General features: G+C 46.5%; 3 protein-coding genes across 10 annotated transcripts in view; 1 reads left to right on the forward strand and 2 right to left on the reverse strand.

Annotated features, from left to right (window-relative positions):
- Window positions 1–655: 655 nt before the first annotated feature.
- Window positions 656–31,573, reverse strand: SCAF4 (SR-related CTD associated factor 4). 5 transcript variants are annotated; one of them, XM_085077750.1, is made up of 21 exons: window positions 31,385–31,573; window positions 23,234–23,317; window positions 22,596–22,640; window positions 21,955–22,116; window positions 19,613–19,748; window positions 17,189–17,328; window positions 16,489–16,665; window positions 16,173–16,273; window positions 15,620–15,667; window positions 14,400–14,508; window positions 13,868–14,035; window positions 13,160–13,245; window positions 12,237–12,427; window positions 11,175–11,275; window positions 10,078–10,191; window positions 9,239–9,395; window positions 8,299–8,453; window positions 7,535–7,697; window positions 7,332–7,412; window positions 7,061–7,243; window positions 656–1,810 (listed from the first exon to the last, which is right to left on the reverse strand). In XM_085077750.1, exons 1-21 carry the CDS (start codon window positions 31,412–31,414, stop codon window positions 975–977), a joined length of 3,267 nt encoding a protein of 1,088 aa, XP_084933876.1. In that variant the 5' UTR covers window positions 31,415–31,573; the 3' UTR covers window positions 656–974. The 5 variants fall into 5 exon arrangements, with proteins under 5 accessions (XP_084933876.1, XP_084933883.1, XP_084933858.1 ...); XM_085077757.1 differs by lacking the exon at window positions 31,385–31,573 and adding an exon at window positions 27,180–27,200; XM_085077732.1 differs by lacking the exon at window positions 31,385–31,573 and adding an exon at window positions 24,674–27,145.
- Window positions 31,574–44,819: 13,246 nt separating this feature from the next.
- HUNK (hormonally up-regulated Neu-associated kinase) lies at window positions 44,820–87,930 on the forward strand. 3 transcript variants are annotated; one of them, XM_085077795.1, is made up of 10 exons: window positions 44,820–45,294; window positions 58,525–58,817; window positions 65,611–65,666; window positions 69,792–69,927; window positions 70,154–70,281; window positions 73,607–73,742; window positions 77,628–77,796; window positions 78,533–78,616; window positions 82,551–82,731; window positions 84,943–87,930. In XM_085077795.1, the coding sequence occupies exons 1-10, from the start codon at window positions 45,046–45,048 to the stop codon at window positions 85,584–85,586; spliced, it is 2,076 nt and encodes a 691-aa protein (XP_084933921.1). In that variant the 5' UTR covers window positions 44,820–45,045; the 3' UTR covers window positions 85,587–87,930. The 3 variants fall into 3 exon arrangements, with proteins under 3 accessions (XP_084933921.1, XP_084933930.1, XP_084933938.1); XM_085077804.1 differs by having other exon boundaries at window positions 44,822–45,294; window positions 82,668–82,731; XM_085077812.1 differs by lacking the exon at window positions 44,820–45,294 and adding an exon at window positions 48,088–48,478.
- Window positions 87,931–134,100: 46,170 nt separating this feature from the next.
- Window positions 134,101–135,678, reverse strand: part of DNAJB13 (DnaJ heat shock protein family (Hsp40) member B13) — a 3,918-nt gene continuing 2,340 nt past the window's right edge. The window contains exons 5-8 of one of the 2 annotated variants that reach the window (XM_085077840.1): window positions 135,662–135,678; window positions 134,877–134,990; window positions 134,714–134,790; window positions 134,101–134,348 (exon numbers count right to left, since the gene is read on the reverse strand). The exon at window positions 135,662–135,678 is cut by the window's right edge and continues 97 nt beyond it. In XM_085077840.1, coding sequence (XP_084933966.1) covers window positions 134,186–134,348; window positions 134,714–134,790; window positions 134,877–134,990; window positions 135,662–135,678 — 371 coding nt within the window. In that variant the 3' untranslated portion in view covers window positions 134,101–134,185. Of the gene's footprint in view, window positions 134,349–134,683; window positions 134,791–134,876; window positions 134,991–135,661 lie in introns of both variants that reach the window. The other variant, XM_085077848.1, reaches the window with a different exon arrangement.

Genomic DNA, 135,678 nt, shown 5'->3' on the forward strand with positions numbered 1-135,678 from the left:
GGAACTGCCCTCTGTCCCCAGCCCAGGGGGCACAACCTACCTCTGGCAGGGTGAGGAGGGGCCAGGGTTCCTGCAGGAGCAGCTCCATCTCCATGGATGAAGGGCTGAGACCTTGTCCTTGTCCCAGCCCCACCTCAAGAGCCAGGCTGGAATTTCACCGCAGGTTTTGGTGCCTCCGAGGTCTCCCTTCCCAACAAGTACAAAAACTGCGGAGCAGGTGCTGTCCAGCCCACACTTTGTAACATCAGAGCAGAAGGTCAGTGGCTGAAGGTGTCATTTCTTAAAAAAAGGCAAATTGGGGGCAACAGGAACCACAGAACCAATTGAGAGGGGAAGAAAAAAAAATAAAAGCAAAGAATGGAGTGCATTGCAAACACTAAAACAGGTAACTCTGCAATTAACATCTTAAAACTAACTTTTACCCGGGGTGATCAAGTAGCTCATTAAAATGCAGCAATCTAAAACTCCAGAGGACTGTTACAAATAAAAATTCGCTTCTGTGAATCGCTACACAAACAGATGGATTTCCTTTAACAAACAGAACCAAACCAGTCTAATTTAGACTCCAGTACAGCATTAACAGTTCCAACTTTAGGCTGTTGAACACTCCTTTTCCACTTCAGTGCAGCGTAGGAAGAATAGCACACGTTAAAAGTTTGTTACGAAAATAGAGTTTATTAAAAACACATCCCTATTGTTTTGAGGAGCTTTCACCGTTACCTTTTCTTAAATTAAAAAAAAAATAGAAAGCACTTCTACTTCTGATTCGTAAACTTTTTAAAGTCAAAACTTTAAAAAAGTTACAGCAAAAATGGGTAATATTTTAATCATCTCTTCAGTATTTTATGTTATGTTGTGGCTATTTTAAATAGAAGGGAAGCAATCAAATTGCTCACAGTGCCCCGGCGTCGGGGGCGGAAGCGGATTTACAGCACTGTACAACTAAAGCTCGACACTCCAGCCGGGCTGCAGCCCTAGCGCGGCGCCTCCGCCACGGAGCCCGTGTCCTTGTCCGCCTGTTCCAGGGATGAGGTAGCCTCGGGCGCTGACTCCGGCGCAGGTTTCACACCCGCGGGCTCAGCATCTCCCGCAGCGAGTTCTGACACAAGTTCCGCGCCCTCCGCTTTGCCGCCGTGGGGCTCATGGTTTCTGTCGCTTTCCGCCCTGTCTGTCACCTCCGGCTTTTCCTTGCCGCGGCTCTCTTCCTTGTCTCTGCGAGACTCCCGATCCCTGGAATCCCTCTCCCTGTCTCGGTGGCCGCTGGAGCGCCTGTTCCTATCCTCCGAGTCCCTGTGCCTGTCGCGCTCGGGGCTGCGGCGTCCCCAGTCTCGCCTGTCGCGGTTGCCCGGCCGCTCGTGCTCCCTGTCGTCGCGGCTGCCGTAGCGCTCCCGGTCGTTCTCCGCCCGGTTCCCGAAGGATCTCCTCCCGAACCGCTCCTGGTCTCTGTTGGGAGTGAACTGCCTGTCGTTCCTGAACTGCCGCCCGTCCCTGTTCTCCTCGGGGCCGCCGGGCCCGCCGCTGCCCGGGCCGCCGCCGGGCCGCACGAAGTGGCCGGGCGGAGGGAAGGGCGTTTTCATTCCGTGCGGGGGAGGCATCCCGAAGCCGCCGGGGCCCGGCGGAGGCCCTCTGTGCATCATGTGCGGCGGCATGTGGCGCGGGGGCATCATGGGGAAGCGCGGCAGCGGCGGTGGCGGCATTCCCGGCGGGCGCTGCAGCGGGATCAGCCCGGGCCGGGCGCCCAGCAGCCCCGTGGACGGAGTCTGCAGCCCCACCACGGGCGCGGGCGGCGGCGGGGCCACGCCCTGGGTGCCTGCAAGGAACACACAAGGGACAGTCAGAGCCTGCCAGGAGGCAACAAAGCATTTCTGAAACCTCAAACCCAGCCTGACGTTCTCCCGGGAAAAAAGCACCCTGGAACCTGGAGAGGAGCTTCCTGCCAAAGCCCCTTCCCGGTGTTTTGCTTCCAGGTAAAGACAGGTCACCCCCTCCAGTCAGATTAAAACATGTCCGTCTGCTACAAACCGCAGCTGAAACATCCCAGAGCTGCACAGCCATCAGCAAGAGGCTCATGCACAGAGGCAGCAGAGGTGAGGCTGGAATTATGGCTGGAGCACAGCTCTGTTTGCCATTCCAGAGAAAAGGGACACAGCAAAGATTCATTTCAGTAGACCAAACGTTGCAATGTAAATTAAAAGGAAACGCAACAGTAATTTCTGGCTTTTTTAAAATAATAGTGCTTCATCCTTTTTATTTATATATATATATATAAAAAACTATATATAACTATATATAACTATATATATAACTATTTTCCAGTTTTGGTCCCAGGCTCTTTTTCCTAGCACACTCTTCACATGAGGAAAAAACTCCCTCTCCAAATGTACTGTCAGATAAAGCTCAGCCCAGAGCTCCCAGACACCAAGAGCCAGAAGGAAGGAGGAATTCTGAGCTCCAGCTGAGGCCTTCCCACCCATGGCCTCCTGCCTCCTTTGGTCTGAAGCAGGAACACTGTCCGGTGCTCCCAGAGCCCTCTCACTGCTCCCATCTGCTCCTGCTCACCAGCACCTCCTGCCCTGGGTAAAACCAGAATGTGAAAGAGCTGTGGAAATTAATGCTGGAATTAGTGTCAGCAGTGAAAACTGCACTTGGATGAAATTCACAACCAGCCACACCAGCTCTCCTTCCATCCCTCCCTTCCCTCCCTCAGCTTTGGCATTTCTCCCCCAAACAGACCTGAGCCTTCTGTGCTGCCCTCCCACCACACCACTGACTTTTAGGGATATCTCTGACAGAAACTGGGAACACTTCCAGTCCATGGTATCCTCTCCCTTTCCCTCCAACCAGTCAGACACGGCTCCACTGGTCACACTTGTGGAGAGAAATGGTCCAGCACCAAAAGCATTTTTTTCTGCCTTTTTCCCCTTCCTTTTTGTCTCTAAAATGCAGAGCCCTTCCCCACTCCCGGTCAATCATCAGGTCTGCAATCACCCAGTTTAAACTCCTGCTGTGACAGAACTACAGATCTGACAAGACAGACTCATAGCTAATGACGTCTCCCAGGAATTCTGAGGTTTGAGGATATTCTTGTTGGTAAAAACATCTTCCTCAGAAGATTAAAACAAGGCAGAATAGAATTACTGAGAACTACAGAGCTGAAGAAGTTAAACCTATGCTTCTGCTTAGAAGCAGCAGAGCAGATGAAGGTTACAAGAGCATGAACATGACGTGAGGGAGAGAAGTTTCGCTTAGTAAGTACAAGTCATTTAATTTCTCAACCTTATTTCTACACAATCTGCAGCACTGAAGCAACATAATGGTAATTGGAAAGCTTTCATTCTGAACTGCATCAGCTGCAGAGCTGTCCAGAAATACATCCCAATTTACTAAAATTTACATCCCAAGTTACTGAAAACACTCAGGGAAAGTCGTGGTACAGACACACACATCATGTCTGGGTCCAGTTAAAGCCCTCTGCTGGTTTAGGAAGTACCTGACATTCAAGTAGTTTCTTGAATCAGGTAAGAACTCCCTGAGCCCCGGGAGAAACCCTGAGGTGATTTCCTGACCCAGCTCCCTCACACTGACACCTGCTCCTCTGTCCCAATGTGCAGAACCACACCTTGCCTTCACAACAGATTTTATTGGTTTCGGAGGAGCACCCATCGCACACCAAAGTGTCCCAAGTTTCATCACTTGACACCTATGACAGTCCAAATGCCATGGCTGGCCTGACGTGTCTTCTGTCCAGAGAGGGCACAGCACTCATCCTTATTGCTTTGATAAATTAGGTACAAACCCAGATTTCCATGTCACTGTGATCCATATCCGATTATCTTCTCTCCCAGCTGGATGAAGCCCACATTCCCTTGGGATAACTCCCAGTGCCACCAGTGCTGACACACCTGGTTTACACAAACTGCTCAGTGAGTGAATACAGCAACTCACAACTCCTTAAATCATTTCCCAGCACACGAAACTCTGTGGTTTCTGCCTGTCCCAGCACACAAACCTCATGGAAACACACACAAGCAAAAAGCTCACGGATCCAGCACAACAGCAGGTCTTCACTCAAGTTGGAAGATGCTGTACTCCCACATTCTCCAACAAGGAATGTGGCATCTTATAGCCAAAATATTAAATACTGCCAGGGAGCTCTTGAGAGAGGGACCATGTTGTAAGTCTGGTGGATTTTTGCTGGAGTTTGTTACAGAACCTTTCAGACCGGCTCAAGACTTTAAAGAAAGAAGCCTAAAGAGCCTAAATATGGAGTCACAGCTGAAATAACTTGCTGAAAATCCCAAGACTTGTGATAGTCACACTCTGAGGGGCTCAGAGAACACTATTTACATTTTATAATAGAATGCAGATTACGAAAAGAACAAACCATCAGGGGAGCAGCGAGTAATAACCAAACTTGCACCACCAGGAAGTGAATGCTGGGTTCAACAGAAGCTCCAGAATAGCTACGTTTTGATCACATGTTATCATCCCTTTAAAAAAATTCGGGTAAAAACAACACTAGATCACAATCTACAACTGCAATGGTGTATTCCATCAGGATAACGTCACAGAATCTGAATACTCCAAATGCAGCATCTGCAGCTTATTACTGGCCCGAGTTACAGCATTTGCTCAATGCTACGAACACATTGGCCAATCCCAAAGGATTTGAAGGCTGTCATTTCCTGCAACAGGCACATGTCAAAGGAGCCTACAAATACCTGCTCTGCAGATCATTTCAAAATTCCCTGAGCACACCCTCACCGAGCTACCATGGCCTGGATTGTCCTGTTCCCACGAACAACAAGGTGTAACAGCAGAGAGGGTCAAGGGCACAACTAAATCACAACCACCTCAGGGTGGGTTTAGAAAAAAGCACAAAAAATCCAGACCCAATGTCCAAGAGGCATCACTCCTTGGAAGCACAACCATGTCCTGGTTGGAAGGGATGAAGGAATTACAGTGGAGGCACAGAAGAAATCAGTGGAGTTGAGACAGAATTTATGGAAGTATATGAAATGTTACAATAATCCATTCAGAATTACTTTGTAACATGTCTTCCACAGAAAAACTGGACAGACAGAAGCACCGTTTTTTGGAGCTAGAAAAGTTATTAAAGAGCTCCTGTGTTTTGCAGGGATTACTCCAAGTGTTCCCAAGCAAGGAGAAATTTGGATCTCTCCCACAATCTCTTCCCAGCAATCTTTATCCCTTGAGTCCAGCCTGCTGGAGGAGCTCTCCCATCCTGCCCAGTTACCCAGAGAACATCTCATCCTTCCCAGGACACCCTCTGGCCTCCCACACACAGAGTTTAGTGACTCAAAGTGTTTTTAAGAAGGGTTTAATTTGTGTTAATTTACTGAAAGCTTTTAAAAAGCCAAGACAACTGATATTAATATTTCATCTTTAATCACATAAAATACTATAATCTGTTTCTTTGAGTTTTCTTGTGTCTTATATCAGACTGAACAGTGCCCTGCAACTCCAGAATGCTCAGGACGAGTTTTATGTAACTCTTTAATTATAAATAACTTCTTGAAATTAGACACTCCCCAGCCTCAGATGCTACTGCTTAGGCAAACACACAGATCTCAGCCATTACTGCAGGGCTGCTCTGTGAGCTCAAAACCCTCCCCTCACTGACAAAAGTCACTCTGACCACATGGAGAACTTTGTCTGCCTCAAATACTCAATGAACTAATTAACAAAAGCAAAGGCAAGTTCTTGATTTCCAGGTTTCTTAAATTCAGCTTCCTTGGATTATTAAGAACAAAAAGCAGCTGCTGTCTGAGGAACTGATCTGGGTGTCTAACTTAGTTCAGTCTTCATTTTGTAAAACCTTTTTGTCATGTCTGCAGAGATACAGCAAAGTGCAGAGGAACTCCATACATTCCAAAGACTTGGAATTTGAAGTTCAGGTTATGCTGTCCAAGACAGTCCAGTACAACTCCAAAACTCTGGCAATACTGTGCTACCTTTACAAAAAGTGTAATTCAGCAGGACAGTGTGAATTTCTGAAATTCCTAACAAAATTCTCTGACTCCATGGTGTCACCACAGAATTTCTTAAGCTCTTCTCTGTTTTGAAAGGGTTTTCTGTCAGGTTTTCAACATGAAGGATCCATAAATCATTTGCCATGGATGGAAAATTTAACCATCACATCCAGTAGAGCAGTGAGCTCTCAGGGAGATAAATCTCTGGTTTTCTTCAGTGATCACTGTCAAGTTCTGGGCAGAAATCACTACCACAAAATTAGCTATTTAATTCATTTGTTAGGCTCTCCCTTAGGGGCCTAAAAGCTCATAAATGCAATAATGTCACTAACATTTGTAGGTAACAAGTCTCTTGAGTAAATTCTTGACACTAGCCCTTCCAAGGACACCATAAAATAAGCATGTAGCAGAGCACTGTAACAGTTCTCACTCCCATTCAAAATCTGACCAAGTTTCTGTGGTATTAGGAGAAGTAATTTATGCAATATACCCCCACTAACATGGGTTTGCTAGACAAAAAACCACTTGGTAATATTTAAATAACATATTCCTACAAAGGTTTCAAACCCTGTCATACTGAAGGGGTGAATAAAAGCTTTTGGTTTTCTGTTTTATTAAAACAATTTATTCCATACATAAAAAATACACACCCCATCCTCACAGATTTCAAAAATATACTAAAAATAGTTTCTCTGCACATTAATTTTATATATGTAACAGCTGAGTCTAAAACCTGGCTCCTATGCCATATGTTCCTGTAAGTTCATTTTCTACACTGCATAAACCTCTACTTGTTGGAAGCACACAGCATTTGAATTTGTAACCTACACATTATGGCTTTGTTTCTTCAGAAAACAGATCTTCAATAATAAAAAATATCGACTGCTCCTGCTGTGCAAAATCAAGCCTCTAAAAATGATTCCAAAGCCAACAGTAGGGCAGGAATTTCATCAAGCTGAGAAAAACGTGCTTTCCTTTGCCCTGGACTGTAAGTCAGTAGCAAAATTCAAACGGTGTTTTGACTGCAGGGAACAATGGAAGTGCAAAACTTGCAAGAGTGAACTTACCAAGGAGTGGAACAGCCTGGGTGACGGGAGCAGGGACATTGGTAGGTGCTACAGGAGGTGGAACAGTGCCATAGATTTTGGAACTGTCGGTACTTTCAGCATTCCCTCTGCCTCCAGAAACTACTGTTGGGATGGGATTTCCCACAGACGACTCCTTTGTAGTGTCCTCATTCCCACCAGTTGCTGTAGCAGAGGAACAAGGCAAGGACACATCAAACACCAGCCAGCAATTGCTGCAGGATCCCTGCCTTCCACAGGGCACAACACTTACAGTTTGGGATGTTCACTGCCGGAGTGTGCGGGACAGAGACCGGAGGAGTTATGGGAGGCGGTGGCCCGGGAGGAAGGAATCCTACAAAAAGCACAGGAGAGCCCTGAGTGCCCCCTTGGCACAACACCCCGTGCAGCTGGTGCAGCTGTGGGCCCAGCAGAGCCCGGGCTGGCACAGCCCCACAGCCCCACAGCCCCACAAACCTGGAGGTAAATGCAGCGGGTTGAAGCCGGGCCGGAGGAACGGAGGCGGTGGTGGTGGAGGCACCCCGGGGGCAAATCCAGGAGGGGGAATTCCTAAAGGTGCTGTGAAAGCAGGGGGCTGGAGTGCACCAACCACGGGAGGCCCTGAGGGATGGGGTGGAACCTAGGAAAAAGGAAGGGGAAAGATGTGTCACCCCAAGGCTGCCCGGATGATTCTCTGTCTGGCTGGGAACCTCTGCCTTTGCCCAGCTAACTCCCCTCCACATAACCCCTCATGAATGTCTGGGATTCACTTGCATCCACCAAAATGGAAGTGAATTTCCATACCGGATCCACTGCAATGCTCACAAATTCACAGCAATTAAAAACCTCTGCTTGTCTCTTTCTCACTACCTGAGTTTGCACATTAGAGTGACTCGTGTTTCCTTTTTCTTTAATTACGATTTCTATCAAGCTCTGAATTTAAATTAGCTCTGATTTAAGGGATTCTACTATTTTAACACTGACATGAAATTATTGGTATAAAAGCAGTGGAGTGTCTGTCAATAAGAAAAGCTTTTAGAGGAAAATTATTTAGTAAAACAAACAAACAAACAAGCCAATCACAAACCTGAAGATGCAATTCAGTCCTTCCATTACAAAGATTCTACTGCAGTAATTTCTCTGTGACTGAGATTAATGGAGTTACCATTCACAGCATTTCCTCCCTCCCTGAATTACTATTTAAAATGAGTTTTTGTTTATTGATTTGGAACAACTCTCACCTGTGGAGGAGGTACTGTTATTGGTGCAGGCATGGGAACAGGAATTGGGACAGGTAATGCTTTGGGAATAGGTGACACTGGTTCGTTGTGTGCAGCTTCTGCACCTCCATTCTGAGCCACTTCATTTTCAGACTTCTTGGGAATTCCCTTCCACTCTGTCCAAAACAAAATCCCAACAGACATGGATCAGGCAAGTAGTGCCACAGGAAACATGCTTGGTCGAGTTTACAAATATGATCTAATTGGAAATACCCAGATAATAAGCAGCACAGAGCTAAGAAGCATTTACACCTATTTCTGACAATAAAAATTCTAAATTCATTTTAACACAGCAAATGATGAAAGAACAAAAAAAACAGTTCCTTTCAGCAGTTATTTAACAATCCTTTGCACTGACAGTGTTTATACACACCCAGGACTCTGATACATGATCTGTGACAAAAACTGTAAGGCTTCTTGGGACAAGCTTTCAACACGTTCACTCTATCGCTCTTGGGCAAGAGGGCAGCAGCTTTTTCACTAATTTGAGAACTCATTTGTAAAAGCCACTATATTTTCAAGTCTCAGATAAGGAAAAGGAGAATACAACTATAAAGAATTGCAGCAAAAGAAATGTCAAATATAGCTTTAAACTTTAATTATGGAAGAAATAGCTCTTATTGTCTGTCAGAACTTCCTGGGAAAAGCCAGCTAAGCACAAAGAGGGATCAGTGAGGGGGCACTATGGGAAAGAGAAAAGCACTGAGAGGATTGGAACACACTGACTTTATGTTCATCATTCATCACACTTTCATTTAAAACACATTTAACTGATTTTTGTGTGTTCAGCATGAAGAGAGCACATACCACTAGCCACCAGCCAACTGGGCAAACTGGACAGAATGGCCAAACCCTGAAACAAAGGTTCAGTAACAGAACTGAACATGCAGGAACACTGTACCTGGACTAAGGGTCTCATTGTCCAACATTCCTCCTTCACAGAAACTTTCAAGATCTTCAGGTTTGACTTTGTCCCATGGTATGTAAGTCACACCCAATTCTACATCCCAATACTGCTTGTAGTCTGGCTTTATTCCTTTATTCAGAGCCCAGGCAATCTTGTGGGGGGAAATACACGTGGTCAGCAAAATGTTCGTATTTTAATGGATCTAATATTTCGTTCCCACAAAACAGCATTTGAGGGTAAAAAACAAAAAGCATTAGTGAAACAGATACAAAACTCTGAACTAAGTTTTTTTATAAGCAGACTTAGCTCCTATTCCTTGGCTTGACCCTTGCATACCATTTGTAAAATGCGTAAAGCCAGTTTCTTCATATGTTCCCCAGCCACTAATATTAATTCAATTTCCCTTTGGAGGAGAGTGTCACACTCTAATTTGATGTTTTGCAGAAGGAAGAACTTCACTAATTAATGCATTCTTCCTTATTTATGAGTACTCTTTGGAGGATTATCATATGTAATGAAACTCTGTTATGAGACAAGTAACTGGCAACAAGAAACACACAGTTCCAGTCCCCTATAATGAGTGAAAGGACACCATTTCAGCTGATTAAACACACAATTATTGGCCATATTTCAAGGATACTGATATGAGTTCCACTACAGACCAGGAAGAATAACTCTCAAAAACTGGTTTGCTCACATATTTTTTCAGAATTACACAGAATACCGTCTCCAGAACACATAAAAGACCAAAAAACCCAAAAGTCCAGCACAGATGAGACAGGATGACAGTAATTACAGCAGCTTTGGAAAGCCTGCTGTTTTCCAAGCACTACCTTGATGGATTTCTGGTTGACTTTGAAGTTGCCTCGGCTCAGTTTCTGGAGGGCTCTGTTGGCATCTTGTCTGTGCACCATGACAATGTAGGCACATCCTCTGGGCGGTATCATCTGGGTGGGGTTTAAGGGAAAAAGTTCATTTTTGCAGCTAACAAACCGATGAACAACACACAAATGTTCAGTTACAGCAAGCTGGGACATCAGAGGGTGCTCCAGAAAGGACTATGGAAGTACAGAAGGGAATGTTAATTTCAGAGGCTAAGAAAGCCAGTATCTTCTGGAATTACACATTACTAATGAACTAAAACTTCCACAACTCTGAAATATGGCTGACTTTTGCATATTTAATCCTTTCAAATTGCTAAACAGTAGTGCTCATGCAAATTCTAAGGTCTGGCAATTAGTTACTTTGCTGGAATGCACACTAATATCCCCCTTAACTCTGCCAGCTGCACCTCCACATTCAGTTCTAGCTGCAGACTTGGAGTAACTTTTATTACTTGTAATGAATTTAATGAAAAAATTCTATGCTGTTTTACAAAATTTGGGAATAGGAAGAAAATTAGTCACTTCTTTTTGACTGGTTGGTTGTATGAAATTTTAAAACCAGCGGAACAGCTATAATTTATATATAAAACTATCCTTTAATACAGCAAAAGAAAACAATAGCTCTCCATGTTAATGGCTAAAATGACAGAAGAGCAGCAAGAGCACCCAGCTGAGAGTCCACATTTCTATAATCAAATAAAACGAAGCAGCCAAGGAACTCAGCAGCATGGGATGTAATTCTGCAGCCATCTCCTCACTTGCCATTCCTTGTTCTCCAGAGAAAGCAGGATTTTTATGAAAATGGGATAATCTTCTACATTACCCCACAAGCATTTTTATATTTCAAGAAATCAAAGCAGTTCCCTTATTGTGTGTGTACAAGTCAGCCACATGAATTGAGTGTACACATAGAAAGCACAACATACAGGAAACAAGAGCTCAGCTCTCTGGAATGTATCAGAAATAACTCTGCCTCAGAGCAGCCTGGAGAGATGTTTTGTACCCAAGTATATCAAAATGGCTTACACTGCACCCCTTGTACTCACATTGATCGACTCAATGGGGCCAAACTCCTCCAACAGACTTCCCACATCCTGCTGAGTTGTCCTTTTGTCGAGCTGTCCTACCCAGAGCGTGGTACTGCAAACTGCAACCAAGAGTTAGCACAGGTTGTCAGAGCCATTACTGACACAAGCTCTTCTCACAGGACAGAGCAACCAACACTTCTCCCACCCATGCTGAGGTCAGGCTAATAACCAGGAAAGGAGCTCAAGGCATCCCCCTGGCTGCAGGTTACTGCAGCAACATTTAATACTCATCCAGGTTTTCACCTCAGAGACACAGAACTGCAGACTTTGACAGCCGATGTGACAGAGCCTGGGAGAGGTGCTGGCAGCAGCTCATCTCACACCACTGCCAGGGAGGTTCCACTCAACAGCTACCAAGGCTCTGCAGGCATTTACACCCCTGGGACTGCCATTCACCAGGTCTCAACTCATTAAACACCTCAGGTTTTTGTCTCTCTCTTGTGAAAGAATGAATGTTTTCATTTTACTTGCTGACCCCGGAGAAGACTCCACACTCCCAAGGAATATTCAGAAGACAACTACTATGTTTGGTCTATGAACACTGGCAAAGCCAGGATTATTTCAGAAATCCGAACATTAGCCTGTGTGTTCTCCAGGTCAAAGCTCCCCTTCAGGTTGGAGAGACACTCAAGACTGAATACTTAGAAAAATGGTAATAATTTACAATTAACTCAAGCTCTTTTTGTTCAATCTGCTTTACCTTACATGTCTCAAAGGAAAGAAAAGAAAAACATGGGGTTTCAGCTCTTCCTTCTCTCGTTTTACAGCCGAAATAATTCTAACTTGGAGATATCCCAAAAATGCTAAACTGTCTACTATGAGTAAAGGAAGTGCAGGGAAGTGGGGTGCAATTCCTACAGGAATCACAAGGCAGTTCATTTTCATTCTGTTTGGATGAGCCTCGGAAACCACAACAAGCAGCATTAAACCCAAGGGATGCAAAAACTTCAGGAATATCACCCAAAAACAAGCATTGCCGGAAGGTGCAGAGTTACCCAACCGTGAAGAGCACGGACTCACCGCTGACAGTTTCTGCCTTGATCTGCGGCAGGCCCTTGGAGCGGCGCTCCCTCTCCCTCTCGCGCTCCCGCCGCTCCTGGGAGCGGGACTTGGGCGAGTGCCGGCGCCGGTCCCGGGAGCGCGACCGCGAGCGCCGGTGACGCGAGCGCCGGGAGCGCGAGCCTGACCGCGAGCGTCTCCTCTTGGGGGACCTGCGGGGACCAGAGCCAGTGTCAGTGTGTGTCACCCCGACACTGATACACACCTCTGGTAACTGCTTTAACACCCACAGAGTTCAGTCAATAAGGGAATAAATCAATCCCAGCTCATTCAATAAGTTATTGCAGTAGCTTATCTGTGTACTCCAGCTGAACAGCTGATTACTTTCCAATTTCTCATCATATGTTCATTTTGTCTTGAAGCAAGCTGACCATCAAAACAGTATCCACTTCAATGTTACATCTGCTTCAATGAGGAAAATGTTTACTGCTCTTACAAAAAAATGGCTAAAACACAGATTATAAATAAATTCTGCCACTGAAATTGTATTTTGCATCATGGTCAAGTTTTAAACCATTTAAGGTGAGGAAGACTTGTAAACTTTCAGAGAAATCACGTGAAATTGGGTGAAGAAGACTTGTAATTAAGGGGAGGGTGGAGCCAGATCTGCTCAGTCAGCTGAGATGCGGCACACGGGGTCTGGGACACACACACAGTCACAAATGTTTTCGTAAGTGTCTGTAGAGCACAGGCAAAATTAAACAATCACATTCTGCTTCCCTGAAATTTACTCAAGATTGACAGGCATGGAAGTTACTCTCTCCCATTAACAGAGAACTGCACAGATACCCAATTTTCCCTGCAAGGGAGATGACTTTCAGAGGTTTACAAGTCTTAAAGAGTAACTAATCTGTTTTTCATTCCTGCAGTAAAAGGACTTTTACCTTGATGCAGATCTAGATCTTGATTTCCTACTGTCAGAAACATGCCGCTTTCCCTCCTGAATGGGTGGCTGCTCCACTTCCATATCCTAAAACATGAAGTTAATTGGTGTTACAGGTGAACAGCACAAACTTTTTATTTCTTTTTATGCTCAGACGAAATTAACAGCACTAAAAATACACTGAATATTCAAATGTGTGAAATTAAAGAGTAACATAACTCAAAAGCTACACCACTACTCTGTGGTCATTAACAGACAGAGGGTCCATTTACTTAACACAGCCATTGTAAAAACATCATAGAAATAATTTACAAAACTCTCATTTTCAATTTGCAAATTATTGGTTTTCCACATTTTACCCCATTTCAGCACCACCTGTATCTCCACAGAATATGATTATATTCCTTAAGAATATAATCAGTGCATTAGTCAGTGCATCCTCCTCCATCATCAAAATCCCAGGCAAACTGAGGTCCACTACAACTTTTCTCCAAGTTGTTAGAGGGACCTCCTTTAGGCCTGAAGCATGCTGGAGACAGGAAAGGGATTAAGTCACGGAGCTATCCAACTGTCCCCCAGCAGAGCCACCCTCACAGCCAGCTCTGTCCTGGTTATTCTGACATTTCTGCTCTGGGACAATCCACACACATTTGGAAAAGACACATAAGACAGCATTTAAGTCAGTCTGTTCACTGCAGTGGCTGCTCACCTGCTGGTGGGGTTTCTGCAGGTGTGGTTCAGCCTGCCCTGGGAAAGGAGACTGGAAAGTTGGCTGCACTGGCGCTGCTGGAGGCATCACCGGCTGAGCCATGGGTGGGAACTGGGGGGTAGGCAGGAGACCAAAACCTGGCATTTGCCCGTTAGGAGGGAGTGGCACCTTGGGAGAAGGAGAAACACATAAAATTCCAACTAGGTAAAGAAGTCACATTTGCTTTCCAACCAGGAAAAGAAATCACATTTGCTTTCCCAGCTGGCTCAAGTAAAGTTGTATGTCAGCTCAAAAGTCACCATAAAAGGGGGAGAGATGAAGAAGGCCAAGCATTTGGGTGTAGAAATTAACAATCTTGTCCTTCAAAGCCTGACTAGGACAGACAACAAAAATATGTTTCTTAGGAAAGGTGGAAGGCTAAGCCACATTCAACTCTTCACCAGGAGGAAAACCACATCCTTACTTCTGCACCAAAGAAAACAGCAAAGGATAGAAAACACAACAGAGGGCCAAGGGAAATCCCTGGAGTTACCTGATGCCGCATCGGATCCTGCTGCATTCCCATCATCCGCTGCTGAAAAGGATCCATATTTGGGAGCTGAGGAAATACTGGCTGTTGCATGCCTTCTCCTGGAAACCCACTAAAACCAGGAATATTTTGGTGAGACAAGTCAGTAGATGCACAGGTTTTTTTGTCTTTATTTTACAGATTTCTATACACATTAACACATTCTTGCTGTTATTTTAGGACAGAACAATTATCTTTACTATGATTTCATTTCCAACAAAAAAAAAAAAAGGAAGAAAAGATAAGGAAGCCACTCTTTCTCCACTCTAAGAGTAGTCTTTTCACATTTAAAGAGATGCTACACAAAGGTTAGAGCCTCTCTCCCCCCTGTACTCATATGAGCTTGCTAAAGATCTCAGCCTATGGAAACGTTTCAGGAAGGTTTTCTGCCTTAGGCTAATTCTCATCCTTTGCAGTTCCTCTTTTGGGAACAACTGAAGTAATGCTTTTCTCCTCAAGGAAAAGAAATTGCCTGTACTTTTGCTGAACACTTTGGTTTGTGAGGAAATAGGGCAGAGGAGAAAAGGGTGTGTATCACACAAGGATTACAGTGATGCCCATCACTTCCTGATTCAACACACAGAATGGACAGTGCTCAGGGAATTCTGCAGCTCTGTGCAAGTAACAGGACTGCTTGCAGGATGCAGCCTGTGCAAAAAACTCAACAGGATTTCAGGAGTATAAAGGAATTCCATGGTGATGGGAGATGGAACTTTGCAGCATTTGAAGACAATTCTGAGCAGGTTTTGGACAGATCTGCATTTTATAGAGAATTACTTAGCGTGCATGCCCAGACTGGGGACACTGGAATCCCACCCTCAGGGATGTCTTGCACAGCTGAGAGGTACTAAGGACAGAGGCTCTGAAGCACTACCAAGAGAACATAAACATGCCCCAAAAGCCTCCAGCTGGGCAGACACAAGCAGAGTTTATGTTTGACCTACCTCATCTTTCTGTACTCCAGAGTTCCATCTGTATTCTAAGGCAAATACTACCAATTTCCTTCAAAGGCATTTAAATGAACTACTACTTGTGGACATAAAGTGCTCGAGGTGAGAGACACAGTCAGAAAGCTGATGACAGAGTTAGTGGTTCTGGTTTTGAGAGCAGGGTTTAGATGCAGATACAGAGAGTAAGACATGGGGCCACGTACTGAAGCAGGGAAAAAAGAAATATGGACTAACCCCGGCATTGAGCACCATCCAGCCTGTGCACTGAATGAGAGAGAGGTCCTGTGGAAAAAACTGGGATGTGGTCATGTCATTCCAGACTTTATCATAACGCACAGCAAAGGGGAAACAGGAGGCTGAGCTCACTTGTGTGGGGACTGAATGTTTGCCAACATAAAGCTGGAAAGCCAATTTTCATTTTTTGAATACTTAAAACTATCACAGTATTTGGAAAAATCAACTTTTCCCCAGCCAGTAAAGCAATCCAGCTGATCCAGTGATGCCCTGACACACTCAGTTGTACAGTGAAAACACGGAACTCATCTTGAAACCAAAACTGAGCTTTTCTCTACAGAACACAGTCCTCAATCAGTGAGGCAACATACATCTACACCAGATCACCTAAGTAACAAGCCACAAAAATCACCCCACCAAAAATTGTTAACAGTGTTTTAAATTTGGACTGTAGCAGTTAAACACTGAACTAACTTGGAATTTTAATCTACTTTCTAACCTAAAAACGTTTTAGGACAAAGATTTCTTAGTTTTACTATGACACAGAACTTACAAAGCTGGCTGAGATACTGAAGGGGAAGGAGCTGAATCTTCTTTCTTTGAATCTTCCACTGCTTCTGGTTCATCATCATAGTCAAACCGATCTAGCAGCTTCTGAAAGAAAGCACATTAGGACAACTATTTTTTCTGTATCTTACACAACTGGCAGCCAAAGTATCTTTATTATCACAGTGTTACAACATAGCTAAACCCTGAAATTAAAGACAAGGTTAGAATCGGGGAAAAATAAAAGTCTGTATTCTAATACAAAATAAAAACTGTCCAAAGCCAGTTTTCTTCAGCTTCAGAAAACGCAAACCAAGACTTACTTTGTCAAATGATGTTTTCTGCTCAGGTGCTGTGAAAGCAGCTTTCTGCTCTGGGGGCTGTGCTGCTGTGGTTTTCAACTGAGCAGTTATAGCTTGAACCTGAGCCATCACAGTGTTGTCTATGACCGGTGACTGGGGCTTCTGAGGCTGTTGGAAGGTCTGCAGGATTTGCTGGAGCTACAGAAACATGAGACAGTATGAAGTGAATGTTCTCATAAAAACACAAAACGTTGAAAGAGTTGTAGGATATAAATTTTATGTCAATCCAGACTGTGGCATAGGGTGAACACACCAACAACCTGACTGAACTGTGGAGAACTTAGAGCAAGACCAAGAGTCACTTTTTAAATACTTTGGTGGCAAAATTCAGCAGATCCTAACATTGTGTTCAGGCCCTTCAATGCTGCAAACATTTAACTGGACTGACAATAAAATTCCCCATTTCCTTCGAGATATTCCACCTGTTCTGGAAACCATGTTACTGCATCAATTAATAACTAATTATTTAGGAACATAGAACTGAATAGCATCAAATATCACAATTACTGGATGGAAGAATTTAAATACTCTAACTCCTCTAAGATTTCCATTTAAGACCTTAGGGAAGTTCTTCTGCTTCAAATCCAGGTTACCAATTCCATCATTTTCCCCCTCATTTCACACAGAAACCGAAGCTGAAGGCAATCAGTAAGCAGGTTACCTGTTGTCCTTGTGTTGTCTGGAACAACTGGGCTACAGCTGCAAAGGCATCAGAACTGGGCAGCTGTGGCACGGTGGGCACTGAGTTCGCGGTCACTTGCGGGGGCTCCGAGGGAACCTTGGCCGGAGGGGGAGGTGACCCTGAGGGTTGCCCAAGAATACAGAAAGAGCTGCATGACTCCTCAACATTCTTCTTGCCCCCCAGGGCAGACACCTGCCTCTTCACAAGTGCCCCTGTTCAACCCAACAGGACCTATTTAGGGCACCCCAGCTGTGTATTCCGTTCATTCTGCCATGAACTGCTGCAGTCACTGCTCACACCTGCACTTGGGATGCACAGGAAAAAGGCCCATCTGAAAGCTGGTCCCACACGGAATTTATGTCCCACCTCCATGCTTGTAGCTGTGCAGATTTAGAAAAGCTCTCACTCATACAGCATTTTCACGAATACCCCAAACGTGGTGGGCTTCTGGTTCCACAGATCTGGGCTCATCCTTTTGGATGAATGATCCAAATCAACCATCTCATGGCTCACTGGAAGAGCAGCTGAGTTTCTCTCAGTATTTTCTACCAGTAACTGAACTTTTGCTGAAAAGTCTGGCAATAATTAAAGGTTTTTAAGTATTACTTCACAGGCAGTTTTCTTTGACAAGGTTTGTTCACACAGCCCTTTTGCACGTGCACAGGCCACACCTGCAGCTCATGGATAAATCCTCCCACCAGAAAAATGATATTTACTCATTTTTCCAGGGAAAGACTCCCATTTCTACTGAGTTTTGCTGAAACTGAGATCACAATTTAAGACATGGTATTAGTGTTCCCATTCTCTTTGCCTCACATTACAACACCTTTTTTAATAAACATCTTGCCAGTACCAAATAAATTAGCAATAATCCCACCAATTCCTACATACTATAAGTAACTTCTCTTTAGCAAATGTGTTTTAATGAACATAATAAAGCTGTACAAGTAGTGAGTTAAAAAAACTCCACAGATAGAAATATTTGGTTTGAAACACTAAGCAAACATGTTTGCCTTGCAATAGCAACTCCTTTAAAGCCATTCCTCTGTTTGCACTTCAAATCATTCCAGTGTTGACAGGCAGCAAGCACAGGCAAACGCGTTGAATAATATTCTCCCAGAAGTGAAATGCAACATAAAAATAAAGCAAAAAGGTACATGTTGTTTTTAAATATAAAGTAATTCCCAAATTATTTCCTGTATATATTCAGAAGGGTATTTGCTTGCTCAAGGGAGAAAATTTGCATTTCTCTCTGTCTTTATGGGCTAAACAGACTCTACTTCACATAATGCATTAATATACTTATTATTATTCATTAGCATATTTATTTCAGGGCCAAATTATCCCCTCCGGTACATCTGCATAATCTCACTGAAAATCTCTGCCAAGGCAGCCAACCTGTTCATCACCAGTGAAGAGACAGAGCTGGCCAGGCAGTGCCCTTCCCCTGCCCCACAACTCAATTGCACAGCCACCACTCTGCTCCCAGGCTCAGATGCCAAGGCATTCCCTGCCCCTGCCAGGTTTATAACCCTTTAATGGGACACACTTCCCTGAACACAGCTGGAGATGATTTCAGTGGTGCTGCTGTGCATCACTGTTTCGCTGTCTCTCACCACACCTCATTCCCTCCAATCCATTTTCCCAGTGCTACTCCATGAGCACAGTAAATAAGGAGGCTACCAAAGCTCAGTGTGAAACACGGAGAGCAGAGCCAAAAAGCAGCCCTCTGGAGAAAGAGGGAATTGTGGAATGCATATTCCCCGTAACCTCACTCCCAGCTTTTCTGTGGCACTAAATAGGTCAGTGCAGGCACTGTGGGCAGGCTGGCACTGCTGTGCTCTGCAGGTCAGTGCTTCTCAGCCAGCAGCCTGTGCAAAATCCCAGCCACAAATGTTCTGTTTGAGAAGCTGGATGTGAAACACCAGTTAAAGAATTCCAGGGCTGCACACTGAGGCACTGACAGCTGCTGCTTTCAGATACTAAGCTGACTCAAAGGAAGATAAAGCTCTTTAAGTTCTAAGATCCCAGTTACTTACCTGGATTCCGACTTTAGAAAATGACGTCTGAATTACAAAACTGAGAAACTACAGAAAAATATCTCAAAGCAAAAGAAAAAGTAGTATCTGTTTAAGAGAGGACAATGAAATCAACTGTAAATGTGCACATATGTGCATACATGAGCATATATGTGATTTCAGGTATTCCCCAAGTCAGTATTCCCAGTGAAAATTTCTGAAGTGCAGTATCAGCATTTATTTAAAATTGGTTTGGCTGTTCATTGTGACAAAGCTGAATTCATTGATATGTCACTGCTGGAACTAAAAGCAGGATCTTTGTGCTGAAAGCAAACACAGTATTGCCATTTGCCCTTTGAGAGCGAAGTTAAAATGTCATTCCTACCTTCATTGTTAGTAGCATTCTCTGCCATGGGTGCAGTGGCACTAGTTCCTGCTGCCATATCCAAGAGAGGCTGAATTATTTCGATTTTAAATACTCCATTTTTCTGCCAAAGGTTCAGGACACGAACTATTTTACTCTGTTGAAACAAAAGGAAGCACCAATGTTAAATCCAGCTTTTCTAATTCAAAAAGTCCCAGTTTGTTTTCTGCATGTAGAGAAGGTTTGGACAGCCCATGACATAATCAGGCACCAGTGTCACAAACCCTAGAGGGCAGCAACACCTCTGAACTGGCAAAGAGAAAAACCACCAACTTATTTTACTGTCAAAGTAATTTGTGACATTTCCCTAAAACTGTTCTGGCCAGTCAGAAATCCAGGGATGATGTACAATCCAGGATATCTCTCCAGCCCCATGACCTTACAGATGATTACAAAGGGATGAAACAACCAACCCAAGTGACCAAAAAGAGAAAATGAAGATGAGCTGGAAAGCCCTCATGAAGAGAGGGGCAATTAGACCAGAAAATGCTACCACAACACTTTCAAGTCAGATTGAGGATTCCTTGTTTGGTTTATTCCTAGCCCAACCAATTCTATGTTGACACCAGAAACTGCATCTCTATCATTATCCAAAAGATGAGGAAAGCAAGTGGGAAAAAAACATCCTCACTGATCACTGCAGAAGGATTAATTTAGACTCCCTGATTGTCAGCTGTTATTTTAAGCTAGTTTCTTTTTTTTTTTTACATGAAGAACAATGCAGCTTCCAGGAACAAGCTGGAAATTGGCCTTTCCTTCTTTAGCCTAGCATTGAAACAAAAATGCCTCAGTAGTTGTGCTGCTTCAGCTGGAACATGCAAGCAGGTAGAAGTCAGAACACACTTTGCATTGCTGTCCTTTCTGCAGACTTAGTCATTCACTTGCACACACGTAAGATTTAAGCACCTTTTACTTCAAAGGAGTTGATTCTGTTCTTTCACTGTGACTCAGTTATATACACCCATGTAAATCCACCTCTACTTAAACGATTAAAGAATTTTACAAAATGTTTGCTAAAATAACATCAATTAAAGAGAAACCTGAAACGTCTATTTTTAAGTAACATTTTGGTCTGAAAAACAGTTAACCTTAAAACAGCAGCATTTTTTTTCTTCGGGTATTCTATCTCTCCAGAAGACTTGAAAATTACACAAAGGCCAAAATATGGGCAAATGTAATACTCTTGTTTTCAGTTACATATTAATTTTACAGAAAGGCTGTTTAAAAAAAAAAAGGTAGCATTATCCCCTTCAGGTATCACCCACAGCTGTTGTATATCTGCAGTTGAGGTTTTTTTTTGTTTAGGAAATGGATATTCATTGAAGCAAGCATGTTACTATTAATAATATTATTCCCCATATCAAGTAGTTCCATGAAGGAGATGGACAGCCTCACTCATTTAGATGAACAAAATGGTAACACAGAAACAGAAAGGAGAAGGGACTACTGTTTCACAGGCTATGAACCCAGGAGCTCCAGAATATCAGATTCAATGCCTGAAGGTCTAAATGTTCCACATTAGAAAACTGCAGAGCATCCAAGCCTTTCAAAAGCTTATTTAGAGAGTTAGGGAAGAAGTCAGGTAGAGAAGGAGTATTTCATGCTTATAAAGAAAAAGGGAGTAGGTGATGTTCTGGAAACCAATTGGCAACTTCTAAAACACACTGATCTTGGGAGTCTCAAAACTGTTCTGACAGAGGTTACAAAAAACTTCTCCTCTGGACCATCAGGAATTCACAGCACTTTCTGAGCCTCTGTTCCATCAACATGTACAGCAGAACTAAGACAAATGAGGCCTTAAACCAGCCTTGACAGCGGAGTGCAGTAATGAAATTCAAGTATGGGATTGGGAAAGACTGAAGAAATCAACATGATGGTTTTCTTAGAAAACATTTGTGAGCAGAACATGATGATTTTCTGAGAAAACATTTTGGAGCAGCACAGTCACTGCCTACAAAACCAGAGATTCTCCTGCAATGCTTTTTTATTGTGGGAGACACCGCCTTCCAGAGGAAGTTTTCCTGAAGGAGGCTCAGAAAGAAAAACTTTTGGCACAGTAACACACACTGCTGAAGCGTCTGCATAGGCAAAACACATCTGACGAGGTCAGGAAAAACACATCTTTTAACTCAAACTTGCATTTAACTCGCATCTTTGATAATCCTTCTCCAGCCCATTTTACCCTTTCCTACACCAAGAGCCCTCGCTAGGGTCAGAGAATCCCCAAATCACTGTCACAGAGTGCAAGCACCAAGGCAGCACAGCATCAATGCACAGCAACAGCTGAGCAGCACTTGTCCTACCTTGTCTTCAGATGGACACAGATACAAATACTGGAATGTGGCAGTAATATTCTTGGAGAATCTTGGCCCAAAAACATCCTTGTCTGTTCCGAACTGGTGCCGAGACTGCCGAACAATGGAGTCGATGACGTACAAGCCTGGGACTTTGTACTCCGGTTTGCACTGCAAACAGCACGAGAATTCTGCGTGAGGCACTCACACCACCAGGTAACATCCCCCCAGCGCCTCACAGGCAATCTGCTCTTGGGCTGAAAGGCAGCTCTACATTCCAGCCTGGTGCTCTTCATGCCCAGGCAAGCATGAACACTGCATTCTCTGGAAATGTGTATTGTCTTTGTGACAATTAATTTGAAGTTCAGCACCTCCAGGTTCCTCCAGCCACTGGGTAATGAAGATGGGAATCTCACAATTTACTTCTTTCCCCCCCATCCTTAATGTATTATGGAAAACTAAAATGTGGAGATTATATAGACAAAGTGATACCAACATGTGTAAGGATCTAACAAACCAGAATTTCCTCCCTTAAGCGCTAAGTAACACAAGCCTTTCTGGTTATTTACTGGCATTATCAGCAATATCTAGTAAAGCATGCAGGCAATAATTTTATCAATACATTTCCCCTTTTTTTTTTAACTTTTTACCTTTTTGATAAACTTCTCCACAATCTGGACAACATGCTTGTAGAGCTGGAAAACAAATACATCCATTAATTTATCATCTACGCAGCAGTGGCACATCATTTTAGAAGCATTTTAACTCTTAGTGCTAAACACCATTTCAAAAAGGCTACAGAACATTGCAGTCACATTCTAAAAAGCACAATGTTCCCAACCTCAGTTCGTCAGGCATGGAGAAAAATATTCCACGGGGGAAACCCAGACCCAAGCCAGAAGTGTGTCAGTATGCATACAAGGCACAGAACTTGTAAAGTATTGGTGAAAGCTTTCTGGATTTACTGTCTATGAAATCCACACTGGCTTCACGTGTTAAACTGCAGTCACATCCTGCAATATTTAGTTTTATCACACAAAAATCACAACACTCTAGGAGGTGTAGCATGAAAAAGCAACAACTCAAAAAAATCAAGCTGGCATTTTGCTCCTAGTCCAAAACCAAGGGATGATATTTACCACCCACCTGTTTCTAGACAACAGCCCTAACAGCAACTAGAATAAACCATCCCTGAAGCTGAGATTGGGAAATCCTGATTATTTACTTACAAGTGAAATAATAAAACATTGCTGCTGTTACAGTTTCATCTTTGTTTTGCAGTACTTACCTTAATAGCTTTAATGGCAGCTTTTGTGATGAGAATCATCTTTGCTCGGGAAATAGGAGGTTTCATCTCCATCAGTGAGAAGAGCTAAACAGAGAAAACAAACATTAAAAATGTACTGTGAAGTTAAGCAATTAAGCAAGAAGACAACATTTCAGGTGGGCGACTTGATTACTGCCATCCCACACTCTGTAGGGCCACACTGCTGGCTGGCCCTGGGAGAAATGGCTGTTTTACAAATCCAACAGAAATCAGGTTATTGCTAAAAAGAACTGCTCCAACTGCTCTGGAGACTTGGCTGCCTTATCCCTCAAATGTCACCCAGGGGAAAGGTTCATTCCTCAAGGGTATCGTTTGCTGAAGTTACAGATATTATATGAACTTTGTAGAGGTTCATATGAAGTATATAGAAGTTATGTGTCATCTTTTAGGCGACCTTGGCCATAACTGAAAATAATCACTAGCTCCACATTTCAGAATAGGGAAAATGAGGGATTTGGGGAGCTTGGTTTCAGTAACAACCCTACAGCCTGGCACTCACACACACACACACACCAGGGACACCAGATTCCAAGGCACATTCCAGCACTCTCCACGTCCCTCTGTGCACCTAAAGTGATCCAGCTACTCCATACACTGCTCTTGGAAATTCACACTGTACAATAACCAGCTGCCAAAATTACACTGTGTTTTTATGGACTGCTGGGCATGTTCCTGCTCTTCCCTAGGCCTGGAAGAACAATCCACATTGGCCTGGCAGGGCCATTCACTCTTCTCCAGTCTCCCTTCCCCCTTTCAAGCAGAAAGAGGCCAGGACATCCCAGTGCTACTATCTTGTTCCTCTTTCTCTATCACTGCTCATGGTTAGGTACTCTGCTGCATTGTTTTCTAACCTTCCCATAAAGTCAACTTCATATTTAAGCAGTAGCTTACTAAAGGCAGAATCATCATCATGATTTGTAGGGTACAAAATAACACAGAGATCTGCAGTGTTTCTATACACATATAATTGCTTTTACCTTGAAATATTCCTCCCAAATCATAGAAAAAATTGTTTTGTGTTCCATAATTTCATTTTCATCTTTACTGTAAAGAAAGAATTGAGCCCTTGAACACTAGTCAAAAATGTCATCAATTATTTGCCACAAAGCAAAGTAAGAGAATCAAAGTGTCTTCATTTGTCAGTGTAATGGAAAGTAAGATGTCATTTTAAAATTTGTCTTGTACTTTTCTAATTAATTTAAGGTTCCAAGATACTGGTGAAGTGACCAACTTACACAGATTTATCCACTGTCTCAGTTAAAGGAAAAAAAAAATCAATGAAGGAGATAAAAAAATTGGCCAAATACTAAAAGACAAGTGAAATGCTAACGGGGCTTTCAGCAGTACAAAAGGGATGCCTCACATCTATAAAACACAAGGAGTAGGAAATGAAGTATATACTTTCTTAATTTGATTCCTAGTCCAGGAGGTAGGGAAGAAGAAAAACTGTCCTTCCAGACAGTGGTAGCCAGATGCCTTTTCCAACACCAACACCAGACCATGACTTTTCATTATTCATCCCCACAAAATACAAGTTCTTGTGCCAGAATGCTGGGGTTTTAAAGCCATTTCAGCTCTAAGAGATACTTCAGCTAACATCACTACTTGCTGGGAAATCACAGTACAGACAAATAAAAACTGACAGATAAAAGACAGAAGGAGAGAGGGGTCTGTGAGCTTATGTGTTTTGGTTTTTTTTTTTTAAAACCCTTATTTTCAATTTTGACTTAATTGCTTTAGAGTAAGTGCAAAGACTCTTAATGAAGAAAGTCAGTGCTATTATTAAAACTCAGGAAAATCTGTTTCAAGAGGTAACGAAAGGGGAAAAAAATTCCAAAACCCAACACCCACAAACAAACCACCAGCAGGCTCAAAAACTGAGATGGAGGAGGAAGAAAAGGAGCCAACATTAAGACAGGCACTCCATATTCTTTCCTTTACACATGAAGAAGCAAGTGGTCCTCCAGGAAAAGATCCAGTCCCACAGAACAAGAACAAAGGAGCTGGTGTGAAAGGAGCACTTTGGCGTTTGTATTTCAGGAACACAAGGAGAGATCCCAAGGAAAAAGGGAGAGCTCAGAGCAGGGCCCAAGGTAACAAGAAATGAGTGCAGGAAAAAATTAAAAGAATTGTCTTAAAAGTATCCCAGCAGGACACTGCAACTGGGGGAAACATGGGGGAAAACAAAAATCCAAGGAGAAAAACTGCCATGGAGCACGAAGGCACATATACATGAGTGTGCATATCTGTCTACGTACTCTACTCTCTCTTCACTGCCCCATCACCACCTCTTGGAATTTTACCTCAGAATTTCACTCCTTTTATTAAAATTACCTAAGATCTTAGAATGCCAAATGGCTATTTACAGCCCAATTTTTATGTAATTCTCAGTTATCAGTTCCATGTGTCAACACCATGCTTTAGAGGTGGGTACAGCTAAAATTTTGCACCCTTCCTAGTTCCTTGTGGCTTTTTCCTGTTGGAAGGGAGAGCTGCTCAGAAGATACCCGGGTACTTCCATTTGCATACTTTCAATTAAATTTGGATCTTCTTTCACACACATTTCCCAAACCAGTGAACAAAAAAATGCCACCCAACCTCTAATTTCAGAAGGCTGTTTTCACGATAATATGTCCAAATCCTCAAAGGACACAATGATCAGCTCAAGGAACAGCCTGGACAGAAAAACTTACATTCTATTTAAAAAAGAAATGTGATGAATGTAACAAAGGCAATGAAAATTTATGGCTTGAAAGGTTTCCAAAGTCCTGCCTCACAACAGAAGCCTGTCCCTGGAATGCTCTGACCTGCTAGAAATTACTTTCTGCTTTTACTGACCCTAACTGCATGTTTACAGGATGTTGATACAAAAGAAGTGGACATATTCAAGAGCCCATTAAACTCAAGCCAAAGCACAAAATATGGATTTAAGAGTATTTCTGGGTGCTTTTCCCAGCAGGATGGAAGTACATGGTAACATATCTACAAAGCCAGGGATGCAAAACGCAGAAAATTCACCTGCTCCATTTCAGGCTAATAAATGCTATTAAGTAACAAAAATGAGCCACTCATTAAACCATGGTAGCAAAAAGGAGACCAAGCATGGAGTCACTGTCCCCAAATTCAAACTCAGTGTGAAGTACAGAAGTTGCACAGAGAACATGTGGCAGGAGTGAACAGACACCTTCCAGCTCCAACTGTGCCCCTGGCTCCAGCCCAGGAGCCCTGTGAGGTGCAGGAGTGGCAGGTAATGGCACAAGGAATAGGGTGGTGATGGCCTTTACTTCTCAGTCTTTTGAGCTGCAAATTATTAATTTCTCTCATTCTATAATTAATGCCCTTTGATGGTTTAGTTACATGGAAACCTGAGAACCAGCAGGTTTTGAAGTAAAGGGGAGAACTGCTACTTTAAAATTTACCAAGCTTGATGTATGATCTTAAGTCTATCTGTTTTAAGTGTGGGATAACACAGTAAAAGTACCTATTAGGATCTGAACTGACTTCCTCGGCTTTGCTCTCTTGCTCAAGTGTCTCTGCCATAAAAAGGTGTCTTTATTTACAAACAAAGAGCTATGGGCCCATTTTATACACTCACTAAATAAACCCCAGAGGACAGCAGCTGCACAGAGACAAGCATGAGCTACTGAACCAGACAGTGGTTAGTGATTAGTGGATATCAAGCACCCAGGTCATTGTCAGGACATCTCATTCAACCGCCCCTTCTCCAATTTCCAGAGCAGTCTAACATGCCGTCAACCATTCCAACACGCCTTGGGTGTCCAACACCACTTCCCAAAGCAGGCTCCATGCACATTCTGTGCTCTGTACGTTCATTTACCGTCTACTGAAATGTATTTTATTTGTGCATTCAGAAATCACCCAACACAGCCAACCACTGGGCACTTACAGACATAACTGCAGTTACTTGCCCCTGCAAGGAAACAAAGGAATGATGGGAGACACGACCAACAAGCACAGATATTACCCTATTTTGTTAACAAAACACCTTTATTGTTAATGCATGATTAGATCTCTCAAAGGAATTCTGTCAGCCCTATACGTTTTCCTTCCCCTACAGAATTCACTGCTTCCTTCCCTCTTCAGGTCCCCATTCTTCCTTAAGGGAAGGAGAAGGATCTGTTGCTAAGCTGTATCTCAGAGAATCAATGCAGGTTTTAAATGCTTGACCACCAGCTGTGAAGCACAGTAAGTATTAGGTGCTGCTGAAGGTAAGAGATCACCATAACATCCATAGCTGTCAGGTTGCATTCTTTGGAAAATAAAGTGAGATTTGAGTTTGACCAGATATGACCCCCAGGCAATGAAGCTCAATAGCACTTCATCAACTAAGCTACTTCTGTGGCCTAGAAAGACCATTCACAAATCCTGAATCACTGGGGAGAAACATCTTCACAAAAGATACTCATATGAAAATGACATCATGCAAGTGCACAGAATAGAGTTTTGTTTCCTACTCATGTGCTTTGGAAATGCAGCTCCCAGGATCAGTGCAGGGCTCTCATGTCCAGCACATCTCCTGGAAAGCTGTTTGCCTCACTAATTCTCTTACCAGGAATCTCTACCAGAATGTCACACTTCCAACATTCCCAGAAACAAGTTCAGTGCAGAGGCCAAAGACCCCAGCCAGATGATAGCAGCTGTGTCCTTGCTCCTTTCCCGTGCACATGGAGACTCACTGGGGATCCTGAGCTCCAGGAACTGCTGGAGAACCACTGGGAAGGATATCCTGCTGACCTCTATTTATAGCACCGTGGGATGGAGGGGTAGATTGTCACACAACAGGCAAAATGAAGTCTTGCCATTGGCAGAAAACAGCCACACTGGATCCAAACTCAAACTGTCCAGTGCCCTGAGGATGGGCAAACAGCAAGGAAGGAATGTGCAGCTCCAGCTTTAAACAAACAGCCCTCAGGATCTCTCCTCTGTTTGTCTCTAGGCACATTTAGGTGGGATAACAATTGTTTCTGGGGTACACTTTAACCACTATCAACCTGAGACACGGAATTAAGTGAATAATATGCATTACTCAATACAAATAAACGATTACAAAACAGGAAAGTTGACTTTATTCGACTTCCAGCAGCAAGACTGTGAAAAAAAATCTTTATTTCTAACTTTCACAGCAAGCAAACTATGCCTCAAGTTTTTCAGATTAAAGGACAAATATCCCCTAAATTAAAATATGTCAAGGATTTATAAGGCAGTTGTAGGGGGTTGGTGGGGTTTTTTTGTTTGCTTGTGTTTGGGGATGTGATTTCAAATTTTTTTTTTAAAGAAAAACATTTGCTTGTTTTCCTAAAAGCATAAAAACTTCTGTACCATTATCCAGTTACCTTTTGTGATTTATTTATACTGTACCATAACACATACATCTAACAGCACGTGAATTCCAACTCATGGAATTAAATTCCTCAGAGAAAACACACTATACTACAAACCTGTCAAATCCCACCTATTCAGCTGGCAACACCTGCTCAAACTACAGCTGGATAAAAACAAAGCAGCCAACACTAACCCCCTGCTTGCTCTTGTAGAAACATGAGGATTTGGAAGAGGGCATTTATTGGCAAAGTTGCATTCAAAATGCAGGTCCAAAGAACAGGACTGGGAACGGCACCACAATCCAACATGAGGGAATTATGCAACCCAGGAGTTCCCACCCCTTGCTAGAGCCAAACTCACTTCTCTCCCTCCCCAGGCCCTTCTGTCCAAGAGGAGACACCAACCTCACAGCTTAGAGGACACCTAATTCACAGCCATGCTTTGAACGTGGGCCTCCCACCATCCGAGAAATTGCTGCAAACACCAGACCCACTCAAAAAAACCCAAACGATGGGATCACCTGACTCCGTTAAGTGGCATCTCCTCCTTCAGGCACAGTGGCAAAGAGATGGCAGGTGCCACCTCCAGGGGAGCAAAGCCACAAGGGAATCAACTGCAGCACATGTGGGAAGTGCAGCACCGAACTGCAGTTGGAGGTGCCATGATAAAACCGCAATTCCCTGGCTACCATGGCATCAGACAGCCAGCAAGTTCAGAACTCCTGACCTGTAGGGTGTTCTGTAGCTGCCCCCATCTTCAGGGCTGACGCTGCTCCCCTCCCAAAAAAGGAATTAACTCTTCAGTGACCTGGGAGTGGCACCTCTGAAGGCTTCACAATGCAGAGCTGAACAGACAAGCCAGTGCTCCCAGGCTGAGCAGCCCATGCTGTCCCCACCACTGTGGGAACAACACCCAGACCTTTGGGAAAGCCCAGGAATGAACAATACCTGCCTGTAAATCTGACCCTCCTCACGTTTCATTTCAGCCTGCATTGCTTGGCATGCACAGCTCCAGGCAACACATGCGGAAAAGGGACGGGATCACTCAGAACTGCACTTAATGTCCTGCACAACACCACAAACTCAGCCCCTCAAGTTATTCATGTGCTGCTTCACACACCAGTAGCTCCACAGAAGCACTCAGGCGTACAAAGGACTGCAGAGCACGGATTTCAGCAAGTACAGTTTTCTCCCCCAGAACTGAGATCCAACTGAAACCCAGTGCTTTGCTCTTTCAGCAGCCAGACATCAGGATTTCACTCAGCATTTCCAACTGCATCAAAGCAAAGCATCCCACCGCTCCTACATGGGACAGGAAGAGGTGCAGATCAAAACATGCCCGTTTCCAAGACACGGATTAGTCACGGGATCCCAAGAAACACCACTTTGGCTCTGCAGCCACCATTCAGCACAAGCAGTGGGGTTATTGTTTGGGAAGCCCTGGGCACTGCTCATACAATTCAAGTTTGTCAGGCAGCAATGCCCTGCCAGGATCACTGTTCACATTTTGGCAGGTAACTAAGAATATTGCTGCTCCCTCTTTATACCAATGGTGAAAATGGCACACATGCTGTTTTAACTTTTTTTGGGAAGGTGGCTTCACCCCCTGCCATGTCACTGTTTGTTCAGAGCTGAACCAACACCCCAAAACACAGGCAAACAAACAAACCATTGACAGGAGGTGGGCGCTATCCACTTTTCCCTTAGCACGTCCATAGTTTTGGTCAGGATGAGGGCATTCTCAGGTGTGTGTATGACAAGCCCTTGCACAGAGTGAACCTTACACAGCCCGAGTCCATCACACGGGAGCAGCTGCCATATCTCCCGTTTCTGCTCACCAGGCAGCCACAGCCACCCAGCCTTCAACACCAATCTGGGAACAGGCTCTGGCTGAACTTTAAATGATTTTCTGTCCACGGAGGGTCTACAAAGCCATACTGTCCCACTGAGGCAGACATATAACTAACAGTAATTAATAACCATATCGAAGTCACGTGTCAAAAACTTTGTAACTGCTGAAGCTGAATTGATTTGCTATACATTATGTAAAAAACAGCCACGGTCCGCTTTACTTCCAACTCAAAAAAAAAAAAAAAGAAACCAGAAGAAGACAGGGAGGGACCTTCTGCGTAGCACGAGAGGCGAGTAAACGCTTTCCAACCTGCCCTGTCCCCAGAACTGGGATCGATCCCTGAGTCCCGTCCCAGGATGAGCCCCCTCCCCGCTCTCCCTCCTCCTGCAGCCTCTGCCCGTGCCGCCGCCTCGCACCGCGGCTCTCTCGCCAAGGCACTACTGGGAAACCCAAGTCCCGAAAGGCGGCTTCCCCCGCCTCCCGAACAACACACACGGCCGGGGCCGCCGCGTGACAGCGAGCTCGTCCGGGAACCCCTGGAAACAGGGATCCCGGGTCCCGCTCTGCGGCGGTGCGAGGAGGAAACCGAGGGGTGCAGCGAGAGGAGCGAGGCTGGCGGGGAGGCCCAAGGATCCCTCCAACGCCTCCCCGCCCGCGCAGGCCCGGCCCGGCCCGCGCGGGGCCTCGCGGAGCGGCCGCTGAACGGCCCGGCCCCGCTCGCCTCCATTTTCCCCCCGAGCACCGCTCTCCGCCGTGCTCCGGCCGGCGGCAGGCCCGGGCCGGGCGCTCCCCGCGCAGGCCGCAGGCGGCGGGGCCGGGCCCGGCCGGAAGCGCGCGGAGGGGGAGAACGCGATGGCGGCCGCCGTGTATCGCCCCCCTCCTCGGCCCGCGCTCCGCCGCCCGCCCCCCGGCTCCCACCTCCTGGTTGAAGGCGTTCACAGCCTCCATGTCGGCGCTGGCGGCGGGAGGCGGCGGGAAGGCGGCGGGCGGGGCGGGCGGGCGGCGCGGCAGGGCCGGTCGGTGCCCTCAGGGCGCGGCCATGATGGCGGCGGCCATGGCGGGGCTCGCGGGCAGCGCGCGGCCCGGGCCGACCGCGCGACGGGCGGGGGGAGGCGCGGTGCACGCCGGGATCGCCCGGGCCTCCTCCCGGCCCACGCGAGAGCTCGGGGAGGAGGGATGGCGAGCACCACGTGACCGCGGCCGCTCCGCGCGCGCGCGGGCGCCATGTCAGCGCCGCTCCCGCCGCGGCGAGGGGAATGGTGGCAGCGGCGGTGTCAGTCAGTGCCCTCAGCCGCTGTCACCGTCACCGACACAGCCCCAGCCACCGCCCCCAGCCTCCGGGCGGGCTGTCCCGGAAAGCCCCAGAGGCGCTGCGGTTCGGCCCCTCACGGCAGGCCGCAGCTGCTGCGGTGCTGTGCTGCGGCCGGGCTCGCAGCTGTCCTGGTGCTGCGCTACAGCCAGGTTCGGCTGGAATGTGTCCGGCCGAGCTCGGCTGAGTTCGGCTATCTGAACTCGGCTGCGGTCGGCTGAGCTCGGTTCGGTTCGGCCGGGCTGAGCTCGGTTTGGTTCGGCACGGTTCGGCTGAGCTCCGCTCGTTCCGGCTGAGCTCGGCTCGGTTCGGCTGAGCTCGGCTCGGTCCGGCTGAGCTCGGCTCGGTCCGGCTGAGCTCGGTGCTGCTCGCTCCCTCCGGCAGAGCTCGGCTCGGCTCGGCTCGGCTCGGCTCGGCTCGGCTCGGCTCGGCTCGGCTCCCTGAGGCGGCGCGCGCCGGGCCGAGGCGCTGCGCGGGAAAGCGGCGCCGCCTGACGTTCGGCACCGGCGCTCGGTGTTCGCCGCTGCCGGGAGCCGCGGGCATCGCGCCGAGGGATCCCAGCGGGAGCGCAGGCTCGGGCGGCGCTTCATTAGGCGCTGACTGCCCTGCCCATAATTAATGGCCGTGAAAGCCCCCGGGGCCGCTGCCGGGGAGGAGCGCTTGCCACAGGAATAGCTTGGAATCGCTGCGCCATCCCGCCGGGGCTTTGAAGTGCGGCGATGCTGTGGGATGCGCTCGAGGTGTCACTAGTGTCTTTCGGGAGAAAGCCACCAAGGATTTTTGGAAGCAAATAAAGTTCCGGTGTCCTGTCAGTGTCTTTGCCTCTCGTGACTGTGGCGGTTCCGGGGGGCAATGAATTTCATGTAGAGCTTCTGCTGCTGCTCTTGCTCGTGTGTTGGAATTCTGCAGATTTCTCGACACTTTACCCAGGCGGGAATGCGAGCGCAGCTGAATTTCCCTTCATAAGAGCTCGGCTGCGTTTGGTTCGGCTGAACTCGGCTCGGTTCGGCTGAACTCGGCTCGGTTCGGCTAAACTGGGTTCGGTGCTTTTCTATGGGACGTCAACCCAAAGTATTTAAACCTGAGAAGTAATGAATTAACTTGTAAGCATTTTTGAATTTGCAATGCACTGGTAACTAAAAAAGTTCTCGTTGGACTACACTTGAGGGCAGGCAAAGAAATGCTGTGCCAGAGACAATCCTCAGGTCTAAGTTGATAAAAGTTTTCCTTGGTACTCTGGAGAAGTGCCAAGGAAGAAGATCCAAATCCTTACTTCTGCCTTCTATTTAGCTTTCCAGGTATTGTGGAGCAAATAATTCCTGACAGGCTTTACACTTCAGGTTTAAATTTTTTTTTTTTTTTTTTTTTTTTTTTTTTTTTTAGTTTCTTGCTACTCCTGCAGTGGCCAGGAGATGGCCCTTATGTCCGCACGAAGATGGGTAAACCAGTCAAAAGCAATTCGCTTTCCCCGAAACTGTGTCTGAGGACTGTCAGTAAATATCTTGGACCAATGTGAATCCACAGGATAAAAGATCACTTTGATCTCGTAGCACATGAGGGGCACAGATTCGAGAACAAAGTCCAGGAACTTGTTGCTTCACAAAAGAGCTCTGTTTCCTTGCTCGGAATGAAGGGTCTGACGTGTCCCTGAATTCAGAGCACAGTCATCAAACAAAATTCCTGGGTGTTGGTGGGGGGTTGTTTGTTTTTGAAGCGACAATAATCTAACGGCAGTTTAGAGCACTTTTCTCTGAGATGCTGAAGCCTGGTCTGAAGATTATTTTCCACTGAAAAAAACTTTTATCACCTCTGGATTTTTGTACTTCTACTTGCCCTTCCTCCCCAAGTTATGGTGTTTCTATCCTTCAGAGGGTCTGAGTTGTTCTGTTCTCCAGCATAACTCACACTTGACAAGCCACCCCAACAAGACCCTTTTCATCCTGGCAAAACTTTGCCTCATATCAGGGACATTATCCTGAACTGGTCTGATCACAACAACGCAGCTCCTCTTGAGCTGGATGTGCAGGCATGGAGCTCTGAACTCCCTGTGAGAGGCTGTGGGAGGAGGATGGAAGTGGCAGCAGCTCCCCACGGCTGCTCCCCAAGGCTGGCAGGGTATGCTCGTGTGGATTCCCATGTAAATGAGGGAAGGAACCAGAGTGGTTTGTCTGGGCTGCTCCTCGAGCAAACCTTTGATCAGGGTCGGCCAGGGATTTGGGGAGGTGTCAGAGCATGACACCAACAGCCACAGTCACTGCCCCTTGTGACCTCCTGTCCCTTTCACCTGCCAGTGCCCACAGCCATCTTTCCAGCACCATTGTTTATCACTGGTTTATTTTCAGGATTCACTTTCAGACCTTTTGCTTTGCTCTCAATAAAAGCTGTCAGCCCTGTAGTGGAGAGTGCCAGCTTGCATCCAAAATTCCCCCGCCCGAGTCCTGTTTCAGTCAGAAAACCAAGTGTGAGAACATAAAAACCTGTTTCATTTTCTTAGTAAAAACATCATTTTATATATATATATAAACACACCCACACACACGCAGACTGCACCATGGCCACTAAGCAGATTGTTTTCTACATTGTGTGCAGAAGGATTCTTGCAGAGGATGATCATTTCTGTGATTCAGGACTGAATTAAACCATATCAAACCCCATCCAAATCTTTGAAGAGCCCCACCCAAATTGTTGAATGGCCTGGGTGGACCTTAAATCTCCTCCAGTTCCACCTCCTGGCCATGGCAGGGACACCTTCCACTAGCCCAGGTTGCTCCAAGCCCTGTCCAACCTGGCCTTGGACATTCCCAGGGATCCAGGGGCAGCCACAGCTTCTCTGGGCACCCTGTGCCAGGGCCTGCCCACCCTCACAGGGGACAATTCCTTCCCAAAATCCAATCTAAATCTGCTCTCTGTCAGTGTGAAGCCATTCCCCCTTTCCTGTCCCCAGTCCCTCTCCAGCTCTCTTATAGGCTCCCCTCATGTCCTGGAAAGAAAATCCCTAATGCTAAGTTCCTAAGGAATCCAAAGGGCTCCTGGGCCTTGGGAAGTGTGAACACTGGAGTCTGGGAAGGGAAATAAGTTGGAAATCACCTCTGGTGTTGATTGTGTGCCAACATCAAACATTTGCCCACTGGCAGGAGATAAAAGCCCAGGAGCTGTGAAAGGAGGAAGGACAGGAGGGGCACCGGGGAGGGCTGGCTGTGGGCAGCCCTCATGGAATTCTGCTCCATGTGGAAAGCAGGTCTCAGTAGCCCTCTGGATGGCTGTAGGGGCTCAGCAGGGGAATGTGAGCCCTGCATTTGTCCTGCACAGGTCACAGGCAGCTCCTGGCACTGATCCCTGCACTCAGTGTTCAAGTGATGCTCTGCCTCCTGTCACCATGAGCTGCTAAATGCTTCAGTTGCAAAATGCTGGTTTGAATTTGGTTGGTTTTTCTTTTTTTTTTTTCTTTTCTTTTTTTTTTTTTTTTTGGAGAGGTAGAAATCCATCATTTCAAGTGTAAATAATTAGTAAAACAAGCCCTGCCAAAATAAACATTCCCGTGCGTGTGTGGATCTTCTCTTCCTTAAAACGAGGAAACGAGCTGTGGGACAGGTTTGCTGGTTTTTGTGCTCCTCCAAACCACTGGAGTACAGCAAAAAAGGGAGGTGTTTGAAGGACTCGAGTTCCACATCTCATTCCCACATCTCCTGGAAGCAGTGAAACCATTTGGCTTTTCCCGGATTTTAATGTTTCATTTCCTGTAACAAAGAGCAGTGTTTCTCCAGGTTCTCTTTCCCTTCTGCAGGCTCAAGATTGATTGTCAGTGGCAATTTAGAACCTGCCTTAGGAAAGCCTCTTTCACAACATAAAGTTTTGGGGTTTTTTTTGGTTTTCAGTTGATGTTTGGGGTTTTTTTTTATTTATTTACACACCTGGGGATTTTTGTTTTATGAGAAATATACCTTTCAAAGGTTTGTTTTTTTTCCCCAATACATGCATTATTGTGTTCTGTTTTTCTGTAATTCCTCTATATCCACAAATAAGGGTCATATTACAAAAATATAAATAAGCTTAGAGCGGATTCTAGAAAAACCATCTTGTAAGTATACGAGTACAGTTGGAAATATATTAATGTTGAATACACATACTTGTAAATAAGATTTTTTATTTAGATATTTTACTCAATGTAGAGATTGGGACATACTTCAGAAGTAATTATTTCCAAGATTTTGGAAAGATTCTCAGAGTTTTTCTGTATTTTTGATATTACACTATTTGGAAAGCAACCAGCTGGCAATGAGACACATTTGGCATGGGCTGGGAAGATGTGTATTCTGCTTTGAGTGACCCCGAGGTTTGTTAGTAATTTATTTAGAATACTGAGAAGATGAAGCTCATGTAATTATGCTTCTTGTGCACATTTTTTGTGTTTTGGGGAAACGAGGCTTTAATCTGGTTAGGGGATGACTAATTTATCTGTGTTGTTATTGGTTAATTGATCAGATAAAACCTTGGCTATTGATAATCCAAACATTTCAGCCCATCCAGTAGAAATGCTCATATATAAAAATCTTCCTGTGATATCACTGAGGTTACTTCTAAAAATAAAAGTGTAAAAATGGGCTAATTTTTAATATGATGCTTTAAATATATAATTTTGTATGGCTTTGTTCCACTTAAAACCTACTTATTCTATTTGTTTCAAGGTACACATCTATTTTTCTCCCGTGTCTTATATCTTGTCCTGTATCAGGGGACAGAGCAAAGGAGTGCTTATATCATAACTGTAAGTCAAAATTCTGCAGTCACATGAAACACCTAATCCCTAGATATGTAAGTACATCCCTGGATTCACCACAAAAATCAACTTTGTCCCATCTGTCCTTCATCCTTCCGCGTTTTTCAGCTTCCTCTCATCGTCATTGCAAGTCTGCTGCTCTGTCCCTTTGCATTTCCTAATCCAAGCTCGTGACTACTCCTTCAATCATCCTCCACGGCAAGTGAAGCTGGCTTTGGCAGGAGATGAAACACTCCATTAGATGAGTGGATAGAGCTGGAAAAAGCTCCAGACAAACTCTATCTGCTGATGGAATAAAAGTCACTGCCTCTCCCTACATGCTTTGCTGGACCTCCCCACTCTCCCTGCTCCAGCAACTCCTAGTTCTGATGGCAAAGCTTTCTCTTGATTCTCCCTGGAGAATTTGGTTGGTTCCAGAAGAATAATTGGAGTTGCTGGTTTGTCCTGCCAGATGGACCACTGTGATCCTCCAGGCCACCTCCCTGCCTGACACCCAGCACCAGGCTCCTTCCTGCTTGGAATACAGCAGCTCCGAGAAAACACATCTGATTTCGATTTAAGGATTTCCAAAGAAGGAGACTTTGCTGTAATGCCTCGCTGGGTTGCTGTGGTGGTTAATTACCCTCACTGTTAAAAATATGTGTCTTATTTTATAGCTTGAATTTGTCTGGATTCAGCTCCCAAGCCCTGGATCTCATTATAGCCTTGTCTGTGTTCGTACTCAGGCACACAGACTGGGAGCAGGAGCCTCCTCCCTTTGCTAGGCTTAAAAGGACCAAGTTCCTCCACGGGAAAGTTTCTTATTTAAATCTTTTTTCACTCTCAGAGCGCTTTTCAGAATTTTCTACAGTTTACCAACCCTTGGACTTGTGGAGGTGCAGTTTTCCAGCCAGGGTTGCAGGACTGCAGGATACTCAGATCATTTAGCAGCTTTTTTTTCTCCAAGGCATCTTGTTTTTCCTTAGGCTATGGACTAAGATGTTATTTTTGATGGGCAGGAAGGCCTGCCCAGTGCCTGAGCCATGTTATCTCTTTTGGAAATTTCAGAGCAGACAGGGAGTAGCATGGTCTGAAAGTGCTGTCAAAGCCAGAGCCTTGGTGAGTAATTCCTCCTCCCTGCCAAATATTTCATGGTGCTTAGAGTTCATCAGCCAGGTGGATCAGTGCTGATTCAAGGGAGAAAGTATGTGCTTGCTACAGAAACAGGTGCAGGAATGAATAACCCACTGGGTTTTGTAATAATCAACCCGATATTCAAACACATCTTGGAGTGATTCTGTAATCATGTAAATATGCAAACCCAGAACTGCATTTTTATCTGGGTTTTTTTTCTTCTTTTTTTTTTTTTTTTTTCCTGCTAGACAGTCTGTCAGTAAAATATTTTAAAATTTTATTTGGATCAATCAGGAGCTGACTTCCAGTTTTCCACTGGAGGATTTACAAGGATGTATTGAGTGGAACCTCCCTCTCCCTGAATGTTGGAAGCAAATCCCTGTCCCCCAGCATCACTGGGATCAGAGCCCGAGGGGCTGCTGCAGCAGCAGCCACAGTGGGAGCTGGGGGCAACAAACCCATCTCTCAGGGCACCAGTAAGATAAAAAGCAACAAAATCTGCTGGGAAATATTATTTCACCAACTTTTTTTTTTTTTTCTGTTGAAGGGGGAAGTTGGAGTCATGGGCAAATGGCCCCAGAGCTCATCCTGCTTTTTGTTCCTTGAACCAATGTGATAGGGGGCCTGAGCTTTTTGATAACACTCCTGAGACTGAAAAATAAGCAAAGAAGGAAAAATAACCTCGAGAGAAATGGGAATTAAATGGGAGCAAAGCTCCCTTTGAGCATGCAGCAAGCATTGTTGGGATAAGATGGCTTGGGCCAAGGATCCCAAGGGAACGTTGGGAGGGAGCTGGGGAAGCCTCTGGAGGAGCTGCTCAGCACCCAGACAGGAGCAGGGATTTGAGGGGAATGTGTAGCTGTGTGGAAAGGGAACCTAAAACACGGTGGGATGCAAAGGAGCTGTGGAAGGAAGGCTTTGCATGGTGCATCTCCAAGCCTTAGGAAGGCAAACCAAACCAGTGGGGTTTCCTTATGAAATGCACAGCCAGTGCATTCCCTGCTTGTTTCCAGGCGTGGCTTCCTGTGTAAGTTCTGCTGCTGTGGACCCCACTTTGCACCAGTGAAACAGCACAGCTCAGCTCAGACTCAGGCTGCCCCAGGAATTTGCTGTTCCCCTCCTCTGAGCCCTATCTTGACAGCTGAGAGCAGCCAGAGAGCTTTTGCTGACACACCCTGAACTGGAACATCTGGAGAGTGTAAGCTCTGCTTTCTCTGTGAAACATCCTCGCCTCAGGAATTTACTTCTCCCAGTGGCCTCCTGCAGCCGAGGTCCCCTGACCCCAGGGCACAGTGTAAAGCCCATCTGCTCACTCACATGTTTGCCTGGGGGTCTGGCAGGGAGGCTCATGGATAACTCATCCCGTGGGAGTCTGTGCAGGATGGAGAGTGGCCAGCCTGGTGTGGAGCTGCTTTTTAAACTATGTCTATCTGTCCGTGCTATCAAACAAACTAAAGAAAGCCATTTCACCCTCCAGGCGTTTTGCAATAAATAAATAAATTTGTTGAAATAAATAAACCCCTTAGGTTTTGGTAACTGTGCCATGGGGGTTGTTCGTGCCTAAGTGAGAAAGTGACCTCTGCCTGGCCATCCCTGCTTGATCCTGCAGAGGAAGTGTATCCCAGGTACCTCTGGGACAGCAGACTGGCACATGGAACATGGAATTTTTACATGGGAGAGGCACAGGTGACAGGAAGTCGTTATCAACACGAAAAGAACGAAGAAACACATTTCTTTTTTTGAGTTCAGTCCAGTTAGTCCTTCTTCTAAGCACACCAAGGAAAAACCTGGGAGCCTGGCCTCAAGCTGAAATCTTTGTAGATTGGAATATGTCTGGAATAAGGCCATGGGCAGGGACACTTTCCACCATCCCAGGTTGTTCCAAGCCCTGTCCAGCCTTGGACACTTCCAGGGATCCAGGGGCAGCCACAGCTTCTCTGGGCACCCTGTGCCAGGGCCTCAGCACCCTCACAGGGATTCATAATTTAAAATTGAATCTATTTATTTTAAGCTTCAGAAATGTTTCAGGTCCTGAACATACACCAGAGTATTCACCTGTAAATAATTGCACAATTCATAACTGGATTTCCCAGCCCTGAACCTTTGATGTGGTTTCCATAGCTGGGGAAGGTGCATCAGAGACCTGACAGCAGCAAGGTCAGTGTGATTTGTAAATGAGCCTTGCAATCTTCATGCAGCAAGTCTGTCCTGGACACAAAGGAAAATGCTTGGAAAAATGAATGTTTTCAGTTGAAAGCACCGAGATGAATTTTCATAGCCTCGTACAAGACTGTATTCATTTCAAGATTTTTAATCTGATTCTTTTACTGCTTTCCAGCAGTTCATTCAGTCGTCCAAAATTCTCTCAAGCTTAAACAAAACATGGAGGTCTTTGTTCAGGAGGGAATCGCTGCTTTGGTCACATTTTAACAAGGTGTTTGGAATATTTCTCGCAAGGAAGCATTTAAACAGCTGCCTTTCTTCGACTGGAAAAACACCTCTGACTAAAGATGCGAGCACACAGCCAGTCCTGGCTGTGCTCTGAGGCTCTGGGATATTTCGTGACCTGTTGCCAAGGAAAAGGAGGAGAGTGAGGAGATACAACCACACATTTCAAGGGCATCCTGGTTCTGAATTGACACTGCAGTGTGGCACTCCAAGGGTGTTGGGAACAGCAGCAGTCCTTGCTGGGATGTAAAGCTTTGTTTCAACCCCATCTCCATCCTCAGCATGCACTGAAATGGCTCTCAGAGCACAGGAACACCAGGGATGACCCAGGAGGCCACTGCAGGGGCTCTGTCAGCATTCCTAACACCTCACCCCTTTTCCTGCACCATACACTAATTCCAGAGATTCACAGAGGTCTGATTTCCTTGTTCTTCACATCTCATCCATCACTGATACCTAAAAGCTTTTTTGAAAATACAGAGCATTTCCCATACAATCCTCTTGTGTTCTCTTACATGTAAATGAAACTTAAATCCGAGGTCCTAAATTACACAACAGCATGCCCTGCAAGGAGCATTTCACAGCAGTTTAATTGGAATTCAGAAATGGAACTTCTTAATTAATGCAATGTGAAAAAGAATAACAGCAGCAATACAGCAGCCCCCTGCTATCCACTATGATATTGAATTCCATTTGCTTTATGACACCTCCAAGGGCTCAGTTTATGTGTTGGCTGCAGAGAGCTGTAGGGCAGAAGCTGCAGAGAGTAAACTGGGGATTTTTCTGGGAGCACAGAGCTTTTGGAGGGCCAGTGCCAGACAACCCCCCTGCCAACACATTTCTATAAAACCCATCAAATAGTTCAATGCTTGCTCAGGTAAGTTTGCATGCATATAAAACTATATTCTGAATATTTTTGGGGGACAAAACTTGTGCAAAGACAAGTTTTAAGCTGATGAATTGCGCAGGATGCTGCAACCATGGAAAGGTGAAATACATTCATTCTCTGTAATTACAAGAACAAGAAAGGCTCCTGTCACCTGAATGGCACCTGCAGGACACAGGCAGAGAAGTCACAATGAGCTGATCCTGGACATCCCTGTTACTAGGAGAGAGTTCTCCTCTCCCTGCTGACCATGTTTTGGCTCCTTCATGTTATTGTGGCAGTGCCAGCAAACAATAACAGTTCTAATACTAACATAATAATAACAGAATTTCAGTTCTCTGCCTGAACTCAAGGATTCAAACACTGTAAACCTCTTATAAATTATCAAAGAACAAACACAAATATGTTCTCACTTCAAAAAAATGTCCTTTAAATTAATTTAAACTCTTTTAACCTGTAATATCTGAACCCCAAATATTACAAAATTAAACAGCTGTTAAAAAAATAAAAACCAACCCAAAACTTGCAAAAATCCCCAATTATTTTAAAGCAGGGTGAAACACCCAGGCAAGCATAAGCAGTAACAGCCTGACTTTACCTTTTTTTAGCCTATCAGCACTAAGTCAGGGTATCTCCTGTGACCTGACTGAAGTCAGCACTTCACCACTGGCTGCAAAAGGCCTGCTGATGTGGCAGGGAAATGTTAAATTACCACCTTTAATCTGACCAGGACAGAATGTACTCGGTGCTCTCCTGCAGCACAGTTATGAGTTCCCAGTAAGGATTCAGCTCAGGTAGACCTTGACACTGGGGATTGGACCCAGGGGGCTCAGCCTCCCTTGTGGCTGGCAAACCCCCAGTCCACAAGCCAATAATCCATTTTACTGCAGTATTTTAAAAAGCTGGAGATGGCAAAGGACAATACTGTCAGGGTAACTCTGAATTTCTTTGCTTTCATGAGTAGAAATCGAGCTCTAAATTATTTTTAGTAGCTTGTTATTACAGCTTTTGCAACCTGAAGACAGACTACTGCCTCTAATTCATCAGTAATTTCAACAGTTAATCAGAAAATGTCATTACCTAGAAAGTCTGCTGCTCAAAATAAAGCACACTGGAGTTAAATTTAAATTAAAGTATGGACAGAAATGAATGCAGCCTTTGATCCCCTTTTCATCCAGACTGCACCCTGATGGGCACAGCTGGACAGGATAGGAATCGTGAGAAGGCAGCAGTCTCGCCTGGTAAAAGGATACTGTCAACTCATTAAGTCCTTGAGCTGAGTCAATTAAAAAAAAATATTCACTGGGTTCTTTCAGAACTCTCCTCGTGTTTGCTTCGGTGGACATTTCTCACCAGTTTTGTTTTTGAAAAGGCTGGTTTTCAGGTGTTTGACTGGAGTACACACCATTAACATCTGTTTAATCCTCACAGTGGCCAAGCCATGTTTCTGCTGGGGGAGTGGAGCCCAAACAAAGGCACCCAGCTCTGCCTGCCTGTCTCTCTGAAGGCATTTCCCTTTAGGCAGGGAAAGGGTCTGCCTCCAAACCCTCTTAGCACAGCCATATATCTAAATAACACAGGATGTAGCCTCTTCCCAATTGGGAAGCAATCTGTCCTTTTTAGCCTCCCAATGTAGCTGTCTGCACTACTTTCCCCCTCTTTTTCCCTTTGTTCCCATGCAGCAATGTTGTCAAAACCCTCGCAGATGTCATGCTGACCAGAGAAACTGTGACACAGACCCAGGCTCACCACTGAACCATCCTGCCTGGCCACTGTCCTCACCTGTGCAAGCACTTGGTCACCTTCCCTGCAAACACAGGGACGCTCCTGGCCCTTTCCCCCTTCAGCTTTGATTGAGGAAACGTCAGTGAAGCTCTGTCCTGGACGTGTCCTGCCCAAGTCCACCCAGCTGCCATCAGCTCCTGTGTCCCTACACCTTCCCACAAGGCACCAAACTGCTCCTGGAATAGAGTTAGGTCAGAGGACGTGGACGCTCTTGGTTTAGGTGGCCATGTGCTGTAATGCTTGTAAATGTACCAAGTACATGCAATGAGTGGAGATTTTCAAACCAAACTATTATTTATAGGCTTTGAAGTTTTCCCTTCTCCAGTTTCTGCCTACTGAGACAGTGTTGGATTTCTGTTTTGTTTGAAATTTCATCTGGAAACATATATTTCAATGGAGCATGGTGGTGTGGAGCCAGTTCCAGGGTTCTCAGCCCCGAGATGGGATGTTTTAATCTGATTAACCGTGGCTTGGGAAGCCTGTGCTGACACAGGGGAGGTGACAAATTGTTATCCCTCAGATCGGCATGGGGAAAGCAGGGCATTGCTCAGCTCCGGCTGAAGGCAGGAGTGTAATCACAGCAGTGATGTCAGGGAAAAGTGGTGTGGAAGGAGCACATGGCTCATCAGCACCTGTGCCAGCCAAAATCCCATGAGCAGTGCCGTGAGACTCCTCCAGGAGCAGGGACCAGAGCTGGATGGTCCTCCCAGACAAGGCATGGAAGGAGAATTGAAACAAAACCCAGGTTAAATGGACGGCAGTGTGATGTAAAACCAGATTTACATTTTCAAGGAGACAAAGAAGACCTGAAAAAGCAGGGAGAGGTGTGTTCACCAGTCCTCTGGTGGGAACAGGACCTCTGCATGTGGTGGGATGGGATGGGATGGGATAGGATGGGATGGGATGGGATGGGATGGGATGGGATGGGATGGGATGGGAGCTTTAGGTCGCCTGGTGTCAGGTACTGCTGTACATCGAGGGGAGGTTTTGCTGACACAGCTCACATCTCGTGGTTCCTTTCATATTTCAAAGTATTCCCCAACACAAGCACGCAGGCAAAACTTTAAAATGTGAATTACACTTAGAGACAAATAGAGGCCCTTAGTGACTTTCTGGCTGATACCACTAAAGACAGGTTGGAGGTTAAAATCCTGATGAGGCATTTCAATGAATTAACTGCTCCATCAGATCTCCCGCAGCACGAGTGGAAGGTTGCCAGCATCGCTGCCCGACAGAGACAAAGAGGAGGGCAGAGCATCGCTGCCCCTCAGGAACTGAGAGCAGGGTGGCTTTGCCGGCTCTGTCTCCTCTCTGCCATTCCTGCCCTGCTCCCCTCCCGTGTCCCAGCTGGCTGGGAAGGGGCTCCGCAGCGACAATAGCAGGGCACTCGCTCCCTCTGCCTCCCCACGGGGCGGGGAAGGTCGGTGGGGCAGTGAGAGTCCCATGGACTCAGCCTTTGGGAGCCCAGGTCGCCTCCTCGCCCCGGCGGGGAGCATTCGGGGGGTGCAGGCAGCGGGATGGGGGGAGCTCAGCCGGGACCCCGAGCGCCGGGAGGGATTCGAGGGAGAAGCGAGAGGCGAAGGAAGCGGGGAAGGAGCGGAACGGAGCGGCGGTGGCCATAGCGCCTTTCCGACACGGCGGCGAGGAGGACTCGGACGTGCTCGCCGAAGGGAGGTGGGGAAAGGCGACACAAAAGCTGTTCCCGGGCGGCAGCGAAGCAGAGCCACACGCAGAGCCACACGCAGAGCCAGCCGCGGCCATGCCCGGCAGCGCGGGTTAATTCCCGGGAGAGGGATGCGCTGCAGCCGCGGGTTGGGGTGCCGGGGGGCACAGCCGGCTGTGCAAACCCCCGGGCTGCCGGGTCTGGATCGCAGCTGCTCCCGCCGCGTGCGAGCGGATTAAATTACCGCAAATTCAAACTGAACCAGCCCGCTCCCCCTCCCTCCCTCCCTCCCTCTCTCCCTCCCTCCCTCTCTCCGCCCGTCCCTCCTCCCCGCTCCAGCCTCACGCCGGCAGCGGGGCAGGAGGAGGAGGGACAGAGGGGAGGTGCCGGCTCCGAGGAGGGGCGGCAGCCCGGGGCACCTCGGCTCTCCCCAGTGCCGCTGCTGCCCGCCCCGCTCCGCCCCGCCGCCCCTCCGCCGCAGCCGCCGAGCTCCCCGCAGCAACTTCGCTGAGCGCCCCGCGGGCAGCGGCCGGGGCCGGGCACGGGAAGGGACAGCCACAGCCACAGCCACAGCGACAGCGGCGGGGCAGAGCCGGGCATGCCGGCGGCGGCGGGCGATGGGCTCCTGGGCGAGCCGGCGGCCGTGGCGGCGGGCGGGGAGGCGCGGCGGGCGGCGGCGGACGGAGGCTCCTTCCTGGCCGCCTGGCTCAGCGCCGCCGCGCCCCGGGAGCGCCTCCGCGACTTCCAGCACACCAAGAGGGTCGGCAACTACCTGATCGGCAGGAAGCTGGGAGAGGGCTCCTTCGCCAAGGTCCGCGAGGGGCTGCATGTGCTCACCGGAGAGAAGGTACCGCGCCCGCCCGGAGCCCCCCGGGGGGAGACGGGGGGGAAACGGGGGGCTGGCTGGGGAGGGGGTGTGCTGAGTCCCTGCCGGACGGGAGGATGAAACCCCCGGAGGATGGAGGAGCTCCCCCGGAGGCTGATCCCCCCGTAGGATGGAGCTGCCCCCCGGGAGGATGGAGTAGCCCCCGGGAGGATGAGCTCGGGAGGATGGAGGAGCACCCCCGGGAGGATGAGCTCGGGAGGATGGAGGAGCACCCCCAGAGGATGGAGGAGCTCCCCGGAGGATGGAGCTGCCCTCCGGGAGGATGGAGGAGCCCTCTCGGCGCCGTCCCCAACTTCCCGCGGCTCCGCCGGGCGCTTCCCCCGCGGCTGCAATCTCGCTTTCCCCTTGCAATACTTCAGCTGCCTTGACCTCCCTTCTTTTAATTTTAAATTATCTTTTCATCTTCCCCCCGTTTGTTTGCTTACTTTCTTTGGTGAGAAAGGCGGGTTTTTTTGGGTTTTGGGGTTTTTTTTTTTTGGTTTTTTGGGGTTTTTTTTGTGAGACTTGTGTTGCTGAGGAGCCGTCAGTGCGTGCAGCCCAGTCGCGACATATCACGTGTGGACACACACAGGTTCTTGTCGCGCACCTGGCGATGGGAGATGCTGCGGGAGGGATCACAGTCCGGCCGTCGCAAGTTGTTGGTACAACGCACGGCAAAGGTCTTCGCTGATGGAGATGAACCCCGGATGGTTCTTCCGCGGGGTGCTGGCTGGAAAAGTCCGTGCAGGGTCTCTGCTGTTTGGGTTTTTTATCCGGAGCCTCTCAGTGGAGGCTCTTACCCATCAGTTAGGACAGAGGGGATTGGGCAGTAGACAGAGCAAGGACGAGCCCACCGGAGCCCCCGACAAAGAGTTGTGCTGCTCTTGTTTATGCACACAAGTTCTAAGTCCGGGGAGGAGCAGCTGAGGGAGCTGGGGTTGTTTATCCTGGAGAAAAGGAGGCTCAGGGGGACTTTCTGGCTCTACATAACTCCCTGACAGTAGGGGACAGGCAGGGGGTCAGGCTATGCTCCCAGAGAGCAGGGACAGGAGGAGAGGGAACAGCCTCAGGCTGGGCCAGGGGAGGGTCAGGTTGGACATCAGCAGGAATTTCCTCATGGAAAGGGGTTGTTAAACATTGGAAGCAGCTGCCCAGGGAAGTGGTGCAGTCCCCATCCCTGGAGGTGTCCAAGGAAGGACTGGACATGGCACTCAGTGCTCTGGGCTGGTGACAAGGTGGGGATTGGGCACAGCTTGGACTCGGTGACCTTGGAGGTCTTTTCCAGCCTGGATTACTCTGGGATTCTGTGAGCTATCAGGTCCTTAACAGAACTCCAAAGCAGGACCCGGGGCTGCTGGTGAAGCCTCCCTGGAGCAGTGGGGCTGAGCACAGTGTAATTCCGTCCTGCTCCAGCAGCACTGCCAACGTGCTGCTCTTGATGATTGCATTCTTGCACTCGCGGGTAGTTATTTTTTCATTCCACTAAATTTGTCACGGAGTGAAATTTCATATAGGGCTCTGAATCTCATCATGTGAAAAATGATAAGGTTGGTGAATATTATCATACAGGAATGCAAAAAGAAATAAATAAATGTTGCTCTCCTCTGTTACCAAGCGTGCGCTTCTCCTTGGTAACAGAAACATCCAATGATCCTCCGGTTGATAAAAGGCACATGCACACACACGTCCTCCCCACCTCCACATTTTGGGTTTGCTACATTTATCTCAGTCTGTTAAGAGGGAAAAAAATAAAAAAGACCCACCACACACCCCTCTGTCTCAGCTCCCAGGTCTGCTTCTTTATTCGGGATTTTTTATCCCTCAGTGTCTTAAATAACACACAGTGACAAAGTGTGGCAAGCAGAAACTCTGCAAGTCACAGTTCCTTCCTGCTGAGCACCGTGTCCATCTCTGAGGGCAGGCAGGGTGATCTCAGAGCTCTGTCTGACCTGATCCTGTGCCAGGACACCAAAGGAAGCTGTCACTGGCAGTGGGTGAAGGATCAGTCACATAGTTCCAAACTGACTAATCAAAGGTCCATCTTCCCAGGAATCCACCTCTTTAATTCCAGCTGTTTGCGGAAAAGCAGTTTGAGTTAATGGGTAGGAGATAAGAGTTATTAATGATTGCTCTCAGTGCACCTCTCAGTGAGGCTCCTCCCTCTCACAGGAGAGGTGAATGCTTTGTGAGCTGGATGGACACTGAGGTCAGGCTGGAGTTACCCAAGCTGTCTCAGACAAGGCACAGGTAGCTAGAGGTGACACTGCTGTCATCTCTCCATCCCTAAAGTTGTGCTGGGGGAAGAAATACCCTGAGAGTGACACTGTGCTCCTCCCAGGGCTGGAAGGGAAGGTCTCTCCATGATGGCCTGATGCTGTTTCCACTTCCATGGCCCGAGCCAGAATTTGGCTCTGTACAGTCTCCCAGTTTTTTGCTTGCAGAAGAAAAGTGGATCTGCAGGAGAGTGCACGTCATGTGCTCACAAGTGGAGTCCAGCACAGCAGAGTGTGGAAGCACGGCCATCTCCCATGGATCAGTGGGATCTCTGCATTTTTCTAAGCTGATGTTTTAAGAGCCTGTTGCTCCAGGATTAATGCCTACGTGTTGAAAGCAAAAAAAAAATCCAATTGACATCTGATTTTTGTCCGTAAAGCCGCTGTTGAGCCGAGGGCATTGCCTAAATTCAATAAAATTGCCCTGAGAGTGCAAAGCAGAGTCCTCCTCCTGCAGTCTGGGAGATGTTCTGGCAGAGCCCAGGCCCCTACGGTCACTGAAATGTCAGGCTTCAGTAGTGGGGGCCCAACCAGGTTTTGATTTGCAGCAGACTTTAGCAACTCCGGAGGAGTTAATGTGCATTATTGTCTCAGCAAATGGTGTGTTTGGGAATGACAGCCGTGGATTAATGAGCCCCCAGCCAGGCTCGGGTCCATCGCCCTGACACAAGGCATTGTGCACAGGCGAGGCGATGCCGAGCGGGTGCCAGAAATCTGCCATTACCTCACCCTGCCATTGCTGGGAGCTGAAAAGGTCTTCAAGAGGGATGGGGTGGCACATTCTGTGGGCCAGCCTGGTTCCTCGAGCAGGGCAGCTGATGGGTGATGCACTTGGAGTGACCTGGCTGGGATGGGACTCGGCAGCTCCTGCAAGCTCGGGAGGGTGAGGTGAGGTGAGGTGAGGTTTTTCCACCTTCCCGACCCAGGTTTTTATCTGTGGTTTGTGCTGCCATGGTGCCTCACAAGTTATTACTTTCTGGGCTTGAAAAGCCCTTGGTGGGGCCTGATGCAATTAAGTGCATTTTCGCTGAGCGCACGAGAACGTTGAACAGATTATTCTTCCCGTGGCTTTTGAATGAAATATCGCAGCCTGTAATCTGACATTTTGGGGTAAAGGGCTGATTTGTCAGCTCGACTCAGGCAGTCTTTATTGCTAATCCTAAGGAAACATAGCTCCTCTATGAAGAGCGAGCCAATTTAGCTTTGAATTGTGGCTCTGAAGCCCTGCTGAGTGAGCTATATTCGGGTGACTTTGGAAGCCTGTGCACCCTTGGATTGTTTCAAGCATTATGCCTGGGGCTCAGGATGGTCCATCACTGGGTGGTGAGGATCAGGCAAAGCCAGATATCACAAAATACTGATTTTTTTGTGTTCTCAGGCAGCTGAGAGTACATTGCCATCACTGTGTTTGGGTGATATGAGGCTCTGTTAGCACACTGTGTGTTATCTATTCTGTTATCTGCTGCAGAATCCCACTGAAATGTCCCAATAACTCTGTACAGCATTGTGGAGTGACAACATACTGACAATATGAGCCAAAGTTCCTGTAAACAAACCTGACCCAAGATTATATTTATCTGCCTTTTGGTGTAATCTTTGGCACTACAAAAAAAAAGTCACTGAGGCAAATTGACTCATTTGATTTCTCATCCACGGAAAGCTTTGTTTATCATTTTCTTCAGAGCTATTGTTAAGCTGGAACAAGGTTCATTTTTAGTTACACTTAGTCAAGAGGCTTTCTGCAACAGTGGGAAGCTGGGGCTAAAAATACAATTTACCAGTTTCTTCTATGGAGGCAAAGCAATTAATATTAAAAGTGGCCTTTTCACAGAAGAGTTCACATTCAGAATACATTTCTTTTATAAAGAGGTAGAGAAAAAATAACAAGAGAAGGAGTATTTGGGCCCTCCTGGAGGTGCAGGGGTGGGTAGGTGGGCAGAGCAGCCTCCCTGCAGAGAGGGAAATGCCTCTTTGTGTCACAGAGTTAATTTTGCCTTGAGGAAATTCACCTTTTCCCTGCGTCTTTCACCACAGACTTCAGGGAATGGAGACTTGGTGGCTTTTGGGTTGGCAGGTGAGGATCTTGCCTCACTGATGCCCTGGGTGGCTATTCCTTCCCCAGTGACATCACTGCTCTTCTTTGGGAAATTCAGCACTGGGGGAGGACTTTCAGCCTTGTCTATATTTCAAGATCCAGCGTTTCCCAGGCTGTAGCATTGGTTTAAAACCTGGGAAATTTGGTACATACCCACGTACAGTTCTAGGATCTTTACCTCTGTCACCTTTCTGAGTTTTGGGGACATTGAGGGTGTATCTCTCAAACCATCTTGCCAACCAAACGGGTCAGCAAATTGCCTCATTGCAAGCAAAAGTTGAGTTTCTAAGGTGTTTGCAGGTCTTTCAGTTCAACCCTTTCCTTTTTACTCCCCCTAGGTATTGTGAGGTTGCAGATAAAACTGTGAGACCTTCACTGTTTTCAGGCACTCAGAGAATAAAGCTGCAGGATTTTAATTTGAAATCTGATCTGTTATTTTACGTTCTTCCTCCAGTGATACTTGTCTGTCGTTTTCTAGATGCATTTGTTTTCTCACTGGTGTTTAGTTAGTAGTTTTCTCCTTACCTGTTTCTCTACATATTTTCAAATTTTATTTCCGTCCAAAAAAGAAAAGAAAAGCTCATTTTGAAAAGCACTTACTGCAAATCCACAGGGTGGCTTTTTCCCAGGATGCTGTTCCCCTTTATTAAACAGCTGCCAACTGTTGCACCTGGATGATGTGCCACTCTTAATTATATGCACTGAGGAAACAAAATGAGGGTGTTTCTGCAGCCTGGATTTTGGCATTTCCTTGCTTCTAGGTGTTTGCTTTCACAGCTTTGACACTTTTCTCTTCACAGAGGTTTGTGTCAGTGTGTGCAGATCCAGAATTTGTGCTGAAGCTGCTCCATGGACACTTGTGTTCACATGCAACACTCCAGGAAATGGTTTGGAGAGCAGTGTTGTGGTTGCAGTGGCAGCACTGAGGGCTTGGCTGGCAGCAGGACCAGGCTGCTGTGTCAGTGCAGTGTTCCCCACAGGTGTTAGGGAGCTTGCAGGAGTTTTAGCAGAAGGCAGAGTGAAGCTGAACTGCTGATGTGCTGCCAGCTGCTCAGTCTGTTTCATCTGGAAAACCACCAGGTGAAAACTGGATATAAAGCCACACTCTTCCCTCTCTCCCTTTCCTGCACTGAACACTGGGTGTGAGCAGGAATAAGCTGGGACAGGCCAGGATCCTGTTCATTAATGCAGAGTCTGACTTCCAGAAAGATTGCCTTAATGTTCTTCAGCTGTAGCTTGCGACTTGTTCTGCAGCGAGCTGAACTGATGCACATGTGGCAATTCCTTATCCTCTTGAGATAATCTGCTTTCAAGTTTGCATTCAGCAGTTTTAAGGATGCCTCGTGTCAGCAATGTGCTGCTTTTCCTACGGGCTGTTATCCTTCTGGTGGCAGATGCAGGGTGGGGGGAAGCCGAGTGGTTTGGGTTGAACTGACGCCAGGTGATGCTCACATCTGCATCCCTGTGCTTGTTCCTCCAAGTTGTGTAAGTTTAGGTTGTTTCGTGATATGTAGAGCCGTATGCCCATCCCCAAAGGCTTGTGCTACCTATAAATGTCTTGGCAATTAAAGCACATCTTGCTTCCTGCCTTGTGTGTTGTCTCCTGTGACACCAGTGACCTGCAGGATGCTGCTGCAGCTTCTTGCATTTCAGCAGACGCAGCGCCTCTGCCCCCCTGCCTGCAGGAGTTTTGTTGGCCTGCAGTTGGGAAAAGAGAACTTACTAATGAGCAGCACTTGCTCTTGACAAGGATATAACCCTGTCAGGAAAGCAGTCGTGACAAACCTTGTGGTGATTGAGTCTGCCTGAACCCCAAGCTGTTGTGTTGTCTGAGCAGCGGCATGGAAATGAGCTGAGAGTGTGCAGCTGACTGTGCTATTCTTCAAGGTTATGGAGAGGCATCAGAGCTGTCCAGAGCCAAAAACTGGGGAGATACCAGCCAGGAGATGAATTAGGGGATTGCAGAGTTGGTGCTCAACTGGCAGCATGGGATACAAGTGCCCCAGAGCAAGCTGGCCGGACTGAGGCCATGCTGATGGTGCTGTTCTGCTGTCACTGCTGCCCCAGTTGGTTCCTTCAGCTCCAGACTGGCTCAGCTGTTGTTTTCAGATCAGTTGAAGAGCAGAAAACCCAAACCTCGTGCTCCCATGGCTCAGTCAAACAGCTCATGCTGTGTTTCCCTGCAGGGCTGTCTGGTGGCTGACCTCCTGCAGGGGATGAACTCGGTGTTGAGAGTGGTTTTGGTGGTGCTGGTGGGGAAAAAAACAGGTTGGTTTTTGTGGAGCAGGACAGATGCAGGGCTTTGTGAGCTGGCTGGGGAATCCCTGCCAGCCTGTGTGCTGACCTGTGCTCAGAGCAGGGTCAAACCTCATCCTCATGGAGAGAGCCTGCCAGGAGTGACCACGGTCCCCAGGGAAACCACCTGCGAAAAATTAACAAAAGCTGCTGCTGCCCTGACCAAAGTCTCCTTTTCTGTCAGTGTTTGCTCTGCTCTGGCCCTGCTGAGTCCTGGCTCAGCACCTTTGGTGCTACAGCCATGGTGCTTCTCATCTGCCATGTGAGATCGGAGGCACTGTGGGGAAAACCATTGCAACAAAGAGAACTAAAAAAAGCTAAGTTATATAAAATAAAGTTCCTTTGCTCTCTGTCTGTTGTGGAAGATTGTCATGGAAACATTTTTTTCAGAGAATAAATTTATTTTCTGTGAATAATGTCCACAGAGCTGAGGGAGAGAGCATATTATTTATATATAAAATCTTTATTGGAGACACTTTGTTGGTCCAAAGGGGTTTTCCATCTGCATGTTAGGTGCCCTGTGTGCTTCCCTGAGGAAGGCCTTCCCTGCTAGCCCTCACACCTCGAGTTCAGAGTTTTCCTCCAGTGTTTTGGCATGTCAGCATTGCCTTAGGAATGGGGGTCCAAAAACCCTTTTCTGAAAAACTGAGATTTCGGAAAGTGACACTCAATGGATATTTTACATTTTGTCAATGGCAAGGCAAACCCATCTGTCCCAGGCGCTCTGAGACAAGATTGTTCCTTGCAGGAAATGTCTCCGGCCTGGAGGCTGGTTTTGACAAGCTCTGTAAAGATTTCTTTTGGAACCTTTTAGTGCATCCTTGTGTATGTCTGTGTCTGGCTTTCTGCCACCACTACTTTCATCAGTCTCTGCATAATCTCTCTTGACTTGTGTAGATATCCTTCGAGGCCAGGGAGGTAAAAATGTGCTGCTCTCCCTCACAGATGCAGTTGTGGCTGCCCCATTGATTAGCTGACCAAGAGAGCACTGAGAGGTTTCTGGAACTGATTTCTTTCTGCCAAAGGCGAGACAGATCCCTGCCGTGACCCACTCAAGATAAGCCATAAGCCAAGTTCCTTCCCATGGATGAGGCTGCTCTGTATTCCTGCTTCCCAGGTGGTCTCTGACCCTGTGGCATCTGTGCTTGGTACAAATCCTTCTGCTTTGGATGTGTAGAACCAAGGAAAAACGTATTTTATGGGGGTTTCTTTTCAGAGTGGCTGGGTAGGGGCAGGATTGTGGCACCCCCCCTTGACCCCAGACTATCTCCTGCTGCTCCCTGAGCTGTAAAGGTCCAGCTGTTCCAGGTGCCAGGGATGCTGACAGGTGAGGATCTGTCTGTCTGTCCCTGTTTGAAGAGGGAGTGACGCAGAAAATGAGAGGGAAAGGGCAGCTGGCTCTATGGAAACAGCAGAGCAGATGTCCAGGGAAGGATAACCACAGCTGCCTGTCAACATGGCACAAAGTTCCCCATAAATACAATGTAAGGTAACAGGCATGTTGAAGAGAAATAGCCTGGGTTTGCCCGATTTACCTTTTGGGAGGTTAATTTTAATTTTATTAAAGAGCTTTCTGTTATCAGAAATCTTTTCCTCGTGTAGGTGCTTGCAGAAAATCATTGAGTCAGTGCTTAGCATTCTCTTAATTAAATATTTTGAGCTTCAGTTACTACGACAAGCAGCTCTTGGACCTCAGACTGTTCTGAACCTCTTTTCAGAACTCCTTCCAAAACTTTAACACAATTTTTTAATTACTGGCACCAGAACTGGGTACAGCAATCTAATAATAGTCCCCAGTGCCTTGGACAGGTGTAATTAATACCTCTTCTTACTTTAACAAATACATCCTGCTTATGCTTTTAGGGATTATGTTTAAGTTGGCTGTGGCATCAAGAGGCTTTACCATCATTTGCTTATCCAAAGTCCTCCTGAAAACCTTTCTGCACTGCTGGTACTGTCATGTTTGGGCTGCAGGGAATGGGAGGATGTTCTTGTTATCCCCTGGCAGTTTTGAAGTTTGATGCTTTCCCTTCAGGCTACCAGGAATCCAGAGTACATGAGTGAGTGTACTCGGAGCTACTTTCCTGTCTGGAAGAGTTTATGTTTCTTCAGGGGCTGATTTCAAGCTTTCCTGGCTGTGTCTAGTCTGCCAGCAGAGACAGTGGCCTTCTGCCTGCTGAGACATTTATCTTGCACTCGTCTGAGCAGCTGGGTTTGTGTAGTGCTACACCCCAAACTCCTGGCTTGTGCTGTCAGACTCAGCAGAAAAGAAAATGCCTCAACAGAAGTGACTCCTCCCTGCCTTTTCTGATTGCTGATTTTACTAATATCAGAGCAAATACCAAAGCACCCTTTTCTTTAGTGCTTTATTTCTTAAAATACTAGAACTTGCTATATAAAATCCTCCATTCCTTTACTGCACTGTAAAATATGCTAAGCTGTAACAGTTAGAGGAAAGAATAAACTCTACCCAGAGAATGAAATTGGCACTTTCTTATCCTCAGACTTGGTTGTGATGAGCAACTTGGTCTGTGCCTGGCTGGTTGATTGCCGAAAATGAGATGCCCTTGAAGGGGTTACTTTTGGGACTGTGCTGACAATTGTGCAGGCTTAAGAGTCAGGTCAGTTTAAGATGATGTGAATTGGCCACCCAAAATCACCAGCTGGTTTTGAAAATGGAGCTCAGATTTTTGTGGTGAGAACAGTGGTAAATACAAAGCAAGCTGCAAGTGAAGCCAGACAGCTATCACTGGAAATAAGGGAGGAAAGAAACTGAATTTATTGCTGCCTTGGGCACAGCAAAAAAAAAAAAAAAAAAAAAAAAAAAAAAAAATGGACTTGCAGTACTGATGGCTGCAAAATACCTCCATGGTCTGGCTTTTTGTCTCATTCTCCTGGCTAAGCTTGAACTAGACAGTAAAGGTTTGTGGTTTGGGTGCAGAAGTCCCAAGTCTCTTCCCTTTGCCTGTGCCCTGAGCTGTAGCCCTGAAGTGGTCAGGATGCTCCAGGATGGTGCTGGGAGTGAGTGCTGCTGCCTGGCTTGGCACCATCTCCAGCAGGTCTGCCAGAAGTAGACTGGGAGAAAATAAAAAGGAAAAAGATGGCTAAATAGTCCCTCTGATAGTTGAAGTTGTTTCTCTTGTGCTCTGTTGGTCTGCTGGCCAAATCCCACAGTTCTTGCTGGATTCTTTTGCAAACCAGTTTCCTCTCCATTCAGCCGAAGCTCCCTTTGGCAGCAGCCAGCAGGAGCTGCCTCTCTCCCCCTTAGGCTGAGGAGAGAATTTGCAGAAGGAAACAATCCAAGGGTCGGGTAAGTGGGGAAAGCTCTTCAAAAGCCCTCAAAATGTCACACCCCGATTTTGCAAGGCCACGCGCCACACTCTGTTCCCTGCAAAGTTAAACATGTTATAACATTATTTGCCGAGCTGGGGCCACTGCAGTGAGAGTGTTCCTGAAGCTGTTATTTTAGGCATCTGGTGTGAGCATTGTTAGGACTTTGGCTCCTTAAGCAGGCTCTTGAGAGAACCTGTTTGCTGCAGAGCATCCAGGCTGTGAGCGAAGTTGACCTCTGGGCAAGCACATGTCTACAGAAGCACAACTTCTTGAGCTGGGATCTTGTCGAGTGTCACTGGCAGGGTTTGAAACAGCTGGCAGCAGGGGAGAGGATGGCTTGGAATTCTGGAGGTTCCTCCTGCCTGGTTGGGCTTTGGGGCACAGGAATGGGGAGATGCCCAGCAGGAGCTGCTGCCTCCCTTTCCCCTCTGCGTGGCAATTCCACACTGCTTACAAAGGGGATGCAAAGTGTGTCTTCTGTGGTGGCAGCAGCTCTGCCTCCCAGATTTCTCCAGGCAACGTTTGGTCCTTTCCACTGTTCCTTCTCGGGTTTATTTTTTTTCCCCAGGGCCTTGCTGTGACTGTTTTCGTGCAGTTTGGTGCCAGTCAGCTTCAGCCTCCCCCGCCTCTCTCTCTCTCTCTCTCTCCCTGAGATCCACAAGGGCTCCAAAAGCAGGAGCTGGCACGGATCCCCTGTGCCCGTGTGTGTGGGACACGTGCTGTTTGGGTGAGGACACGTGCATCGCCCGTGCTGGAGATTCAGCTGCTCCCTTCTGCAGCCAGCAGCTCCTTCTCCTCCTCTGAGAAGAGTTCTTCTTGCCTTACCTGCACTCGGGTGTGCTTTAGCCCAACCTGGGCTCTTTCAGGGCGGCGATGGAGAGAAGCAGCAATTGCTCATATGATGTGTCACGCCATAAACTTCAGGAAATTCGTTCCAGCAGTGTGATTCTAGGACTCAGGAACCAAAAATATGGGCTATTACTCATCTTTGTATCTCATAACACAGAATAACCTAAACCGTTCATCTATTTACACAGCAGAGGTTTAGCCAAAAGCAGGGTGTTGAATGTCAAGAGCCACTGTTGCTACATATTGAGGGTAATTACTTGCTTTATCATTTATTTTTTTATTTCTGTGCCAATATTGGCCAGGAACTCAAGTCAGGAGATAGGCATGATGCAGAAGCAAAAAGCCCCTGCTTGAAACTTGGGTGAGCAAAGCTGAGTAATTGGCATGTCTTGAGTAGGCTGTGAAAGCTCGAATGTGTTTGTTTCATGATTACCCAACATCTACAGTATTTTCTCTACTGAATGCTTTTTCCTTCTGCATGAATGAAATTTCCAGGTGCATGCACACACATCTACCCTGCACGGGAGGCTCTGTGTATTAAATGTGTCCTGGCACATTTGGACTTCACTTGCCTTGGTCTACCTCTGGATGAACCCAAACCCAGGGATATTTAGCTAAGTCAGCTGTGGGGTAACTCCATGCAGAGTTTGATCCCTAGAACAAGGTGTTGCTAGAGCAAATCTGCTGTGTCCACCTTGGTCAGCTCTGTCAGCTGTGCTCTGTGATCCCTTAGACCTGATGGAAGGGAACTCGAGGAGGGAGAGGCTGCTTGGAGTTGGGATGAATCCCAGCTCTGCTTTGCTTGTCTACTGGGATAGATGGGTTGCCTTATGAGGTATCTGTCCAAATTAACAGGAGAGTTGGTCCTTAAGGCATAGAAAGCTAATTCTTGGGGATAATGGAAAAGTCTTCCTGTAGTCAGTGGTTGGCTCTGTCTTGTGGGTTCAGGTGGTTGCTCCATCTCCACCTGGGCAGCACATGTGGACACCTATAATATGGGGGTTTTTTTGTTAGTGAAGTGGGGGTGACTTACCAATATGAATAATAGATTGCTGCTCCATACTGCTACTACTCCATGTTTTGTACCCCACAGCTGTGGAAAAACTCAGCCTTTTAAAGTTTGGTTTTTTTTTTTTAACTTTTGCAGAGATTGTGTTGTGCTGCCAATGTACAGTGTGGTATCTCATGTTTCTGTAACCCATGAATTTGTTTGTCCTCGCCAGAGTAACTCCTGTGGTTTGCTGTCTAATAACTGTGTGAGCCTCCGTGCTCAGTTCTATCTCATTAGCTGAAAGAATGTACTAATTTAAGTCTGTTTCCCTGGTGAACCACCTGAGGCTTTCAGAAACGCTGCAGTTAAGCTCTGATTTACCTGTTATCTGATGACTAAATGATCTCTCTTTAATGTGAGCAGTCAGGAATGTGGCTCTCAGGTGTTTGTGGTCCTGCTGCTGCTCTGAGTTCACCCAGGCAGCTCCCGTGTGTGGTGTTCAGCCTTATCTCCTCATCAGGGCTGTGCCATCACAATCATCTTTCCACACAGAAACATGTTCTGCTAATAACACCCTCAGCACTATTGGCTCCTGGCTCTTAGCACAGACTGGGAAGCCCAATTCCTGCAGTTTTGCCCTTCAGTTCCAAAGGGTAGATGCAGATGACCTGGAAGCCTGAACGTGTCCAAGGGTGGGGCAGCCACAGCTTCTCTGGGCACCCTGTGCTGGGGTCTCACCACCTTCACAGCCAGGAATTCCTTCCCAATATCCCATCTAACCTGCCCTGTGGCAGTTTGAAGCCATTCCTCTTGTGCTGTCCCTCCAGGCCTTTGTCCAAAGTAGCTCCCTCTCTCTCTCAAAAAAAAAAAAAAAAAAAGTGCCAGGAGAGTGGTACTAAAATTACTCTGCTTTTCATAGTATGTTTTTATCCTGTTTAATCATGCAAAGCCAGCACTTGACTATAGTTTAAGAAAATTGTCATGGAAGGACATCATCTCCAGTCAAAAAAATCAAAGCCAAAAATGACACTTAGAAGTTGTAAGGAGGCTTTCTGAGAAAACAGCTGCAATAAATGCCCAGAGTTAAGTGTGTCAAGCGTTTGTGGATGGTTAGTGGGATTGTCTCCTCTCTTTTGTTACTCATTTCCTTGCAGTAATTTTTCACTGTCATTGTATGAGGAAATAAAGGATGAAAGAGTCAGTGGGGTTGGAAGAACAGCTCTTTCTCTGACCTGTGCAGCTGTGCCTGAAGCCACGGTGTGCCAGCTGAGAGGGACATCCCTTTGACTTCTGCTTTTTGAGGTTGTTTGTGCAAGGTTAGAGCAACAAATCACTGCTGTGACAGCTAACAACCCCCTCTCCTGTTTTTTCCTTAGGTGGCAGTGAAAGTAATAGACAAGAAAAGAGCCAAAAAGGACACCTATGTCACCAAGAACCTGCGGCGGGAAGGGCAAATCCAGCAGATGATCCGCCACCCCAATATTGCTCAGCTGCTGGATATCCTGGAAACTGAGAACAGCTACTACCTGGTCATGGAGCTGTGCCCTGGGGGCAACTTGATGCACAAGATCTACGAGAAGAAAAGGCTGGAGGAGCACGAAGCCCGCAAATACATCCGGCAGCTCATCCTGGCAGTGGAACACCTTCACCGGGCTGGAGTCGTGCACAGGTAATCTGGGAAACCCTCTCTGCTGGTAAAGTTTATAGCAGATCCTCTGAGTGGCATTTATTTGTATTGTAGGGAGATTTCCTTGTAAAAGTATATTCCTGTACCTTTCTCTGCTTCTGTGCTCTTGGCTGCCATGGAGACAGGAGGATGGTGGGCTGGCTGGACCTTTGGAGCCAGCATGTCTCCTCTCCTGTTCCTAGGTGTATTTATAGGGCGTTGTGCTGAGAAGGAGGCTCTGCTTTCTAAATTTGGGCCAGCTGGTGCTAAGTCTGGACTCCCACACAGTTCCCATATGATGCTGAGCAAGTTGTGTAGGCCCCATCCTCTTGGGTTCTGTGGGCTCGTTGTAGGAGCCAGACATCTGAATGCTTTTGAGGATCTGGGTCTGCAGCTCCTTGGCTTCTCTGACTGTGCAGAAGGTGGAGAGCTGCCCGCTGCCAGCTCCTCCAGCTGTGCCCAGCTGTGTGCTGAGCTGCCCACCCCTGTGCAGCGTGGGTGCATCTGGCTTGGTGGAGCTCCACGTGCTGTGAAAGCTGCTTTTTTTGTCTCAGATCTCTGTGTATTCCCTGTAATCCATTAGGAATAACTGCTGTGTGCACAGGCCACCTCTGGTCTTACCTCCAGCTACATTTCAAGTACCACTGTAATAGGAATATCTTAGCAGCCACCAGGTTCTCTATCAGCATCAGAACTGCTGATGTCTTTAGGTTGTTAACCCCACAGTTTGAGGCAGGGACAAGGAAGAAGTCTACTGACTGCTTTCAGGGATCAATTGATACCCAGTATTTAGAGAGAGAGAGAGAGAGATGAAGGAAATCAAGTTTCTGAGACAGGCAGAAGAAAAACAAGGCAGGAACAGATGAACATGTTTAGCTTTGGGTCAGCAGCAGCAATTCCTCTCCCTGAAAAATTTACCATCTGCACGGTGGCCAAGGCACTTACAGGGGGCTGGCAGGCTTGGCTTTGATTCCCTTCTCTTTCAGCAAGGATTCAAACCCACATTTTTTACAGAAATAGCTTGTTCCCTAAGCACAAGCTGGAATCAACAGGCTGTTGTGGTGAGAAGAAGGCAAGGCTTTGGGGCCCAGGGAGAGCCTGAGCTCCCATGTGGATGCTGCAGGTTTGGCTCTCACCCCTTCCCTGTGTGAGTGTTAGCACAGCTCCAGAGGCTGTGGGAGGAAGCAGCCCTGGGAACAGGGACAGTGCTGGGCTTCCTCTGCCAGCTGAGCTCTGTCTGTCCAGCCCCGTGGCTCTGAATTAATCCCTACCCCAAAGGCAGCCTCCTCCATCCACCCTGTTCCTCAGATCACTGTGCAGCACTGAGCTGCTTCTTGGGAAGCTTCCACACGGTGAGTGAGCAGGCCTAATTCTGCTTAAACTGATAAAACTTGACAGAATCACAGGCAGCAGATCTGCAAGTGTTTTCTCTGGCTTAACCCATTCGATGTGTTGGCTTCTTCTGCAAGCAAAGTGTGTAGGGCACTCTAGGGATGCAGGAAAAGCCCTGATGGTGTGATCTGGATTTATTCTCCTGGCTCTCTGCAAGCAAGAGAGGGAGAAAAAATTAACAATTACCTCAGGAGTTGTCCTTCAGCATCTCGGGCCTCTCGCTGTGGCAGCTCTAAAAACAGGCTACTCAATCAGCTACCGAGGGAGGGAAAAAATAGTGCAGGAGTCTGATTCATTCTCTGCCTGGCTGCAATGGCAGTGTTCTGTTGTTGTTGTTATTTTTAAAGCAGGTAAAAATACCAGTGCTTTCATGTGCGTGGTGATCCGGGGGTGTTCAAGTTTGCCACGTGTGGAGCAAACTGCAGCATCCTCGGCCAGAAAAGGGGCTGCTGTTTGTCTCTCCCAATGCTTCCCGTGGAGTGGGGCACTGAAAAGCTTTTTATTGCCAAAAAAAAAAAAAAATCATTGGTTTTGTCAGCATTATTCGGGGAATAATGTAGATGGTTTACCCTGTTCTGCTTAGGATAAAAAAACACAGATGGAATAGGTTGCATGAAATTTGCTTAAGTTATTTGATGAATATTACTCAGAAAGCTTCATGGCTCACAATCCAGACTTGGCATGGCAGAAAAGCACTCAGATCACTGGTCTTTGGACAAAAGACAGGACCCAGAATTCAAATGCTTTTGTTAAGAGGCACTGATGTGTGAACAGCATTAAATTAAAATTAAAGAACTTCAAGAACCCTCATTTTCATCTAGAGATGTAAAAAGTACCTCCAAACTCAAGTTTGACTGTCTAGGTGTCTTTGAAAATTACAAATATGTCATCTGCTGAGATGGATGAAGTCTGCAAGTTCCAGAGTGCAGAAGCTGCATCTTTGGTGAAGGGTACCCAGGGTTCAGAACTCCCTGGCTGCTTGCTGAAAGCAAAATGCCACTATTCTATATATAATCCCATGTTATCGTTTGGGCTTCATTCCCTCTATCAGGAGAGCTGGTTGGTTGCTGCTAAAAATATGCTTTCAGCAAGCTCAGCTGTGAATCAGGTAGGAATATTTATCTTTGCCTCTGACAGAGGAAAACAGAACCAAATGGCAGGATCTGGTGAAGCTTTCTCTTGGCAGAGGCTGTTTACACAGCCTTCATGCTGTCAAAAAGCAGCATGAGCAATAAGCCCTCTGGGAGCCTGAGGACAGCAGGGAAAATGAAGTGAAAGCCTTGGTGCTTGCCACTGCATCCCACAGGAAATTCTCAACAACCCTTTTAAAGTCATTTTATTAAAGTCATTCAATCCCATTCAATGCAATTACTGTCAGGTTGTCAAGGAAAAGGATTTAATAGTGTATTGGTAGCAAAGATGACTTTCTGTATTCCCACTTGCCTGTCCTCGTGGCAGCAGATTCCTACCCTCCATGGGGTGAATAGGAGCAGATCAGGAGTTGGAAAGACATGAAAAGCCCCTGAGGTTTTGGGCAGAGTTAGGTGATGCCACATGATCCAACTGCTCAGGGTACCACAGGATTCCTCGTTTGGTACCTGCTGCTTGACATGTTGGCTTTGATAACTTCCAGCCTATTAATTTTAAGTGCCAGTAGTCTGGCTGCTGATGCAATATTTATGACAGATCCTGCACTACAGAACAAACTCTGCTGTTGAAGTGCAGAGCTGGTTTGTCTTTCTGTTTCATTCCAGATTTCAGAATTACCTTTGGGCATTCTCTCCTGGAGTGCTCTGGTGTAAACAAACTAAACATCATTTTAGTGGAGACAATAGACTGGATTCCTCTTTTACAGAGGCAGCCACGTGGAATCCAGTGACATTGGTACTGACAGAAGAATTGGGCTCAATATTTTGATTTAAAGCCTTTGAAATTACATTGACACGTAAATGTGATGATGAACCCAAATCTCTGCGACCTCTCCAGCTGTTGCACAAGGCTTGAAAGTGGCCTTGAGGGTTGGTAGTTAAGGAGTGAATATCTGTGGTGCTGTTCTGATTAAAAATAAGATTCAGGAGAGAGCAGCCAACAACTGCTCTGCAGCTGCTTGCTGGTGAAACCTTCCTTCTCATCCTTCCTCCCCCAGACAAGAAATAAAGTGTGAAATGCAAAACTTCCCTCTTGCAGCCTGCTGCCTGCCGTGGCATGGAATAAACCTCTCTGGGAGCAGCTGATGGGGTCACTGGCTCCAGGGATTCACTCCTGTTCCTCGTTGGAGACACTGTGTGGCTGCAGTTGGGGTTTCCAAAGTGCTCCAAAGAGATCCAGCAGCCCCATGGGCAGCAGAGCAAACTCCCAAAGAAACTTAGCCCATAAAGATGGTGTATTTTCAGATCCAGGGAATGCCAGCTGCCAGCTCCACAGGCTGAGAAGACATAAATATCTACTGGTTCTCCATGCTGTGGGAATGCAGCTTGGCCTTCCTTGAGTGCCTTCTTTATTCCTAGATTTTACTAACTTGTCCCATGGTTAGACACTCTCAGCATCAGGGAACTGATCCATCAGGCAAAGGTAACTCTTGTTCTTTTTGCCTGAGGGTATTTTTAAGTTTTATGCCTGAGGGTATTTTTAAGTTTTTTCAGCAGTGAATGCTGAAAATTTGCTTGTAGGGGAAAACCCATAAATAATCCTTTAGTCCTGGGGTGTTTTTTTGAGGAGCTGTGATAGTAAAGCAAAAAGATCAGATTTTCTTGAGGGAGGGAAACTGAAAGTGTCCAGAGTTGATGCTTTGTTGCAGTGGAAAAAGAAACTCCATTGGCCCCCAAAAGTGTTTGGAGGCCTGAATTTCTTGCACTGTATGATAAAGGGTTTGGAAAATAAAAGACAAGACACTCAGTGAAAGCTGGTGAAGGGTCTGGAGCACAAGTTTTGGAGCAACTCAGATAAGCCTGTTTTTGTAAAAGATAATTGAAGTTTGCATTGGACAGAACTGACCTGGTAAAGCATTTAGGGTGTTCATGGAAATAGGTCCCAAAGCAGGCATGCAACTGAGTTGTACCACCACAAAGAGAACTCTGGCAAAGCCTGTAGTCCTGGCTCCTGGTGTCACTCCAAAAATCAGTGCTTTCCTGTTGGGGTGGACAAAAACTGGTGCATATGGACTATTAGATCAGTTACCACTCACTGGCAAATCTGCTGAGAACAGACAGATGGGTAAACAGCTTTAACCAGGTCTGACTGCACTCTGTACTGAGGCAATATTTACATTTCTATTTTTTTCCTCTGATGGCTTTAAAATGCCCTGGAATATCTACCTTTTGTCTCTTCTTTTTTTACCTTGAATCCTTTAAAATATCTTTTCTTGTGTTCGTGGTCAGTCCCCCTGTCACTCATTTGTTATCCTGGTTGCCTGCATCTTTTCTCCTCCACTTACAGCTTGTATCTTTCCCTTCCCTTGCCTTTAAGTCTTACCTCTTAGCTAATATTTAATATACTCAGAGCTTCCAAGTGGTCCTTCTCTTTGCTTTGAGATGCTGTACTGAGCATTGCAGTGATTCTGTTGATTTAATTTGGGGTTCTAGGGCTCGTTTGGTATTTTTTCCACTTTCCCAGACTGTTTCTGTGGAAGTCTCTCCCGTTAAGTTCCCAGCCCGGATATCTTCCTGGAGACCAATCACCCTGTCTGTGAAAACCTCCTCCTGCAAGCAATAGGGATGTGAGACATGAAGAACTAAGCCCTTTTTTGGCAGCAGAGGGAAGCAGAAGTGGGTTGATCCTGATCCATCTGGCAGGGCAGGTTGTCCCTGGATCAAGCCCTTTCTCAGCAGCACTGGTTGCCCTGGAAGGGAAATGCCTTTTGGAGGATGTGCAATAACCCCCTGGGATATTGCCTGAGGAGGGAATGTAATCACAGAGTCACAGGTTTGGAGTGAATTTGCGTTGGAAGGGACCTTAAAGTTCATCCTGTTTCACCCATTCCATGGCAGGGACACCTTCCACTATCCCAGGTTGCTCCAAGCTCTGTCCAGCCTGGCCTTGGACACTTCCAGGGATCCAGGGGCAGCCACAGCTTCTCTGGGGCAACCTTCCCACCCTCACAGCCAAGAATTCCTTCTTAATATCCAACCTAAACCTATTCTCTGTCAGTTTGAAGCCATTCCCCTCTGGACTGGCTCCAGCAGCTCCAGGTTCCTGTGCTGTTGGCCCCAGGGCAGCTCTGCAGGTGATGTCTCACCTGAGCAGGATCCCCTCTTCTCCTGCCCATGCTGCTTTCAGTGCAGAAAATCCCTCCTGTGTAGGTTCTTGTGGTCTTACTGAGGAAATGAAGATCATCCTACCTGAAAGTGCCCTTCTGCCTCACGTTTATTTGAAACACAGCATGGGCATAAAATGAAATGAAGAGGAACATTTCCAAAAGGGCTTGAAGTGTTTCTTTCACAGACCCCTGCTTGTGGAAGCACTTGGCTTGGTTTGGCTGGTTTACTTGTCTTGTTTTATTAAGCCTTATATCTTCATCTGTAATGGAGGCATCTTTCATCACTGCCTTTGCCTTACAGAGGCAAAAAACCATGGATGTCACTGACTTCCCATAATTAGAGCTGATGTCTTTATTATCCAGATTTTTCCAAAGCGTGCTGGGCGAAGCATCGCTGCCCCTCTGAGCTGTGGATATCCCAGCATGCTGATTGTTACAAATATTTCCTGTCTGGATGGGGGAAAAAAATCCCTGTGATGAAGACTTAACCAACTGCTAGAAGCCATGGATGAGTTGTGCAGCAACCAATTTTTTTTTTTTTACATTATACTTAATGCTCAGTCTGCACAGCTTGGGGTTTTGGGGTGATTTTCTGGGTGGCATTGGACTAGCCATTTCAATTCCTCAGCCTTGGATTGTGGTGTATGAGAATAGCAGTGGTGAGCATCTCTGCAAGGAGTTTGGATGCTTCAGCCTCAGAGCAGGCTGGTTCTGATCTCCCTTGTAGACAGGGGACAGATGTTTGGCTCCTCAGATCTCAGCTTTATCCTTCAGCTGTGCCCTTTGGTTGTGAAGAGTAATGAGAAATTGACCTCCAGTTCCAAAAACACACTTAAAATCTTTCCAGTTTGTAAGTTTTCTGTAAACTTCCAGCACTTAGGAAACTCGAAGAGCCTGGCTAATTACAGGATGTACTGACAAGAGCTTGTAATGTCATTTTGTGTTTGAAGAATAGGTGGGAAGCAGTGTGTGAAAGCACTGTTAATTTTGGGCAGGATGCATGGGGCTTTCTGCTTTCACTGTGGAACTGTGTGTGCTGCTTTCATTATACATTTGATTATGAACAAGCCTTGTACATACACTGATGAGAGTGAGGCAAAGCTGTTTCATTATTTTAGAGACTCACTCAAAATATTTTCTTTCTTTCAGAGACTTGAAGATAGAAAATCTGTTGCTAGATGAAGACAACAATATCAAGCTTATTGGTATGAAACCAGTTTGGCAATTCCAGTAATTAAAATTGTTAGTTTTATAAAGAGAGTTTTTGAGGCTTCATAATCCTCCATGTGACAACTGCTAATGTTGCTGCAGAGAGGAGCTGAGAGAGTATAGATAGCAATCAAGCTGTTCCTGACAGCATCTTGTGAAAAAAATGATCCGAATAATTCAGCTTTAACTGGGTATGGGAATAATCCTACATCTTAAACCCACATCTTTCATAGTCAAATCGGGAGCTTGGTAAAGAATTTAAGAATTGACACCACAGTAGTGGTTTATTTTATTATCATGATCGTTTCATATTTGCTAGGGGCTGGATTCTGCCCCCATGAGCATATGCTTCCACTGAAGTCAGTGGGAGTTGCACACATTTTTAGCAGCTGGCAAAATGTGGTCCTATATTTATGTTTGTTAAATTTGCTTCCAGCACCCAGGACAAAATTGGTTTAGAGGGCTGTTAAAAAATAAAAAAGATCAACGGTAGAGCCTTGATTGTATTTAGGTATCAGTTGTATGTGGTGCTTGATTCATTCAAGCTGTGCAGGCATGTTGGATTAATCACTGTGGATATAGTCTCTCAATGCCTTGCATAACTCCTATTAATGTTAATGTGGGCATTGAAAAGAAAATATTCCTTTCATAAAATAAATGCCAAACATCTGTTTATGTTTCTTTCCATGCCTACACTTTTGCCAACAGCAGTGTCTGTGGCTGCTGACTTAAAAACTCAACTGACTTCCTTCAAAAAGCTTCATGGGCTGAAAAGTGGTGAAAACCACTTAACATTCAGACATCCAGGTCAAATGGACACTCACTGTGACAGATAAAGCACAACACCTCCAAGCAAACAGGGGGAGGATGGTTAATGACATCTGAAATACCCAGATTTTACTTAGGGAATTCAGTTTTGGAAATGCTACCCCGACTTTCAGTGATTACTCTGTAGCAAATCAACTGACTTGGGAAAATAACAGCAAAGAGAGCTCTGGATTGCCTCAGCCATGGGTCAGGAGGATCCTGATCTGTTACCATGAATCATTCATCAGTCCTGATGGATACCACCCATTATCCTGATGGAGCAGATAAGTGAGACCAGATGGTTTTCTGTGAACATCTGATGGGTTTAAAGAACTCCCATAACTTCCCTGTTATTGGGTGTTTGATTACACAACACTGTGTGAACTAGACATCCCAAGCAAGACCTTCCTAGATTATTCATGTGCAATTAAAACTCGTGTGCCAAAAGAAACTACTGCAGGACTGTTCCTGCAGTTCCACTTGCTTCAGTTGCTTGGAGAGGTCTCCTCGCAGTGGGTGGCATGGGAAGAGCAAAGAAAAAAGAGTTTGATCTTCCACAGCCTCAGTAAATTGTCCTCAGGTCTGCAGCCTGATGTTTTAAGCAAAGCAGATTGCAGGCAGTGTGTATTCTGAAACAAAGCAATTGAATCTCACCACCCAACGGGGGATGTTGGAGCAAAGAAAGGTTGCAATATTTTATGTAGCCTGTCTTACCAGAAATGGTCAGTTGTGTCATTGCTTAGTCCTTCCCAGGAAGGTTATTCAGGAGTGAAGAACATGTTTTGAGGAATTATGTGCTGCTTCTCGTGACTGGAAGAAGAGACTTGGAGCTACAAAACTATCTCACGTTAACTGCTGTGGGGTGAGAGCTTGCTCTCCATCTCTTGTGCAGCAGCAAACACAGTAGCAGCTAAGAAAAATACAAATGTTGTTCTTGTAATAGCTGTGGAAGGAAGAACAAAAGGTGAAGTGAAGAATGAAAATGTGACATTGAAGTCCCTGCTTGTTCATGCATTTCAGTGAGAACTGGATGCCTTGAGCCCCTTGCTTCACCCAGCTGCTCAAGGGCACCTTGGATTTGTTCCTCCTTTTGGCTGCGTGACAAGGTGGTTAAGAACCTGCTCTTAGATATTCTTCTTGTGAGAAAATTCCCTTTAGGAGGACTTATTCTTAGCAGTCTGTTAATCAAATTGAAGAACATCAGGACTGGAACTGCTGGAAATAATTCACTCCTCATTATCTACCAGCCCATGTGTTCAGTGTGTGATAAAAACACCGGGAAAAGCCACTCATGGACCATGCAAAGTTCTTGGTGTCCTGCTGGGACCCCCAGCTCTGCTGGTCCAGCTGGTCCAGGAGCTTGTGTTTAACACTCTTTGCCTGCTCAGACTGGCAGAGCTCCAGGGATAGCCTGCATCCATAGCTTGATGTGGATTCCCTGGAGGCGTTGAGGAGGAGTGGAGCACTGCGGTGATGCTTCAATAGCACGAGCACTGGGGGTGGTGGAGCTCCCATGTCAAAATATTTACTTTGGAAAACCAAGTGTGGCCTTTGATCTGAATTCCTTCATTTGCTGGGCTTCTTGAAAGGGAGCCCAGGGCGGAGGCAGGCAGTGGCAGCAAGGTTATCATTGCTGGTGGTCGCACTGCTCTTGTCAAGATCAGCAGTGCATCTTTAATAAAAATAATAAAAATAACAAAAACCACACTGTGATCACAATGTGCCGCTGCAGTGTTAATAACAATATTCTCATTTCCATGCCTGTGAAATTGCTGTCCCCAGGATGCATCTGTTTGCACACATTCTGCATTTCAACAGGGAAAAAAAAGGCGTAGCAGCTGAAGTGAGTGAGCTGAAGGAAGTGAATAAGGGGTTTGTAATTGAAGGCAATAAGAGAATGAAAACCTCTGCCAGAATATCCTTCCATTGACACTGAAGAAGGGATGCTGATTGACACCATCACAGAGTACAGCCCTTGTATCCTGTGACTGCAAAACTTTATAGAGCAGTCAGGTGATCTGGAGCTGGCATGACACAGTAAAGACCAGGAATAACACTGCGTGGAGATGTTATTTCTAGGAGTTTTTAAAAGTATTTCACAGTTGACAGAGCTCATCTCAGGCCACAGCTAATGAATACGTTAATTAAGTTAATGGATCCTCTGCAGTATTGTAAAAGCCCCAGGGATGGTGCATCTCTAGCAGGGATGATTAAGCAGCGTCCAGAGACGATTGTTTTCCATCAGAGGCGAGGAAATTGTCTCGATTCTCCCTTCAGTTTTGACAGTGCTCTCCAGGAAAGCCCCAGTGAGCCTCTTTAGCTGTGAAGGATGGTGATTGCTGTCTCCCCTGTGCCTGCCTGGCTCTCAGAGATGCAGCCACTCGAGTGGAAAGCACTGTGCCATCATTTGGGCACTCGGGCTCATGCAGTCACTGTGATAATTGCATTTTTTTTGTAAGCATTATAATATTTTTGCCTGGTTTTGTGAGAGAGCAAGGCTTATGTGTCTGCCCTGTCAGGGTGCTTCTAATACCTTGAGGAGCTCCTGTCTGCTTTCAGCCAAATTTGATTTTCAGCAGGGTGAAGGGACAGGCCAGCACTGCAAGTCCAGTGCAAATCAGTGTGCAGATAAGGAGAAGAGCCACAAATTAATGACTGAGAGAGGATATAGAGAAATGAATCAGGTGTCAGTGTTATTAAAACTGGTGTTTTTTGGAGATTCATAGAACATTCTGAGTTGGAGGGGACCCACAAGGATGATGGAGTCCAGCTCTTAATAAACGGGATCTCAGCCCATCCCAGCCCATCTCAGCCCATCCCAGCCTGCAGCCACAGCAGCACTGGAGCAGAGGGGAGGGAGATTTTGGGAATGCCCCAGAAAGTGACCCTCCCTTTACATCTGACGGCTCATTTGCACGGTTTAGAGGCAATGTTGAAGAAATCCCACTTGAACTTGGCCCCTCCATAACATCCTGCAGCAGTGGGGAAGCCACGGCAGCCTGAGGTGGCTTAGGGCATGGGACAAGCTCAACTCTGCTTGTTGTCACCCAGGTCCTGGTGAAATGGAGTTGCTTTGTGTGCAAAATGGATAATTGTGCATGTTCTAAGAATCATTTCATTGTTTGTGGAAACCTCTGGTTATTTAGCACTTGGTAGAAGCAAATTACATAGAATTTTTGCATATGGATGACTTTTTTCTCCTTAGGGAGTTCACTGCTTAGCTTTTGGAAAAAATGTTCTTTCCTTTTAAGTTGTGCTCTTGCACAGTTTGACTGTGTCTCTCTTTCATAACTGTGTCTCTGTGCCTTTCACAGACTTTGGATTGAGCAACTGTGCAGGAATCTTGGGTTATTCTGATCCCTTCAGCACCCAGTGTGGGAGCCCAGCATATGCAGCCCCTGAACTTCTGGCGAGGAAGAAATACGGGCCCAAAATAGACGTTTGGTCCATGTGAGTTACTTCTCGAGTTTATAATTGTTATTGCAACCAGCAGGGACATCTCCAGCTGGCTCAGGTGGCTCAGAGCCCCATCCAGCCTGGCCTGAAATGTTCTCAGAGGTGGGGCATCAGCCCTGTAGTACCTGTCAGACATTAAAGGTGAAGTGCAGACTCTAAACCCTAAATGTTTCCTTGTCCCTGATCATTTTGGTTTCTTTTTCTCCATGTTTTCTTCCAGTGGGGTGAACATGTATGCCATGCTGACTGGAACATTGCCCTTTACTGTGGAGCCATTCAGCTTGAGAGCCTTATACCAAAAAATGGTGGACAAGGAAATGAACCCCTTCCCCACCCAGCTCTCCTCAGGTAATCCAGGGATCTGCTTTTGGGATCTGTTTTGGGATCTGCTCAGATCCAGTGGGTCAGAGCTGTTAGATAGAATTATGGATTGTGGGTCATGTTGCTGGCATGTTGTGCTCATTGGGAAAAATTCCTTTTTTCATTTTGACCTCCAAATCGCCTGCAGGAGTTGCTGTAGCAGAATTCCTTTTGCTTGGACTTCTGGAGAAGCACCAAGTTGTGCTGATTATGAAAGAAGGAACAAATCTGTGAAATTCTGGGAAATTGCCTTTGTTGAGTAGTTGGTCAGTTTTGCACATCCGGAAGATTTTAGGATAGGGTAAGGATGGATGAACAGATTATTTTGGAATAACAGATTCCTGGGCATTATCATGACTGGGGTTGAGTGATAAACTGCCTCAAATGACCTCACATTTATTATGGATAATGACGTGCACTCAGAAAATTATTTTGGGACAGTAACCTGGGATAACCTTTGCGTGTTCACAAAATGCAAAATAGTTGATGTATTAGTATTAGAAATATTAATTCCTGCTTCAGAGCCATGTCACTAGGCAACAGAATCACTTTTCAGCTTGTAGCAAGGCCACTGTCAGCATTTGGAACAAGCTCTGTTTGGTAGCTGGGGTTTATTTTTTTATGCCAAATTTGTTGCTTATGGAGAGCTTCTGTCTCCTTCCCTGGCAGCCAATTTGCAAAGGGTACTTGATAAAATTAAAAGATTGCAAATACAAAAACAGAGTGGAAACCATTGTTACAGGGTGTAAGAGAAAGCCCTTGGGAGTTGTGCCACAAGGTGAATTCTCTAAATACAGATTTAGGGTTCCACCTTCCACCTCGTAGAAGGCCAGACCTGAGTAGTAAGAAAGATAACATTGCTTTTGGCAGGCTTCATTTTGCTGTTTCACTCATCCTGCCATTTTATAACTGAGATGAGATTTTCCCTCTGTAGCATCTGTAGCTCACTTGACACTGTGGTCCCCAGGGAAGGCAGGATTTTGTTTATCCTCTGAGAGCTCCAGCAGCTTGAACTTGCAGGGATGATGGCAAATTAATGGACTAGATTTAAACATGTTGACCTTTGCTTGCTGTGGACAAAGGTGCACATCAGTCCCTGCCCTGAGCCATGGGCCTGGTGAGCTCAGTGACATGGCACAGTGTGATTTAAGGTGACATTTGTTCCTTGTGCCACTGTGAGGCTTTGGGTCACTGGGCAGAAACTCTGCTCCTCTGCTCTGTGAATTCTAGTGGTCGTTGACTTCTTGGGTTTATAGGCCTTTTGCTTTAATCAGGTCTTATTTTTCTGTAAATTCATATATAAAATAGAGAAATTTTCCAGGAGTCTGTTCTGCTTGTTCACTGCATTGTCTTTCAATATTTAATTTCACGGTTACTGAACACACAATCCTATCACACAGGTAGCCAATCTTATCACTAAGCAGGAAAACACTTCATTTGTGTGACCTAAAATGCTGGGTGACTGTGAGCACCAAAAGCAGCCTGTGCAGCAACAGGGACATTTTGGAGCTGGTGTTTGATTTTCCCACTTAGGAACCCATTTTTCATTAAGCCTCTTGAACAGCACAGCTATCTGGTTATTGATTTTAGGTGAGCAGAGGTCAGATGCTCAGGAAGTTGGTGTTCACCTCGCATATATTCCTTTTCTTTCCCATTTGCTGCCTGGGGAAATCACTTTGTTGTCCCACAGCTGTGTGGCTTAGCTGGAAAAGCTCCTTGTGCCATCTGAGCTCAAATCAGCCAAGATTCTGTTGCTCATCTCTGTTACCCAGGTCTGGGAGCCTCTGGGGGGAATCTTCACTCCAGAATTAGTGTATCCCAGTCTGAATCTGTTGATCTGTGGCACTTCACAAGCTTTATTTAATCAGTCTGCCTTTGGGCAAGGGTGGGAGTGGTGGAGAAGTGGGATTTTTAGAGAGACGTGGGGTGGTTCAGGGTCCAAGCACGGTGGTGATGGAGGAGGAGGAAGGTGTGGGTTTGGGGAGGGGGATTTCCCTGGCTCTGAACCCATGGGATGTGTGAGATTTCTGACACAGAGATGGGGGAGGCACTGGAGCGAGAGGAGATGAACTGGGAGAGAGAACAAGGGGTTTGTTGTTTGCTGTGATGGGGCTGAAGGGAGGGCACAGCAGGCACACAGGGAGCAGCTTCCCACAAGGTTGTGAACTCGGATGGAGGCTCTTCCTGCTGCTCCTGCAGCATGGCTGCTGTGAAATAGTAACAGAAATGCTGGGGAATACCTAGCTAAAATATCTCATAAGTCAGTGGTTTGTGAAGAGAGAGGTTAGAAAAACCCCAAAGTCTCTCTTGCATGTAAAAGCTTCTTGATGTGGAGAGGGCAAGTTTCTCCAGCTGAAACCTGATTTTTGCAGGGTGTTGTACACTGAGGTTGCTCAGGCTGTTGGGAGTTGGCACCTGTTGGGTCTAACCCTGATTTATTTAGGGAGAAACCCTCCCTTCCTCATCCTCCCCTGGTACATCACCCCATCCTGTCTCATCCCATTGTGGCCTCACCAACAGGTGTTTTATTCTCCTTAAATTGCATGTAGGAGCAGTAAAATCTAACCTTGATAATTTAAAGGAATAAACACCAGACCTAGTTAAAACAGAGCTTATTTTCAGCTCAGAGAGGCACTTCTTGTGAGTTTTTGGGCAAATCACTTGATTTCTTTGCTCCTAATCATACAAGAAGCACATGACTTAAAAATTGAGGATTTTTGCGAGAAACTCAGGAGGAGTGGTTGAATGTCACCGAAAGTTGAAGGTTCAGGAGAACAAAGCAAAGCCTGTTAATTTTGCTGAACTCTTTTAATTTGGCTAAAACCTTCTGCAGCTGATTTTAGGTTGGATGGAAGCCAGGGGAGAATTTATCCTTATACTGTCAAAGGGAGCCCAGTTTGCTGTGTCTTCCTTCCCAGGTCTGCATCCCTTCACTCAGCCCTGGTCCATCTCCTTCTACTTCAAGCACAATAATTTGTCTCTGACCTTGCTCCAGCCTCTTGCCCTCGTGGAAATTAAATGTTGGCTCACCTGCTCTGAAACTTCAAATGAGCTCTGAGACAAAAAGCACTTTTCTCCCCTCTGCTTTATGACTCTATAAATCATTGTGACTGTAAATCATTGTTTATTTTAGTTACTAATCCCTTATCAGTTCTTCCTTTTTCTCAAGGACATTGGAGCATGCAGTAAGGGAAATGTTCCTTTTTAATATGCTCTCGTTCAGGCTACACTCCTGCAGTAACTCATCTCCTGTGCAAGTCCTAAAGCAGATGACAGAGCTGTTGTTTGGGATTTTTCCTTGCTCTCTTCACAGCTGCCATAACCTTCCTACGCTCCCTCCTGGAGCCAGACCCTGCAAAGAGACCAAACATCCAGCAGGCCCTGGCAAATCGATGGCTCAATGAGAACTACCCTGGAAGAGCACCACCCAACGTCACCTATCCAAACAGGTACAGCAGGAGGGGAGAAAAACCTGCCATGGTGTCTGTACATTGTGTCTGTGGACAGGGGAACATCTCTAGTTTTCCATTCGTGGGACAGATCCCAGGGATTGCTGTTGTGACTCCAGATTATTGGGATTGGCCGTGTGTTGCTTGCTATGGTCAAAAGCAGTGCCTTGAATTGGAAGTTCTGGCATACAGTGCATTATTTGCAGTGTGGCTGGGGTGCAGATCTTGTGATTAATTGGCTGCAGGTCTGGGAATGGGAGTGTGACAGGCAGTTCTGATCTCCTCCTTTTACTTTTGGTCAGTAAAAGCCAAGCTGCTTCTGCAGGGGAGCCTCTGCCTGTTTGTGACGTGCTGTGGGTTAAGGGAATATGAAAACCATGGTGAGAAAGGTCAGAGTTAAATGGTGTTGCTTTGTTGGTGTTGAATACCTGCACCCTGCTGAATACCTGACTAAAAGCTGGCAGAGGACAAATCTCAGGGTCAGCTGAACATCCATCCAGGGAAGAAGAAACAGAAGGGAAAGATACTTGAGGTCCAGTTTGATTATAAATTATCCTACTCGACTTAAAACATGTGCAGTGTAGAGCTGCAGTCAGTGGAGAGAAATAAGGGCACTTTTTATGTAACAATTCATCTGATTCTGCCTTAGGATGACTTTGTGCCCTGGAGATACGAGTTCCTCTCCAGTGACTGTAAATGAAGCCTCAGGCAACTCACTTGGATTTACATGTCTCTATTTGATCAGATAAAACCTCCTTCCTGTATCAAAGCCCTCCAGCTGTGTCTCATACACCACCCAGGACCTGCAGCATTCGCTGGCTCCAAGGCCAAGCAACACTGAGGCAAAGACAGCAACTTAGAGCCTAATTGTGGTGCTTAAAATCTGATAGTGCTCCAAAATTTCTGTTCTGACTTGGCTGAGAGGAAAGTCCCTAATTTAAGATCATAACCTCCCCCTTCAGTTGCCAGGAACCAGATGTAGTGCCTTGACAGGGGGTGCAGGTGCCCTGATTTAGCAGCAAACATTTCCCTTCCTGAGGTGGCATTTTGGAATTCTGCATCATGGGGAGCACTGCGACTGTGCCATTCCTTGGCCTGAGGAGAGGAATAGGTCTCCAGCTCTGGATGGATGGGATGGATGGATGGATGGAGATGGATGATAGATGGATGGATGGATGGATGGATGGAGGGATGGGATGGATGAATGGATGGAGGGATGGATGGGATGGATGGATGGGATGGATGGATAGATGGATGGATGATGGATGGATGATGGATGGATGGATGGATGGGTGGGTGGAGATGGATGGATGGATGGATGGATGGATGGATGGATGGATGGATGGAGATGGATGGATTATGGATGGATGATGGATGGATGGATGGATGGATGGTTTAATGGATGGATGGATGGATGGATGGATGAATGAATGGATGGATGGATGGATGGATGGATGGATGGAGATGGATGGATGGATGGATGGATGGATGGATGGAGATGGATGGATGGATGGATGGATGGATGGATGAATGTCAAGCAGCTTGGATGCCTGGGGACATCACTGGAGCCAATCCCTGAAACAGGGACAGCAAATTCCCCAAGTCTTAGCTGCAGAGAAGAGGAAAAAAACATGGAAACGGGGCTTGAATGTGCTTTCACAATACTTCTGCTTTGGTAGGTGCATTTCCATTTCTTAATTCCTAGGTGAGAGTTGTCAGGCTTTCATCAGGGGGTGATGGAAGGGTCCTTTCCAGAGGTGTTGGTGCAGTGAGTTGTCCAAATTCTCTTCCAGCCTCTGTTGGCTGCAAGTGCTGTGCACTGCTCTTTATTTATGGAGGGCCCACTTGTCATTGCCTCTGGAAGGCAAGGAATCAGATGGAAAAAAGAGAACATGCAGTGCTGAACTGTAGAGAGGACATAAGTTTGCTTGTGCATATGTGTGTATATGGTAATATTTAATAATAATAGTAATAATATACTACTGATAATAATTTTTAATCCTTTCCTTTATAAGTATTTTTAAAGGGAACATCAGTGTTGAATGTTAAGCTTTGTTATTGCAAAAGAACAGTTTCTTTCTTTCTTTTCTTTCTTTCTTTTCTTTCTTTCTGCCTCCTTTTTTCCTCGTTGTGCTGCTTTTCCCATAATTTTGTCAGAAATTAAGAGAAAAATAAATACTCTTTGTATATGAAACCAAATTTTATATGAAGCTGTAAAGGATAAAAGCCTTTAAAGAGATTCTTTCTTTTTTCTTTTTTCTTTTTTCTTTTTTCTTTTTTATTTTTTATTTTTTATTTTTTATTTTTTAATAATATTACTTTTGTTTCATTAGTTGATGCCCCAGGCTTGACCTACCTAGACTTTGTCATACTGGAGCTTTCTAGGGAAAAGAATCTGCAAAGTTTTAAATATTTAAAGACGTGGCCTGGCTCCTTTTGAGCTTGTCTCAGAAAGTACCACTAGAGTCAGCTTCCATGGAGCTTCTCCAAGTTTTCCTTAGTGTGCAGATATAAATAAGGTGTGTCGAAATAGTGTGTGAAAAACCCACTGCTGCATTTGCAAAGAATCAATTCCTTTCTTAATCAACACAGAAGGAGCTGTGTTGTGTTCTTGCAGACCATTTCCACTACTCTGGGGGTAACAGGCATTGTTCCCAAGACAGGAGTGTGGTAGGAAGGAGAAGAGCATGGAGATAAGGTGGGAGAACAGCAGAAGCTGCGTTTTCAGGAGAATATTTCCCCAGCCTTTTCATAAGCTTGCTTTTGTTAAAGAAATTCCCTGAAGGCAAGCAAAAATTTCCCATTTTGCTGAGCACTTCAAGTCAAAATTGCTTGAATTTCTTTTGCTGCCCAGACGACTCAACGTGCAGTGGCCAAGATAAGTTTTGCTTTTGAACCCCGAGCATTCCTTAGGGGCAGAACAAGTGTTCATAAGCACAGAGAACAAAGGGAATGAGTTATCTGGCATTTCCCAGGCTGTGTTTGACATCTTGTCCGAGTCCTGTGCATCAGAGCTGGGGCAGGAGTGGGGAAGGTGGGCAGGGATCCCCTGGAAGGGGGAAGGCAGCTTGAAAAGGTGCCCAGAGCCTAAGCTCTCCCTGATATTGGGCTTGGAGTGAGGAATATCCTCCAAAAGCCAGCTGAAAGCCAGCATTTCTCTGGAGATGGATGGGAGCTGACGGGTACCTCTGGGAAGCTGGCCAGCGCATTTAGAGGTCTAAATAGGAGCAGAGTTCTTCGGAAAAATCTGGTTTAAACTCAGGCTGAGCCAAAGCTTTGGCATTTCCACAAGACCTCTGTACTGCGTTCCTCGCCTTGGCTGAGACTGCTCCAGACTTTATAGAGGAGAGAGACGTAAACATGGCTTGTACTTGAGACAGGAGTGTAGCAGCAGCACTGCCATTCTGAGCTGCAGGAATAACCCTTTCTCCAGCAGGAAATTCACTGCCTTGCTAGTGCTTGGATGTTGTGCAGCAGGTAAGGGGGTGAGGCTCAATGCAGTGGTGCTTGATTACAAGAAAAGGGGCTTTTCAGAGAGCCAGATCTGGTTGGATTTTACCTCTTTTCCTACAAAACCAGGTGGATTATCCTGATGGTTTTCAGTGGTCAGTGTAGAGTAACAAATGACCTGAGCATCACGCTGCCATTTCCCATCAGGGATGGACACAGTGGACAGAGTCCTGTTCATCCAGCTGTCACAGCTTCCTGCAGTTCCTGTGGTTCCCAAATAATCTGTCCTTTCCCTGCCTGCTCGTGGGAGAAGGGAACTAATCACCCCCAAGTCCCTGAGCCCTTGGGGCCTCTTCTTGGCTCTCTGCCTTGTCCCCCCGAGGCTGTGTCACTGAGAGGACAGTGACAAAGCCTGCTGTGCCTCTCCCTGTGCAGGATCCACCTGGAGGACCTGAGCCAGAGCGTCCTGCTGCACATGACAGAGAAGCTGGGCTACAAGAACAGCGATGTCATCAACACTGTGCTCTCCAACAGGGCCAGCCACACGCTGGCCATCTACTTCCTGCTCAACAAGAAGCTGGAGCGCTACCTGGCCAGCCTCAGGGTGAGCACTGCCTGCTGCCACTGCTGCAGGAGGACAGGGGGAAAAGGCTGAAAGTGTCCTGGACTGCTGGCATTTGATGTCACAGAATCGTAGAATTTCCCAAGGGTTATCCTGTCCAGCTGCTGGCCCTGCACAGACATCCCAACAATCCCACCCTAATAATCAAACCCTGTCCCTGGGAGTGTTGTCCAAACACTTCTAGAGCTCTGTGGGGCTGTGCCCATTACCTGGGGAATGTTCAGTGCCCCACCACCCTCTGGGGGAAGAACCTTTCCCTGATATCCTACCTAACCCTCCCTGACACAGCTCCAGCCATTCCCTGTCCATGGTCACCACGGAGATCAGTGCCTGTCACTCCTCTTCCCCTCAGGAGGAATTTGCCATTGGGATGAGGGCAGTTGTCCTACAGAAAGCAAACTGTCACCATGCAGAGCCTTTGGTGTGTGTTGTGACGTGCTGTGTGCTTGTGTTGAGATGGTTCTGTTGCTTGGAATACAAATAACACTATTTATTGAGTCAGGACATCAAGGAAAAGCTTAAGAGCTCTTAAACTTATTTAGCTTTTGAGTGAAAACTCAGCTGGAAGTTCTACCTGATCTAATCTCCCTGGCCCTTGAGGATGGCGTGGCCCTTCCAATTTGACAACAGCTTCTTGGATTTTTTCTTTCCTCAGTTCTTTTCACATCAGTGATGATGCCACCGATGATATTACTTTCCTGTGCTTTTCTCTCCACAGAAGGCTGAAGGCCAGGACAGTATTTGCCACAAGAACCAGCTGTACCAGATAGAAAAATACAAGGCAAATAAAGACTCCTATGAGGTAAAGCTCACCAAAGCTTGTTGAAGTGCTTTGAAAGCAGATTGAATTTGAGTGTTCTTGATGATTGTGATTAAAGTGATGGGTTTGTGGACCTGTGGAGAAAAAAAAAAAGACCTGTGGTCTTGCCTGTGCAGGAGAAATAACTCCCTTTATTTCTCTTCAAAGAAACAAGTGGCAATCCCCTAGAGAGGAAATATAAAGGTGACGTTCAGGGTTTTTTAAGAAATTAAAAGTTTTTAAATCTCTGTTTAGCGAAATTATGCAAACTCAGGGGGCTCCATAGCTTCATTCTGGGGTGCAAGTTGCTGGTGTTACAAAAAGATGAAAACTGAGTGTTCTTGAGGCTCTAAGCCTTGAGACCTTGGTGGTGTAGAGCAGAGAGCTGAGTGACAGCCAGGGTGACCCTCCTGGTGTCCTGGGCCAACCCTGGCTTGGCTGCCAGGAGCAGTGGAACTGTGTGAGCACAACACTCTGCAAAGTCAATTTTTGCTGCTGCTTAGCAGAAGTGATTCAGGATCAGCCCACTGCATCGTGAGGGAATTCCCTTGGGCAGACAAAAGGTTTAACCTTTTGCTCTGTTGGTCTCCAGCCCTTTTTGCCTGCAAGCAGAGAAGGTATTTTGTATTAAGTCATGGCTGGGTTTTTCTTCCCTGGCTGATTCTTTGCCAAGCACTAAAATTACAGGAGTAACATGAGCTGTGCAAGTCGTCCCTGCCAACACAAAGAGCAGCATTCTTGAGGAGTCTGCCTGTTTCAAAAGCTGCTCCTCAGCACTGGATTGATGATCTAATTGCAGGGGCAGATCTGTGTCGTGGCTGGTTTTGCTTATTATGAAGGCTGCTTGCAAGACAAGCTGAACTGCAAGCCAGATGGAAATATCAGGGCAAAGTACTTACTCTTTTCTTGAATAAATCAAAACCATCTTTCGTGAAATGGATCAGCAGTGGGTAGACTCAATGAAAATGATATTTCACAAAGCTCTCTCAGCTTACTCAAGCCTGTTGCAGGGCAACATTCCCTGGAAACAGGGGCAGGTATTGGGAGTTGAATGCTGCAGATACTGCATGGAGCATCTCGGTGCTCTCTGGCCCAGCTGCTGGTGTCACTTCCCTGTGCAGTGACAGAACCCCTGCTCTCTGGGATTCTTCATTCTCCAGGGATTAGCTCACAGCTTCTGCTCCTGTGCAGGGGAGGCTGAGCAAGGCCTGCCTGGAAAGCTTTCCTTCCCTAAGGAAAACTGAAAACTATCAGCAGTGCCAGGGTATGGCCCCAGTTTGGTTTGTAGGCTGCTTAGGGATAGAAACTCCCTCCAAAGCCTCCCCTGCACTTAGAGGTGATCCCAGGGTAGCTGTTTAGAGGATGAGAGGGTTTCAGGTCTTTCTTGAAATAATCACCAGGATGCACTCACTGTGCAGACACTGCAATAACAATAACAATAATAATAACAACAATAACAGTCTGTTCTCCTGCTGCATGGGCACAGCTGAGTGTGGAAGTGTGCAGGGCAGGTTGGATGGGGCTAGGGGCTAGGGGGAGGTGTTCCTGCCTGTGGCAGGACATGGAGATGGGCTCTAGGGTCCCTTCCAGCCCATTCTCTGATGTTTTCTGTCCCTTCAGCTGTCCTTACACGAGGGGATTATGTGGCTTTTACTGTGCAAGGAGAGGTGAAGCAGCTCACAGGGGTGAATGCACACCCTGGGATGCTGCTGGCATTTGTAACTAAGGCAGACATCTCTCCTAAAACGCCTTCATGTGGGTGGGAGCACAGCCCTGGCTGTGTCCAGCTCAGCAGGTGCCACCAAGACTCAGGGTGGGGGGTTTTGTAAGCACGGGAAGGTTCCTGAGCTGGAGATGGAATCCCCTCATCGCTCCCCATTTCCAGAGCAGGAATTGGGAGCATTGGTCCCTCGGCAGGCACTGCACTGGAGCAGAGCTGCAGGTTGCCATGGGAATAGCAGGGGGAGGGATGGATGGTCAGCTCTGGCTGCAGCACACCATGGAATTTCTCCCACCTCACTCCAGCGATGGGAAATGAGGGCTTGCAGGAGGGGCTGGGCCTAAGAGTAGTTTGAGGGTCAAGGTCAGGACAGGAAATAGCAGAGGATGATGTAATTCCCAACCTATTCAAGTATAACATACCGGTGCAGCTCCTGCACTATGGGACAATGGGGCATGGCTGTGCACTCTGCACTGGAGAGGGAACTTTTATAACTCCCCTGAATGAAATCTTCCTTCCCTTTTAAAATACAACAGCGTGGGGCACCTTGGGAGTTCAGGACTTTGGTCCTGAGTCTCTCACAGCCACGGCCATTAATGAGCAACGTTAGTAGTTTTAAAAGTACTCCTAAGACTATTTGCAGTGTTCATGCAGCGTGAAGTAATTAATTGCCAGCAGCGGATGTGTGAATTTCCTTTGCCAGGGGTGCTTTAATTGTGTGGAGTGGCAGTGCTGCTGTGCCTGAGAGAATATAGCAGCAGGGTGAGGGCAAAGTCAGGAGCACTTGGCAGGTGAAGAGCTGCAGCTCAACTTGTGCACCATTAAGCTGAAAATGCTGCAGCACTGGAACATTCTGCACTCACACAGAGGCTGCAGCAACCAGATTCTTCCTCACCCGTCCAAAATCTCAGGTGCTTGTTCTCACAGGTCACCTACCTAACCATGTCTGTATTAAAACTAAAAAGTTTGGTTTATGAGTCGCTGGAGGTGTTCTTTCCAAGTCTGTAGCTCCTGAAAGGCTGATGAGCCCAGCAGTGCTCAGACACTGTCTGTGCAGGGAGCCAGGCTCCACCTGAGCTGGGAGTGCTCAGAGTGACTCCTGAGTTTTGCCTCTTCAGTGTCTGTCTTTGCTTCCAGAGCTGTTTAGCAGGCTGGGAGAACCCAAGTTGTCTTCTGCATCTTTCTTTTCCTCTCTCACCTGTTTTTATGCTCTTTATTTTGAGAGTTTTCACAGACTCTACATCAATGAGCTTGCAAAAGAAAATCAAGAGTGGCAGTGCATAATTATCAGACAAAACAAGGGCACGTAACTGGGGGAAGGAACTTTCCTTTGCTTTTTAAAAAATATTTGTACTTACAGTGACCTTTTAATAAGAGGCAGCGAAACATGTTGCATAAATGAGAACTACCACCACGAAAACAACCCCAAACCAACCAAAACATTTGTTTTAGTGTGAAATAAGACTTCTGGCTTCTCCAGAAATCAGTAGCAGGTAAAGGGTGTTAAGCAGTTTGCTGAATCCAGTGATTGAAAGACAGTGCAATGAGTTTTCACTGTAAAACAGTGCTTTGAAAATGGTCTTCCTCTTCAGAGTCCTGCTCCCAGGTTCTGTTTTTCCTCTGTCATCACTGGAGATCAAACCTGTCTTGGTCTTGCAATCCCACCTTCAGCTGCCTTCCCCATCACAGCCAGGAGATAGGGCTCAGGGAAGGGATGGCTCAGTAATTTTCTCCCCTCCTTGTCTTGTGCATTTGCAGAGATGCTGTAAAAGCAAGAGCCAGGTTCCTCCAGTTCTTGTCTGGACAGAAGATAAATGACTCAAAGACTTCAAACTTCTTTAAAACTTTCCAGCTCACCTTTTTAAATGTCAGAGGGAGTGGAGTAAAGAGAAATCAAAGACCTTTTTTGGTGCTTAAGTAGGTTATTTCAGGTATGGAGGAGAACAAACTACCTGCTTGCTCCAAGAGAAAAGCTTTCCTTTTCCTTTAATTTTCCAAAACCAGCTTTCACACTTCCTGAATGTTAGAGCAGATGGGAGCCATGAAATCATGGCAGACTGATCAGAGGAAAATGAGACATGGAGGATTTAGTTACTCTGAGTACCCAGAATAAGTTCCTTTTAAATATGTAGTACTTAATCCACCTTGTAGGTCTGGGGGTCAATTAACCTTCCCATGAGTAAACCAAATTGTTCTTGTTTGTTTTACAACCTAAAGGACAAAAAACTCAAAGAGCAAGAAAAGAAAGGGGAGATTCTTCACCGTCAGCTCCCAAAGAAAACTGAGAAAAGTCCAGTTTCATATAGACAGCCTTCTTCCTGTCTTATCTCACAGATCCAGAACACCAAGGCTGTGCTGAAGGACCGGAAAGTCGCCAAGGCTGGGGGTCCAGAGAAAGGTCAGTGGGAGCAAGGCCAGTGGTGTCCCTGTGTGCACGGGTGGTGTGGTGTTCCTGAGCCTGTCCTGTCGTGTGTGCTGTGTGTTTGGGAGGGAAAACTCTGGGTTTGCATTCCCTCTCACTCCGGGGATGGTGTGGGAAGGAGGCCTGGAAGATGTCACCACACATGGAGTGAAACACCCTGAGGAAACTGCTCAGCAGTCAGCATTCCTCACTTTCTGTGCTCCACAGAATTCCTGCAGCGCTTTAAAAAAGCAGTTTTCCCCCTGTTTACACGTCCTCACACAAAATCATCCACACTCACGCTGGTGTTTTGAAAGCATCACCACCCACCCCGGATCACTGAGGAAGCCAAGCTGGTAGCCAAGCTTCTTCCTACCAGCCACTGTGTTTTACTGAGAGGGGGCTAAGGAGCAGCATGGGAGAATCCCTGACCTCGAGGAGAGGAGCAGTTGATGCTGGAGAAAGGGGAGAGAGTCCCAGCAGGTGGGACTGCCAACCTCAGCAAATTTCCATCAGCAAAAGGACAGGGGGAAAGCTTGGGCAGGGAAAGGAAAGGATGTGACAGCCAGAGGAGAGCAGAGCATTAATCACAAAGGGCAGCCTGGGAGGGATGGGTGAAAGCTGCTGGCAGAAGGAGGGGGGAGAAAGGAGTGAAAAAAGATCCTGGGGTGTGGGCAGTGCACACCTGGATGGGAGACACTGAGGAGCAGGGAGGTGATGTAGCCTGCTGTTAAATAAGGAACTGAATGAGGGGAGGTCACTACAGAGCAGTGTGGGGAGATACGGTGATCTAAAATGCTTACTGTGGTGGCAGGGGGTTATTTACAGTGGTGGCTTGTGATGCTTTCATGCTCATTCTTGTGACTTGATAAGTTATCATTTGTTGCTCTCAGCCTGAAGAAAAATCATCCAAATAGTGTTTGTCTGGCAGCACAGGAACCTCTGCTGTGAAGTAGCAGGAGTCCAGAGAGCTGGTCAGGAGTGGGATATACTTCCTGTGAAAAATGTAAAAAAAAAATTTTAAATGCCCGTTTTGCTCAGATTTGTTGTCCCTTTTAGGAGGAAGGCACAGGGGGAGAAAATCTAGTTCATTTTTCCTCTCTTTATGTTTCTCCCTGCTTTTTTGATGTGTAAGCTGGAAATCAAGCAGATCTCAGCTGAAGCAATTCTCTGCTTACAGAAACTATGTCTTGACACATCTTAAATGCTCAAATAATTTTGACCAGTTGTAGAAAGAAACTGGTCAGGTTCAACTTGTTCTGCTTTTGCCAGACAGTTGTGAGATTTCATCCTGTTCATGCATTCAGGTCTCAACCCCTGACAAGACCATCCCTCCACAAGAAATACATGTGATATCTGTGGCTCTGATCTGAGGGCTGGCAGAGCTAGATCATTTTAGATCTTTTCTAGATGATTTGAGACCGAGGGAACTGATGGAATAGCTACCAGTTAATTAAATTAGGGGGACCTGGCAATCAGGCTCCTAGGACAGCTTTCCATCAAGGCAGCAAAACATGCTTGCCTGTGATTAGCTTGGCATCAGGCAGTGCCAGCATCCTGTAGGAACTGAGCAGATCTCCACGAGCTGTTTTGTTTGACTGGGCCAAATCCTGTAAAGATTATTCCATTTATTTTCGGCCCTTGTTGGAGGAAAGTTCTTGCTGAAGTCGATGCAGCAAATCTGTTCCAAGTGCAGCAGCCTGAACGTGGCTGGTGCTGCTACTCCATATTTACATGTGTGAAACCAAGAGCAGGTTTTGTTCCAAAATGCAAGGAGAGGCACCAGGTAATAACTCACTGTGCTCTCCCGTGTCTCTAGGTGTGTCAGTGAATACAGGCCCAGCAAGAGTTGTGCTAAGAAAGGAGAAATGTGATATTTCTCAGGCAGGGCCTTGGAAGATATAATTAATGCAAACAGCTGAAGACGTCTGTGGTTTTCCTTTTCAAGTCCTTGTCTTAGCTTGAGCACTTTTCCTGCCTGTGAGCAAAGGGGCAGATAAATTACCCAGGAAACAGCAGCATGAGTATTCAGTGAGAGTCAGGGAGTTGGGTTGTGAGTGCATCCCAGAGCATTTGCTGTAGCTGGTGCATTTATCAGGTCACTTGGGGACACGTTTGAGGTTCTTTGGGACGCTGCCTGCCAGGAAAGGCAGTGCTGGTGACTAACTGCAGTGTGCCCCTCTGCTTCCTTCTCCCATTGCCTTGCAGACTCCGGCGGTGGGGTGAGCCCTTTCCACGAGCCCCTGGCATCCAAGACGGGCTGTGTCACTTCCAGCTCCCTGGAATACCTGGAGGTGCAGCAGCCACCCCCCAGGACCCCCCGGCTCCTCAAGAGGCAGGAGTCTCCCCAGCCGGAGCCGTCCCGGATCGGCAGCCGGGCGAAGGACTCCCCTCTCATCCTGAACATTGTGCACTCCTTCGAGTCGGTCGACAGAGATGACCAAATAGACCAGGTTTCCCCCTCTCATCAGTACAGGATTCTAGGCTCACCGATGAATTTCCCTTACAAAAGCTCAAGTGAAAGGACACTGTCCCCGCTCTTCCCCCCGGGGAGCACGTCCCCCGTCCACCCCACCCAGGTCTCCTTCACGTATGAAGAGAAAGCGTATCCGGCAAAGGAAGAAGCAGTGTCCCCCACTCAGCTGGTGCCCAGCAACCCCCTGGGCAGCCCAAACTGTGTGAAAAGCAGGGGCAGGTTCCCCATGATGGGGATCGGACAGATGCTGCGCAAGAGGAACCAGACCATGCAGTCGGCCAGCGAAAAGCCCCTGGAAGCCAGGATGCCTCAGCTGCAGCAGATGAGCCCCACACAGATTTCCTTCAACACAGAGGCTGTCAGCGGCCAGTGTTAGTCTGAAATCCTGGGATTTGCACTGCTCTTCTCTGGGATCTAACCTTTTTCTCCTTTAAGCAAGAAGGGAAAGCCACAGGCGTGTTGCTGTCGCTGCACCCCGCAGCGGTGCAGCGCAGGAAATCGGAGGTTTGCTTGCAAGGAAGGCATTGTGCCACATATTAAAGCTGAAAGAAAAGGGCTCTGCTTGTGCTATTAAGAAATATTCGCATTTGGCATCTGACTGTACAGTAAAACATCCCGAAAGAGCTGCGTGGATCTGTATTTTCACTGCTCTCACCTGTTAGTGCAGCAATGTTGGTTGGAAGAACCGCGAGCGCTGAGGGTTTGGTTCCTCCAGGAAATCAGTGGTGCTGGGAATGCCAGGCCAGGATCTGTGGTAAGACTGTCCCTGCTCCACCTGCCTGTGCCACACAGCACGTGGTGCTGCTGCAGGCATCGTCCCTGGGGCAGGCAAGGGGGACAACCCCAGATACTCTGTCCATAGCAAGCTGACAAGCCCTGCAGAGAAGATGAAGGTGGTAGAAGCTTGAATAAAGACACGAGTGGTCTAATTCAGAAAAAGCGGGAATATTGGAATTCAAAGCAGATTTTGCTGTTAATTACATAAAGTAGGTAATAACACACAATCATTTTTTTTCATAAAGAAAACTGTGATTTAATCATGTCACTCACAAGAAACATGATTATTTAAAAACAAGTGTCATCGTGTGGAAATTCACTGCATTAAAGGCCAGTTCCTTTCTTAAGAGGGGTTTGCAAGCAGGTGCTTCAAACAGAAATCCAGATTGCAACAGGCTGTTCTTAAACAATCAGCCAACACCTGCATTAGCCCCTGTTATAGCATTGGACACACCTGAAGGCTTCTCTGGGACTGCAGTGGATTAAAAGACTAATAAAGGACACATGAACCTGTACCAAGTCTGTTTTATACTCCAAGATTGGTAACGTAGTGGTTACCAAAAATTGGGTATTGTTATGAGCAGTGAAGATTTAACTTTCTTAAAAGACACCATGTTCTGTATACCAGTCTTGTTTTTCTAAGTAAATGATACATCTGAGAGGTTGGCAACACTTTTTTTGGTCCTGTTTCTGTCTTCAGACCATTTCCTATAAATTAGAAGGTTTAGCCAAAGACAAAGACTGCTCTTTTCTCTCGTCTGTATTGCCCCTGTGTGTGTGTTTGTGTGTTCAGAGCATCTCAGCAAACCTTGTTCCACTCTGGTTCCCTCGTGGGCAGCCCTGGCCCACACTGCTCCCACCACTTAATGTCATTTCAAAGCCCAGGAAAAGCAGAGGTGTTGTCTTCTTGCTGTTGGAAGATGGGATTTTGCTGTTGGTAGGAATCCATACTTTTACAAACAATTTCATCCATACTTTTGCAAACAATTTCTTTGCCCCGTTGGTGTCTGTGCAAATGCTGAGGGTTACCCCTGTTTTACAAGTTTTCCTTCCAGTCCCATGAGCAGGATGTTGAGGGCCTGGGGCAGGAGGGGCAGCAGAAGCAGGGGAGAAGGTTCCCCAGCAGAGCCCATAGCTGAGCCTGTGTTCCTGCTTTGCAGCATAACACAGGGCTGACACCCAAAAAACACATGAAAACTCCAACATGATGAGAAAGACAGCCCTGAAATGATTTTATCCCTTTTCAGATCAAGAAATGCTACATTCTGTTTGTAGAGAGCACCTGTGCATCCCAGGGGGCCATTTTTAGGTCCTTCATTTTCATTCAGAGCATCTTCATTCCCCTCATGCTAAGAACATGTTTGTGCTGCAAAGCCAGTGGGCAGAGACCACTGAAATCAGGGCTCTCTGAAGTCAGGGACCACTGAAGTCAGGGATCTCTGAAATCAGGGACCACTGAAATCAGGGACCACTGAAGTCAGGGATCACTGAAATCAGGGACCACTGAAGTCAGGGATCACTGAAATCCCCCCCTTTGTATGCATCAGACTCACATACCTGAACGAATGGCAGATGCTGACTTGAATTACAAACTCAGGTTTATTTGGAACCCAATAAAAAGTTGGGGGAGGCAGGAAAGAGACGTTTTTTGGGTTTTTGGGGGTTTCTTTTTTGTTGTGGATTTTTTTTTTTTTTTTGGTGAAGACACGGGAGATATGTGTAAGAATCAGAATGACAACAAATGTTAAATCTTTTATTATATTTATAGAGAATATATGAGTACTACACTGCTAAAACACAACCATGTATCCAGCATAGTCAGTAGCTATGTACAGTCCAACTACAGCGACCACAGAAAGGACCTAAAACATCAGTGTGGAAATTCCAAGGGGGAAAAACTGTATTTGGTATCATTATTAAATACATGTACTTTCTGAACAAGATTGCCACGGACTGCTGAATTTGTTTGCCAGGTCACTGTGTAGCAAAGATAGTCTCAGTACAAAACTTCAAGGCTAGGTAGGACAGGGCTTGAAGCAACCTGGTCTAGTGGAAGGTTGAGCTCTTTTTCTGGTGTTGCCCATAGGCTTGGCACCAAACCTGTCGTGAATCTGTTTGGCAGAGCTGAAAATACACCTTACACTTCAGGTTGTGCACTGGGGAAGGAGCAGTTCTGAGCTTTGGTGTGAGATAGAAACACTTCTGTGGAGCCTTTCTGAGCTGCTGGTCACATGCAGAGCTCAGCTGTGAAACACTGCAAGGAGGGTTTTGCAAACTGACTGATCACTGGGCAGCAGTTCAGGATCCACAGTGGTGGAAGTGTTTTGTTCAGGCTCTTCTGCCTGGAAAAACAGGTGTTGGATTTATTCAGTGAGAAAGAACAGAAATCAGCATCTGTTGCTGGAGGTGTTGGTCTTTGTACTTCTGCTGTAAATGGGCTGCTAAATGCTAAAAAACTTCACTGCTTGTAGCACCCCAAGCTCTCATGGGCTGTGCTTATCCAGAAGTGAGCAGAAATTCCAGGGGCACTGTTGCTGTGTGCAGGGCTTTGCATTTTGCCTGTCTCTTCCCTGCTTTTTCAATCCTCTGTGGCCACAAATGGTCGATTTTCCCTCTTGTATCCCCCCTCCCCATGGCTTCCTTGGAGCATAGCAGAACTCTTCAATATTTGGTCTCCAAGGAAGCCTCAGTGTAACAGGATGCTTTCTGTTACTGAGGCACAGGCAATTAGAAGAACAAAGGGCATCAGGATAGAGCCTGGAGTGGGGTTCTGAGTTTGCAGGAGCATCTCTGCTGTCTCCCTGCTGATGCCAGGGCACCCAGAGCCAAAGAGAGAAGAAATAACATGTTTATTGATTAAGAGTGAGGTGCTAGACTTGTTTTCAGATTAAAAGAAATATGATATTTATTCATGTTTGTATGAAGAGCACTCTTCTACCTATACATGTAAAAACCTCTTGTTTTTAATTCCTTGTATCTCTTAGGAGCAGAAAGGCAGAATCTAAACCAAAGAAAGGTGAGCAGAGGCTTTATTTCCAAATGACTGTTGGATAAAATGAGGTTTTTCTCTCCATCTCTGCCTGCTCCCAGACAGTTTGCCCCTGTGTGGACTTGGATCCATGTTTCCTGTGCATCCCACTGAGCTGATCAGGGTTTTCTCTACCTGGTCCCTAGTCCTCATGAAATCTGGAAATGTGATTTCAGAGACTTCCTTTGATAGAAAGTAGGCAGGAGGGCTCAGACCTTTTTCAGGAGGTTGATGGATGGTGGGATGGGAGCTGTGGAATGGAATGGGACAGATGCTCCCAGGCAGGACCTTTTCTGACAGCTCATAAACAGAAATCCAAGGCCTTTTTCGTGGTTTAAACACGAAGGGAAATTTCAGTCGTGAAAGAAGTGATCTGCACGTGCTGCCTTCAGCAATGAGTCTGCCTCAACCTTCACAGCAAAACCGACTCAACATTTCACATCCCTGGCCCCAGAGACAGGAGATCCTCATTTTCTCCTGTGTGGGAGAAGGAGGACACAACAGGCTGGTGCAAAAGTGTCACTGCAGTTGCCAGGGACGGCGCCTCGCTCTGTCAGCACGCAGTGACAAAACTGTCACAGGTCACCAACTCTCCTGGCCTGGAATGCTCTCAGGCATATCTGAGAGGTTTGAACCTGCTGTTAAAATTTCTGGAGCCTCCAGACTCTGCTGGAAATGGTGCTGCAGCTGGGCTGGATGGTTTGGTGCAAAGCCATGGGTGAAAAGCCTTGGATGCTTGGGCAGCAAAAGTGGTTCAGAATATAAGGCTGGAAAAAACAAAGTGTCTGAGAGCACAGGTTTAGACAACATGGGAATGCATCTGGTGCTTTTCCCCAGACTGAAACTAGTTCTGTTATAACCTTTCCCCTTCCTAAGTAGCTGGAACTATTGGTGCTTTCAAAAGCACGCCTTACCCCTTCCAGCAGCTGTGTTTTGGGTTTCTGTGCTGAACCAGCATTCCTAGCAGTACTTGCTGTGCAATGTTCACTTTGGCTGGAGCAGCTCCACTGCAGTTTCAGGGGCTGGTGCCACACCTGAAGGAGAGACAGGGAGCTGACAGAGGCTCTCTGCCAGGCAGGGCTGCCAGGAGCCTGGCTCAGGCCTGGCCCAGGCAGAGCAGCTGCTGTGCTGCTGTAAATCTCAGGTACACAGGTGGTGACCCCAAGGGCTTGGATGCCTCTGCAAGCAGGAGAGGGTAGGCTCTGCAGCATTCCCTTTGGGAGGTATTCAGCACAGCTCGCAGCCAAAACTGCACCATGGACAGGTGTTTTAGTGTGGCTGTTCTGTCAAGAAATCACTGGGAAACAGAACAGGGCAATTATTCAGGGTCTGTGTCAGCTGCCTTCACTGTACCTCTGCAGAAATGGCACTGGGTGAAGCAGAGCAGATTGTCTCGTGCATCACCAGGACAGTGTATTACCACACCCCAGGGGCTCCTCTTACAGCATTTTGTTTCGATATTTCATCCATGGATGTGGATGTGGAGCTGGCTGTGACCCCTCTGTCCTTTCCTGGTGACTGGGTAGGGATGTGAGCCCTCAGCTGCACTGGGAATTTCCCATGGAGCTGCACTGGGAATTTCCCATGGATCTGCACTGGTGCCTTGTCACCAGCAGCACCTGGGGAGGAAACATTGCCTGGCTGTCCTGGGCTGCTCTGGGTGCAGCTCTTCATTGCTGCTGTTTCTCAGATTGCCTGCCAGGTTCAGCTCCTCCAAGGCTGCTGAAGGCACAGGGTGTTGGATGCAGCAATCCCTGCAGCTGTTAGCCATGGCTGTCATTTCCCTTCTCCTCTGTGTCCTGTGTCACACCAATGTGCTGAGGGGTAGGGATGGGGCAGTGCTTTCTAGCAGTTGGTCTCTGACCTGGCAAACCCCATGGATGCCCCGAATTTTCCTTTTCTCAGAGCTGTGCTCTCTTTTCCACATGGAAGAGCTGACATATTTGGGTCTGCTCTCCAGAAGGAAGCTTTAAGCAGTCCCTCAGTGTGCCTGTGCTGAGGCACCAGGAAAGGACTCATGTGTCCAAGGAATGTGCCAGTGCCAGTTCCAAGCCATGTTTGTGGCACTTGGCACTTGATGTCCGGCTGTCCTGCCTGTAGCCATGGGTACAGCCACGAGAGACACTCGTACTCAGAGTTCTGAGTGAGGAGCTGGGCTGGCAGATGGCTGGGCTTGGGACTAGAGCATGTAACACACTTACTGTGTTCCTAAGTGTCAGCAAAATGCTGTCGTTCCCATCCCCAGCCCAGGTTTTTCCTGGGTTGTGATCCCACATTTCATTCCAGGAGAAGGGAGGATGTGCTGCTCCCCACGGAAGCTCAGCTTGACATGCTGGGGTCATAGTCTGGGCTACTGTGACTGTCTGGCCTCTGGTCCAGGCTGGAGCCCTGACATGGGGACCTGAGCTGACATAAATCCTGCCAGGACCTGCTGTTCCCCCTGATTTCCCTGCCTTTGATCGACCCCCTGAGCCAAGGCTTTACCCAGTGCAGGATTTTCCATGAGATGAAAACCCTTCATTAGCATGGACAGGGAGACCCTTCAAACAAATCCAAATCCAACCATTCCTCTGACAAACAGCCCTCAGCTCCCACCACTTCCACCAGCACAGAACCTGGTCCATGTCACAGGGACTCTTCTGTCTCAGGAAGTTCCACCTGCACACTGTTAGCAGGGAGAGAAAAACCTCCCTTTGCCTTCAAGCACTGCACACCAGCATGGAAAAACAGCTCCTTCCCAAAAAGCCGCCCAGCACCTGTTGCTTAGTGCTGAGCTGAGCCCCTGAGCCCAGCCTGGGGGTTTGCAGCAGTCTCCATAGTGATTAATTGCATCTCTGCAGACAGGGCAGCGTGACTTGGCAGGAGCAGTCGGGATGCAGAAGCAGGAATAACCCAGGGAGAGACACGTCTGGCTGAGCAGACCTGCCTGGTGCTCCCACGGCTCTCCTCAGCCTCCCCAGCTCTGGGGAAGGTGGTGTGGTGCCAGCACAGGGCTCAGGCAGAGATGGAGACATCCCCCTGTCACCCAAACAAGGGATTTCATGGAAAAAGAGACTTCCCTGCCCACCACACCTGATCCAAGTGCACGAGGAGGAGGAGGCGCAGGCTCCAGGGGATGAAAATCCTCGTGGTGTTCCCTGGTGCCTGTGCTGAACAATCCTTCTAGGAAACAGGGATGTGGCATCCACCTGAGCCCTCTCACTGCCCGTGCTGTGGGCCAACACATCATGAGACTGATTTAGGGATGGTCAACACTACAGGGAAGAAAAATGTCAGGAAACAAATACCTTTCACATTTCTGTCTTTGCTGGGAGAGCCTAATGCTGTATGCTCAGGCAATTCCTTCTCTTCCCAGACCACCCTGTTGTCAGAGTATTTTCTACTGCTTGAATTGTGGTTGCCAAGAGAGCAGCTTGCTTGGACAGTGTCATCTTTATTCAGTTACCTGCAATCCCCTTTGAATGAAGACACCAAATCCCGAGTCACAGCCAGGCTAGGAACCTGATTATTTACCTGAGCCTCCCAGGCCGGGAGGATGGGATTACACTGCAATTAGGGAAGATCAGACTCACCTATTCAAAGGGATGCTGAACTCGGAAACATTTCTTACAATCATTTTACTCAGGCCATCCTCTTTCAGGGGTGTTAAATAAAGCCTTAAAAGTTGGTTTCTGAAACCCACTGTGGTTTGTACTTGGTGCTGGGGTGATGAGGGACAAGAAAGGCAAACTGCTGGCAATTACCCGTGTCACAGTGTCACACTCTGCCTCGTGTCCCAGGCAGTGCCATGGTGACAGCCCTGCTCAGGCCCAGGTACTGACCTGGAAACATGAGATGCCTGTGGGGGAGTTTTCATCTTTGAAAGAAAAAGTAATTGATGCCTTGGAGTGCCTGCTGTGCCTTCAGAATCTGAAAGAGGTACTGACTGTACAGTATTTTTTAATAACTAGTCATGTAAACCTAGGGCTGCAGTCATGAATTCATGTATTTTAATAGACATGAATCTTACTGTTCATTAATATCTAAAACTTCTTGTGCACAACTTCCCCATATTTCTTCCAGCAAGGGGTCTTTCCAAAGCAGCCGTGCTTGAGCAGAGGGCTTAGGCAAAAGATTAGTATAAGGGATGGCTTTTCTTGGATAAGACAGGACCATGCTTTTACTATCCTTATCTTTCTCTTTGATCCTCTCTCCAAGTAGTTGCTGATGCTGGTTTTAGTGGTTTAGGTTGGTCTGTGCACCACTTGAGGGTGGAAGGACTGCTCCTGTCACATGTCTGAAGGCATCACAGAATTTGGCAGCACTCCTGGTCTTCAGTGGCTGGTGGTATTTATGTACATGCAACTTTGTCCTTAAAACTGATGCTGGAATGTCTGGGGAAATGGTGACTTTTGCAAAATTTTATAAAGTTTCCCTATTGCCACTTTTTTCTGATAAATAGTTATTTTCCTGATATAGTTTATACATCTATTTTAAAGTTCAAAACTTCTGCTGGGATGCTTTAGCTAAGAAAAGCTGTGATGGTGAGAGGTAAAAGGGGGGATTTAAAGGGGGCAGGAGGACTTGGGTCGTGGCAGATGTGCTTGTCTGTGGCAGTCAGCATTAAAGGAAGAGCAGTCACAGGTTGTAAAACCTTTTGCAATGAAAAGCAGGTTGCTAGAGAGCCAAAATTCAAGAGAAATCCGTGGACAAGCAGAGCAGGAGTTGCTGCTCTGTTGCTAGGTGATGGATCTGTTATCATGCTAATGACAATGAAGGATGATACTGGTACCAATAAAACATCTTTCATCTGAGAATTACCAAGGGTTTTCCAGACAGCAAGGCTGTATTATCCCCATTTACTAGAGGCCCAGACAGAGATGAATTGATTTGCCAAAGGTCACTGACGGATTTCAGAATAAGAAATTGCCCTATTTGAGTTTTATTAGGCTGGGGATTGCCATAAACTCTTTCTTTGCAAGCAATCCCTTGCCCTCCCCTCATCCATCACCCCCACATCCCTCTCTCCTGAGGGGACATGCTCCTGTCTTGTTCGTCATTCTCATCCTGTTTGGATTACAGGATCCCCTGGCCCTGGAGTGTGGCTCAGCAGGGGTTGGGAAGGGCAGAGCAAATGCATGGACCAAGCTCAGATGTTCTGGGGCTCTGTGAACAAGAAGAAAGCACCCATTCCTCCCAGGGACTGACCCGGGGAAATCCAAGGGGCTCCTCAGGGACAGCAGTGCTGTGACTTTGGGGTGAAAGGCTTTGAGGTTGCCCCTCTTGGCTCTGTGTTAGACACTCAGCCCCAGCACAGCCCATGAGGAGAAATGCAAACCATCCTAACCCCCCAAAACATCTCTCCCTGATTATCAGCAGGGCTCTTCCCAGTACAGGGAGTTCTCAGGTGTGAATCAGTGCAGGCGTGAGTCAGGCATCGCTCTTTGTTAGAGATCGTGAGGGAAACACAGGCGAGCCTGAATTCTGGCACTCGTAGGAAAATAACCATTTGATTTCCTCTGGAAGAACAGTTTCCATGATGACGAGGAGCAGCCTGCAGTTCCTTGATGAGCTGGTGCAGTCTGGCGAGGGGAGCAGGGTGGGAACACGGGGAATGCCTGCAGGAGAGGTTTTAGTGAATCATCACTCCCTGGGGTCAGAGCTGGATGTGGATCCCCCCAGCTGCTGGATGTGGATCCCACCAGGTGCTTCCTACAAAGACACAAAGCCAGCAGCTTCCCCCATCTCTGAGAGGAACACTGGGACTAGGCATGAAAACAGGGCTTTTTACAACCTTGATTTCCTTTTCTTGATGTGTAAAACGGGGAGGCATCTCATTTCTATCCGACTGTCACTGTGAGAGATTACCTTGTCTTTCTACAATGCAAATTGCATTCACGGGAGGTGTTAAGCATTTGAATTACTCTCCTCCTGCTCTTCCTGCTTCCCTGAGTGTTGGCAGGTTTCCTCAGCCTCACACACTTCAGGGCAGGAGGACACAGCCCCAGAATAACTGGAGCACAGGAGCCAAACATCAGCTTTCAGGGGTTTGTTCAGTTTGTGTAAAAGACCAAGACAATTTAAAACCTCGGGGCATGTCTGTCAAATAGATCCTACTGGATTGCTACATCCTCCTAATTGATGTAGGGCTGCCACTGACTAGCTAAGAAAAAATCTATGTTAGCTCCAGCCTTGAAAAACATGTTTTGCAGACATGGATTTAATGCTAGCAGGTGCTCTGCTGGATTGGGGCTGGTTTCCTTCACCATGGGAAAAACAAAATGAAGCAAAACAAAAAGCCAACTCAAAGCGCAAAAATCCAAAATGTGAACCGACACTTTTTTTTAGGCAAAACAGACACTTTTTTTTAGGAGCAGTGGAGCAGGGCAAAGTGAGCTAAGGAAAATCCCTCATGACCCTCACAGTCTTAGGCTTCAGGTTATGCTTGAGCCTGGCTTGCAGGAGAGCCTGGAACACTTTATTAACCCCTTCCAAGAGGTCCCTTCAAAGCAGGGACAGGGAGCAGCGGGAGGGAGGCAGAACGAGCTGATCTCAGAATTGTTTCAAACTTGGCAGCTGGGCCAGCCTTTGATAATGAAACTCCCACAACTTCACTCTCAAATCGTGATTGAGAGAAACAATGCTTATCTTCAAACCTGCCCTGCAGTCCTGATAAGGGCTTTGTGCAGCACGCTTTGGGACACTAGGAGGAGGTTAAACAGAAAAAAATAACCTTAAACTACCATTTTCTGGTTGTCTCCTCATATGGACAAAAAAATGCACACAAACTGGTTGGGATTTGCTCCAGATTTGCACCAGTTGCTCCATGTGGGGTCTGGACTGTGCTGCAGTAGCACCTGAAGGGGAGGACCTGAGCTATTTGCCTCTGACTTGCAGCCAAGGCTTTCCTGAGGTGGCCCCTTTCCAGAAGCAGCACGAGGCTTTCTGTCTCAGCTGCAGCCCTGATGGAGGGCAGACTGCTGGACAAGATCCCATGGATATATCCCAGATCAATCTGTTTCACAGCCAAGCCCTCTCCACAGCCCACCCTTCCCTCTGGCAGTTCCTCCCAAGCCCCTCTCCAACAGCCCTGGGCTCACTCTGAACCCCAAACCTAATCCTAACCTCAGCAGCAATGGATGGCTGACCTCTGGATGCTGCCTAGGGGCCTCGGGATTTGGGAATTCTGGCACTTTGGGAAGATCCCACAGTAATTTTGGTCAGTGTGTTAACACTCCAGAAGTGATGTCTATTTTCTGCCGGCCCTGCAAAAAAGGAGCATTTACATGGGGCTTGGGGAGAAAGGTCTAAATTAGTTTTACAGATGCTTAGGGGGAATTTCCCCTCCAGTTCCACGGGGAGATCAGGCAGGGGGCTGTGGGTTGATGCAGTGCATGTGGCTCTCCCAGGAGGTGGTGATGACTCCTGGGCTCCCCCCTGTGTGACAGGATAAGGACGGGAAGCCAGAGTGTGGATTGGATCCTCATTCCTCTCCCTCACATCCCCACAGGGCCATGGAAGAGATCAGTCTGCTTTGCATCCAACAGCTGTCTGACAACAGCCCTCCTGAAAGCCAGGCAGAAAGAAGCAGAGAGCCCTTAAAATTCAGGCACCAGCTCTTGCTTTTGTCACTTGCTCTTGTCAAAGCCCATTTGTCAGAGGCTCTGCAGGCTCAGCACCCACAGCTCCCCCACAGGAACCTTCCCAGCACATGAAGGGCTGAGCCATCCTTCCCCCCATCTCCTCGTGGCTTTTCTTTATCAACCAACATTCATTTATTAAGCAGGAACTGATAAACTAAAAACACCCCTGGTCAGGTTGAGATCCACCCGAGTAGAAAAGAGCTCACAGCAATAATACAGAAGAGATAAGCTAGAAAAAATAATTTCAGCAATCAGATGGAATATAAACCACACTTGTCTCAGTGACTGGAGGACTGGCATAGCCACACACATGACAGGCTGCCCTGAAAGAGAATAGTTATGTTCTCAGCCTTCCCAGCAAGTGATGACCCCTGGCAAATGCTTCTGAGTCCCAATATCTGCTGTCACCAAAGCCTGAAAAATCCCTCCATGGTACATCTGTGTCTGTGTGTCCCTCTGGCTGACTTCTCTGACCTGTTTGTGATTTCTGCTTCAGATCCTCATCTTTTCCTGGGTTTGATAGGTATAACACAGGCATCATGATACCTTCTGCTGATTTTGCACTTGACAGGAACATGCAGGATTGCTCTGTATGGATTGGGGCTTTTTGTTATTTACAATGCTAACTTTTGCCTTGGAAAGGGAAGGGTGGCAGTTGCAACAGCTTGCTATAATTCATTGTTTAGATTCTTTTAATCATAGATGAAAGTGGGGGCTTCTGATATTTTTAAATGGCCCCAGAGCAGATGACCAAACATCAATACTGGCAAAGGTTTCGTCTCCAAAACCTCCACGTGAATGGGTTTCTGTGTTGTGCAAGGTGTCACCTTCAAAACAAGATGTTATTCTGCTGCATGTGGGAGAATGTTATTTTGGACAGCATGCTGTGGCAGGAAAAAGGTGAGAAGCCTCTTTCAGAGCTGATTTTATGGTGTTCCCCCTCTGAGCATCAGGTGTGGAAAAGTCATTTGCTTCATGCTCAGCAAAGGGATTTTCATATGAAATGGATGCTCCACTATATATAGGTATGTCATGATGCTTGTAGGACATGTTGGCATTACACATCCCACTTGACATGCCCCATCAACGTGGGCTGAGTAATTTCAGGTTGTAGTTAAATAAAAGTGACTCTATTTCTCCTGCAAGCACAAGTCAGTTAAAAATATCCTGTGGTTACTGCTTTGAAAATGCCTTAAAACCGACTTACTCCTGTCATGAAGACAGGACGATGTGACAGCCACACTCAAACACTCAGCTGCAGAGCCAGCTTGTCAATGGGAGCAGACCTTGCCATAAGGAAAGGTGGGATGCCTTTCCCTGGCCACCACAGCCACCACAGTGACCCCACCAGCTGCCCCTGCTTCTTTCTGGGCTGCTGGCCAGACAAGCCCAATGTTCCCAGAGACTACACACAGGGCAGGCTCTGCCTCTGGACTTCATATATTTATGTATTTATAAAGTCTTGTTCTCACAGTCCATGAATGCACAGCCCATAAATTGTATTTCCTGTCATGGAACTGCTTCACAGCACACAGAGCCACAGCAGAAGTGGAACACATTCCTGTTACACTCACGATCACCTCAGCCACAGAATGGGGTTTGGTTACTCCTGAGTGTGTTATAAATACAGTCAGCTGCAAGATCCAGAGCCAGCCCTGCTCCATGGGCTGTGTGGATTTCTCTTCAGCTCTCAGTGGGAAAGAGGGGTCAGCAGTGAGTCTGAGCCCTGCTTTCCCCTGGAAGCTGGATGCCGTTGTGTCCACAGATGCAACTGTGCTCCTTTATTTTCTTTTATATAGTCTGTGTGTAGCTGGAATGCCTGGAAGACATCCTCAAGCATCAGCAAGAAATTTATGCCAGGCACTGCCATGATTAAGCAGCTACATGAAAACCCCATCTGAGCTTTTCCATCTGTCAGGGAGCTCAGGTGAGCTGGGGGCCTCAGCTGGACAGAGCTCTGTTTAAACTGGAGATCACATCAACATCCTGACAGGCTCTGAAACCTCGTCACAGCTCCGTGCAAGCAGGCATTTCACAGTGCAATTCACTTTGACATGGATATGTTTATGTGGTGCAGAGATATGCACACATCCATGTATGTAAATGTATACATAGGCATTTTAGGGGGAAATGAAAATATGCCGTGTCAGCTTCTCGCAGAAAGACGTGTTAATTCGCACGTGAAAAGTCTCCTGGCTGCTCAAGCAGAGCCAGGGTGATAACTGAACAGCCCACCCCAAACAAAGGGTGTCTAGCAGCTCTTAAAAAAATCACAGCAGTGGTCAAAGCCCCTCATGTCTTTTTATTTCTGCACACACGTTCGCAATTTCCACCGGACCGATTGCTTTTGACTGATGGATTTCACTGCTTTGAGACACCACACATATGGAATTATTCAGGAGGTTGCTGTGGGTAATACTATGCTGGAATAATTGTTCCATTTAGCTTTATTCCCTATGCTGACAAAACCTTAGAGGAACTTAAAATACTCTTAACATTTGCATGTGCATGCATGTTGGCATGTTTGGTTTGTGCATCTGAATGTAACACTACACCAAAGACTGATTCTCTACGCAGAAATCAGGAGAATTCAGATTTAATACTCCTGCAGCACTGTTCATATTCTAAAGGAAGAGGTCTCCACATTTGGATATCCTCATTTGGATTCAGCACCTCTCAGCTTGCAGAGTCAAGACTTGCTGTAAATAACACTACCAAGGGCTACATCCTGTCCTCTTTGTCTGTCAAGGAGCTAAGGAAAAAGCCTGTGATGGTTTCATAGAGAATGATGCAAAGCCCAGCTTATTTATAGCAGAACAGGAAGAGGAAAATACACACAGAGCATCTCTCCCGTGGCAAGTTAGGATTAGGTTCTGTACAGTTAAAGCTGAACCAAGAGGAAGGAAAAGGGTGTTTGCTCTTGCTATAGATTTTGTGTGCTCAATGAGGATGATGTCAGGCTGTTTGTTTGGCATGTGTGTTGAGGGAAGGCAGATCCCTCATACCTCGCTGTTGGAATTGTTTGGATTCCCCAGTTTGATTGCTCTTTCTGAGTGGGACAGGGAACTGTAACTAGATGGACACCTCAGAAAATAACATCCAGAATTTGTCAGAAGAGCCAGCAGACAAGAGGAGAGGAAAGGCTGTCAGTTTGGCAAATTCACTGGAATTTTCAGCACCCAGCATTCATTGTCACTGCTGCATTTGACTCTGAAAGGCCAGCCCACCATCCCACCTCTAAAAACAGCCCAAGCTGGGGTATTTTTAGTTGTACAATAAAGCAGGAATGTCTGTGAAGTCTCTTAGGAGATGTAAATTGTTACAGCTCCTTCAGCAGCCATGCCAAGGGAGGATGTGCCAAAATGTTTGAGTTTTAACCGTCCATCACCACTTGCATTCTGGATTATTTGCTCTTCCAGAATTCTGAAAGTTAACACGTGTCTGTGGTGGAAGGGAATTCACAAAAGGCTGGGGAAGGTCCCTTTTGCCACCAGCACATCAGCCAGTTCAGCTGCATCTGGGGAAGGAACCGGAGGAAAACCATTGTTCTGGCAAAAAGTGCATTGCTCATCAAAACCTCATTTCCAGAACAGAAGCCAAGCACTCCACAGCCATCAGCCTCCTCCCAGCCCATGGGCTCTCCCACTGCCATCTGATGAAGCACAGGAAAAGGAATTATCCCTGTTCTTCCTTGCTTCTATTTCGAAAGGATTTGATTAACATTTTAATAGCAAGTCTAGCAGTTGCCCTGTGTTGTATATCATGCACATCTGCAACCACCTCCTCTGCAGTTCTGTGGACTGTTCAACCTTTTGCCTTTCTTTTTATGGATCTCTTGGTAGCTTCCTTACCTCATTAGGCTTTTGAATTCTGGGATAAAAACTTGATGCCTGACTTCTCTGTCCTGCATTTGTTTTTAAAGCCCCTTTTGAGGACATTAAATCAAGATCAGAGCCAATAACATTCTGGTTTAGGAGCACAGAGTGACTATTTAAGGTGTTTGGGACCTCCATATGATCGTTTATCACAACATTATTCCAGTTCAAATGTTTAATTATGGCATATTTTCAAATCCCTTTCCAGAAGCTCTATAAATACCTCAGCAACATCTAAAGACCAATTTAGCTGCCAACACCTAAAACTATCTTTCTTTCACACAGCCTGGCCTGTGCTTTCTCTGCTGCTAAAGGAGATTCTGTTTACATCTGTGTTCTGGGAGCCCATAAATGTTGTGTCCTTTCTCTGGCTCATGTCTGCTGGCTGCCAGGGGCTGAATATCAAGTTTTGCAGGGTGGTTTTGCCCTTCCAAAGGGGCAAACAAAGGTCCTCCAGGGCAGATGGAGGTGTCAACCCAAGGCTTCCCACATCCAAACTGTGATCTCCACATATGCTTGGTCTGACTTGTTTTCACTGTTCAGAGCGTGGGAGAGCAACTTAAAAATAGATATTTAACACATTGGCTGAGTGATATTCAGAAGATTCTGTGCTAGACGGGGGCAGAGGCAGGTGTATGTATTGGAAAATAGTAAATTCATTGAAAAAGTGGCCTTAGTTTTTCTGGAATCATCAGGAGCTTTAGAACTGTCTGTGCTGGTACATTTATTTGGGGAAAATCCATTTATTTCGGGAAAATATTCCTAAAATTGCCTGGAGGTTGGGAAATGGGAGTCAACTCTGCTCAAGCAAAAAAAGAACTAAATTTATCCACATCCCAAAGAGTCCTTGCAGCCCTGAAATGGGGACATTTCTTATTGCAGATTTTCATGCCCTAGCTTTCTTTTTTGTTTGTTTTCCTTTCACAAGGCCAGAAATCAACATTTTGTTCGAGCTGAAGGGCTTATTTTGTGCAGAAAACAATGCCTTTTTGAGGGAGTTGATTTTTTTCCCCCTCGCAGAAGAAATGAATTTGAAATCTTTCATAACTTAGTTCACTTCAGAGGGATTTCAAGCTGATTTGCTTTGTTTGGCCGATGTACTGAAAGATCACTTTTATTTTCTTAACCCTAAGCAGCATCCAGTCAGCTCTTCTGAAATGCCCTTTATCTAATCTTGTTATTTGTGATAAAATCCTGGAATGGTTTGGGTTGTAAAGGACATTAAAGATAATTTAGTCCATCCCCTGCCATGGGCAGGGACACCTTCCACTATCCCAGGCTGCTCCAAATCCTGTCCAGCCTGGTCTTGGACACTTCCAGGGATGCAGGGAAGCCACAGCCTGACCATCCTCACAGCCAAAATTCCTTCCTAACATCCAATCTAAACCTATTCTCTGTCAGTTTGAAGTCATTCCCCCTTGCCCTGGCACAATCATTTAAAATCTTTAAAATGTTTTTGCAAGCCCAGGGTAAAATGGAGTAGTGGGAGGCACACCTGGAAATCCATGGCCTGGGAAGGACCCTGCAGTACCAAAGGGTGATGCAGGGCACAGCTCAACTCAGCTGGAATGAGATTTTGGTGAGAGTTCCTAAATGCTGCAAAACCTACAGGCACTTACCCAACCCCTACTGGAAAAAAAAATTTAAAAAACCACATTAAATTTTTTTTTCATCTCTCCTACTGCTAGGAAAATGTCATGCTGCCCTGCTTAAAACTTCAGTTTTCTGCCTAAAACTAAGGGGATGATACCAAAGCCTTACACCCACCTTACACCAAAACACTTCCAGGTAGGTTTCAAAGCCCAGTGTGTGGGCAGCTCCCACAGACATCACATTGCTTTATTTTTGTGATTTCCCAGACTCTTTCACACACCTTTCTGAGAGTCCAAAGCCAAGTTTCCTCCTGGCAGGTGTGCCACCTTCTCTTGGGTCTGCTCCTGGTCTGTTCCTCTTTTCTAGGAACTTGCTGTGACTTTTCTGGTCGAGCACGTTGCACCTGGCAGGTGGCACACGTCAGCCCACGGATTTTGGAGAATGAGGGGGATGTTTGTGTTGAACTGCAGAATGAAGAGAAAAAATAACCCTTGCTAGAAAGCCAAAATATGAATGTGTTGGAGTCAAGGATGACACCATCTCCTGGCCCTGTTTCCACTGGCTCTGGTCCAAGACCACCCACTCTCAATTCTTGGTCTACATGACTGGCCAGCACCCAGTAGAATTGCTTTAAATCTCCAACCCCCTTTTTTCCCCCCCAAACCTCCACCTGACAAATAGTTTTAAAATTCCCATCAATAACTCTGCAGTTAACCACAGCAGTGAAGGCAGGTTCCCTTTCCCCCATGTATTTGTGGACCTGGAAAGAGCCCAGGTAATGATTCAAGCTCTGTCCATTCTGGTGGTCCAGGGCAACCTTGAAATGAGGCTCCCAGTTTTGTGTCTTTCCTGAAATTCCACCTGATAAGCAACAATTTTCCAAAAGACTCCACCTTGATATGTGTGCTGCAAAACCTGTTTGGGGGATAAAATCCTAAAAGAGACTCTGCAGCAAAGGCAAAGGGGGACATTAGCATATCATTAGCATATTGCGGTGACTTTGGTATGTACAGCTGCCTGATTGCAATTAAAAGTCATTTCTATTTCTGCTTAAGCACAGTCAATGTATGATCAGAGAGACACAATCAAGATTCCAAACCCTCTGGTGACTTTGAAACAACTCTAAGTTGTTTGACTACTCCGGAGTTCACAAAACTGAGAGCTGTAAAGATACCTGATCACTGGAGCTGCAAACACACACCTAGTGCCTCTCATTGCTGGTTTGGTATTATTTAACATAACTCTGCATTCAGAACACATATAACTTTGTAGGATTAAACCTCCTGAAGCTCATCCTCATCCTGTTGGCTATTGATGAAGGTCCTCCTTCAGCTTTGCAGTATTTTAACCAAAACAGACCACTTTCCTGGAGTGGTCCTTGTGGGCAGAGAGAGCTGAACACTAAAAAGGTCTTTTGAAAAAAAAAAAGATGAGCAATATTAACTCTTTTGGCATTAAGAGGTCTTTCAGTCTTAAAGAAAGAGCAAAACCAAATGGGTTCTGAGGCACCTTGTGGAAAAACTGTGCCCTTCTACACACTTGTCTAGAACTGGGACAGAAAAAAATTCCTGGTGCTTGTATTTTACCTGAAGCCACGTTTCTGCAGAGAGAAGAAAAGCAATGTGAAAGATAGATAGATAGATAGATAGATGATAGATAGATAGATAGATAGATAGATGATAGATAGATTGATAGATAGATGATAGATAGATAGATACATAGATAGATATAGATAGATAGATTGATAGATAGATAGATAGATTAGATAGATAGATAGATAGATAGATAGATATAGATAGATGATAGATAGATAGATAGATAGATAGATGATAGATAGATAGATAGATGATAGATAGATAGATAGAGAGAGAGATAGATAGATAGATAGATAGATATAGATAGATAGATGATAGATAGATAGATAGATAGATAGAGAGAGAGATAGATAGATAGATAGATATAGATAGATAGATGATAGATAGATAGATGATAGATAGATAGATAGATAGATAGATAGATAGAGAGATGATAGATAGATAGATAGATAGATAGATAGAGAGATAGATAAACAGCTGGCATATGGAGCTTTGAGTGCAGGAAGTTAATGCCAACTCAGAACCCTGTTCCTCTCCAATTTCCTCTGTTAATGCACACGAACTGGTTAGAGTGCACAATTAGGAGGAGGCTGCCTGTTTTCAATTAGGTCAGAGGAGAGGACCTGCCTCTTTCCTAAATGAATTGCAGAGAAAGCTTCCTAGCAGTGGGCCTCCTTCTCTGGGCTGGCATAAATCAGGGAATGCAGCAGCAGCCTGCAGCATTACTCCAGGGAAAGCAGAGCCCAGCCTGCCCAAGGGGCTGATCCTGCCCTGGAAAAGCTTCTGCCTTGGTCAGGAGAGTCTTGTCCCCCTTTTCCCCACCATTTCCCACCATTCCTTGTTTATACTGATGAACACATCTGGGTTTCATTCCCTGCCTTCAGTCTGGAAGGGGCTGGGGGGAGGTGGTCTCTCTCTCAAAGTCCTTGTCAAGAAGATGGAGGTGCTGGAGCAATCTGAAGGGGAAGGCTGAGTTATTTTTGTTGACAGGATTTCAACAAGTAACAGTTCTGGCTAATTACACTGTAATTGATTTGGCATGTTAATACAGACTTCCAGGGAATCTCGTTACTTTCTTGTCCATTACAAAGGGATTTTGAACTCCAGGCTGGTTTGCTTTAAAAACAGAAATGCAGCAAATAAAATAGAGCAATTGCAGTAATTTGCTCAAGTCCCTCAGGCCCAGGGAATAACAGTTACTGCTGGAAAACCAGATCCTTCCATAGGAGGAAAGTAAAACTCAGGGGAGCTTTAGGAAAGCAAACGACATGAGGAACTGGGTACTCAGCATTAGCTGAGCCCTAGCAGTCACCAGAGAGATTTCTCTGTCCTTTTAATTCTAAAACCTTTGGTTCTTGATGATTTTTTCCTTGATGATGTTTAATGGGAGAGAAAATAACTCTGCACTCACGTGGGAAACAAAACCCACCATTTCAAATCTACATTAAGGGGAATTAAAGTGCAGCCTCACCCCTTTCTCTTCCCCCACACACTTCAGAACTGGGGCCAACTGGTGCTTCAAACTAATGCTGGGAAAAAGACTTCCTTCTATCCAAAATGCTCTAAAATTGTCCAGTCCTTGTTCTGCAGCATCTGGCATCGGTCACTCCTTGGAGTCAGGCTACAAAGGATGAATCGGAATCTAAAGGAATGGGATCAAAAGCTCTGCTTGTATGAGGACATATTAACATTTTTTCCTATAAACCATGATCTCTGCAGTGCAGTGAAAGCCCCATCTGAGTGCCTCTAGGAGTTCAGCCTGAGCTGCAGGGACAGGAACACTGGGAATGCACCAGGATTCATCCAGCCACAAAACAGCTAAGTCACCCCAAATACCTGAGGCCAAGATTATGCTTTCCACTGATAATTAATGTGTTCTGTGAGGTTTAAAAACAGGACATCCAAAAGCTGATTTACAGCATCCCTTACAGAGAACTATGATTTCAATGTGACACCACTACAGTGTGCAGATTTACCTTTTTCCTTAATTGCCTCCAGTGGCACCATCTCCCAGACATTCCCACTTCATTTGTGGGAAACCTGTGCCTACGATCACCCCAAAGTGCAGAACAATCTGTGGCTCAGAGCCCTTTGGAGACCATTTACTACTGCAGGGCCACGACTTATTGAGCTGCCCTGACCCAGTGATAAAAGGATGGATCACACTCGTGGGCTGCTCCACCTTTGAGCAGTCAGTATTAAATCTCACACAAACAGAGCCTTTAGAAATGATGGATGTAAGGGAAAGAACAGGAGCTTGGGAGGTTTATGGGAATTAAAAAAAAAACATTCAAAGTGTGTTTGAAAGGCCTCAAAGGCACGCAACCCTTGAGGATCCTCTGCACAGGGCTGGATTCATGATCTCTGATTTTTCCCTGGAAAAACAGCGACTAGACATGTCCCTCCAAACCCTGTGGTGCTGTTATTGCAGTGGGATGTGGTGCAGTTTGATGTATTCATCCACTGATAGGAAAAACCTCCATTCAGTGAAACGGGCTGGAAGCCAGGCCCACAGTGAGCCTTGTCTGGAGCTGTTACTGTGATGGTGGATTCTGTAACAACTGCATCATAAAACACTTTACAAAAGAGTCATGAACTCTGCAAAAGAGTGGGGCTTATGTATTCTGTTTAAACAGAGGAAGTTGGTCGGTGAATTGGCAGCCAAGCACGACCCCCAGTTATGGGAAACTGAAGCCAACATCAGAGAAACCATAAAGCAGATAGTTAATATCAAGGCTCACATCTTTCCAGTCTGTTACTGATTCTTGTGAGTATTTCTGAGCTGGATCTCGAGCTGGATAAGAGGAAAATGAAAGTGCTGTGAGATGAGGGTGATGCAGACAGCCTGGGCACAGGTTTGTGCAGGCTGCCAGGGCACTGCTTGAAATTGCTTTTCCAGGGAAATCGATACCCCAATTCCTCTTGACGTCAGTGGGGCCAGAGTTTCACATTTTTGTCTAATAAAATGTCAGAGGGTGAAGTGAAGTAGCTATCACAGAAAAAAAGAATGCAAATATAAATAGAATGGAGAAAAATCAGTAGCTGACAAATATTCCTTCCCAGTTGCATGGAGGATCTGGAGATAAATTAAAAAACCCAACACCACATTTCTTTACATTCTGTAAAGAATAAATTAATCCCCAGGTTTCTGGTTTGGATGATAAATAAATGTCTCAGTAAAAGGAGAGAGAGGAAATGTGAGGCAGGAACACATAACTTTTCACTCAGAAGGGTCTGAATCTTGGCTAGGACAAGGCTGCAGCGTAAAATCATTTCTTGTATTCTTGAGCCAAGGTTTGATGGAATGGAGGCTTTGGTGACAGCACTGCCTTAAACAAATGCCTTTCTTTGCTTCCAATTTCTACTCCTGAGTGTCTGTGGAGCCATGCTGTAAACAGGCTCAAACAACTGATCAAGTTTAGAATAAAAGCTCTGCAGGAGTGTTGGTAAGATGGTGATGCCATCAGATTTGGCATGGACCTGGTGACACCAGGGTGCCAGACCTGTCTTTGGATGTTCCCTGGATTTGCCAGGAGAGGCAGCCCTCCTTCTCCCCATCCTCCTGACCATGGAGACAGGCTGGGCTTCTGTGGTGTGATGAGGGCAGCAGGTCTGGGACATTGCCCTGCATGGGCTGTAATCCAGCTCAGGAATGTCTGACATTCTTTATCCTCCCTTTTCCCCACCTATTAATCCTTCCTTTTGCTGTGCTGTGCTTGCTTCCTCCCCTATTTCTCCACCCACCCTTAATTACTTTTTCTCCACACGGCCTGGCTTTGCCACCTCTGCACCAAATCTGGCGTTTCTGACCAGATTTAGTGGCCCCTGGGTGATATTGTCCTTATTTGGTGTTCCTGGATGTGGTAACCTGCACAGTGTTGCCCTTGCAGGATCCTACTTCCCGAGGGATTCTCTCCAGTTATCTGTGACTTCTGGCCACTTAACACCTCCCAAACCACCTGCAGAATTCAGCCCTTATCTGTGACTTCCCCACACCTTATCTGCCCTTATCTCTCGGGTCCAGCAGTTTCCCACGTCCTGTTCAGTCACCTTAACTCCAGGCCAGGGCTCAGCCTTGTCAGCTGCCCACAGCTCTGAAAATAGAGGAAGGAAAGGGAAGATGGTGAGATAACATTTCTCAGTCATTCACTATCAGCCTGGGAGAGTGCCCTGAGCTGTCCCCACTAACACAGGGCAGAACAACCTCCTGCAGAGTGGTTTTGCAGGAAGAGTTTGGGTGGTTTAGTGACTGCAGGATGAGCTTGGATCAGTAATGACCAACTGCTGAGAAGGAAGCACCCAATGGTGAGAGGCACAGGCAGGAACACCATGAGTTAAGAGGAACAAAAATAATCATTTCACACTGCTGGGTCATGTTGTGGTGATGTTGGCTGGTCTGTTCTGTCTAGATTTAGGGACTGCTCTCCAAGAAGGATGTGAGGTGGAGACTATTTCAAGGAGAAGAGGGTCTAAAAGACAAGACCTGTGAGGAAACATTGAAGGGAATGGAAGTACTTAGGCTAAAGAAAGGAAAAATGAAGGAAAATAAGCCATTAATCTCCAGAGACATAAAAGGTAGCTGCACAGAGGAAAGAATAAACTGCTCTTTCATGTGCTCAGGGCACAGAGGAAGCATTAATGGCCTCAAGGGAAGGTCGAGGTTAATTGTGATGAAAGTTTCCTAATGAGCTTTGGACAAAGCTCTGGACCAGCTTGCCTTGGAAAACAGTGGGAGCCTGAGCAGGGAAAGTTTTGGAGAACAATCTGGAGAAACATCTGCCAGGGGGTTTAAGTCCAACTGGTCTTGCATTAAGCTGGGAGATTGACCTGTTGAGGTTCCTTCCAGCCCTGTCCTCAGCCAGCCCCACGGAACTTCCCTCAGCAACAGGGGAATTCACTCAGTATTTCCTCAGCCCTTCTGATCTGAGCCATCACCCACAATCAGAGGAGGAGAAACTGAGGGGACCTGTGACAGAAATTTGTTTGTTTGCAAACGGCAGGCAAAGCTCAGTTGCACTGAACCTGGAAGAAATCCTACAGCAGAAGCCAGTTTCTGTGCTTGCAGTTTTCAGACTCCTTCCAGCCAGATCTGAGATCAGAAATATCCCCGGAGGAGATTCTGGTGTACTCCCAGTGCTAAGTCAAGCTGGATCTGGTGGGTTTTTACTGCTCCTCTTTGAATTCTTTCCACCTTTCTGTTCTTCTCCCCTTCCTTTCTTCCCTTTGCATTCCATCATCCATCCCTTTGTATCCATATTTTCATTTTTGGGAGGGGATGCCTGGTAACATGTCGGTATTTCTTTCAATAATTGGAAGTGAAAGGTTACTTGAATATGCACATTTGGAAAGAATTAATTTGAATCAAAGCAATACTATGAATGACTAAAAACTCCCCACAAGCTGTAAAATATGCAACATATGCATGCTACAAAAATGACTTAGTGTTAGTCATGGCTGTGAATGATGCTTAAGGTGGAAAATTGTGAAGAGGAGCTTAAAAGAAGTGAGTGAAATGAAAAATAGGTGAATGAAAAATAAGATATTTATTCTAAAAGTGTCAGGTGCAAGAGTTTGCACAGAGTCCTGAAATTACGCAGATGAACTCTGCTTAGACATGGAAAAAAAAACCCACACAAAAATCAGCTGCAAAGCAGTTAATGTTAGTGGCAGATGCTCTGTTTGTTTAACAAGTACTTTCAGGCTTTTTTTGCCTGGAGAGCAGTGTCTCTTTTTTCATGTTAATGGGGATGGTTCTTTTAAAAACACCCAGTTAAGTAGCAAAGAATAAAACATATTTATTCTAAATGGAAAGGCAATTACTTCAGTGATGTTCCCCTGGGCATAAAAATCTACATGCACTGCTCAGTGGAGCTCCAGTAACCACTTTTGAGAGTCTGCATGTAGAATTGAGTTGGTTTTAATTCCTTGTTGAATTACCTGGGTTTTAGCCCTCAGCTCTTCTAGCTGTAAATTGGTTACAAGCTGAAGTGGGAAATGCTGAGAAGCTGTGGGTTTCAAAATGATCCTATAAAGTGCTTTCCTCTACGTGTAAGGAACTTCCAACTTCAATTGGTGTTATCCCATCAGGAAAAAAAAATTGCTGGGGATGCACTGTTCAGAAAAATCTAAACAGATTTTTCATTGGGGTGCTTCCAGACAGAGAAAGGGAGAAGAGCTTTTGGGTAGTTTTGACTTAATTTCAAACTATCAGAGACAACAGATTGCCTCAATGGTGTCTCCAGCTAATAGGAAGGAACAAGAACTACTTTTGTTTGAAAACTTCTGGTGCATGAAAAGACAAGATAAAGAGGGATTTTTTAAATGGGTGGATTTTCTTGAGCTAACTGAGGATCTTGGTTTGGATACTAAGAATTCCACTCTGACCCCTGCTGTGACTTCTGGGGGAAATACCATTCAGCAGCAGCAGTAATGCAATCCTGGAAGCTGTTCTGGAGGAGAAATGCTATCTCCACAAAACGTCAGTGGGTTGGAAGCCAACTGCTGGAGGCTGAGCTGAACTGTACTGGTTTCTACAGCTCAGTGACTGAAACTCCCACCAGAGTCCAGGCAAACCACCACGGATTCACTGAGAAAGTCCTGGCCAGAGCCCTGCGAGGGAAATCTCCTCTGCTGCACCTCACAGACCACAGATCCTACACAGAAAGCCTAACACTGATGTCCAAAAGGGGCTGTGACTGGGAGCACTGTGGAACAGCAGCACATGGAAGCTGGAACAGCCACAATCAGGTGTCCAGCTCTGGTCAGCAAAGGGGCAGCCAAGGAAATGGGAGTCTCCATGAGCTGCTGGCTGTGCCAAGGCAGCTCCTGCAGCATGTGCAGCACGCAGACATTCCTGGTCCTGCTGTCTGTGCTGACACCTGCAATGGGAACTCGGGGAGGAGCAGTCCAGCCAGCACATGCATTACATCACACTTGTGTTTTCCTTTTCCCTGGCAAATTTTAACTGGCTTCGGTTTTTTCCTGGTGTGATTCAAATACCAGGCTGAGGAGGTCATCCGGAGGAAGGGTTTGTTCTGTGCTCAGCTGGCTGGAGCCCAGCGCCCAGCTCCAGTCAGGACTGTGCTTTAGGACCAGCCAAGGCACAGAACACAGCCTGGGGATGTCCTGCACAAAGCTGAGACCTCCTCTGTCCTCCTTCTGCAGCGAGTCACCTACTGAAGGAAGGACACAGGGCGTGATTTGCTGAGCAGACACAACAGCACTGCAGCACCCTCAGGTCACGAGTTCTGCTTTTCACCTGGGGCTGATGAAAACCTCATAGATTATGCTGGAAAATCACTCCCTGACTCCGATGGCCTCTGGAGCAAACTCACACACAGCACAAATGCCTGGTGGAAGGATGCAGCTGCACATCAGTGTTCAGAGCAGGGATGGAGTCCAGGCTCACATCCTCGGTTTGGTGGATCACTGTCAGACATTCTCACAGGAGAGGAAGGGTGTGCAAAGGGGATTTACTGAATAGAAGGGTCTGAGTGTCCCATCCCTGTCTGCTACCCCACGTGTGCTCTGCACTGTGTGATGTGGAATTCCCAAATGCCTCCTGCTCTCCATCCACATCCCTGCTCTGCATAAATGTCCCCATGGAAGTGCTTTCAAGCCCCTGACAGCTGTGACATTGCAGAGCCCAGCTCAGCTGCAGGGCTGCTTTTAATGCAGAAAGGGGCACCGAAAAATTCCTCTCTCTTTTCTAGATATTTCTTCCTTACAGGAAGTTTTTGATATGGCTTTAGTCCAGCTGGCTCTCTGAGGAAAGGAGAGTCTTTCCACACATAAACATGCTGTGAACTTTATGATTTTTTGAAAAAAAAATTGACAAAGTTAAACATATCAATTGTCAGTTGGTTTAATGAGAGCAGGGAGGGGAAGGAGGTTGTTTTAGGCATGTGAGACCTCTTGTTCTTAAAAACAAAATGGAAACTTAAAACCAAACAGTGCTGCATATGGGCCCAAATGATCTCTGCAGGCAAAGGGACTGCAAATAAAGAGGGTTATTTTAAGGACTCAATAAGTAATGAAGTCCCCCTTTAGGCTGGGCTGATCACAAGCAAATGAACAGTGACTCCAATTTCAGAGCACACAGCCTGGGGAAGTCACAGCCCTGCCTGGCTGGCCTTTAAAGTACTTGAGGCCTCTCTGTGAGAGTTAATTTGAGGACAAAGGGAATAAAATGGGAAGCACATCACTTTGTGGATGTGTGTCCTTCTGTCACAGAAAGCATTCTCCCGTAGGGAGGAAAAAAAGACTCATCTTCACTGGCACAGCAAGGCCCCTCTGCCAACACTCACAGAGGGCCTGGAGTAGATAAAAACCTTCTCCAAAATCCATCCAGATCATGCCTGCCTTGTAATGTTTTCAGACACTTTTATGAGGAATGAGGACTAGAGAGAGGTCTTTGGGAGGAGCCATGTGAAGGAGCATGTAGTGTCACTGCCTCAAAAAAAAAAATAAAGAAAACAATTGTTCCTGAGGCTGCTTTTGGTCTTGGAAATCCTCATTTTGATCTTGTGCAATAGGCACAGATGGACTGGCAACAAAAGGAATCTGGCTGTGACTGCAGTGCACCTATCTGGATTGGCAGCCAGGCATTCTGAGAGGCAGAAAAGGGGATTTATTGGAATGTAGGCCTCTGAAACAGGAAAGGGCAGACTCAGCTCTGGTGCAACAGCACAGGTCTCAGGCAGCCAAAATCCCCTTTCTTTTAAGGGCTCCCCAAAAGGAAGTGCTGACTTTCTCCAGTGTACACTCAGGGAAAATGAGCACATCAAGGGAACCAGAGACCTTGGAGAGCTTGGAGAGCTTTCCTCCACCACCAGAGCAAAGTCTGTGCATTCCTGAGCTCCACACAATGGAGATCTGACCTTATTTTAGTCTCTCCCCCGAGACAAACCAGCTAATTCAATCTGCAAGTCTGACTTGAGGCAGAGACTTTTGTACCCAGGTTATGCAATAATTCAGTTGAACTTCTGTTGAAGATTATTCCTAGAGTAAATAAAATTATCTCGACGTGGAACAGGAATTCAGGATGAGCATGATGCAGAAACTGGTTGTGTTGAGTGATATTCCTGGATGGTTCTTAGCTGTACACATATGACAAAGATGTCTAATCTAGTGACTGAGAATTTACATCAATGTCTTCCCAAATTGAGGGCTGACACTAAGAATTTTCAAGCCACAGAAATCAGGGGGAAATGGACAAAAATACACAATGAGCAGACTGAAAGGAATTTGTGGTGAAGCCAAATTACTATGAGCTCTGTTTTATTTTTGTTCTGGTGCTCTGCAAGTCAGATAAATGAGTTGATAGGCACAGGAAAGGCATTTTTCCTGGTCTGTGTGCATGCATAGGTATTACTGTGCATGAACCAATGTTCTAAACTTCCCCAGAACCTGTTTCTTCTCTGAATCAGCAACCCACAAGGCTCAGGGCTAAGTGCAATTTCTATTGAAGAAAAGGATAATTACAGTTCATTAGTAGATTAGGCACTCAGTTCTCTCTAAAGAACATATTTCAGAACACTGTTTTTGCTTGCTGTTGAAGCAAGGCAAAATCAGGTTTAAAAAAAAATCAAAAAGTGCTGTATAACTCTAAATGCCAATAAGGAGAAGAAAAATGCTTTTAAGCCCAGAGAAATCCTCTTGTTCTTTAAACTTTGTGGGTAAAATCTTGGACTTACAGAAGCCAAAGGCAAGACTCCCACTCATTTTAGTGGGGCCAACATTTCAACAGGCTTTGTGAATTCTCAGTGTGTATAACTTGATCCCTTCCAAAGAGATTTATAGCAAGCAGGAGAAGCTACAACTCCATAAAATATTGGTGTGTACACATGAAGTGAATTAGTAGACACAGAAGATTTTGACACTTAAGGCTGGGTTTGCAAATGGAGCCCTTTATCAGCTCGAGCAAATGCAGTAAATGTAGTAAATCCAGATAATTCCTGGAGAATTTCTGAGCCTGTGGTTTCTGTGTTACACCCTTTGCCTGCCAAGAGCCTGAACTTTGCATCCAGCACCAGTTCTGTCCCAAGAAGGACTCAAGACCACATCCCTGTAATGCATTCCAGAATATTCCATTCCCAGTGTAACCTCCACAGGCAGCCAGTGCAGATGTTAAACCTGGAACTTTTCTGTAGGGAACTCAACTGCTTTTCCATACAGAAAAATACCCCCTGTATATTGAAATGCATGAGAATCACACACCTGGGTGCAAGGCAGAGTTTTAAAATACTCTGCCATGAATTTTACATGAAGAGGAAACATGACTGAAAAAGTCTAACAAAGTCAAACTGTGGCTTTTTAAACAAACAGCCCAGCTTTAAATTAATGCATCTGAGATTCCTCTGGTAATAAAAGATAGAGATCATGTTGGCTGTGCTACACAGACGGACTCAAAATTAATCTTGAAAAAGATCTGTAAGCAACCTAAATTCCCTCCTTCCCCACGGTGGGCTCGGAGCTGGCTGGGGCAGCAGTGGGGCCATGGGCAGCTTAAATATCCCAGCTGATAATAAAGGTATTAATCTGAGCTGCTGCCTATGCATTTACCTCAATGCTCATGAGCTGTCAGGCTGCAAAAGCAAAATGCTGTATTTAATTTCAAAGCAGACTTGCATAGCCTCACCTCTCCATCATGGAGAAAGGCAAACATGGTGTGTGTGAACCAGGCTGTCTGAGATCCGAATGCAGAACAGTCTCAGCCTCAGGGTTTGACACAGCTCTGGTGCTTGGGGCTGCAATTAAACTTTTCAACTTCAAAAAAGAAATTCTTTTAAAAACAAGAATAATCTTCCGAATGATCCCAACACAAGCTAGAATATTTACTTTGCATATTTCTCAAAAACTTCTGGACTTTTTAAAAAAGGATTTAAAGTGCTGTGATAAATTTGCCACTTCCAGCACTCAGGCCAAGGCAGGGTGGGGAGTGTCCCAGTGATAAGCAGAGGGACACGATGGAACCAGCCAGGGGAAAGATTTCTTCTGCCTGTAGGAGATGGATTTTCTGACATCTCAGAGCTGTTGAAACAGAATTCCTAGCACTTTAATAATCTAGGTCATGCATTATGTACACGATCCGCCCTTGCATGTTTTACAGAGGATTAAAATGAGTAGTAAATGTTGTAAGTTGCTGACATGAACAGGATGTGCTGCAGATGGCTAAAAGGCACCAGGAGCAGCTTGGTTCTCACTGACCAAGGGTCTGTCTTCCCTTTTTCCTAAGCACAGTGGAATACTTCGAGAGTTGAGGGAAGTTTTCAGTCTGATCAACACCTAGACCTTAATTAATCAAACATTAAATGAACAAAAGAACTATGAGAGCAAGCGGATAGAAGCTTTAGAGTTTTAGTATTTGAAAGCAGCGTGGAGGGAAGGAGTGTCCCAACAGGCAGCACAGGGATGTTTCTGGGATGAGGACAGCTGTACATCCACACATGGAAGCTCTCTGTGAGCTCACCTTACCTGTCCACAGGTGTGTGGGGAAGGCAGGCACAGAGCAGGGGTGGGAAAACATGCTCCTTCCCCAGAAACTATCTCTGCTTCCAGGGATCCGAGGGTTGGAGAGTATAGGACACAAATTAAATCACAGAACAAGGGTCTTTATTTGAAGTTTGCTCTGCTTACTTTCCTGATAAATCCTCCCATATTTTTATTCCCAAGATACTTCACTGATTTTCACTCGTTGAACTGTTTCAGTTCAATCTGAGTTTAGAGCAACAACTTCTCTTCTGCACTCCACTCCCAGTTCTTGCCCTGCCCCACGACCAGGAGCCAACTGTGAGTACCCAGGGTGGTTCTGGCCAGTTTTTATTCCTTGTTCACACAAAAATGAAGGACAAGCCTGCTCTCTGAGGGAGCCTGACCTGCCTTGGGTTGTGTGTTCACCCTGGTGCAAGCAGGACGTTTGCCCTCCTGCGAGTGACCAATTCATACATCGTGAAAATATGGTTGCAAAACAATTTAAACTGTTTGGCTTTTTCAAAGTAATATTTTTTTCCTGCTCTTGCGAGGCGGGGGAAGAATTATGTTCCCCTTTATGTGACAATTTTAAAAGAAGCTGGTTCAAAGCAAACAGTGAAATGAGCAGCTGCAATTTGTAAGAATCAACAAGCGGCCTAAAGAATGAAACCCTCCACCTGACAAATCATTTCAGGTTTCCTGGGGCTCCCTCTGCCCTTCACTGCTTTGTCTCATCTCACAAATTCTCTGGAGGAAGAAGCATTTTTTACACTGTTTGCAGCATCCCCAGCACAAATAGGTCCCAGCTAAGGCTGGTGGGTGTTGTAATCATGGAAATAATTGCAAGTATCAGATTTACAGAGGAGCCTCCATAGCTCTTCTTGAGGTTACACAGCAATGTTTTCCTTAGCTCTGCAGCCTGATGTGCAAACCACACTCATTCTGGGGAGTTTCTGACAGAAACTTGGCTTCTAGCAAGCGCTCAAGCCCATGAATTGTTGCTATTACACTGAATTGAAATGCTTTCCTAGCAGGGGTGGACTGAAGCCCACATGGACATGTTTTGCTGTAGGTGTTTTTTAAAGCCCCCTTCCCTAGGAGATGCCTGTCTCACCCCTCTCCAGACCCAAATTTCGTGTGTTTACAAGGCAGATTGTTTCCCCCAGGTGACACAGTTCCTCTGGAGCCTGCAGTGAGCTCCCAGCCACACCAGCAGTGCCCATGGGGAGGAAGTGTGACCCCATGCAGAACGAAGCAAGCTTCCTACCCTGGGCCTTGAATTACTGGAACTGCAAACAATTTGCATTATTCATGGAAAACAGGCCTTTCCTCAAGGTCCCTTCTGCCAGCAGCAGTGGTGAAGCACCAACTGCACATGCTGGGGTTGTTACTAATGCAGCACAATGGGAAAGCTGCTCCCTGTTCCCCACGAGCAGAGAGGATTTAAACATCTCCCTTCTAGAGAAAGCAGGTGATTCATCTCTCTCGCTGGGAGGAAGGACTGACACATGCTGAACATATTGTACCCTCGCTGGTGAAGTTATAAAGCTTCCTCTGTAGGCAAGGATCACTCAGAAGAAAAGGCTGTCCTTTGCTGTCCCTTCCCTCCAGCAGAGAGCATTTGATCCTTCCCAGGCTGTAAACAAAGCTGACTGTGTGCCATTGCAAGGGCTGCTCCAGGATGGGACATGTGCAGCTGAAACCACCCAGAGAATGGCTGGGGCTGGGCTAAATTTGATTAAAGTCATTCCCTCACTCAGGCTGGGAACCCAGACAAACTAAAAATACTTTGGTCCTTTCTCCTGACTCTGATTTGAGGCTTGTGCTCTGCGTTTCTTTCCCTTTGGTGACACAAAATGTTATCTAAGAGGTTGCTGGGGTTTTTTAAGGTATGTTCTAATCTATAACCATTTGTCTGTTGAAAAAATGCAGGTGCCTGCTTTCTGGGGGGATTTTTTTAAACTGTGGGCTAGCTGAAGTAAAAATTCTTACCCTGCTTTTTTTCCAGCATGTGACACAAGCCTGATGCCATCAGTTCAGCTTCTGCAAAAAGGTCCCAAAAGTGTTAGCACCCAAATTTTCTTTTTGAGCAGAAGGACTTGATGAACAAAAAAGAATTCTGCTTTCCGCCAGACTGACGTCTGTGCAAAGCTGCCATCTCCGAGGGCTTCTCTGCTCTGATCTTTCTGGCTAATTTTGAATTAAGTTAGGAGGAATTCTCTAACTCACTGAGACTCCTAAAGCCCCTGTACAGCTCAGTCCTGTCCAATTCCCTGTGCCCTGGCATGTACAGGAGATCATGAAATGCAGATATACACCTTGACTTGTCCAGTGCTGCACATTAGGTCACAATTACAGCTCGGAGACAGCCCCAGGCTCTGCATGAACCGAAATAAATCACCGACACTGACAGCTTGACAAAAGGGTCAGGGGAAAGATTTGAAGTTGTTTTCCACAGTAGTGACTGCTCAAATACTGAAATCTGGCTGAGATCCTGGCTAGTTAATCACTGCCAGGGAGGCTTTAACCTTTGGGTATCAGAAGTGGCCACCCATAACTGAAATAAGGCAAGGATTTATGGTCATATCACAATGGAGAGCTTGTGGCACTTTCCCCCAGCATTTTCATGTGCTGCTGCCCTGTTGAAATCATGCTGCATAAAAACTGTCAAAAGACTTGCAGAAAATGGACAGGAAAAGGAAAAACAATTGTGTTTTAGAAGTATAAATACCTTAGGAAAAGAAATCAGAAGATTCCAATAACAGCTGAAACTTTCAGTCAAAAGAACTTTGTAACATAAATATCTCTTCCTCAAAATGTAGAACACATAAAGCAGGTGACTATTTTTTTGCCAGTAATGAAATCACAGAAAAATGTAGTTCTAGGTTAAACAAAGCTAGTTACAGCTTCAGGTCAAAATATCATACATTGCTTCGGTGGGGGAAAAAAAAAAAAAAGGATTTTGAGAATTTGAAATGTTTCAGCTTCTATTTTCACACTGGCATTTTCAGCTCCTCATTTCACAATGACATTTTCATTTCAAATTGACCTTAAAACAGGTTTTCAAAAAATGAGAATGAAGTGTTTGGATGATCCTCAGGCAATTCCCTCATTTTTCCTTCCTTTCTTTCCTGCTGAGGATCCAAATCAAACCCCCCAAACCATGATTGCTTTTTAAAGGAGAAAGAAATCTCCCAAGAACTGGAAATATTTTGCACACCAGGCACCTCATATTTTTCTCCTGAGCTACAGGAAGAGACTGGTGTAGCCACAGATCCAATAAATGCCAAACTCACCCACCCCAGAACCCTTGCAGCAAACACCAAGCATGGCCCTTATTAATATTCTGTGAAGGTTTGGGGATCAACAGTAGCATGCATAATGGCATTTAATGACAGCAGGGCTTATTATCAGAATGATTTGGCCTCATCTGGCCTCTATTGGCAAAATAATGTGCATAATAAGGTATGTTAATGCTGGGCTCTTTGGCAGGTCCTGGAAGATGAGACAGTACAGCTGGCAGGACGAAATGGGAGCAGCTGGAAGGGGAAGATTTGGGTCCTACATATTAAAGCATTTGACATTTGGTGTCTGAAGGGAGCACTGTTTAGAGCTAATAAATAACTCACCAATGATGACAACCTGTAATGACAGCTTTTATTATGGTCTGGTTAATCCTCAGATTCAGCTTTGTCCTGCAGGACCATCTGCCGCCCATTTATTTTTTAGTGTTTTTCCCTTTGCTTTGTTAAGCACTGTGCACTCGGGAAGTTGTGGCCACGGAAATCTGGGAGGGTTAGGAGCAGCAGGGAAAGAGGGAAAGAGGCAGGGATGAGTGCACAGAGGAAACAAGGGTTTTGCCATGGGTGCTCAGTGCTCCCCCAGCCTGGCTGGTGCGCAGATCTGGCTGAATGCACTTCCCCCCAAGCATTTCTAGGGATGGGGAAATGGGAATGCCACGCTTTTTCCTGCTGGGTGAATGTGGCCTGTTTCTGCCACAGGAATTACAAACCTCTTTCTCTCTCTCCAAACATCAGCACCAGCAATTCCATCACAGCCTGAGGTGATAACCAGGCGAGACTTTGGAAATTCCCTGCAGACACAGCAGGTTGTGGCATCCCTGTGTCCTCGTGATGCCTGATGTCCCTCATTTTTGGTACATTGTCAGCTCTAATCACTCTTCCCAAAAGACAATTCTCACAAAAAACTGCCGAGATGCCAAATGCCTGGGAAACACTGACCAAACTCCATAATTTCTGTCTGAACTGACTGCAAGGTGTGCACAGTGCCTTGTGTGTGCCTGGGAGGAGAAAAACTGGCTGCACAAGTGCCACAGGGCCAATTTCCAGGTGACTTGCAGGTGCACAAAGTGCACCAGCCAGGAATGGCTGCAGCTCTCAGAGCAGGACATGTGCTAAAGAAAAGAAGAGGAAATCAGAATATTATGGAAAGAGGGGGGTGGTCTGGAAGGGATAACTCCTAGTGCATCTCAGGAGGAGTTTGTCAGCTTGTTTGTAGCTAGGAAATAGTCTCAGAAACTGAACTCATGGAGGAAAAGCAGTGGAGAGGAGTTTGGAAAGGAAACCATTTGTGGACAGGCCTGGAAAGTGCTCACTTCATAAAGCAGCCCAATTCAGAGAACAGGGGCAAACACAGGAGCCAAAAAAAGAGGAAAAATGATGGAGAAAGACTTTAGGTCCCTCTTAAAACCACAGTTTGCAGAAAGGATTGTCCATCTCACTGGAAAGGGCCACACCATGGATGTCCTCCCTGAGCCCCAGCAGGATCCGAGGTGCAGCCATCCTGGGAAATCAGCATACAGGATGTATAAAAACAACTGCTTGAGACCAAAAAAGGAGCATTTATCAGACTGTAGACACTTTTTAAAAATATTCTTCACCTTCCCTTAGGGAAGAAATTAAAAACTTCCAAATGAATGGTTCAGCCTTCATCTGTGTGGGTTCCCTTTTGTTGTCTCATGAGTAAGATCCCAAGGAAGAAGTGGGTGCCCTTTTCACAGAGTGTTTCATGTTCCAGCCTATTTTTCCACCTGTTAATTGATTTCCATCCCATCACTCACACGGTGATGCTCCTGCACCATCCCAGCAGCCTTCTCTGAATATTAAATGCAATTCATGAAAGCAGCTCTGTCTACTGATCGTGCACTTAATCATAGTTAATAATACTTTAATATAACGGAGCAGGCACTGCACTGGGGCAGAAAACAAATGATTCCTGTGCTGATGGCTCTCCTGAGGAGCCAAACCACAACTCCCCTAATACTCTTTCCTTCAAGTCCCTCTTTGTAAACCTGGCATGAGGTTTATTTGTGCCCAAAGGTGGCTTAAATTCAATGGAACTTGCAAGGCCCTCATCCAGCAGAGCTGAAGCTGATGAGAAACCCCCATAAAAATGCATCAACCCAGAGATCAAACATATTTCTGCCTCTTTATAAAGTGCTGATAAATCATGTGACAAACACAAAAAGAAATCCAGGACACTGAAGGGTTTTCCACACTAGTCATGGCATGATCATTACAGAAGCATAAGTACAACAAAGCCTCATACCAAATAGTCTTGGCTTTTTTTTTTTTTTGCACTAGATGAGCCACAGATGTCCTTTACAGAAGAAGTTATAAAATACATGTAAACATTTGTCACTGTGTGGGGTTTTTTCAATGTCTCACTCCTGTCTTTCAGTGGGACTTTGATTGGGCTCCTTAGGAAAAGCAATGAGAAAAACCTTAATTAAAATTTTGCTGCTCCCTGGACATCTGTTCTAGAGTGTTATATAAAATATTACACATGGCTATAAATACACATTCATCTTTTATTTTAACCACATTAGTAATTGGGTTTTATAGGGCCACGGGGATTTATTAGGCACAGGATTGCAGCACTAGAGGCACACACCATGCACAGGGATGGATGGATGGAGACATGGATGTGTGCACAGATGGGATCCTGGGATGTCCACAAAGCCCTGGGAAAGCTTTTTTGCCAGATCCCCCATCTGCAGGGTGTGCTTTGCTTCTGGGGCTCCAGCCACACTCCCCACTGCTCTGCCGCTGCAGGGATGATGTGAATGGATGTGCAATGTCCTGTGAATGGAGGGTATTTGGGGACAGCAATAACCCACAGCAGTTTCAGTCTTTTCTGGAGCTCTATAAATGGCTGTCTGCTCCAAGGCATGCCATTCCAGGGAAAGCAGCTCCTCAGGGTGTGTTTGTTGTGTCCAGTCAGTCAAATCCAGCAATGGGGAACTTGCAATCAGTGCTCCAACTCTTCCTGCAAAGAAGGCTGTGAAGGCTCATCATTCCTTTATCCATGCTCTGCACGACCCAATTGATAGGATTATGCCTTTCCCAGAAACTTTTGAAAGAAGTTGCAATGAGTTTCAAGACACTTAATAAAAGCTTGCCTAACAATGTGGTTACCAATGCAGCCCTGAACTGTTTCTGGACTAAGTCTCAGACTTTCTGAAGCTTCTCTGCACATCACATGGCAAATGCTAATTAACAGCAGCTTGTTCTAGGAGGCTGCTCCCTGATTGTTTCATTAATTATCAGCTGGGAAGTGCAGCAGCACAGGTCCCTGAGTAGTGCCTTGGGAATGCTGCTCCCTCTCCAAATCCTGCTCCAGACAGGCAGCAAAGGAGACAGAGTGAGGACAGCTCCTATTCCCACTCAGCATTCCAGCCCCAGAGCTGGAGGTGATGAATAGAGCAGAACAGTGCAGGCAGAAAAGAAATCTCAGTTTTTCATCTCAGTTTTTCTTCCAGTGTCACATCAGAGCACACAGGACAAGGGAAGCAAGTCAAGCGCTACATGGGTTTGTCAGATTGGTTGCTTGTTCGATTTGGGACTTTCCCTGAACTCCCATTCCTCTCTATTTTTATTCTTTTTCCCTTCTGCACCATCTTCAGAGCTGTCTGTCACTCTGGCCTCTCCCAGCCCGTGCAGATGAGCTTTCCAGCTCCACATGGAAGCAGCCTGATGTTGCTGACTCGCTGGATCAGGAACACTTTGTCTGAAACAAGCAGCTCCAGTGAGCTTGTTATCCACTCCAGTGCACGGGACACAGGGAAGAGCCTGGGTCAGATTCCCAGCATTTCCCTGGAGCTGGTGTCCCTGTGGGTTTGTCCCCTCCCCACAAATGCACTGAAGGAGATTCAGGGTGGTTGGTGAAGTTTCTCAGCCATGTGAGAGAGATTGCCAATAATTCCTTATGGTTAAATCATGGAATCAAAGAGTGGCCTGGGTTGGAAGAGACCTTAAAGCTCATCCAGTTCCACCCCCTGCCATGGGCAGGGACACCTTCCACTATCCCAAGTTGCTCCAAGCCCTGTCCAACCTGGCCTTGGACACTGCCAAGGATCCAGGGGCAGCCACAGCTTCTCTGGGCACCCTGTGCCAGGAGCTCAACCTCACAGGGAAGGATTTCTTCCTAATGTCCAATCTAAACCTCTTCTCTGCCAGTTTGAAGCCATTCCCCCTTTCCCTGTCACTCCTTTCCAAGTCTCCCAGCCTTAATCTCTTACCTTGGGTTTTGCAGCTTTGTCCCTGTGATATCTGTACTTGACAGAATTCCAAAGTAATAATTCCAGTGATTAATGTGGCTTTTAGGAGGATGTGGGGCTCAGAGCTGACCTCGGGGCACCCCTGCTTACCACCCCACTCTGATTTAATTTGTGTGACACAACCAGTGAGGAAAATCCATCCCAGTAACAGCCTGTCTTGGGCAGCAGGAGTCTGGACATGATGTCACTCAAAAGGGAGTCAGTACAGTTTGCATCACTCCGTGAAAAGGGATTAAAATGTGAGCAAGCCTCCCCTTTTCCAGCCTGGGGAATTCCTCCTGGAAGAGGAGAAGCTTCCTGGCTGGTTTGCTGCCAGGCTAGCCACCCCTCAGCCCCAAAGCAGAGGGAAGCAGCCACGGCCACCAGGAATTGTCACAGGCTTTACCCTGGCAGTGGGAGATGTGGTGAGGATTCTTCCCCGGGGGGAGAACACGCCTGGTTTCATGCAGAAGTGGACTTGGCAAGCCTGACCTACATTTTGGATGGCTCTGGTGCAGCAGACTGGAAAGTCGGTGGCAGCTCCAGATTAAAAAAAAAAAAAAAAAAAAAAAAAAAAAAGTGGGGCAGGCTTTTGTTGGATTACGGAAATGATTAGCATGAAACACGATCCTGTGTCTTACTTAATTGCATTAATTGACTGTTCCCCCCTCGTGTTTTGTATGCAGCGTGCTGCTGGATATTGTATGGAAAACAGCCACATGGAGTTGAATGTTCAGTCCAGCAGGGAGAGAAAGGTTGAGATTTATTTTCACTCTGAAAGTGCAAGAATATATCTGCAAAAAGCCTGTACATTGGGTGCTCCCGCTAAAACTACAAGCAGCTAAACAGTGAAAAGTGCCAATATTTGCAATTTTCATTGTTGAGTTCCAAAGTTAATGCCACAGACACTGAGATGCAGGATGAAGGCAAATTGTTCCTGCTTTGGACACAGCCAGCTCATCTCAGTGCTGCTGTGGTTTGAAATGCCTTGGGCTCCAAATAAAGGGGGAGGGATGGACACAGACATCAGGGAGTATCTTGGACAGAAAAAAAAGCAGGAGAGCCTCAAGTGCTGGGTAGCCTGAAGTCTGTGATCTCAAGAAGCACCTGGCTGTTCTCAGGGGAAGTTTTCTTTTCAAAAAGCAGTGATGTTTTTGCTCCTTCCTCCTCCTGTTCTTCCCAGAGAGAAGCGGTGCTGAGCAGAGGGGACTGCTCACTCCAGCACAAAGCTTTCAAAAGGACGGGATGCTGACATCCTGGAGGGAAAAACAAAACCCGTGGGACGTTTCCTCCTCACCATTGAAAAGGTCTTTGGGACTCAGAGAGTCTCTGGTGTCTGCCCTTTGTCTGCAGCTGAAGAGGGGCTGGGCTCATCCTGAGCTCCTTTGCTGGGCAAGGCAGGAATTGCTTTTCCAGCTGGATTGCCCAGCAGCATCCCCTGCTCTTCCCAGGCACCCTGTGCAGGAGGAGACCTCTTGGAGTGCCTGAGAAAAGAGCCAGGACATCAACACAGCCCTTGCAGGTCTCTAACAGGAACTGGGGAGGAATTCCAGCTCCTGCCATTCCCTGTTAGACACTCCTGGGGATGCTCAAACACTTGGCTAACATTTCTGGACAGGGCTTGCCCAGCACTGCAGTCCTTCGGGACAGGTCATGGATTTTGGGAGAAAATTTTCCCTCCATAAATGAAGTCCTGCTGCAGGGCCCTGGTGAGGATTGTCTCCAAAGAGAAATGGAATATTTTCCTCGTGGTGAACCACAGGAGAATGTTACTACATCCTGCTTCTTATGGCTTATAAATAGGAGGAGGGAAGGAATGACTGGTTAACTGTTTGACCTCAGTCTGGGAGGAAAAAACCTCCCAAGAAACCTCAGGAACTCACCCCATTAAGCACACAGGGAAATGGCATGGATCTGGCACCTTAATTATATGCTAATGACATCCAACCAGGAAGAAAAGCTTCAGATGTCTGAAGGAAAAATACCTGACTGGAAAGGGTTGTGTGTGCTCACAGGCACTTTCTGACAGCTATCCCCTCTTTCTTGTTGTCATTTTTTTAGGATTTGAAAAAACAAAACAAAACAAAAAAGCAGACCAAAGAGCCAGGTGAACCTTTGACATTTGTGTTTGAGTTTCAGCCCCTGAGCACGAACTGAAAACAAAACAAATTGTGCTGCAGAGAGGTTTGTCAAACGTGCAGACTTTCAATGACCCTTCTGTTCATAATGTTTTCCTGATTCACTTTTAGCTAGGATTGCAAATGGTCTTCACCCATCACCTTTCGGTGAACTTGCCTGCAAAATAGTTATTATTTTCCTGTAAATGTATCTGCTCCACCTGGACAAAAATAATTAGTTAAGAGAAATATGTAGCAAGTTTAATGAAAGTATCCCCAGATATGCAACCCAAGTAACTGTTAGGATTTTTTTTTCACTTACTGGTTTGCTTGAATTATTATTTCCCAAGGGCTTTGCATTACACCTGGATGCTTACAGAGCCCTCTGCTCACAGCAGAAGATGATGATGACAGTTTTACTAACTCGTATTTACATCCATTCTCACGTGGTGCATTTATTGGGACTGAAGTTATACCAGAAGAAGCCCAACCAAAACCAGCTCAAGAATGACTTGACTATCAAGAATGGCTATTTTTGCCTTTCATGAGATTGGGTCTGTAATTCTCAGCAAAGGCTGTGTGACAATCCCTTTGGGTTTTATTTAGGATTTGGGAAATAGCCCGGATACTTGTACAATAAACAGAGGTTTGTTTTCTCCTGGAGGCTGGAAATTGAGGAAAATGGAGGTGTCCCCCTCTGCTCTGCCTCACTTCTGGCTGCCCCTGCTCCATCCTGGCTCCTTGGCTTGTCTTGGGACACAAATGCCTTTAGCAGTGAGTGCAGAGCCAGGCACTTGCACCTCTAGAGGAGGATTCCTCTCCTGATTTTGAGCTCACAGACAGGTAAAAGGGATAAAGAGGTGTTTTGGGGGTGAGGACACGGTGCCAGCAGCCCTGCTGGCTCAGCCAGGCATGGCAGAGGTTAGGATGGCAATGAGACATTTGCTCTGTGAGATTCATCACCAGTCAGGCACCATCAGCCTTTTGTAAATGAAAAATTCCCATGCAATATTAACCCCTCCCAGACCTCACAGCAAGTTTCTCTGCCTGGGCAAGTGTTTGAGGGCAGGCTGTTGCTGTTCCTCCAGCCCAGCAGAGACCCTCCCTCCTCACAGGCATTATTTGAAGTTCCTTTTGCCAATTAATGGGGAAGATCTGTGCCCACAGAGCAGTGTGGCTGTCTCTGAGGAATCCCTGACTGCTTCCAGCATGAGCTGGGAGCAACCACAGGGCATGTGCTTGTAGGATCTAGAGGAATTCTGAGAGGGAAAACCTGCCTGGAGGTGTCCATGAGCACATTTGGGAGTGAGTGGAAGAGTGTGGGCTCTCCCCATGTCACTGCTGAGCCCTGCAGCTCACACAGCAGCACTGAACTCCTCACTCACCTCTGCTCCATGGAGCTGCTAACTCTTTCCAGATGAAGGGTATTTGTTTAGCTTATTGATTAAACCAGCTGCTGCTGCTGACAGGAACCTCACATTTTCCAGGGAGACAGATATGAGACATGAGAACTGGCAGTGGTTAGCCTGTGCTCCCATTTCCAGAGGGAATCACTGCTCTCTGTGACCAGGCTTGTGTCACACCAGGCTCTGCAGCTCCAGGACCATGAGCCTGCAGGGGAAATGAAAGCAAGTTCTGCATCAGGGAAACTTCTAGAACTTGGGTGGCTCTTTCTTTTATTTTTTTTAATATAAAATTATTTATTTCCTTTAGTATGGAAACTGAGATGGCATTGGAAAGTACAGTCACTGAATCAGCTTGACTTATGGAAAATCTTTAATTACCTTTGCCACACCGATGGGGTGTGATGCACTAAACAAAAGGCTTTGGGTTGAGTAGAAGAGAACATGGGCCATAAATCCAAAGACACAGTATAAAAACTACAGGATTTCTTATGGAGCAATGCTCCTGATCCCCACTCTCTTCCCTGACACTGCAGCAGCTCCAGCTGCTCCCTCTCCCCCATCACACCCGCAGCAGATGAAATCTGTCATGTGCAGCAGCTGCTCTGTGGCTGTAGGGGTCCAGAATGTGTAATAATTTAATTCTGCCCACTTTGCCCCCAGTAGGACACTATATAATTTCCTCACTGCACTGCTGAGTTTCACAAAGCCCTCAGTTACCGTGGAGACTCCTGAAACCTGGCTGAAATTCCCATCAAAAGTTCCTGCAGGGAGAGACAAATCAACAGGCAGGCAGGCGAGCCCAAATCCATAAGGAAAGCCAAATAAACCCCACTGCAGGACTGGCAACTGAAACACAGCCAAGGGCCAGCCTGGAGGAGACCCAAAGCCCTGTGACAAGGCAGGGCCACCACTTTCCTGTGGAGCAACCAGAGGGAGCAGCCTGGAAGGAAATTGGCTCCTTGCTGCCTCCTGACAGGGAGTTAACCCCAGGGAGCATCCAGCTGAAAGCTGCACGTTTGGAACATGCTCCTTTCTGCTGAGAAAACATCCAAGGCAGGATATCTTTCCTGCAGCCTGGAGCAGCTCCAGCAGCCTGATGGAACATGACGGCTGTGATGTCCCAAAGATCCTGGAGGAGCAGAGAGCTGCTGTCCCTGCTGACTGACACGTGGCACTGAGCACAGAGCAGCTCCTCAGGCTCCTGTGTGCTTCCAGGGCTTCTTAGCACACCAAGCAGAGACACAACAAACAATTACTTTGCTGTGCCATGCCAGTTTATCTGTGATACATCTCATGCTCTGAGTGTCTTCATTTCTTTTTCCCCAGGAAGGAAGGAAGGAAGGAAGGAAGGAAGGAAGGAAGGAAGGAAGGAAGGAAGTTAGGGCCATGCTAGAAACTAGAGTGCATGAAATGACTGGATTAGTGAGCAGTTGCAAAGTTCACTTCAGCAGAAGACTCACAGTGTTTGATCTTCCTTCCTCTGCCACCACTGGCAATATCCCCACTGGATTTGGTGGAAGAAGGAGCAGAGCTTCAGAGCTGACACCTCAAACAGCTCTGACCTAAGTTTCCATGAGAAAGCAGGGACAAGCCTATGGAAAGCCAGACTTAATCCAGGTTAAATTGAGCAAAAGATGTGGATTAACCAAAAAGCAGCGAAGCAGAGAGAAGTAAATGACTGCACTGCTCTGTTCAATGCTGATGGAAATTATTTAAGTTTTATTCCAGTTTCACACAGGATATTTAAAACTTTTGGCACTTTGTCTCTTGTCCTTCTGTGTATTTTGATGAGCATCAGAGTGACTTCTGGTAAAGCAGCCTCAGGATGTCCCAGTCAGGCTCAGGGATCCATTCCCAAGAATTTCAGTTCCCCTCCCTGCAGACACAGCTCCCAGATGATGTGAAGCTGTTCACTGACAGCCTCACCATGGCATTGTCTGTTCTCAGAGATAACATCCGTTTCTTCCAGGCAGAGCAGGAAAACAAAACAGAGCAGTCTTCAAGGAGAAGGATGAGATCATCCCCCCAAAAAAACCTGTCATATGTCACCAGGACAGACAGATAATTCTCCAAGGGGAAAAGGCAGCAATTCCAGAGGTACTACAGCTCCTGAGGCAAATATCGTGGATTATAGTTGAGAAACAAAAGAGGAAGCAGAAACTAGGAGATGCTTTTTGGATTAGCATCGTGGATTTGAATAAAACCTCACCAGCAGATTCAGTATCTCCTGCCTCGTGTGGTGGCAGCCACTTCCTTAGCTGGCTGTCAAAAAAAAAAAAAAAAAAATCATGGAAACAGTGTGATTTTCCTGGCATTTAAGCTGTTTGGGGTTTCTGTTTTCTGAGCTATCTGGATTAGATAACAACCCTATCTCAGACTTGTCATTGCTGCTCTCTCTTCCTTGGACAGCTCTGTGCTGTGTCCAGGCAGGGTGCTGTGTTTCTGTGTTTCCTGACCAAATTTACAAACACCACATTCTTTAATAAACTTTTTAAACTGTATTTCCTCCTGACAGTGTTGAAACGGATTTGCCTCTTCTGAATGACAGACCCACAGCCTTGAATTATCTGGGGCCCTGCAGACCTGTTTCTTGCTGATCCAAAGGCTTTTCCTCTCAGCTTGATGGAACATTTTGCTGTTAGAAGCAACCTGAAAGGCCACAGTTTTGCCAAGGAAAAGCCTCCTGAAGGGAATGTGGTCCCTTTTGGTGGGTTATTCAAGTCTACAGCTGTAGAATTGTTTAGAATCTTTTGGGGGTCTCAGGCACCACACTCAGACCTCCAGATAAGAAAAGGGGTTTGCCTTTTAGGGTTTGTACCCCAGCAAGGGGGTTAGGGAATAAACAGCCTGGAATTTCACAGCAGCCTGCCAAGGGGGAGCTGCACAGCTAAGCCAAGCCCTCTGCATCCCTGGGGCTGGCTGGGAGATGCTCTAAGAAAAAACAGCAGCCAGGAAGAGTTTGTGCGTGTGCAAATTGCTTCAAGCCTTGCTAATCCCTGCTCAAATAGGGAGCTTTGTAAGGTGATCCCTCCTTTCTCACCCTCCCCGCCGGCCCGGGGTGTGCAGAGCTCTGCAGACACCAAAAAACAACAGGATTTGCAAAAAAACACCACTTTTCAGGGGTTCACCCTAAACCCAGCGACCCCTCCGGGTGTGCGCTGCTCCCAGCTGGAGAAACGGGCGATTTGCAGCAGAATTGAGCCAACAATTGAGATGTGAACAATGCAGAGCCTCTTGTTGCTCAGGCAGGAATCGCTGCATGAAGTCACTCTGTCCCAGGGTGGTTTTAAATAGCTCCTCAGTGGGTAGATGTTTTGGTTCTCGCAGGGCTGTCTGAGCTTCACCAGCAGTGTTAATTAGCTGCTGCTGAAGGGTGTGCAGTTTGCCATTCAGCATTTCGGCTGTGGGTTTCTGGAGTATCACAGTGCCACTGAAAACTCACTTAGGGTCTATTTATAAGGTCTTTAAGTAGGCAAGTTTGTATGTTTGCGACCTCACTCTGTAAAGATAAGCTAAATGGTTTGAGTTTCTGTCAAATCAGGAAAATTTGCTTCTCAGTGTGGCTTAAACGAATGCTTGGTGCATTTTATTATTGCTATAACATGTATCAGAAACAAAAGACAGATGTGAGCCCCATGCACTCTCCAGATTAGAAAAATCTGTCTTTTTCAGGGTTTTGTGTTTTTCGTAGAAAGCATCCCAGTAATAACAGCAGATTTAGATGATGTGAACCCAGGAAGCTCGGGGAAGTAAGAGATGAGAGTCCTGCAGGCTTCTTTGTGGCTCAATCTGAACAATTTTGAGTCAAAACTGATTTTATTCCACAAACCTCCCACTTCCAAGTGGCAAAGCAGAGCTGTGGCAGCCTCCAGCCAGCCTGGAAATCCATCCTGAGGAGCACAGAGGGGGAGAGAGGAAAGCAAAAAACCGCAGCACTACGTGGTGAAAACCCAAAGTCCTGAGTGAGAGGAGTGAGCTGGAAAATCCTCATTGGCATCGCTGAGCAGCAGTGAAATAAATAAGTCTCTTATGGAGATGTGCCCTCTCCTGGCCTCCCCGGGAATGCCGAAATTTTTAAATTTTGACTGCTTTTCAGCAACTTTCTCCTTTTAATTGTAGAATTTTTTAATTTTTTTTTTAGGAGGAGGAGGAGGAAAAATCTGAGGTAATCTATAGGGGACAAAAATCAACAGTTTGGGCATAAACTTTGAGCTAATCTGTAGGGAAGTGAATGAATATTTTGAAGTAAAAATGAGGTAGCCAGTGGTGGGCACCTAGGGGAACTTTTGGGAGTAAACTTCAGGAAGTGTAGAGGGTAGAGAATTAATATTTTTCGGTAAAAATGAGGTAATCAGAAAGGGACTGATAGTGAAAATTTTATAGCTATAAATCTGAGGTAATATTCATGGTAGAGAAAAAATATTTTGAGGTAAACTGAGGTGATCAGCAGTGGACAGGTAGGGAAAATTTTTGGGTAAAACTTGAGTTGTTCCATAAAGGTATAACGAATATTTTGGAGGGAAAATCTTAGGTAATTTGGAGGGGAGAGAAGGAACATTTTGGGGATAAGATAGTTAATTACAGGGTTTCTTGGCTGTGAAATGTACATCAAGGAAAGTGATTTGAGCTAGGGGGAATGGGGAGCCCTTGGGGTTTGCCTGCTCATGGTTTTGGGTGCTCTCTGATGTTTTGGCAGAGGTTCTGCAGCACAACTGCAATGATGAGCAACACACAGGGTTGTGTGTCTATTTTTTGTGTCTATTTTTTTTTTTTACTCTTTCCCATCAGCTGTAAAAGCTTCCAGTTTTTTGATTCATTTCTCCTCCCAGCACGAGCAGGAGCAAACCCTTGTATTGATTTGCCCTGCAGCAGAGAGAGGTCGTGGGAATTTTGAAGTAATTTCTTACTGAACAGACCAAAAGTGTTCTCCTCTAAGGGAATGTTTTTCACTGAGTCCCACTGCCCTCTCATGGCTGGATTATCTATGCACAGCCCACTCCAGTGAGTGTCTCATCTTCCCCAGGTTCATGCACGAAATCCCAAGTTAGAATATTCTGGGCAGCATCACCTCTTGTAATTCCAGCCAGCCTGGAATTCTCGGTTAACTTTCCTTTCTTAGCTCCAATCATTTGCACAAATCCAGAGGAGCTACTTAGCCTGAACAGCTGCCCGGTGGAGCAACAGCCATGCTGGAAAAGCACCCTGAAATCCCTGCTGGAGAGTGGGAGAAATGTGGGACAAATGTGGGAGAAGTGTGGGAGAAATATGGGAGAAATGTGGGTGAAATGTGGGAGAAATGTGGGGGAAATGTGGGAGAAATGTCCCTCCTGGGTGTCCTTGGTAGGCAGAGAAATCTGAAAATGGCTATATTTGACATTGGCACTATCTGATATTGGCAATATGGGTTTGTGCTCACACAGGGATTCCCCAGCAGGAAGGAGAGCCTTGGTCTCACCTGGAATAAAAAACAACTCAGGTGGATGTGATAGAACTGGGGTGGTCTGGCAAGGCATGAACAGCTGTCTGCATTCTGGAGTGCCTTGAAACCTTTCTCTGCCAGGTTTTAAGGGGTTTCTCCTCATGGTTTCCTCTGCTCCAGCATCCCTGGTGCCACTTATTTGTTCCAAATTACAACGGTGAAAGACTGAGTAACTGACAAGTGGGGTCTGGGATGAAAATTGTTCTGATAAATTAGGCAAAGAATGCAGTAATGATGAAAATGCTGCCATAGTAGCAAACCCCACAGTGAGCAGTCCGAGCAGAAGTGTGAAAGGCGAGATCCTTTGGCTCCCTCGGGGGATTTAATGTTCCTTTTTTCGGGAATGGGGAATCCCGGGCTGGCCGGCAGCGCTCAGTGTCGCCGTCTGCGGGACACAGGCGGTACTGCAGGCGGGGCTCGGGAGGGCGCAGGGCCTAGAGTGGCTGACAGCGCTCAGTGCTGCCATCCTGTGGACAAAATGTGGAACTGCAGGTGGGGCGCTGAGCAGAGCAGGCTAACAGTGCTCAGTGCTGCCATCCTGTGGACAAAATGCGGAACTGCAGGTGGGGCGCTGAGCACAGCGGGGTGACAGCGCTCAGTGCTGCCATCCTGTGGACAACTTGCGGTACTGCAGGTCCGCCATGCCTCCCACCAGCGCTTGTGCTTTTAAAGTGTTTTATGATCTGCTGTCCGGTATCTTTCTAACAAAACCGGCTAGAAATTTATATTTGGGATTATAATTTGGGCCCGTTCACTACAAACTCTTGCCAAGGCTGAAGGGCTGGGGTGATGACTGCTCTCAGCAAAGGCTCTTTATTAATATTTTGTCAGATTTCCCTCAGTATTAGGCCGGGAAAGGCAAGTTTAGCTCAGGAATTGTGCAAAAGCAGGGCCTGTGTGACTGATGATTTATTGTGTGTTTTTGAGTGACACAGGGCTGGGACAAGGACTTGTTAAAGGTGCTGAGCAGGCACTGGAGCTGTTGCCCTTTGGAGCCATTTTAAAGTTGTGATTCTACAACACTTTGGAGGCTATTTCTGGAATTTCGTTTGTAGCTGGATTCTCACTCCAAAGTGCAGCAGCCATGTGGGGGTTCTGACCTGTCCAGCCCAATCCCTTCTGCTCACCCTGGCTGAGGTTTTCCAGGGAACTGGAGATCACTGAGGACTGCTGCTCTGGGAAGCAGGGACTGGTTCTTGCAAAGCCGAGACGAAGTTTGTAAAAAGCCGGGAACAGATTGAGGCCAGGATTGGAAAGGGGGGAAATCCCAGGCTGGATCGCAGGCAGGAGAAAACCCGGGCTGGATTTCGGGCAGAATTGGGAATAAGTGCGGATCTCAGCCGGCTTTCTGCGCTCGGTGCTGCCGCCCTGTGGACAAAGCGCGGTACTGCAGGGGCCGGAGTCAGAAGGGACCCTCGAGACTCTGCTGTGCGATTCCTCAGCAAAGAACACATCCAAAACCCTCCTCACCCTCATGGAGAGCGTGCGTGGGGTGTATGTCACGGACACGTTCCCCTTTTCCTCTCTGCGTGGGAAATGACATTTCTAACAGCCTGGTACACCTGTGTCTGCTGCAAAAGGGTAGAGCTGAAAAGGTGAATGCCAGGGTTCCATGGAGTTGTGTTTGGGGATCTGAGCTCTCAGCTGGGATCAGGACAAGGAGAGGTTTATATTCCATAGAATTTGCTATTTATAACCCTCATCCCCCAGTCCCACTGATGTCCCTGTCAGCTGGTTTCACCCACGCTGAGGTCAGGTTCCAGTTGATGCTTTAAAACAGGAGAAGGCAGTGGCCAGACACGCTCCTGGTTCGTGGTGAGGCAGCCCCTGTGCCCAGGTGCCTTTATCCCTCATCCAGGATGGATGAAAAAATTCTGGTCTCTCCCAAGGGTGATGGGGGATGCCCCACTGAGCACCCACAAACTCACTGTGCTGACTAAACCGCAAATATCCCAGCCCATGCTGGCTTTGGGATGGGGATATCCCTGGCATGTTCCCATCGGCACTGCTTTCCCCAGCACAGCTTCATCCCATCCTTCCTGAGACTAGGCTCCTGGAATGTGGTGTGTTTGTGTCCCACCTGCAGCACCAAAGGCCCTCCAGCCCCTCTCATCAGCCCAGGTTCAGCATATTAATTGGCCTCATTATCTTAATTGCCCAAGTGCTGGGAAGCAGCAATGCCACTTCCAGAGAGAGTGCAGGAGAAACGAGGCTCATTGAGGAGAAACATAGGAAAATGGAGGTTTCCAGAGTGGAGATTTTAGGGAGGAAGAAAAGAGTGTTTCTGGGTTTTTCGGGCAGGAAGAGCAGTGCTTCCCAGGGGCAGTGGTGTGGGCAGGCAGGTGTGGTTCTCAGTACTCAGAACAACTTCTGTCCAGTTCCAGAGCTGACTCCAGAGCTTTATTAGAGGGGAGGGGGGTGAGAGCTTTATTGGGGGAAGGGGAAAGGGGAGGTCACTGTCCCTGGGGGAGGAGGATGTTTCTCAGCAGTGTTTTCGCCTCAGGGCTGAGACTCTTGGGGAAGCAGATGTCAAAGTAGATGAAGAGATCTCCCTTGCGCTGGGGGTCCTCGAGCAGCGGCATTCCCTCCCCTGGCACCATTTTGTAGTACTTGGTGCTGCCAAGCAAAGGAAGGGGCTGACAGGGGCTGTGGGATGATCCCAACGTGGTGACCACGATCCCCAGCCCCACCTGCAGAGCCCCACGTGGCTTTCTCAGGTTATTTGCTCCTCCAGCTTCAACCAGGGGTCTGTTCTCCTCTTCCAGCTCCAGCATCCACCCTCACTCACCCACACCCAGCCCTCTCCTTGCCCCTGCTCCCAGCAACATAGCCCCAGACCAGAAGAGTCGCCCACTGTGGGCATCATCCTCCTCCTGCTGCAGCTCCAAACCTGCTGGAAAAGGCTTTGGAGCACAGCAGTGCCGAGGAGGTTCCTCCCAAGTGCCCCCCACCTCTGAGCCCTGTTTGCCCCCAGCACTCACTCCACGATGTCATTGATGGGGATGTTGAGGAGCCTCCCATCCAGTGTCCACACATCCAGGGTGCATCCAGTCAGCGCCTGCCAGGCATGGAGCAGCACCAGGAGCTGCTGCTGCAGCCCCAGAGCCCAAAGGTGAAGCTCTGTCCCCTCACTCAGCTCTTTACCTTTCCCAGAGGGATTGTGGCGATGTAAATGAGGTTGTCGTCGATTCTTTTAAACCTTGGGTGAAGCTTCTCTTGGACAACAAAGGTGATGTCAGCTGGAATGACATTTGGGCCCTAAAATTGAGGGGGAAAAGGATTATAGAATCATGGAATCCCAGGATGGTTTGGGTTGGAAGGGACATTAAAACTCATTTAGTACCACCCTCTGCTGTGGGCAGGGACTCCTTTCATTATGCCAGGTTGCTCCAAGCCACATCCAACCTGGTCTTGAAAACCTGGAAACAATTTTATACAGCAGAAAGCTGACACGAATTCCTGCTCTTTTGTTGCTGCTTTCAGCTGGCTACAGAGAAGGGGAAGGTATTTTCTTCTTTTAAGAGAAGAAGGAGTCTTTTATCCAAGACTCCTGCTCAGCCAAGGGCAAATCCAAAACTGTGTTTCTGCCAGGAAGAAAACCACCCCTTTCAATTATCCTTTTTTTAACCTGTTCTAAGGAAAAACCATGCAGGAATGACTCCTCAGAGTGTTTCTGAGCACAGTAATGCTGAGTCTCTCTGTTGGTCCTGCTGCCAAGTGCCCTTAGCAATGGGAAACCAGGACTTCATGCCATGGAAGGATGGCAGAGCTCTGGAACAGATGCCTGGGGAGTCTCCCTCTCTAGAGACATCCTAAACCCACCACAGGATGAGTTCCTGCTATAGGTCACCCTGCACTGGGCAGAGGCTGGACTGGGTGATATCCAGAGGTCCCTTCCAGACCTGACTATTCAGTGATTCTGTGCTTACCTGGTCTCCTTCCTTCT

The sequence above is a fragment of the Lichenostomus cassidix genome, chromosome 1, assembly GCF_008360975.1.
Source record: "Lichenostomus cassidix isolate B80296 chromosome 1, HeHo_3.0, whole genome shotgun sequence".
Lineage (NCBI taxonomy): Eukaryota > Metazoa > Chordata > Aves > Passeriformes > Meliphagidae > Lichenostomus > Lichenostomus cassidix.

Coding starts and splice junctions, on each gene's coding strand:
- SCAF4 (XM_085077732.1), bottom strand. CDS start 24,784: ATGAAAAGTCATGGTCTGGTGTTGGTGTTGGAAAAGGCATCTGGCTAC. Junction 17,329..19,612: donor GAATGCTACTAACAATGAAG/GTAGGAATGACA, acceptor GGCAACCCTCAG/GGTCACCTCCCCCTCCGGCC. Junction 11,276..12,236: donor CAAGGCAGAAACTGTCAGCG/GTGAGTCCGTGC, acceptor TCTTGGTTGCAG/TTTGCAGTACCACGCTCTGG.
- HUNK (XM_085077795.1), top strand. CDS start 45,046: ATGCCGGCGGCGGCGGGCGATGGGCTCCTGGGCGAGCCGGCGGCCGTG. Junction 73,743..77,627: donor AACGTCACCTATCCAAACAG/GTACAGCAGGAG, acceptor CTCCCTGTGCAG/GATCCACCTGGAGGACCTGA. Junction 82,732..84,942: donor GGCTGGGGGTCCAGAGAAAG/GTCAGTGGGAGC, acceptor ATTGCCTTGCAG/ACTCCGGCGGTGGGGTGAGC.